Genomic DNA, 144179 nt, shown 5'->3' with positions numbered 1-144179 from the left:
TCTTGGCATCGGCTTGTCTCCTTTTCCCGCTTTGTTCCGTCCTAGGCCACTTTGCCTCATTTTCATCCAAATTACCCTACAAAATCATAAAATACAAAGTGTGGTGATATTTTATAGCACAATGCACAAACTTAGCTTAAATGGCCTAAACATGGTACACAAAGGATCATAATTAGCTCAAAATGTACCTAAACGAGACCCTAAAACTAGGTGTCTTTGACACCTATTATATGTCAAAGTCTCATCAAAGTTGCAATTGCCCATAACCAAGTATGAGAGTCTAAGAATGGAAGAAACTAAGTCAGTCTCTGAGTCCAGTGCAAGGATAAAGAACTTGGCAAACAATGACCGAAACTTGGGTGAACCATTTGTGGAAGAAATACTGGTTCGCAAAGTACAGTTCTGAGATCCTAGCCCCCGAGGTTCAAAATGCAAGCTGCTGCCAATAAGTAGTCGGCAAATCTAAAAACTCTAACTTTAGATGCTCTGATCTAATGGGAAATTTGTAGACTTTTGAGTTTGGAATGGAAGAGGAAGACAGGTACCTGAACAACAACAACAAAGGAGTTGCATTTGGCGCAGCGGTACATGCAAGAGCTGACTCAAATACAGAAATGAACGATGTCATGGCGATGCTTTCAAAGAAATTTGGAAAAATGTTGAAGAAAGCTAAGGGAGAAGGAAAGATGAAAACAAGTAGCAAAGGAGATGGAACTGGAAGTGTTCAGAAGCAAAAAGGTCCAAGTCAAGACTTTAAACTCAAGGGTGTTCAAAGTTATGAATGTGGAGGTTATGGACAAATGCGAGCAAATTGTGGAAACCACAAAGGAAAGAAGTCTTATACACTTACCTGGAGTGATCTCGAAGATTCTGACAATGATGAACAATAGACAAGTAATTTTGTTGCATTCCATGGAAGCATGTATCAACCTGATGCTGTGGAAGAGCGTACAAACTACGAGAAATTCTTCCCACGTGTAGAAGGAGATGTGAAAGAGATCTCTCTGGCTGTAAATATCTTTGAATTTCCTCCATTTTAATTTGGATTTGGACCAAAGGCAGAACAGTGAGGTTTTATTGGAATACATACACTCTCTCTAAGTTGTTAAGTCTTCCATACTTAGTTTTATGGGACCCTTGTACATGGTATAATTTGCCGTCACACATTCACACACCAACTATTTGGTATGATTGGAGGGATTTTGGATAGTCAGGGGTTAATTGTACTTTTTTGGGGGTCAATGGCTTGATTGTACTTTTGATCACTTTGTCGATGACAATTTTAAAAATATATTATTTTTGCTAGATTTAATTTGGGACACATAGAGGAGCTATTATTAGCTACGAAAGTACTAACTTTATGTATACGGCTTTTGCAAATCTTTTGAAACAAATATGGCATTACTTATAGGCCAGGTGACTACTCCCTAATTCTCACAGACTTTTGTGCAAATAGAGTTGAGTAATAAACACATAAATATAATCTTGAAAATGATTATGAATCCTTCATGTAAAGATTGTACCATCAAGTCTAATAATGTGTTTGGTTTTTGTAAAATGAGAAAATTGAATTTGAATAAAAATTGAATGAAATTAGAAATGAGGCTTATGAAAATGAAAAAAAAATTATAAAAAGCACACTAAGTATTATCAAGAAATTAAAGGTGGAAGATGAAACATTAAAGTTCATACAAAATCACTTGTTATATATTTGTATATGATTGTAGAAATTTTGGATTGTCAGGGGCTAAGTATACTTTTTGTTTGGGTTCAATGGCATGGTTTCACTTTCGATTAGTTCAATGAAAATTCTAAAATTATATTATTTTTGCTAGATACGAGATACCTAGAGCTATTATTAGTTATGAAAGTGGTCACTTTATGTAATACGGCTTTCGCAAGTCTCTTAGCTTGAAGAAATGTGGCATTATTCACGGGGTGATTACTCCTTAATCCCCATAGACTATTGTGTAAGTAGAGGTGAATAATAAATAGATAAATACAATTTTAGAAAAGAATATGAATCCTTCGCGTAAAGATTGGGGCAAATTATACCGTGCACCAGGGTGCATAATGCATTGTGCACCCTAGCAAAAAACGACGTCGTTTTGTACCTTTTTCGTGTGTTTGTTGTTAACCCTTTAAAAAAAATCATGTTTCAAATGTACAGAATTGTATAATAGAAAACACAGAATTTTAGATTTGAAAGCACAGAATTTTATGCCTGAAAACACAGAATTTTTATAACTGAAAATCCCCATGTTTCGAATGTACAAAATTATATAATAGAAAACACAGAATTTTATACCTGAAAACACATAATTTTTTTTAAAAGGATAAAAATCCCTTGTTTTGAATGTACAGAATTTTATACCTGAAAACATAGAATTTTACAACAGAATACAAAACGAGTTCGTTTTGGGAGGCGCGGGACGCACATTGCTATGCGCGCCCTGGTGCACGGTATAACGATTGAAAGATTGGGCCATCAAGTCCAATAATGCTCTGTGGGCTTATTGAACAACCTATAAGATCCCAACGGGTATGAGCCCCCTTGTCACCTAAATTAATTAAGAGTTTAGGATTTTAAATTCGTCCCTAAAAATGACGAGTTTGCATCACATTGTCTGGCAATTGAAATTTTATAAACAGAATATATATAGACATATTATATTGTATCAACCTTCTCGGCAAGCCACATTGTATGTACTCCACCAGTATTACACGATAAAAATAAAATTAAATATTTTGAGTCTCATTGATTTTCGAAAGAAACATCGATCAATGACTTAATTTTTATGGGAATTGAATACATACACTCTCTAAGTTGTTAAGTCTTTCCATACTAGCTTGATATTGTGCCTATTCATTGGGTCGGAATGTTTTTTTTTTTCAGTAAAGTCTGGAGTCTCTTAAATGGAAACGTACTAATTTTTGGGTGATTATATTCATGAATGAAGTTTTCCAACTTAGCTTATACCTTATTGCTATGCTATGCTACTCTATAGAAAAATGTTTTATAATTATGTTGCACATGATATATGATATATATATACTTGTTTTAAATATATCTTATTGGTTTGAGAGGTTTAGTTTTATTTTCTTTTTTTTTTTTTTGGTAGAGTTTTTGAGAGGTTTAGTTGATATATATATACCTTATTTCTTTACTGATTAAATGGAAATTCCAATTTTTTGAATGCTATTTGCTTTCAACTCCGATCCAGGATTACTTTGAATGATACGATGAAGAGGGAACAAGGAAATTCATGTTCCAAGTTTTACCATGAGAATCTAAGGACGTCCAAAAACTAAAACATTAAAACCTACCATTCAATCCATCAAACAAACTACTCCTTAATAAAGTATTAAATTCATATCAAATTATAAAACAATATCCACTTTGTGGTAAGGGTCTGTACCTAAAATAATAAAATGTTTCTCATGTTATGCAATTTTTGTACATTAGGTGTAAGGGTTTGTACCTAAAATAAATTAAAATTTGTGTTGAAACATGAGAAACGGAAAGTTACAGAGTCTGTTAAAGCTTAAACATCAAACGACTTCATTTTGATCCTGGGTCCACAATGCTATGTGAACCCTGGTCTACGATATAAACTGCCTTATACCATGGGCAAATTATATTGTGGACCATGGTCTATGTGGGAGCGTGGATCATGAAGTATGTATCATTTTAATTACACTTTTGTTTTATTTGACAATATTGCTATGTTTTTTAGTTTCATTTTCCATCCAAACTAATTTCATTATTAGCAATACTAAAGTATCATTTTAATTCTATTATAGTTTCATTTGATAATATACATTATTGCTTGAACTCTATTTTATTGTTTCATTTTCCACACACACTAGTTTAATTGTAGTAATATTGAAATATTATATATTTTAATTGCACTTCATGTCACTTGACATATTAGTAATAAGATAAGATTCTTTTTTAATTAAGGAATGGAGTTTTAAATTAAAGGGATAATCGTCAAGCACCTTGTGGTCAGATGACATGTAGTGACCTCTCTCAAGTGGGAGGTCATGAGATTGAACCTCAGGCATTGTTGACTCAGTAGCATTCAAAATTATACTTTTTGTTTGGGTTCAATGGCATGTTTGCACTTTCGATCAGTTCAATGGCAAATTTAAAAATATATTATTTTTGCTAGATTTGAGACCCTTAGACCTATTATTAGTTATGAAAGTACTCACTTTATGTAATAACGTTTTTGCAATCCTCTTGAAGAAATATGAAATTAATGAGTTAAACTAGTTGACCCATTAAAACACGAAATATAACCAGGCCTGCAGAAAACTGCAGGATGCTAAAGGCCTCTCTAATCTTTCCCAACTTAATTGATATACTATACACAGTAATGGTTCGACAAGCTAGGGCTCAAACAGCTAGTATCCAAAGTCCTAGTCAAGCATGCCACTGACCATATCCATCAAACTAAGGAAAGGAACTCATCATCATAATAATGACTTAAAAGAGGCCGGATCCGATCCAATAAACAAACCAACACTGCTAATTAAAGACTAAGTGACCAGAAAAAGAAATCACCGTACCAGAAGGCATATGGAAATCAAAGAAGAAAACACCAAAGTCTTTAATTTGCACTGAAAGATCAGAATAAGAAACAACTGACCGATCATCCAAGACATGTTAAGGGTATAGGAATGAGGCTTATAAAAAATTGAATAAAATTAGAAATGAGGCTTATAAAAAATACAAAAAACTTATAAAACCCTATACATAATATAACAGGTCAAACCGTTAAACAGTAAGATTAAAGTTTGTTATAAAATCGCAGCTGAACCTTTTATTAAGGCTGCCTACGTACTCCAGATTATGTCTGGGATCAAGGCGCACGTAGTTCTTGAGTACATACATGGATGGATTGAATGGATCAAACGTGTACAGGTTTTGAATATAAAGAGTAGTTTGGCTTGAGGTTCTGGTTTTTCTTCTTCAACCCCTTCATTTTTGCAAGCAACCTTTGTCGGACATCACCGTCGACGTCCTTACTACAACGAGCAATTAGATTTTTGTTGGAATGATGAATCTTAATACTCTTCTTGGCTTTCTTCACCGTATCTTTGCTCCAACTTCCTCTTCGTGGCTTCCAGTTTGATTGAGTAATTGTGTGAAGACGATGCAGGAACTACTTGGTGGTCTTCAATCTGCTCTTTCTTCAACTTGAGAATGATCTTGAGTTTCGGTGCGCCAATCTTGGGGTTCGGCAAACCCAATTCTTCTTCCATGCCCAAACATGCAGATGATGATTCCACGTCCATAGCTGATCGAAGTGCTGATCGATATGATCCAGAATATAATAATGAATGAACGAATGGTTATAGTATAGGGACCTAGTATAGTATATATGTTTTCTTTTATATACTTACTTCGGAAATGAGAGAATATAAGTTTTTTTTTTTTGAAAATGAGAGAATATAAGTTAGTTGTACGTGAATCCTTGTTCAATAATGAAAAAAAGTATTTTTTAATTTTAATTACTAGCTTGGTGCATACGCTCAATTTAACATTATCACTTTAAAATTATTTATAATTATTTTTTTTTTTTTTTGAAAATTTTCTGCGGTGCTTCATTAGAAAAATGCTGAAATAATGTCTGGTGGGTGAGTATCCCAGTACATAGTATCAGGTTGCTGATAAGCCGTAGTGGCTAAAGCATGAGTTAAATAATTGTCCGATCTAGAAATATAATTAAAAGAACATGAGTGAAAATAAACGGCAATTTGCCTGCAGCTATCAATGGCATAGCCAACGTAAGAGCGAAACGCAGTGGTTGATGATGTAAGGTAGCGTTGTAGTGTCAAACAATCCGTGTAGATCTCAATATTCTGTTCACCTCGATCCTTTAGCCATGATAAAACTTCCTTACACGCCAAAGCCTCAGCCATAAGTGGTGACGTACAGGCCGGTAGCGGCGCGGTTAGTGCCGAGATATAGGCTCCATCTCCATCTAATAAAACGGCCCCTACAGTTGCATTCCCTGTCTCGTGTAGATATCCCGCATCGACCCTGCATCTTCTCACTGGCGGCACGAGAGGATCCGGCGGCGTCGGCAGCACCGCGGCCGGCGGTGGGACTCGCCTGGGCAGCGTGGCGGTTTTCTGTCGGCAGCGTAGCAGTGGCAGTGGCAGCCACGGCTGGGCGGGACTGAGTCCATGCGGTCTTGGCTGCCGCTGCGGCTCTGAGTAGGGACCCCGGGCGTGGTAAAAACGCCTCCCAAACTGCACCATTTCGAGCTTTCCAAATATTGTATAGAATTGATGCTGCATATAACATTCCATCAGAATCTAAAATATTTAGAAGTTCCCCAAACCAAACATGAAAAATATCCGTGACAATATTGGGGATTGTAAGGTTGGATTGATCCCAAATGTTTCTTGCAAAATCACACAAGACTAATGCATGCATTGTATTCTCATGTGATATCCCACACATAGCACAATATGGGTTCACCTCCACCCTCTTTAAAAGCAAGTTCGTAGTTGTAGGCAAAATATCACAAATAGCTCTCCAGAGGAACATTTTCCACTTTGGTGGAATTTTTAGTCTCCATAAAGCTAACCAATTAGTAAAGGGGCCTTGATTATTCTCATAATCTCCCACCAATCGTCTGTACCCGCTTTTCACAGAATATAATCCTCTCGGGTCCCCGTACCAATACCATGCATCATTATAATCCCGGGATACAGGTACTCTCATAATTCTCTCGACATCCGTAGGTTGAAATAAATCTGATAAAATTTCATTATCCCATGTACCAGTTTGTTGATCTATTAGCCCCACTACTCTGGCCTCTCGTAACTGTATAGGCATCTCTGTTTGTATCATAGGGTCTTGGTCATCCAGTAACCATGGATGGGTCCATATAGATGTAGTTTCCCCATTCCCAATTCTTCGTCTGACCCCACTACAAATTATGCTCTTTGATGCCATTATACTCCGCCAACAAAAACTGGGATTATTTCCTACCTGCGCATCAAAGAAAGTATCCCTGGGAAAATATCGGCTTTTGTAAACACGAGTTACTAAGGAATCAGGCTTAGTGAGCATTCGTCATGCCTGTTTCCCCAACATAGCTAGATTAAATGCACGTAGGTCCTTAAAACCCAATCCACCATACTTCTTAGGAACACATAGCTTGTCCCAAGCCTTCCAATGAACTCGGTTGTCCGTCCCAGAACCCCACCAATATCTATTCATCGTTCTTTCTATAGCCGTGCATACTGATATAGGTAGCAAAAAAACACTCATTGAAAAGGTAGGCATAGATTGTGCCACACTTTTCAACAGTATTTCTTTCCCTGCCTGAGACAATAGCCTTTTATTCCACGACCCAATTCTTTGGCGTATTTTATCCTCAATATATGCAAAAGCTGCCTTTTTATTCCTACCCACAAACGAAGGTAGACCCAAGTACTTGCCAAAGTTTGGTGCCTGCTCCACCCCCAAAACTTGGGCCACACTTTCCCTATCCACATTACTCGTATTCCTGCTATAACAAATACTCGACTTGTGGTAGTTAATCACCTGTCCCGATAGATCCTCATATACAGTCAGGCATTTCTTTATCTCATTAGCCTCTTCCACATTAGCCTTAAAGAATAAAAGGCTATCGTCCGCAAAAAACAAATGAGAAATCTGAGGGGCACCTCTTGCTACCCTACATCCATGAATTAATCCCGCTCTGTTAGCCTGTTGTAGTAACAACGAGAGTCCCTCTGCACAGATAATAAACAAATATGGGGATAGCGGGTCTCCCTATCTCAAACCACGCGTGGGTATTATTGGGTCACTCCTTGAGCCATTTATCAGAATACTATAGGAGACTGTGGTCACACATTTCATAATCAAATCAACCCATCTATCATGGAAACCCAATGCCATCATCATATTACGGAGAAAAGGCCACTCCATTCGATCATACGCCTTAGCCATATCCAGCTTAAGTGCACCCCAGCCCCTCAATCCACACTGTTTTCGATTCAGAAAGTGCCCCACTTCTGCAGCTAATAGAATATTATCTGTTATCAATCTATCTGGGATAAAAGCACTCTGTGTCTCAGATATTATTCCTTCCATCAAAGGCTTCATTCTATTAGCCATCATTTTAGCTATTATTCTGTAAATGACATTGCTAAGTGCTATAGGGCGCAAATCAGTTACTAACTCTGGATTACTCTTTTTAGGGATCAACACAATATCTGTCTCATTCAAGCCAGACGGGAGGTCACCTGATTCAAGACAGTTTAGCACAAAACTCGCAACATCCCCTCCTACCACATCCCAGAAATGCTGATAAAAACCCGGATTCATTCCATCCGGTCCTGGTGCTTTATCCGGATACATTGCAAACAATGCATCCTTTACTTCCTCCAGATTAAATGGCGGTAATAGTGAGTCATTCTGCGCCTGTGATACCCTGGGTTCTATCCCCCAAAAAAATCATCTCCAGTTCCCGGACCCCCAGAGCTGAAAATATTCTTAAAATAGTCCAGAATGATATCTCTCATGGGATCCCCCTCCAACCAATCCCCATTGTCATTCATTAATCTAAGTAAAGTATTCTTTTTCTTTCGGTGAGAGGCATACCTGTGAAAGAATTTGGTATTGGCGTCAGCTTCCTTGAGCCAGTGCTGCTTGGCTCTCTGCCTCCAGTATGCATCCTCCTGGGCCTCAGTGCGACTCAGAAGTTGCTCTATTCGCTGAAACTCGACAAGAGAGGCCGAGTCAGTGCATCCTCTCAAACGTTGTTGATCCCGTTTCAGCTGCACAATCTGTTTCCCATACTTATGGAACCGATCCCCACCCCATCGTGTTAACCGGTTTCCACAGTATTGAACACAACCCTGTAAACCCTGCCCTCTCCCTTCCTGCCACGCCTGCTCCACCACACCCCTACATCCCTCATCATATAACCATGCCATCTCAAACCTAAAACCCCTTCTTCTAACCCCATCCCTCCCTACCTCCTCCTGAACTGTGAAAAAAATGGCTGAATGATCTGACTTCCTGGTTCTCAAATTCATAACCTTTACATGGGGAATTATATTGCGCCACTCGTTCATTACTAGGACCTTATCAAGTCTCTCCTCAATCCAGTTTGCAGTCCCTTTCCCCTTCTCCCAGGTATATGGGTATCCAATCATTGGCAACTGGGCCAATCCACAATCCTCAATCGTCTCCCCAAAACCTCGAAGAAGGCTATTCGGATGTGGATTTCCCCCTCTCTTCTCATACTGGTATAGCAAATCATTAAAATCCCCCACCACCACCCACGGGAGATTCGATTTTGCCGCCAACATTCTCAACAAATCCCATGATTCAGCACGCCTATTACGGTCCGAATAACCATAGTAACACGTCATTCTCCAGGCCGGATTACCTGTCATAGTTACCTCAATATCAACGTAGTTCCTTGAGTAACTAAGGAGTCTCGCCGTATTATTCTTCTTCCACAATAACGCTAATCCACCACTCAAACCATCATTGTCAACATAAAATAAGCCTTCGAAACCGATCGTAACACGAAGACGCTCAGCATGATCTCGCGCTACCTTAGTTTCTATTAGAAATACAAAGTCGGGTTGCTTTTTGGACACCATGTCCACCACCTCTCGAACTGTCCGTGGATTACCCAAGCCACGGCAGTTCCAACTCAGTGTACTCATTAGCGTCGCCAAACAGTGATGATCACCGGAAAAAACGTAGGAAACCGTCGGAAACCTAGCAAACCCTAGGGGAGGAGAAAACTCTAGCAAACCCTAGAGAGAAAAAAAATTAACTATTTATAATTATTTACTTGTTCAATAATTATTTACTAATTAAGCTTCTTCGTTCAACTTTGTTCATTATATATTGCTAGTCGTAGATTATTGGTAATCATATGAAAATTCCTCTTCTCAGGAGTACGTGAGAACTAATCATGGCCCTTTGGACATTGTTGATTTGATATGATATGATATTATTGCTTATTTATTTATTTTTATTTATGGGGGTGGTTTAGTATTTTTTTTAGTGCATTTAAAATCTTTTAGTTATCATTTCTGGGAGTTATGCATGAGTGCATGAGTAGTATTTTTGGTATATTGAGATTCTTCCACCTTTGTTTCATACGTCATTCTCTAATGTCAACATTGTGTCATTTCAGTAGACACGAACACGTCTCTATGCTACGGTGAGATAGGTTCAGTTTTTCCGATAAGCGACAATTTTTATGGCATTTGAGTCTATTTGATCTTTTGCATAACTTACATTGGTATGTAACAATATGCACTTCAATCTCTCTCCCTAATTTTGCCTCGAAAATTCTAACCAAGCCTTCATTTACTTATAGCAACTCTACCAATAACTCAAACAATAAACATTATATTGATGTTCCTACATACGCTTAATATAATGATGAAAACCAAAAAGAGTGGAAAGACGCTATTCTCCTACACATGGGGATGTTAGAGTTTTGATTTTGCTATTCTCAATGAGGAGCCTCCGGCTATCACTACACACAGCACTGAGGCTGCTAAATTGAAGGCACATGGTACGTCTCTTAATAAAATTATGTGGTTGTATATAAATTGAAGCCTTGCAAATAATTTATTTTATTTTTTGTTTTTTTAAAACCGACTTATAGTCCGATATCCGACCGATCCGAACCGATCCGATTAGCATAATAACCGAATGGATAAATATCATTAATACAACGGGTAGGGCATTCAAAACACCAATCCGATATCCGTTCAGATTTGCCCATCCGCCATCCGATCCGATCCGAACCGTCCGCTGCACAGCCCTACCTATAGGACATGAATTATTTACATAAATCAAATTTGAGAATTAGTAAAATAGAAAACATGTGTATGTATCTCATGTTATGCGTTTATGTACATCATGTTATGCAATTTTGTACATTAAGCATAAGGATTCTGTACCTAAAATAAATTAAAATTTGCGTTGAAACATGATAAACGGAAAGTTACGGAGTCTGTTAAAACTTAAACATCAAACGACTTCGTTTTGATCCAAGGTCCACAATGCTATGTGGACCCTGGTCTACGATATAAACTGCCTTATACCATGGGCAAATTTTACCGTGGACCATGGTCTATGTGGCAACGTGGACCATGAAGTATGTATCATTTTAATTACACTTCTGTTTTATTTGATAATATAGCTATGTTTTTTAGTTTCATTTTCCATCCAAACAAATTTCATTATAGCAATACTAAGGTATCATTTTAATTCTACTATAGTTTAATTTTTTTTTTTTTGGAAAAATAAGGAGGGTATAAAACCCGGATATGTACACTACACAGAAGCGCCACGCTGGATGCGTGCGCCATTCTTGTCTTCCCACAGCAAGTCCTGAACGGGATCGGGAGGCGACTCCAAGCTCCGGTTGCCTAGGTTATCCTCAAGAGCGGACGCCGCTAGCCAATTCGCCACTCTATTCTATTCACGTAACACATGGCTGTACTCAACCTCCTCAAATTTGCCGCACTCATGCATGCAAGCCCGCACCACATTATGAGCTCTTCCCATTTCTCAGCCACTCATCTGAAGAGCTCGAATTACCCCGATCGAGTCACTTTCAACGATCAACCTTCGAGTCCCATGCGCAGCTGCCATGCGAAGTCCCTCCAAGACAGCCCACGCTTCAGCTTCCTCCGCCGAGCACGATTCGATGTTGCGCGAAAAACCTCTTTGCCAAAGCCCCTGGTTATCGCGGAGGACACCCCCACAGCCCGCCCTCCTGACATTGCCTTTGCTGCACCCATCCACATTGAGCTTAAGCCATCCCATGCGCGGTTTCTCCCACACCGAGGTTCTTTCGCCCAGGCATGCTCGCGCTACCCCTGGTGCCCACCGCTTCTTGAAAGCCATCCTCACCTCATCACGTTGCTCTCGCACCCAGTGCCGTCGAAACTCCAAGTTTGCCAGCTTGCCCTCGAAGACTCTCGCGTTGCGCCATCTCCAGCTCCACCATAGAACGATACCGAAGGTTGCCTGCCACCTTCCGGGAAGCCTAGTTGGCTGCTTGCCTTCAGGTTTGTAGCCATCCAATCCTCCCAAGCTTTGGCTTTGAGCACAAGAATTGTCGTCGCGGGGAGGAGCGATTCCCACATCCCCTCCATCTGGGAGCAATCTCGAAAAATATGGAGCAAGCTCTCCGTAGTACCTGCACAAACAGAACAGGTTTTATCATTAGTAAAGTGCCTCTTAAAACGCTCATCATTGGTCATCACTTTACCATGCTTCACTAGCCACAAAAAATGAAGCATTTTGCTTGGGATCTTGATTTTCTGAATGGACTTCCAATCAAAATTAGCCCTCCCTGGTAGGTCGCCCTGAATGGCATCATATGCTGATCTGATTGAGAAGGACCCATTAAGCTCTCTTCTCCATCCCCACGTATCTTTTACCTCTTCATCCTCTAACACAACAAAGGCGTTAATTTTGGCTTTCCACTCAGCTGGGAGGGCCTCGTCCAGTAGTTCCCAGTTCCACCCACATCCCTTTACCCAGTAATCCGCCACGCATGCATAGAGCTCTATTAATGGGATGTGTTTGCATCTGTAATTATAAAGCCGTTGCTCCGTCGCCCAAACATCTAACCAGAACTTCGTACTCCGGCCATTTCGAATGACTCGCCGGATACCAGTGTTTAGGATATGAGATGCACATTGGATGCCTTTCCATGCATTTGATACGCACCTTCCCGTATATCCACGCCTAACCCCTTCTGTCGGTTCATATTTGCCTTTCAGCACTCTGACCCAAACACTGTCTGGTTCGATTAACATGCGCCAACGAAGTTTCTCCATGAAAGCCAAGTTGACTTCGTGGATTTTCCTTATCCCCAGACCCCCATCTTGCTTATCCTTCGTGACTTGCTCCCATCTGACGAGGCTCACGGCCTTGGTAGCATCCACACCGCCCCACAAGAACCGTTGCATAATCCTTTCGAGCTCGTCGCAGACTCCTTTAGGCAGCCACATACTTTGCATAGTATAAGTAGGCATGACACTGATGACAGCTTTGGTCAGCGTGACCCTTCCGGCAAGAGAAAGGGTTCTAGATTTCCAACCGTCCAATCTAGTCTTCACTCTATCTAGAAGGTCGGTGAAGGTTCCGCGTGTGACACGGCCATGAATCTAAGGCACCCCAAGATAGCGGCCCAGGTCCTCTGTTCGTGTGACGCCAAGTGCATTGGATATTTGCATGGCCAGCTCCGTGTTCGTGTTGTTAGAAAATAGGACCTGTGATTTCTCAAAGCTCACTTTATGACCAGAGGCTCCACAAAAAAGATCCAGACACCTTTTAATAACAGCTACTTGATCCATGGTCGCTTCCGAAAAAAGGACCATGTCATCAGCAAAGCATAGATGGGATAAAACCAGGCCCGCCGGGGCTAGCCTGATTCCTTTCCATGAACCGTTAGTAACCTCAGTCAAGATTAGCTGGCAAAGCCTTTCGAGACAGAGTATAAACAAAGCTGGGGACATCGCATCTCCTTGTCTGACGCCCCTTCCTGGTTTGAAGCGCTCCAATCAAGTTCCATTCCAAGCAATCGACATGGATGACGTGGTGACACATTCCATGATGACCCGAGTCCACTGTTCCGAGAACCCTGCATCAATAAGAGTATCATGAATAAAGTTCCAAGAAAGTCTATCGTATGCCTTTTCCAAATCAATTTTGGCAGCCATCATGCCCGTTTTTCCTTTCTTTGACCGCATGGTGTGCATGACCTCCTGGTACACAATCACGTTGTCCGTGATTTGCCTACCTGGCACAAAGGAGCTCTGGCATGGTCCAACAAGCCCTGGAAAGACAAATTTAAGTCGATTAGTAATAGTTTTGGTAATCACTTTATAAGAAACGTTGCAAAGGCTTATAGGCCTAAATTGTTTTATAGACTCCGGCATCTGGACTTTTGGGATGAGAACAATCAAGGTCTCGTTAACTGTGTCGGGAAGCTTGCCAGTTTCCACAGCTGTATTAACCATTTTGAAGACATCGTCCCCCATCGTGTCCCACATTCGTTGGTAGAAAGCCGCATGGAGCCCATCCGGTCCTGGCGCCTTTAGCGGGTTCATGTCGAAGACGGCGGCCTTGACCTCGTCCTTTGTTACCATTCTATTGAAACGGTGCCACAATTCTGGCTGGAGGGCGGGAAAAAGACCCCGTGGAGCACACTCATGATTTGCCGACGCGTCGCTTCTGAACAGGACCGTATAGAAATCCTGGACATGCCTTTGTAGTTGTTCTTCTTCGAAAATCCAGTCCCCCGCACTTGTTTTAAGACCCCGGATTTTGTTGCGGGCCCTCCGGACCATTGTCGCTGCGTGGTAAAATTTGGTGTTTCGATCGCCCGAGACGATCCAGTCCTCCCGAGATCGTTGAAACCAGATTAACTCTTCCTGATAGAGGACGTCTTCCAGTTCAGCCTTTAAATTTTTCTCCAGCTTGTACAAACCTCTGTGTACAGATTCCGTCATAAGCCTCTGAATACCACCAATTCTGGCAAGCAAGATTCTCTTTCGTGCAGCTATGCTACCAAAGACATCCTTGTTCCACGTCGTAAGCTCTGTTTGGACAGCCTTTATGTTTTCGGGCATGCTCCGCGCTGGGTCCCAGGCTTGGCTTACTACATTCCTGAAACCACCATCAGTGAACCATGCAGCTTGTAACTTAAATTGTGCATTTGAACCCCTTCTGATCCCCGTTTCAAGACGGATTAAAAGAGGTGCGTGATCTGAGCAAACTCTCGGCAGATGTTGGACTGAGGCCTCGGAAAAACGCTGCCTCCAATCCACGGTACAAAGAGCCCTATCAAGCCGGGCTCCTTTCGCAGAAGACACCTCAGTCCCACGATACCAAGTGAGGCGAGGTCCGCTAAACCCCAGGTCGATCAATCCTTCACTGTTGATCCAATTTACAAAGTCAGTACTTCTTTGCATCGAATATGCATTGTAGTTAAGCGTTTCTGCCTGGCAAGTAACCGCGTTAAAATCCCCGGCTACCATCCAAGCATCGGACATCCCTCTTTTGATGGCTCGGAGCTCCTCCCAAAGGCGTTTCCGTAAGTGATGCACCGGGCGTCCATATACTATCGCGAGATGCCAAGGTGTCTCGGATCCCTCACGTACCTGCAACAGGACAAATTGTGGGTGAGTGTAAATCACTTCAATGATTAGAGGCTTACTCCAGAGAATCCATATGCCCCCGCTAAACCCCACGGCTTCAACTCGAACCCATTCGTCAAAACCAAGTTTGGTACAGATGGTATTCGCATGCGATCCTGACACTTTCGGCTCCACCAACCCGACAAGGTTCGGTTTATGAATTTTAATGAGGTGTTTTAAGACGCGGTGGAAATCCCATCCTCCTACGCCTTGGCAATTCCAGATGAGACTAATCATAAAATCTGCAAAAAAAAAAAAAAAAAAAAAAAAAAAAAAAAAAAAAAAGGATAGACCAACTAGCCAACTAAAAAAAAAAACCGACGCAAAAAGGATACCAAACGGCTAACCCAAGGATACGTCACCGGCCAAGTCCCCGGCTTCTCCCCCTGGATCACCTTCAACCTCCATGACGGCATCTCCATCTTCATCCATGGTGTCCGGATCATCACTGTGGTGTTCTCCATCCCCGTCTACGTCATCCGCAGGTCTTGGAGTTTCTCTCTGGATTAAGGTCACCCGTTCTGTCTGGATATGCTTTCCTCCTTGGGATCCCCGAACTACGACGTGTTCGTCCTCCTCCGCCGCCCGGCGAGGTCTTTCCTTCTGGCCGACTAGCACTCCTGTTACTTTTTCCTTTCCCTTAGCTTCCCTGGTATGCCGGCTCTCTTTTTGATTCTCTATCTGCCTTTCGTTAACCACCACATTAGCTCTACGTTGAGGTTTGACAGCAGCGTTTTTATGGCCTCCCATTTGTTCTCTGGCAGCATCTAACGGTAATCTCTCATCAACCTCCGTGGACTCCTCTGGTGCCTCACCTTCGACGCTATCATCATCCCGCATGCTCCCCAAAGGCTTGTAGCGAGAGTGGCTGTGACTCCCCGGAGGTCCATCCTTACGTTGTTTTCCTTGATCCGGACGTGGTTGGCATCTTCTATCCGGCTTCTTTACCACCATCTAAGAGCCGTATGTATTCAGCGCAGCATCCGCCACCTTAGCAAGCTTGTTTGCCACTTCCACTTCCTCATGCACGCTGCTTTGTTCAGGATCGATGGGTACTCCCGGGCTCTTCACAGTTGGACAAGCCTCAGCATTATGGCCGTACATCCCGCATTGGAAGCACACCAAATGGAGGTCTTCGTACGCGATGATCCTTCGCCGCCCTTCCAGCGTGAACTTCAACAACAAAGGTTTAGTTATGTCCACCTCCACGCAAATCCGGGCGAAGCGTCCTCGAGAGGCATGGCTCGTTGCATGATCGACCCGCACCGGTCGTCCGATCTTGTCACCGATTTTCCGAAGGAAAAGGCCGCTGTAATATTCAATGGGAAGGCATGGGAAACGCACCCACACCAAAACTTTCCATGTTTTGTTCGCCATTGGATCGAAGTTAGGCTCCCACTCCTTGACGATCAGGTAATGATCGAGGATCATCCATGGCCCCTCATATTTAGCACAGTCAAGATCCTCCTTTGATCCAAATTTCACAAGGAAATAGCTGTTGTCAATCGCCACCATCTCGAAGCTCCCCTTCGGTCTCCATAACGCACACAGCTTGCGCATCAAGAATGAATAACCCACCTGCTTTCCCCATACCTTGACGATAAGCGCCTGCCTCCATGGTGCTCTGATGATCTCTTTCTCCTTTCTGGTAAGCCTGATGGTCGGGCAGAGTGGATCGTCTGGTTCATCTTGGTTCTCATCATCTGAGCAGCAATCATCTCCCTCCGGGTCTCCCAGGGTCAGATCAATGTTCGCCATCGTATTCCCGGCTACCGCATCACGGAACGACAGAAGTGGCCTCTCTCGGCCTGACCTCTCCTGCGGAACCATGCATTCTCCCATCCTATCCATCGGTGTCTCCGGCACTACCTCATAGAGTCTCGTATTGTGATCCGCCTGATCCCCCACATCGCGTTTTGATTTCTTAGTGCTCCGTTCGAGAAGATCTTGATCTTCCGACGAGCGTTGGTTCGTGAGTTTCTCGAGAGAGTTTTCCATTTTGCCTACTATAGTTTAATTTGATAGTATACATTATTGCTTGATCTCTACTTTATTGTTTCATTTTTCACACACACTAGTTTAACTATAGTAATATTGAAATATTATTTTAATTGCACTTCAGGTCATTTGACATATTAGTAATAAGAATTTTTTTTTTTTAATTAGGGAATGGAGTTTTAAATTGAAAGGATAATCAAATCTCATAGTTGTGTTTTAAAAAGTTGTCAACCAAATACTAACTATGATTTTGATTCTCATTCCTAGTGTGTAAGCCCATGAACCAAACACACCCTAAGTATTATCAAGAAAGGTGGAAGATGAAACATTAAAGTTTCATACAAAATGCTATATATAGACATACTGTATCAACGAACCTTCTCGGCAAGCCACATTGTTTGTACTCCAGCAGTGGTACATGATAAAAATAATATTAAGTATTTTGAGTCTCATTGATTTTTGATTTTGAAATAAACATCGATTAATGACTTAATTAGTTTTTATGGGAATTGAATACATATACTCTCTAAGTTGTTAAGTTTGTCCATACTTGATATTGTACCTATTTATTGGATCAAGATGTTTTTTTCAGTAAAGTCTGGAGTCTCTTATATGGCACAAGATAGATAATATATATATATATATATATATATATATATATATATATATATATATATATATATATATACTTATTTTAAATATATGTTATTGGTTTGAGAGGTTTAGTTTTTTTTTTTTTTTTTTGGTAGAGTTTTTGAGAGGTTTAGTTGATATATATACCTTATTTCTTTACTGATTAAATGGAAATTCCAATTTTTTGAAAGCTATTTGCTTTCAACTCCAGGATTACTTTGAATGATACGATGAGGAGGGAGCAAGGAAATTCAATTCAGCCAGATCTCTTCATGTTCCTAAGTTTTACCATGAGAAGCTAAGGACGTCCAAAAACTAAAACGTTAAAACCTACCATTCAATCCATCAAACAAACTACTCCTTAATAAAATATAAAACTCATAACATATAAAATAATATCCAAAAATCATAATTAAAGAAATCTATATATATATATATATATATATATATATATATATATATATATATATATATATAACAAAGGAGTTGCATTTGGCGCAGCGGTACATGCAAGAGCTGACTCAGATACAGAAATGAACGAGGTCATGGCGATGCTTTTAAAGAAATTTGGAAAAATGTTGAAGAAAGCTAAGGGAGAAGGAAAGATGAAAACAAGTAGCATAGGAGATGGAACTAGAAGTGTTTAGAAGCAAAAAGGTCCAAGTCAAGACTTTAACCTCAAGGGTGTTCAAAGTTATGAATGTGGATGCTATGGACAAATGCAAGCAAATGGTGGAAACCACAAAGGAAAGAAGTCTTATACACTTACCTGGAGTGATCTCGAAGATTCTGACAATGATGAACAACAGACAAGCAATTTTGTTGCATTCCATTGAAGCATGTATCACCCTGATGATGTGGAAGAGCGTACAAACTACGAGAAATTCTTCACACGTGTAGAAGGAGGTGTGAAAGACAGTGAGGTTTTATGGGAATACATACACTCTCTCTAAGTTGTTAAGTCTTCCCTACTTAGTTTTATGGGACTCTTGTACATGGTATAATTTGCCGTCACACACACACACCAACTATTTGGTATGATTGGATGGATTTTGGATAGTCAGGGGCTAATTGTACTTTTTTTGGGATCAATGGCTTGATTGTACTTTTGATCACTTTGTGGATGACAATTTTAAAACTATATTATTTTTGCTAGATTTAATTTGGGACACATAGAGGAGCTATTATTAGCTATGAAAGTACTAACTTTATGTATACGGCTTTTGCAAATCTTTTGAAACAAATATGGCATTACTTATAGGTCAGGTGACTACTCCCTAATTCTCACAGACTTTTGTGCAAATAGAGTTGAGTAATAAACACATAAATATAATCTTGAAAATGATTATGAATCCTTCATGTAAAGATTGTACCATCAAGTCTAATAATGTGTTTGGTTTTTGTAAAATGAGAAAATTGAATTTGAATAAAAATTGAATGAAATTAGAAATGAGGCTTATGAAAATGAAAAAAAAAATTATAAAAAGCACACTAAGTATTATCAAGAAATTAAAGGTGGAAGATGAAACATTAAAGTTCATACAAAATCACTTGTTATATATTTGTATATGATTGGAGAAATTTTGGATTGTCAGGGGCTAATTATACTTTTTGTTTGGGTTCAATGGCATGGTTTCACTTTCGATTAGTTCAATGGAAATTCTAAAATTATATTATTTTTGCTAGATACGAGACACCTAGAGCTATTATTAGTTATGAAAGTGGTCACTTTATGTAATACGGCTTTCGCAAGTCTCTTAGCTTGAAGAAATGTGGCATTATTCACGGGGTGATTACTCCTTAATCCCCACAGACTATTGTGTAAGTAGAGGTGAATAATAAATAGATAAATACAATTTTAGAAAAGAATATGAATCCTTCGCGTAAAGATTGGGGCAAATTATACCGTGCACCAGGGTGCATAATGCATTGTGCACCCTAGCAAAAAACGACGTCGTTTTGTACCTTTTTCGTGTGTCTGTTGTTAACCCTTTAAAAAAAAATCATGTTTCAAATGTACAAAATTGTATAATAGAAAACACAGAATTTTTATAACTGAAAATCCCCATGTTTCGAATGTACAAAATTATATAATAGAAAACACAGAATTTTATACCTGAAAACACATAATTTTTTTTAAAAGGATAAAATTCCCTTGTTTTGAATGTACAGAATTTTATACCTAAAAACATAGAATTTTATATCATGACCCTTTGGACATTGTTGATTTGATATGATATGATATTATTGCTTATTTATTTTTTTTTATTTATGGGGGTGGTTTAGTATTTTTTTTAGTGCATTTTAAATCTTTTAGTTATCATTTCTGGGAGTTATGCATGAGTGCATGAGTAGTATTTTTGGTATATTGAGATTCTTCCACCTTTGTTTCATACGTCATTCTCTAATGTCGACATTGTGTCATTTCAGTAGACACAAACACGTCTCTATGCTCTGGTGAGATAGGTTCAGTTTTTCCGATAAGCGGTAATTTTTATGGCATTCGAGTCTATTTGATCTTTTGCATAACTTACATTGCACTTCAATCTCTCTCCCTATTTTTGCCTCGAAAATTATAACCAAGCCTTCATTTACTTAATTATAGCAACTCCACCAATAACTCAAACAATAAACATTATATTGATGTTCCTACATACGCTTAATATAATGATGAAAACCAAAAAGAGTGGAAAGACGCTATTCTCCTACACATGGGGATGTTAGAGTTTTGATTTTGCTATTCTCAATGAGGAGCCTCCGGCTATCACTACACACAGCACTGAGGCTGCTAAATTGAAGGCACATGGCACGTCTCTTAATAAAATTATGTGGTTGTATATAAATTGAAGCCTTGCAAATAATTTGTTAACTACAAGTGCATATTACATAATATGTTAACTGTACTATAGGTACATAATATTGATGTTACCACATCTTTGCTTGTTATTATAGTTATTTTGAATCATCTCAGTATTTAAGTTCTTTAATTTTGCTTATTTAATACATATTTTCCTTGCTATTATCATTTAATTATGGTTCACACTTGTTTTGAATGTTTTACGGTGTTTGTTAGTGTTTTTGAACCATTGTAGGTCAATTCTATGAGCAAGGGAAGTTCAATGATGAGTTTGGAGCAATTTTTGACAAGTTCAAGCCAAAGGCTCGACGCGTCGAAAATTTCCAGAATGTTTTGATGATCGGGACCTGCTGGCCTCGACGCGTCGAGCGAAGACGCGACATGCAAAGGGATTAGCGGCTGCAATGTTTTCCAATTCCAACCTCAATTCTTTATTCCAATTCCAACCTCAATTCTTTATTCCAATTCCAACTTCAATTCTTTATTTAAAATATAGGAATTATAATTTGAGTCCAATTTTGTACAAGATTCCTATTTCATCTCAACTTTGTACCCACTATAAAATCCCTCCTTCCTCAACCCTAAACACACGGAGAGATTTTTAGAGTTCTTTGTAGACAAGAAAGAGAGGAATCAAGAGGCTCAAGTTGTCTTTGGAAGCAAGGAAGAAGCCAAGGAGATTTGGGAGAATCGCTTGGTTAATTCTTGTACTCTTCTGATGATTTGTAATCCTTTATTCATATTTGCTATGTATAATTTAGTCATGCTCGGCTAAATTCTTTAAGGATTTTTGGGTGAATTTGTTTATAAACCTATGTGCCTAGTTCGTTAATTTCTTAATATATTTATGTTTGGTTTTATGATTTGTGTTGCAATCTTGTTTTAATCTGTTGTTGTTGGTAGTTAAAGGCCTAAATTACTAGCTTCACAGTCATGTTTGTGTCACCAATGGGAGTTGGGGCATAAATTAGGGCACACACGATTGCACCTAATGGTTGGTCCTTGGGAAAGGGGAACTTATTAGGGGAAGTTTATTCTAGATTATTGCTCATCGGGAGATGGTAGTAATTAGGAACAAGTTCTGAACCTCCAACATTCCCCTCAAAATGTATGAAGGATTACTACCTTCCTTTGCTTCAAAGTAGTTGCCATTGAGGTAATATCGTGCCTTGTAAACATGCGCAACAAGGGAGGTCAGATCCTTCACGAGACGCCACGCTTGTTTACCAAGGAGTTCTAAATTCATCTAGCATAGAGTTCTAAACCCCATCCCACCTTTATTTTTTGGAGCGCACATGCCTTCCCAAGCTCGCCATCGCACACCCCTTCAATTCCCCGTCGTATTTGTCTACCAGAACGCATTCACTATTGTTTCCACTTCTTTACACAGACCAATGGGAAGGAGGAAGACCATCATAGTGTACGACGACATGACTTGAATAACGTTCTTTAACATCACCTCACGGCCTGCCCGAGATAGGAACTTAGCATTCCAGCCCCTATCCTTTGTTAAAATTCTCTCCTTGATAAATTCCAGTATTTCCTTCTTTCGTTTACCAATTAGCGATGGTAGCCCCAAATATTTATCAGTCGTATCTCCTTCCTTCACTCCCAGAATTCCAACAACATCTGACCTGGACTGTGCTTGCACATTCGAGCTTAAGTAGACAATCGACTTCTCATAGTTTATTCTTTGGCCGGATGCTGGAGAATAAACATCATGGACAACCCTCATAGTCTCGCTTTCCTGTAGATTAGCTCTAAAAAACAAAAAGTAATCGTCTACAAACATTAAGTGTGAAATAGGTGGTGCCCCTCGTGCAACACTCACCCCGTGCAAACTTCCTCGGCGCATATGGTTGTCTATTAAGGCACTCAGACCCGCAGCCACAATCAAGAATAAATAAGGTGAAAACGGGTCTCCTTGCCGGAGCCCCCGTTCCGAGGTTATTGGGCCAATTTGCCGCTGTTCATATAGCACATGGTATCGGACCGTTCTAACCGTTTCTAGCAGGATATCGACCCATCTGCGCGCAAACCCCATTTTCAGTAACATTGCCTCAACAAAGAGCCACTCGAATCGGTCGTAGGCTTTGCTCATATCCATCTTCAAAGCCACCACGCCCTCCCGACCTTGTGTATTTCTCTTCAAGTAGTGGTGGACCTCATAATAAGCTAGTATAATATTATTGCTTATGAGACGACTAGACACAAAGACACTCTACGCAGATGAAATAATTCTATCCAGGAGAGATTTGAATCAGTTAGCACATACCTCTTGCAACTTTATATAACACGTTGAAGAGTGCTATAGGTCGCAGGTCAATCATAGTCTCCGGTTTAGGTTTTTTTTTTGGGATCAAAACAATGTACGTATCATTAGCCCTTGCCGGAAGCTTGGTTGTCTCCATAAACTATCTACAGAAATCAGTCACAGCACCCCTAACAATATCCCAATAATGCTTAAAGAAACTCGGCCCCATACCATCCGGCCAAGGCGATTTGTCAAAGTGCATTTGAGTCACAACCGTATGGACCTCTTCCGAGCTGGATGGACTGAGAATCTATTCATTGTCCTGATCGGTCACCCTACGAAAAATACAGTCAACCGCATCATTCAAATACCCTTGTTCCGACTTGTATAGGGTAGCAAAATAATCTACCATTATTCCTTCCATCGCACTTTCATCCTCTGTCAAACCCCTTCAGCATTCGTCAACCCATGCAACCTATTTCTTCATTTTTTTTGCCTTAAAAGAATTGTGAAAAAAACTTACTATTAAGATCTCCTTCTTTGTACCAATGTTCCTTGGCACACTGCTTCCAAAATGTATGTTGTTCCTCTAGCAAAACCAAGTATTGCTTCTCGACACACGCATATTCCATCAGGCTAGCATCATCACATCTAGGTCTCAAAACATTCAGACGATGCTTGCATTTTTCAATTCGTACTTGGAAATCCTTATTATATGTGCGTCCCCACCTCCATATATCCCTGCTGCAACATTCGATTTTCGTTAACACATTAAAGCCTGCCGAACAATCCCAACTCTGTGATACAATCTCGCGACACATAACAGGTTAACTGCAAACACATAATCTAAATGTCATTTTAGATCAGGGTCCACAATGCAATGTGAGCCTTAGTACATGGTATGATTTGTAATCACTCACCTCCGATCCTATTTGGTATGATTGGAGGGATTTTGGATAGTCGAGAGCTAATTATACTTTAATTTTTTAGGTTCAATGGTCCGATTGCACTTTCGATCGGTTCAATGGCAATTTTGAAAATATAATATTGTTAGGAATAAAAGTGTAAAGTTTTGATGAGCCAAATGTAATTTTAAAAAATTAGTATTCCCCAATTTTATTTTATTTGAGTCAGTTTTGAGTCCACCGAGTATGGTGCACCCATATCATGCAACCCACGAACAAGTCTTGAAGATCTTAATTTATTTAAAGAGTTAAGCGAGATTATAGCTTAACACATTTATGATGCGTATGAGTTACCAAGAACTATGCTAGAAGAGTTGGATGATACGCGTGTGAACTATACCAAATGGTTTTTAGTTTGAATCTCATGATAAGCCTTTTTGTCTCACTTGGAGACTAAGGAGCACCGTATGGGAGACTATGTACAACCGGGAGACTAACCAAGTTGGAGACTAAGTAAAAAGGAGACTATGCACCAAGAAGAAACACACCATGCAAGGTGGACCAAGCACAAAATCGAAACAGAGCATCTCACCATGCACAACTATGAAGTTTTTACCGAGGTTCCAATATATCATTCTACATGGATTATGAAGAAGAAAATAACTGATATATTTTCATCTGAACATCAACATTTTCACGATGGAACCAAAGACGCTCGAAGGAGGCTGATTCACAGAGATATATTTTCATACTCAAGCAAGAATCAGCAGATGAATTATTTGATCAACTTGATATGTCAGAACATTTATGATGGTCAAGAAATGTCAAGCTAGCCGCGCCTAACTTATTCAAATTTTGGAGGCTACAATTTTCAAGAGACGGCAACGGGCAAAATATTCAAATCATCTGACAAAAGGCAAAAGACTATTGCCTAACATTTCAGATCAAGTTGACAACTTTATTTTGATCAACTACATACGAAGATGGACGATCGAGATCGAAAGTTGATCAACGGGCAAATAGCTTTCATTGGCTATAAATTGCCCAAGCAGACTTGAAGACAAGTACGGCTGATCGATTAAGATATACAAGCAAGAGAAAAACAAGCATTCATTCAAATCAGCCAAGAAGAGAAACAGAGCTTCATAGAAAAATATTCAATTCTGAGTGAGAGAGAAATATTTTATTTCTTTGTAAACATCTCTACAGAGTGTAGAAAGAGGGTGGAGTAACTAGAAAGAGTGAAAAACCCTGGTTGAGTGTAGCTTTGTGCGTAGCACTCGTTGTAAAGGGCAGAGTAACAAGGGGAGCTTGTGAAAATCCTGTCAGAGCGTAGCTTTGTGCGTAGTTCTCGTGGTGTAGGAGTACAGCTTGGTGCGAAGTACTCGGGAAGGGCAGAGTAACAAGGGGAGCTTGTGAAAACCCTGTGAGAGCGTAGCTTTGTGCGTAGTTCTCGTGGTGTAGGAGTACAGCTTGGTGCGAAGTACTCGGGAATGCGGAGTAACAAGAGGAGCTTGTGAAAAACCTGGTGGAGTATAGCTTTGTGTAAAGCACTCGGGAAGTGTCGGTGGACACTGATTCACTATTGTATCTGGGTGATCGAAGAATAGTGAATTTCCTCCTTGGAGTGAAAGGAGAAGAGTGGAGTAGGAGAATTACACCATCTCCGAACGACTATAAATCTCTCTCTCTCTCTCTCTCTTTACTTACTGCTCATTTATTTTGTGCAGGCTTGTTCTAACTGCGAACTAACCCGATTACGATTTATCTCATATCTTTAACTGTCTGGGTTTGATAGTTCCCACGTTCGCATGCAAGCCAAATTTTACATACATCATCCTTGAGTCATATCAAGTGTTTCTAACATGTTGCATGTTTAGAATCTCTCTTCGAGCATTGCACAATCAAGCATAACACTTTACCGCTATCTATTCCGCTGCACACTCTAAGTTGTTTAACTTGTTGATACTTGTTATTTAGGGGACGTTTGGTTCAGGTCATCTTAGATTACCTAGGTAATCTGAGTCTGGTAATGTTATATTACCTTATTTGGTTCAAGTTATGAGATTATCAGGTAATGTTATATTACCTGAAAGCTGATGTGGCGGTAATGTTTCAAGGTAATGTGATTACCCTCATTTTTTTAGGTAATCTTAGATTACCTTGAATTATTCCAACTTTGCCCTGATTAACTAGTCCTTATATTATAATAATAATAATAATAATAATAATAATAATAATAATAATAATAATAATAATAATAATAATAATAATAATGAAATTAATATATGTTTATATAATCAAATATACATATGTGTATATTTATATATTTAGTTTTTTAATATTTAAGCTTTGATATACATTCATAAATGTAAATAAATACACACACATAATATATATATATATATATATATATATATATATATATATATATATATATATATATTATTGATGACATTATTGTAAATTGATCCATATAACTTAAAATATAACCCTGAACCAAACAAGGTAATATTATATTACACCATCCAAACCAAACATACAAGGTAATCTTACATTCCCAAAATCTCACATTACCTTCCGGGAGGTAATCCTAATACCTGGGGTAATCTAAGATTCCGTGAACCAAACGCCCCCCTAGAGTTGAAATTACCAAATTGTTATTTGCCTTGTGTGTTTTAGAAATAGTTGAAAAAAGTTAGAGAAGTCTATTCACCCCCCCCACCCCCCCCCCCCCTAGACTTCTCGCCACCCTTTCGGGACCAACAAATATTTTTTCTAAATTTGAAACCCCTAGATGTATTATGTGTCTGTAGTTAACAAATTATGTGCATTATTGAATTTAATTATAAGCACATTGTTTTTTTGAAAGGGTAAACTTAATTCATTGAATCATCATCAAGACAGTTTACATGGAAAGAAGGGGGCGTATCAAACCACTCCCCGCAATCTGTCGTAGAAATGGCCTCCCTAGCAACAATGTGGGCCGGTCGATTCGCAGATCGCTTAACAAACCGGAATTCGACATTATTAATCGTAGATACCAATTTTTTAATATCATCCACTAGTAGTCCAAAAGAAGAATAAAACGATGCACAAAAAATAGCATTAAAAAGCAATTGAGAATCTGTTTCAACGTCAACAGAGCCTATTCCCGTACTATTCAGCCAACCAAGCGTTTCTCACATACTCAACGCCTCCGCCTCCTTAACATCATAAACCCCGTTGGCCCTCTCATCCTTCGCCGCAAGGAACCCGACATCATCATGTCTTAGCACCCACCCTAGCCCCATCTGATTATTCTGGTTGTCTGGTGCGACATCTGTGTTCAACTTCACCCGCCCCGATGTGGCTTCATCCACCGGTCCCTCTCCCTGCCAACCTAAGACGCATACACATATACTAGGATCTGCAATGCATTGTAAACCTTGATCTATGAATTATAATACCTGCCAACCTAAGACGCATACACATATACTAGGATCTGCAATGCATTGTAAACCTTGATCTATGAATTATAATATGACGTCCCAACAAAATCTGAATTATCAATAATAATAATAATAATAATAATAATAATTCCCAACAAAATCTGAATTATCAATAATAATAATAATAATAATAATAATAATAATAATAATAATAATAATAATAATCGGTAAACAAACAAATAACGAAAAAATTGTAGCTGAAAATGATAGTTGAAACACCATTTTTCCAGTGGATTTTGTAATTTACCAGAATGCCCATACCTCCTAGCCTGCCGGTAAGAAGAAATTTCTGGTAGTTTCTAGGCTGTGCTTCACAACTCCAGACTTCTCTTTTAGCTCATATAAAATGACTCCTCAATCGCTATCTCTCTCTAACTCAGAAAACAAAAAGATTTTCAAAATCCCACTGCAAAATCTCATAATCAACTTCGTTCAAGACAAACAGCCGCTTAGATTTTCGCCAAGGAGAAAACCCCACTACCCAATATTCATTCATCGCAATTCGCAAGGTATGTGAACTATCCATTCTGGACAAACTCTATGTAAAAAGTTGTGTTTTTCTTCATTTGATTTTCGAAATTCGGTTTTAGCAAATGTTTCGTTGTTTATGTTGCAATCCCGTTTGGTTAAATCACACAATCAATTTGCAATGTTGGGATGAAATCTGCTGGTCTTATGCAATAATTTCGGTTTCGTTTTTAGCTGGGGAATGATGTTCATGGTTTGTTGTGTCTGCAGGTTTTTGCTTTTAGTGTTTAAAGAAGAGTGATTAGAATGAACCCAGAAAAGTTCACCTACAAGACCAATGAGATCCTTGCCGAGGCTCATGGGCTGGCTATGAATGCAGGGCATGCACAATTTACGCCTCTGCATATAGCCGTGGCCTTGCTGTCAGACCACAATGGAATTTTCCGGCAAGCCATCGTCAATGCCAGTAGCAGCGAGGAAACGGCGAACTCGGTCCAGAGGGTGTTCAATCAAGCAATGAAGAAACTGCCGGCGCAGACCCCACCGCCGGACGAAATCCCGGCCAGCACGTCGCTGATCAAGGTGATCCGGCGAGCACAGGCGCTGCAGAAGGCCCGCCAGGACTCGCATTTGGCAGTTGATCAGTTGATTTTGGGGCTTTTGGAGGATTCTCAGGTCGGAGACCTTTTGAAGGAAGCCGGAATTAGCTCTGCTAGGGTTAAATCGGAGGTAGAGAAGCTGCGAGGAAAGGAAGGGAGGAAAGTGGAGAGTGCTTCTGGAGATTCTACTTTCCAAGCACTGAAAACGTACGGCCGTGATCTGGTGGAGCAGGCCGGAAAACTTGATCCCGTGATCGGTAGAGACGAAGAGATTCGAAGAGTTGTTAGGATCCTTTCGAGGCGAACGAAGAACAATCCGGTCCTCATTGGAGAGCCCGGGGTGGGAAAAACAGCTGTTGTTGAAGGATTAGCACAAAGAATTGTCCGGGGCGATGTCCCGAGTAACCTTGCTGATGTTAAGCTTATAGCATTGGACATGGGAGCACTGGTTGCTGGAGCAAAGTACAGAGGGGAATTCGAGGAAAGGTTGAAAGCTGTGTTGAAGGAAGTAGAAGAAGCAGAAGGGAAAGTGATTCTCTTCATTGACGAGATTCATTTGGTTTTGGGCGCTGGCCGAACCGAGGGGTCTATGGATGCTGCAAACCTCTTCAAGCCAATGCTCGCGAGGGGCCAATTGAGGTGCATTGGCGCCACGACCCTCGAGGAGTATAGGAAATACGTGGAGAAGGATGCAGCGTTCGAGAGGCGATTCCAGCAGGTTTATGTCGCTGAGCCTAGCGTTCCCGACACGATTAGTATCCTTCGGGGGTTGAAGGAGAGGTATGAAGGGCATCATGGTGTTAAGATTCAGGACAGGGCACTTGTGGTTGCAGCACAGCTCTCTTCTAGGTACATCACGGGGCGCCATTTGCCCGATAAGGCTATAGACTTAGTTGATGAGGCTTGTGCCAATGTGAGAGTTCAGCTTGACAGTCAGCCCGAGGAAATTGATAACCTCGAGAGGAAAAGGATTCAGTTGGAAGTAGAACTTCACGCCCTCGAGAAGGAAAAAGACAAAGCTAGTAAAGCTCGGCTTGTTGATGTAAGGAAGGAGCTCGATGATTTAAGGGATAAGCTCCAGCCTCTGATGATGAAATACAACAAGGAAAAGGAAAGGATTGACGAACTCCGTAGTCTCAAAAAGAAGCGGGATGAACTCCAGTATGCTCTGCAAGAAGCCGAGAGGCGGTATGATCTTGCTAGAGCTGCAGATTTGAAATACGGGGCGATTGAAGAGGTGGAAACCGCAATTGCCAAGCTCGAGAATACGGTCTCGAGTGAGGATGCAATGTTAACCGAGACTGTTGGACCTGACCAAATCGCGGAAGTAGTGAGCCGGTGGACTGGAATACCGGTTACGAGGTTGGGTCAGGATCAGAAAGAGAGATTGATTGGGCTTGCTGAGAGATTGCACCAGAGAGTGGTAGGACAGGATCAAGCCGTGAGCGCTGTTGCGGAGGCTGTGTTGAGGTCGAGAGCGGGACTCGGGAGGCCACAACAACCAACTGGCTCATTCCTTTTCTTGGGACCAACCGGTGTTGGGAAGACTGAGCTTGCCAAAGCTCTTGCGGAGCAATTGTTTGATGATGACAAATTGATGATTAGGATTGACATGTCTGAGTATATGGAACAACACTCGGTTGCCAGACTAATTGGAGCCCCACCTGGGTAAGTTCAGCTCCATTTATGACTTTTACAATCAAATATATTGATAGAATCAAACGTTTATCACTAGTCAAAAACTACAGATAGTAGTTAAGACGCAACCACCAGGTGCTGAACTTGGCCGTTCACCGGCCTTCACCTAACATCTAGCCACTAATTGATAGATTTGGTTTATCGGCATCTATCCAACACATATATTTTAACCAATTGTGCTAATAAGCTGATTATCTAATGTGTTCAGCTATGTTGGGCATGAGGAAGGCGGTCAGCTGACAGAAGCTGTAAGGAGACGACCTTACAGCGTAGTCCTTTTCGATGAAGTTGAAAAAGCCCATCCTAGCGTCTTCAACACCTTACTTCAGGTTCTAGACGACGGAAGGCTAACGGATGGACAAGGCCGCACAGTTGATTTCACCAACACTGTTATAATCATGACTTCTAACATCGGAGCAGAGTATCTCCTGAATGGACTCCTGGGCAAATGCAGCATCGAGAGTGCCCGGGAAATGGTGATGCAGCAGGTGCGGAAGCATTTCAAGCCAGAGTTGCTGAACCGGCTGGACGAGATAGTAGTGTTTGATCCTTTATCTCACGAGCAATTGAGGAAAGTGTGCCGGTTCCAGTTGAAAGACGTGGCAGTCCGCCTAGCGGAGAGGGGCATCGCCTTGGGAGTAAGTGAGGCTGCACTGGATGTTGTATTGGCACAAAGCTATGATCCGGTAAGTTTCATTTCATTTCTCATATACTCTTTAAGTCTCTAACTAATTGTGTTCGACGAAATGACTGAATGAACTTTGCTGCCTGCAATGGTGGTTGTAGGTGTACGGGGCTAGGCCGATTAGGAGATGGCTGGAGAAGAAGGTGGTGACTGAATTGTCGAAGATGCTGGTGAAAGAGGAAATCGATGAGAACTCAACTGTGTACATAGATGCTGCATATAACGGGAAAGAGCTGTCGTATAAGGTGGAGAAGAACGGCGGGTTGGTTAACGCCGCCACGGGACAGAAATCTGATATACTGATTGAAGTCCCTACTAGTAATGGCAGTATGAGTGATGCTGCTCGGACTGTTAAGAAGATGAAGATCGAAGAAATAGATGAAGATGAAGAGATGGAAGATTGAAACCCAACCCTAGAAGTTATAATAATATGATGTTTTATAGAGTGTAAATTTTTGTTTGGTCTGTCTGAGAATGCAACTCCCCAAGGCCTTTGCTGCATTTTGTATTGATGCCTTTTTGTTTGTTCATATGGTTGTCATTCTCTGAGGTTTAAAATAACACTTTTCTTTGTTTGAATTAAAATAATTTTTTTTTTTTTTTTAAATTCAGCAGCGCATAATACTATTCAGTTTGGTGTAAATGTTTAATGTATAATGAGCACAGCAGGTTGGAAGGGTAAAGTACTTCCAACTTGTGTACGTTTTTAATTGTAATCAATTTGTAAATAAGTAAATAATTTGTGAATCAAGTTTTTATAGTTTAGTTAGGGATGTTATTTCTGTGTCAGATTATATGGAATGATTTATTATTTTAGATTATATAGAATAATTTATTATTCTATTAAACTTTGTTGTAAACGTGATTAATGAGTTTGCTCATTGTTTACCAACGTGACCTTATCACAATGACATTCTTTTGAAAAAGGTAACAGTTGAAAGGAGGCCGCCATCTCCGTCCAGGCTGCCTCTTGTTTTAGAAATATTATGGAAGGACGCAACATCCGCCTCCTACCGATCTGGGAGGAAGTTGCAAACGTTGCCATGTGTTTTCAATATCAATAAAAAGTAACCCATCCAATAGTATTTAACATCCAAAAAACTGTCAAATAAAATGCGTCCTATGCCGAAATATCACTAGTACGGCCTCGGCTTGGGCCATCACACGGAAAACTATAACCAAAATTCTTTTTATCTGGCATTAACTTACGCAACTCCTATAACTACTAATTGAATCAAATTAATTTTGATATTACAATGCTGATTCTCATATAAATTGAAATTAATTATAATTAAGTTGGAAAAATTGAAAATTTGACAAAACTCAAAGCTTGTCTAGACTATCAATTTTTTGATGAACATTCGACTTGCCCCGAGTTATGGGTGCACGCAAGAACAAGTTTTTAACTCATATTTTGATATTTGATTTACACCTTATTGTTGAGGATGTTTGTAGCCGTGGAATTGCAATTCTATATTTATATTCTTGATTTTTCAACTTGGGGCTTTGATTTTGCTGTTGATCTCCTCGCAAAATTGATGGGGAAGACTGCAAAAAACTTCTAGAATTTTCCAAAATATATAACTATTCCAAGGCTCCAAAACAAGCATTTATTGCTCCAAAACTTCTAGCTACAACTATATAACAAGCATTTTTTTTTTCTTTTGCAAATAGTAACAAGCATTGTTAAATCGTGTTTTGATTTCGTTATTGATTTGTTGCCAAAAACGCTAGAACACTATAGCTATTAGCTAGTAGGAAGTAAAATGAAAGGGCATTTTTAACCTTAAAAATGGTTATGAATAGAAATGGAAAAAACTAACAAGAGCACCACCGGAAATAAGATTTTAAAATTTGAAAAAACAATGACAATCAACTTGAAATTTAAGGATCATATGTGACAATGTAACTTTATTCACATAACTCGCGTTGGCATTAACTCAATGTTCATGTTATCACCAAAGTAAGCCACATTATATGCCAACCCAACAATTTGATTGATTCTTACCATAAGCGACCAATAGATAATGTTAATTGTACAAATTTTTAGTGTTATAGTCTTATAGATGTTTCAATAACATATGTTTTTTGTTTGGTGGTCCAATTGCAAACTGCAATAATTCAATGGTCTATTTGAAATTTTTTTCATTATTATTGAAAATGAGGGATTGAAAGGTTTGACGGGAGGTGAATAGCCATCACCCGCTAGTTAGGTGGAAGTAAAATATATGAAAATAAAAGAAAAGAGAATAAAAATAATAATATATTATAATGAAAAATTACAATAGATTGTCTCTGTGTACTCTAGATAAATAGCATTCAACTTTATTATTCAAATGAAAGAGTAAACAAGAAAGAAATTACATATGAAAATTGACCAAATTGAAAAATGAAATGTGACAAACATGACCATTACTTAGCTTTTACTTATTGTTCACAATACAAACAGTCATATAGACATTTTATTATACCACACCTTTTAAATTGTTTATTACTGGATTCCAAATAATAATAATAATAATAATAATAATAATAATAATAATAATAATAATAATAATAATAATAATAATAATAATAATAATAATAATAAATAAATAAATAAATAAATAAATAAATAAAGGAAACAATCTTTTTGGATCTTGTATCAATATAGTACAATAGAACTGTTTTAGCCTGTATCAATGACATTTTCGCGAAGGAAAATACTTGGTGAACTTTCATTTTCTACTCCTAATTTATACTCTCATTCTCAAATTCTTAATGTAGCCACATGCCCACGTGATGAAAATAGCCAATCACTGTTTGTCACATCAGAGAGTAAAAATGAGGGAGTAGAATTTGGGAGGATGCATAGTAAAACTCCCACAAATTTGGAGAACCAAAATTCCATAAAAACAAAACAAGCCTTCATTCACATCCAAATTGTTGTCTAGAACTGGTGGAACTTTGCATTATATATTTCGGAGTATATATAAAAGATCAACGAACTTCTAGTTCTGCATATATATATATATATATATATATATATATATATATATATATATATATTTACCAAGTTTTCTTGCCTTTCTATGGGGAAATAGTTCATAATAGACTCCAACACATGGGCACTAGTGCATTAGTTCGGGCAGCTAAGAAGATTATCAAAGAGAAATTATCCTTCCTGTATGTTTCAAAACTTACATTCCTTTGCTCTTCCAGGGAGATGGTGTTGGGTGAACTCTGTACAATCAACCAATTCATGGACTTGAAAAAACACGGTCAATTTGCTTTACAATCACCAGATGCTGTGCTAATGTTGCAAATTAGGCGAATTCTTTGATGGGGTACTCTTGTTCAAACCCGAGATAACAATCTGAGACTAGAAGGAGCTTCATCCCCTAAAATTGAAAATGTATCCGCGTCAAAACAATTAAAAATGAAAAAATAACGGGTTTGAGGGTAACAAAATGAGGACAATTGTGTGTATGCATAAAATTATAATATATAGAACCATGAATTAAACCAAGCCTAATGCACTATCAGACAGTCACTGATATTGAGCCTAATATACAAGAAAAATTTTGCTCATTATTATTAGTCTGTATTTAAAAATAAAAATAAAAAGGAAGATATTCTACAACCTGGAAGGTTGTGGCAGCTGATGGCAAGCCCATGTGTGTCACTAAACGGTCAGAGAAGGAAACTCTCTTCAAAGCATACAGCTCTGAAGTAGAAGTGTTACAAAGGACTAACCACCATGCTTCATCTTTTATCTGCAATAAATTACAATGTCGATTTATAAACATATCAAAGCAAATCAATGTTGGCGCTAGGCGCTAGCCGGGCGCCTAGGCGGCAACCTTTTTTTACTATTATTATTTTTAAATGCGCTCAAAACGACGTTGTTTAGAGCGGAAAAATCAATTAAAAAAGGTTCCGGCCAACTACCAACCGCCTACACCCCTTTTTGCCTCAGCCTAGGGGCGCCTAGCGCCTAGGCCGATTTTTACAACACTGAAGCAAATACTCACCTTTGGATATCGAGGTGTAAAAGCTCTGGATGTTCTACGACCCGTGTTAATATTTTCCAGTCTAATGTTTAGAGTGTGGCTCCTGTCATCACCAGAAGCCCTTCTCTGAATTCTTAATCGAACTTGAACACGAGGAAAATGCTGTAGATCCTGATAGAGAAAAAATGTGCAACTAATACGTACATTGAATGAAAACGTTCATGGAAAGGAAGAAGATAAATATTCCAAGTCCCTTCTTGATGGGATATGATCAAGTATTGCATCAAGGGGCAGAGCAAATCAAGCCTTATTCAAGAAGACCTAATAAAGCTCCCAAAGCCACTCAATTCATGGAATCACAGCTAAGTCCAGATTCCACAAATAAAAGGGTACGCAAGTGCGCAATGAATGTCCTCGATGTATTTAATTGACAAAGAAATTAATAAATACTAAAATGACAAATCTGATCATGACGGTTATATTATGAAGCAAAATTTTCTTATCAGGAACGTAACTGAAAACAGCAAGGTAAGATAAATGCAAGAGAATAATATAAAAATTGTATTCAAAATGATTTTTCAAAGCAAGACTTGCAAATTATGGAAAACTCCAAAAGAGGTGTGGGAAATATTAAATGCAGGTTATATAGAAAGTATGATAGCATGAGAGATAGGAGGAGAGGATTGCAAGGGTAAATGTTCTTAAAATAGCTATGCTAACTCAAGGGATTATAATGCAATTTACATAGGCATGAGTTCAGAGTTCTTAAGATAGATATAAAAGCCTTATGAATTGCATCACAATTAGTGTTGATTGAAACTGAATGGAGATACAGAATGACTAAAGCCAACCCACTCCTAGCCCACCTCCCTGTTTGTTATCACTCGATCACTTCCTTTTCCACTAAGAGATTCGTATTAGAGCTCAGTTATAAATTTAACAGAACCAAGGTAGGAAACATATCTCGCTCGTTTGTATGTCTTTTTGGCCAACTTGAGCATATGACCTTTTCCTCACCCATTGAAAGTCAAAATAACTACTGTATATTCTTTAGCAACTTCATACAACTTTAGCATAACTAATAACTAAAGTATCATAAACACTGTACAGTAATAGCCACTTCATACAACTTTAGCATGCCATATTAACTATTAAGTGCCATTTACTGAAGGAGGATACAGTGAGCTTTATGCTATTAAAATGTAGTATGACAGTTGAATTCAGAGAGAATTATCTGAGACTGGAAAGCAAACCTGATGCAGTTTTGAAGCAACAGAATTCCCTACAATAGATTGCAGATTTGCAGAAGAAAGATCCAATAGCTGTTGGACATTAATAACACCCCGTTTACTTAATGAGTTGTATAAATCATTAGTCATGCATGGCAACATCCAAAGAGCAGAATCCCTATTGAACCACAAGCCCTGCAAAATATAGGAGCCATTAGTTTAGGCATTCGAAAAGAGAAGCAATAGATGAAAATAGATTGAGAACAGAATAGAAGCATACTAGGTAACACCAGGAAATGGCAATTTTAAAAAATGTAATACACAACACGCAATATACACCCACGCATATATTTTCAAATATTTTTACCTAAATAAACATGCATAAATATTAATTGTCTACTAGTTCCATAATTAAAAGCAATACAATAAAGGTGTATATATACTATAAAAATATATATGGTGTAGATTAAGGAATAAGAACCTACTATTCAATAATAAATAAATAAATTAGACTCCAAAAGCACATTTATTTTTAAGAAACATGCTCCAAAACTTTTTTTTTTTTTTACAGAAACGGCCCCAAAATGTTTCTAGGAAGTTTCCAAATTCCAATGTGGAAACATGTCTGAAATGCTTAAACACTCATCCCTAAGAGTTTCCGTGCATCATAGACAATCTACAAGAGCAAACATAGTGCAATAAATAAATAACACATTACTCCCATCAAACACCATAATAAAATTCTAGTTAAGGAAGACCATTTAGGATCTTGCTGGTTATAAACTGATATCTATGTATGTAGAGAATTTATGTTGGCCACAACAATTAAAGTAACACTGTCGTTCACATATCAGAATCAAATTGTTGTTAGAAAAGAACATTGATGATCATACTGGTAATCAATTAGGAAGCTGTAGAGATTTCAGCACCCATGTAGGAAGAGTAGCATGAGGGATGTTGACAGATCAATCATGCCAAACACACCTAATAACATTGAAAGTGACCTACTCCAAGAAATTCAAAACATCCAAAGTAATTTTATTTTATTTTTTTTTTAAAAAAAGGCTAAATGTGATTACATTTCCAATAATATACTCCCCCCAACACAAAAAAAAAGATTATCTTATTTACTACAGGCACAGATTTTAAGGATACTAGAGGAAAAGTATATATATATATATATATATATATATATATATATATATATATATATATATATATTTCCTCTTTCATAATAAGTGGATAACTTTGAAAATTGAAACAATGACTTTTTAACTTTTATTAGAAGGGTTATGATAGGAAAGTAAAATTATTTCTGATATTTATTTTAGACAACTGGGCAACATTTTGTGACGTACAAAAAGGGGAACATGTACAGCAAATTTAGTATTGAGGGGAGTATGGTTTCCACTTATGACAGCATATATTCGAAAACCCTTGCAACAAAAACCAGACGAAGAAACAGAAAGAAGGTTAGCTATAAAGAACTCTCCGACATAGACAATTCAAATGACAAACAATTAAGCTCCCTTGTCAGTCGACATTGTAAGCTAGTCTCAATCTGAGATGATGTGTTTGTGTGTATCACAAAGAAATCAAAAGCCCATAATGTTTTTATATATCATATTAAAACAGGAAATTTATGTTTCAAAGAATAGTACTCTACAAATTTTTCTTCGCCTAAACAAATGCAGATATTACAAGAGACCATTATAACAACATATAGAGGAGTCTTATGCACTTAAAGGGTAGTACGAAGGAGACCATTACGAAGAAATATGGTTCACAGTTACATGTACTCTGCACTAGGTCCATTAATTAAGCATACTTAGTGGAAGGAATACCTGCATGACCATTTGTAAAATATGCATACAAGCAAGGGTGCTTGACAGCCACCCACTATTGGCACAAATATCTATCATGGCTTGGATAATACGTATACTCTGGTCCAGCACAGACTTCATGTCTGTCACATAATCAACAACTGGTAGCTCTGATTGGGAAAAGTGTGCCTGTAACCCCATCATAAGTTAAAAGAGAAGTCAACATATATACTCAAACACTGTAACATTGAAGGGAAGTAGAGAACTATAAAAGTGAAGTCAACAGGAAGCACTATGAAACCAATTCAAAACAACTAGCCAAGTATGAGACGTACCTGAAAAAGAAGATTTGCTTTCACATGAGGATCATCTAGGCGATTATTGTCCACCATATATGGAACTTTATCAATCAACCTTTCATTATACTTGTCCTGAAACAAACATCTAAGATATTTAGAAGTAAAAACAAATCCGGATAAGCAACATAGCAGCAAAAATCAAGTTGTTGGAACTGGTAAGAAAAAAAAAAATTAAATAAAAAACAACAATAAGGCAACAATTTCATTGTACATTGTTTTTGCAGGTCAAGGCTTTACTCAAAATCTTGAGATAGGGGGTGGAGGGAAGAGGTCGACCATTAAAGAATGTCTAGATAGGTAAATCCAATGACTAAACAATGAACTGTCAAAATGGTGAGGCTCAGACCCAATAAATACATAGGTTACTGTAAACTCCATATGAAGTTATTAGTAATTAAGTTGCTATTCATGTATAGTGTTTATGATACTTAAAAGAACATACATTAGTTATTTTGACTTTCAATGGGTGAGGAAAAGGTCATGCTCAAGTTGGCCAAAATAGGAGGAATACAACATATAGCCGAAAGACATACAAACGAGCGAGATATGTTTCCTACCTTGGTTCTGTTAAATTTATAACTGAGGTCTAGATAGGTAAATTCAATGACTAAACAATCAACTGTCATAATGGTGAGGCACAGACCCTATAAATACATAGGTTACTGTAAACTCCATATGAAGCTATTAGTAATTAAGAGTCTTCTCTCTTAATATTCTACTTGCTTAACAGTTAGAAGCTTCCACCCTACTGGCTACTGGTGAGCAGTGGCTCTTTGCCAGCCACCAGAACTTCCACCTTACTAATATTAGAAATTATGAAATTATGGTCCAAGTGGTGGCTGCCCAACACTGAGTAGAAGCAACAAGAAATGATCAAAGAATAACAGATATATTATATTTATTCCAATAGAGTTGAATGCATTCAAGTGTATAAAGAATTACAATTGTTACAAAGAAAAGGATTCTTTGTTGATGTATAGAGGAAAAAAGACTACAACAGGACAAAGGGGTGGTTCATTTCCTAAAATAGGACACTTTTTTTTTTGGACTAAAATGTGAAAAAAACGTTTGGGACATGCGTTTTTGGCATGTCCCAGTTTTTTTTTTATTTTTTTATACTTTACCAAAGACGCATTTGGGAATTGCGTCTTTGGTATTGTATACGGCCGTCGCAATTCCCAAATGCGATATCCGTATATCGTTAGCATACGTTAAAACGCATTTCGTAAATGCGTGGAAATGCGTTTTGAGTATTATACGCCCAACGCATGTACGTGATGCGTTTTAATCGCCGGTCACCCGCCGGAGAATACGCGTTTGGGACTTGCGGTTTGGGTGAAACGCATGTTCCAGATGCGTTTTAGCAAAAGGCAGAATATTGCGTTTTTATTGTTGCTATGTAAACAAATATTTATAGGCATGCTTCCAGAAAAAAACAGATCTGAAGGATCCTCTACTAAATCGCAATTGGTACATGCGATTTAACTTTAATCGCATTTCCATTTGCGAACTGTGTCTGACCACCACACTCTGACAATTGACTAGACCCTACCTAGCTGTTGCTGACATTGCTAGACGTTGCTAATAATAAAAACGCAATATTCTGCCTTTTGCTAAAACGCATCTGGAACATGCGTTTCACCCAAACCGCAAGTCCCAAACGCGTCTTCTCGCGAGTATTCTCCGGCGGGTGACCGGCGATTAAAACGCATCACGTACATGCGTTGGGCGTATAATACTCAAAACGCATTTACGAGATGCGTTTTAACGTATGCTAACGATATACGGATATCGCATTTGGGAATTGCGACGGCCGTATACAATACCAAAGACGCAATTCCCAAATGCGTCTTTGGTAAAGTATAAAAAAATAAAATAAAAAAACTGGGACATGCCAAAAACGCATGTCCCAAACGTTTTTTTTCACATTTTAGTCCAAAAAAAAAAAGTGTCCTATTTTAGGAAATGGACCACCCCTTTGTCCTATTATAGTCTTTTTTCCGATGTATAGAACCTGTGTACAATTCCCTATTTATATATACATAATGGTACAAAGGTCCTATGTCTACATTCAGTCCTACTCATACAAATGTAATTATAACATAATTTGTTCCATACAATCCTAAAAGGTTGCTTTAGAATGATCAAATAAGAGCAATATCAATGAGATCAGAAGACATGATTATAGGGAAAGTCCGACAACAAAAACACAACCATAGAATAAGGATCAGAAAAACATGCAGGAGCATGAAATATTTTTTTGCAAGTAAAATTAATCTAATTATAATGTATGCTATGAAATCAGCCACAATTGGCTCCACAAATTTTATTGCACTCATTCATTTAGAAATTATGAAGGAAAGAAATTTTGAGATCATTTTAAATTACCTCGTTGTGGCGCACTGGGAGCTCATCATATTCAGAAGCACCAGATAATATATGAAGGAAAACCTTTAAAAAAAGTGCACGTACAATTAAAATTTTGAATATATATATTTAAAAAAAAAAAATCATGACCAGTAATAACAGTGTAAAAATGATCTTCAATGTTTACCAACCTCAAGTGATGTGTCTGGTCCTATATTTGAACCAAACATTGATACAGTAGTGTACTTGAGATAATACTGAGAAGCAATTGACCCTAACATTAGGGGCTCCACACTATCATCACTAATCTTGATGCATCCACTGTCTTCCAAATCCTCAAATGTGTTCTGCACTAAGCTGTTAATGGTTCCAGTCAGGTACACAACAATGTTACCAATGAAAATAAAGAATTCTAAAAGAAAATAATGTAATATGTTCATACTACCTAGACAAGTAAGAACTAATTGTTCCAGGTTCTGCATCCTCCAAACCATAATAAGCCGGGTTGACAATCTGTTAGACGCAAATACCTATCATTAGAAAACGATCATATCTATAGGTAAAAGAATATGAAATCATTTTTACCATTAGTATATAGAAGCTTAAACAAAGTCAGTAATATTTAGACAAGTTAAGAAAATTTTAAGACAGCCTTTGTATTTCTATCTCTCTCCCCCTCTTTCTCTCTCTTTAATTATGTTATCGGTAAAGCATCAAATCAGGCAGTTCAGACCAATGCACATGGTAAATTAAGTTTGGGACTTGATCAACAATACAATGAGTTTTGATATATAAAATTCCTTTTATGGTATTCTAAGTTTGTATTTCAGATGAGCTGATCATGTATATTGAAGATTCTAATACCAAACAAGTTGGGACATACTTTTTAGATATTAGAATACATCGCTAATTCAAATATTGTTACTAAATTGAATAGAAATATGTTCTCAATAATCAATATTCTTGAACCACTAGCAACTACCAGTGAAAAGATCTTGAAATTAGTGTACTGCGTGCTTAAAATTAAGGATATTTCCTGTTTGGTCCCTCTTCATTATCCTCTGATTCCTCTCGGATGCTTTACTGCTAAATTATAGAAGTCTACAATGGACAACATTAACTTAGGGCAGAATTTGTGGAGGGACTAATGGTTGCAAACTTTGTATAGTTAAGGGAGTAATCATTGCTAACTTTATAGTCCACTTTGGTCCTTACCTATGCAAAGTTAGTCACCATTAGTCCAAGTGCCAAGGAATTAAGAGTATCAGAAGCAGAAGGTCCAAAAGTGATTATCAAAATTTAAAATAATGTACAAAATTAAAAATGTTTTATCAACGTCGTCTATGAACCATAAGTCCATGTGACAAGGAATTAAGAGTAGCAGAAGCAGAAGATCCAATAGTGATTATCAAAATTTAAAATAATGTACAAAATTAAAAATGTTTTATCAATGTTGTCTATGAATATGAGCTCATGTCAGTTTTTTTTTTTTTTTTAAATACTGACAAAGAAATACTTCACTAGAGTATTTACATCATTATTTTAAGAGAGTAAACGCAATATGTATTACTTGATTATCCTGGTTAGTTAGTCTAAGATCAAAGGACTGTACCAATCTACGGAACAAATATGTCCAGGTGAGGTAATGCACTGCATCCTCTTTGTGAGAGATAGTTCCAGAAACTATCTCAGCGTTGATGTGATCATGCAATTGCTCCTTCAGGCTACTTTCAACTGGAAATGGTTCATACAGAAACTGCAAAAGAGAACAAAACTTATCACATAAGAGAAAAAGTTAATACAATACCAAAAAAAACAAAACTTAACCTTCTTATAGAAGCTCTTTTTGGGTTCATGAACAAGGATAACAGCTTTTCCATGTTGATCATATTGTGGACGGCCAGCTCTACCCATCATTTGCAGAATATCAGTAATAGGAAAATCCACATATCTTTTTGCCTTTGCATCATAGTATTCTGTTCCCTGGTGGAGGATAGGTATCATTAAGTACAGAGAATATAAATATTGAAAAACATAATGGAAGTTATATAGCAGATACTTGATATGATGCACCTGATTGGATTTGTTAAGTATACGCATCTGATCCTTTTGAGTTTTAACAGATTTAGTAATGCAATTTAAATGTCCTAGGGCTATGGCATAAAACATATCTTCCTAAGATTAGAAATACTGTGACATCCAACTATTTCAATGTATTTAAAATTGACCCATACGAGATTGGTTGCCTCTTAGGGGTCATAACTCATGTAGTGGTTAACATGATGTAACAATAAAGTGAGAATTTCTCCTATGACTTGTAACGAAGGCAACTAAATATCAGCCATAACCAATCCTACAATTACCGCATATGGTTAGAGAATAGAAGAAGTTCAAGTCATGTAGACTCTTTTAGAAGTAGGGCCAAGGTTAGAAAAATCTATACATCTGTTGGAAGAAGACTTGTGCACAGGTGTCCACACATTTTCTTCAAGTACCAATGCAAATTTAAAAGTTGGATTGGTTTGGAAATTGGAAGAGACAAGAGGCAACAAAAATATATGCAAGGACTGACATGTTTGCACAAGGAAGCCGAGATACAACAGTTTAAATGGGTATGTGCATCTGTCAGTCACTCATACGCGCACATATTTATATATTTACGAAACTTAAGATTTCTCTTGCTCTTAAGAAAAGGTTGCTGATCTATAACACTAATAAGCATATGAAATTCCTAACCAAAAAAAAAAAAAGAGATTCTGGAGAAGAGTTTAGAAGGGAAAATGGAGGAGCTAGACGATTTTGGAGTGGGAGATAAATTTAAGGGTTGAGATTAGAATTTTGGATCTAGGACAATTATGCATTAGCAATTGACAGGTAATGGAGTGGAAATCTGTCTTTTCCTTTTTGATTTTGAAATTCTTGGCCACAGGGTCTCACTTTTACAAAATAGACCCTCAATTTTAATGTGCGCAATAAATAAATACACGCACGCACACACGTAATATTATTACTTATATAGAGTTATAGTATTCATGCTGTGTCTGTGTCAGCGCCAGTGTAACCTAAGTATTGCACCAAATTGATACTCAGTAAAAGAACCTAAATACTAAATATCATTTGTGATATAACACTTGGGAAATACCTTTATAATGACCAAATGTGCTGGAAGGTTCACACCCCATGCCAGTGTACTTGTACAGACCAAAACCTATAAGAGATGGAACAAACGATAAATGAGGATAGCACCTCCACTTTCAGTAGGTGATGTTATTGTTCAATTGCACAAGAAAACAATTCAGAAAAATATAATTGCCTGGATCTTGTTGTTTGCAAAAAGTTCCTCAACCAAAGATCTGTCCTTATCATTCAGTCCAGCATGATGCAGCCCAATACCAAACTGTAAAGTATGCTTCAAGTTTTGATCCATTACTTGAGAAATAACCATCTGAAGTGCATCTTCAGGCATGTTCAAGAACTGAATTGGGTGCTCATCTGAAGCTGCAAACTGCAATTACAGATGAGAAAAACAAATTACTTTGCTGCCACAGGTAAATACACACAGACATACTTACAAGGGTTTACCATGCTAGCATAGTTCTGCCTATGGTCTAAGGTTGATGTGCTTTTCCTGTAGTAGGAAATAAGCATTTTGATTTCTTGTAATATGTTGTGACTTATGAATAAAAAAATTTGATTGTTCATATTTTATATATATCCATCTCGTAAAGAACCAATAGGAGGGAGATAAGCTTTATCAAAAGTTTGTGTCCTTTCACATAACAAGTCAAACCACACACAGCTAATGTCTTGGCAGTAGAAAATATGAGAATATGCTATCATTTGACAATTTGTTAAATGAACATATTTTTATTTCAGACTCAAACTTTCAGATCAGAACAATTGTCAAATCCCATTGCAAACAGTGTAATGAACCTACAAGAGATAATAAGTGTAGTCCAGGATTTTATAACTTGTACCCATAATTGAGTACATGACAAAAGAATCTCCCCATCAGAAGCACACTTTCAATGTATATCTAATTTATGTTCTTTGTATAGTTGTTAGCTAATTCAGTATAGTTACATAGTAGTAAAAGCAGGCTCCTATTATGCAACATGTTCACTGTGCACACACTTTCTTGGAACTGTCTTCACCTTCAATACTACATAACTTCAGTGTTGATACTATGACAATAACTTAGATAAAATATTAAAACTACACAGCCACATGAGTCATGCATGCCCAAGCCGCTACATGACCAAATGCATAGATTACCATAGATTTTATGTGGCATTTCATTCGCAGAATAAAAATAGAGAGAAAAAGAATACAAAATTACAAACTATGTCCAAATTTTTAAAATGTAGGAAGCATCCAAATCATCTATGAAAATGCACAACAAAACACATCCGTTCACCAAGCTATGGACAGTTATGTTTGTGTTAACCTATATAACTAAATTACATAGAATACACACGCGCGCACACACACTGTTCACAGTTCTCTCACCTGAATAAGGTCCAGTGCAGTGAGCCTTGTCTGGCGACGAGATGAAACAAATATTAAAACAGGTTTTGTAGGCGAGTGCGTACATATAGCAGCATATGTGGGTTTGTTCATGCTATTCATCCTCGGGCAATAAAACTTTCCCGGATATCCCTGTCAATAAAGACAATCAACTATCACAACTGAAACAAACTCAGTTGCTAAATGATTAAAGGTATTGTAACCATGAATGTGGTGTTGGCTAAGATACAAATCTTACATAACAAATTCACACCTACAATGATTAAGATTCACAAATTCTCTGCTAGAATAAACCTAATAATGATTTCACATGCTCAAATGCATTGGAATTCTACCTACACTGCCATCATGGCAATACTTTAAAGTCTGCTTACTTTTAATCTATTGACACAACTTATGTCTTTGGTGTATATATATATCTCTTCCCCCACCTCAATTGGAGGTGTGTGCACAGGCACAATCGTGCATATGTGTAAAACTATTTATTTTATACATGTTATACTTAAAAATTATCCCCAACCATTTCTGCCTTCTTATAGTTGCCGCATTAAAGGATTATATTGATCAATGATAACCTACAAAACTGATGATCTATGCTTTTTTACAAGTAATCTTCATGACATGCAGCGCCAAGCAGACACAATTCATCTATGTAATGCTGATAACTTCCTCCTAACATACAAGTATGCATGTTAGAGCATAGTACTAAAAGTGTAATATGTATATACAAATATATAAGTGTTCTGTTGTGGAGCCTCCAATTTATGATACAGAGTATATTTTCTCAAACCAAGCCAGAAACATAATTGGATTGCACAGAAAAATTAGTAAATTACAGAACACAACAGTATCCACTTACCTGGATATGAACTTCAAGAGGTACAGGCCTGACACTCGGTTTGAAATTGAAAAGACCATTTTCCTCTACACCCAGCCAATCGGCCAGATCTCTGGATTACCAGGTAAATAAATAATAGTCAGGTTAACAAGAGAAAGCATTCCCCAGTAAATAAATAGACCAGATTGAAAAGTATACAAATATTATAGCTAAAACCATAACAGCATTAATTAATTAACCACGGAAGTAGAGAAAGAAAAGGAAAAAAGGCATAATGAAGCACAAACTGTGCATTTGCTAATGCTGTTGACAGGCCGACAAAACGTATTTGACGATCAGTTTGAGATGAAATGTATCTCATCCTTGAAACAATAACCTGGAAAGATAAAATTCAGCATGAAAATACTTTAGGGGCAAACTGAATAGTAAGATAGAACACAAAAAATTGGTACATACCGCAAATATATTATACAAAAGAATAAATATATTTTAGAAAATGAGAAAAAAAAAATGATAAGTTATCGCACTAATGAAAATCCTGACAAAGAGAATTTTCACAAAATTTGTAATCTATATTCTTGCCAAAAAATTGTGGGTACTAAAATCATTCAAACAAATTGACAAATTAACATCAATTTAGAGCCCCAGACTACATTCCATGGTGGCTTCAATTTGTTGAATGATAAAAAAACCCTAACCCTAAACGTAGTTGTAGTTGGCTTAGCCCAATGTTTGTATACTCATATATAAATGAAGGACCTTTGTACAGTACTTTGATATAGAATAATCATAAAAATCATTGTTCTTGCACACAATTTTATAGGAATAAAATAAGATAAAAACAAAAGAAAAACATTAGGATTTTGATGGGGTGGATAGGAAACAGTGTATGTATTCAAGCAAAGATATAGCATTTCCTTTCATTTTCCTATAATTTGAATATGCTATGAATAGCAAATAATATTCTTCATAAAATTCACTTATATCACTTTCATATCACGCAATAATTGATTTATCCTTGAAAAGAATCTTCGGTACCTCAAGTATTGGTCCACGATCAGCTCCAAGTAAATGGATCTCATCCAAAATCATAAGCCCAACCTACAGATGTAGGTGTCAACAGGTGAGAAGGTAATTATGGCAAGAAAATATGCCTGACCAACCAAACTTAGTTCCAGTAATAATGGCTAAATTAACACAAGAGCAAATGCCATGTAATATAAGGTAAATAAATGAGCAAGTGTCAGCACCTTGGTGGCATATGTACGAGTGTGCCAGTTGCGGCTGATTCCATCCCACTTTTCAGGAGTGGTAATAATGATATCTGCTGACAAGAGTGCCATCAAATCCGGTGTATAATCCCCAGTCATTTCAACCTGCATAAAATATTCAGTTAGTGCTGATTTTTTTTTTGGGTACAAATATATTAACTTAAGTTGATAACGCAACAGAAGGAGATATCAAGCACCATTTTCTTTCCAAGTTGGGAAACAAGATGCTTCCTCCAATCATTCATTCTTTCTCGGACAATAGCCTTTAGAGGTGCTATATATATAACCTGAAATTATCAAACACTTAGCATTTCAAGGAAAATACCTTTAAATTGTTCATTTGCAGTACAGAGATCATATAAATATTTTATTAAAATCATTTCATAATATATGATAGTACTATAAGTATTATCTTTCTGATCTAACCTAAGAGAAAGTGACACCAAATCAAGAGTAGAGAGAGTATGAACAAGAAGTTCTTCCACAAAGCAACTAGGTTGTGTATCAAATTTATCTTCACATACAGAACTTCCTTGGATCATACTCGTGGACCAATACCCAATCCAAGAATCCAAAACATCCTTAAATTAACTGTAGTCTTATTGAGTACACTGAATAATATGCATTTTATTCATATCTCTAAATAATGCAAAATCATTGGTATAAAATACAGCACCTGATCCTTCACTGAAAAGGTGATAATCCACTAGGACCACTACGAATTATCGAAGTCATTAATAAATGTGTCCATTATTGCAGCCATTCCAACCAGAGTGAATTCTACAAAGATCAGGACTAAATACAACTAAAACTTACAATTTGCATCTTTCATGTTATGCAAGCAGCAAGATGACAAACTAATGAACTATCTTCAAAGTTCAGACATTCAATTGAAGGGTCAGTTACCAATGACCTTTGGACATAGTTTAGAGGATTTTCAGCAATGACCGGTGAACTTTAGCAAACATATTTCAGACAATCACCTTCATATCAGGCTGAGTATTAAAAAGATGGAGCATAGCAAGCTCGGCAGATATAGTTTTCCCACTTCCAGTCGGAGCTCCTAGAAGAACATTCTTGTCTGTATGATAGAGCACATGAAAAGCCTGACAGAATGAATTGGTGAATTAAATTGATAATCCGAATTTGGAAAAGCAGTTAATAGAAAGCATGAAAATATTGTAGTAAAGAACTGCACCAAACCTGAGTTTGAATAGGATTGAAGTGTGAAAACTTGTACAAGGCTTCATACATTCCATTTCCAAGTGCAGTCACAGGAAGAGGCTTCAAGTCCAGAAGTTCAGTATGAGTCGTATGAGCCTGAAAGCAATGATGTTTTGGTATTGCTGATAAGGTCAATGAAGTGATTGCCACCACAAAAAATCTAACATATATTGGACAATAATAAAAGGAAATAGAAGATGAGTTGTGAAGACAACCTCAGGAAGGGCAAGGTTATGGAAAGTTATAGTATAAAAAGCCTCTGCCTGCAGCCAAGAGTCAGAAACAGCACGAATGTAGTACTGAGGAGGATGTGGCTCAAAGATTGGCACGGTAAAGGATAGCTTCTGTGGCTCTCCTCTGGCCATTCTCTTTGTCAAAGTAAAGAGTTCAGAATGGTATATGTGGTCGTTCTCGGAATCCTGTGCAAATTAAAAGCATAAAATTAGATAAACTTAATACTCCACAAGCCCAGCCACATGTCAATCTCCAATTCCTACTTTCCTAGCATAGAAGGTAAGACTGTAATAGTTCACTTTTTCCCATGCACATAATAAACAACTCAAAATTGGCATTTTTGCCATAAGGAGATATTACACAACAAATTCTGACGACATGTAAGGAAGTATTCTTGTTTGTAAGGAACCCTTGAAAGTGCTCTATCTAAGAAGGTATGGAAACTACAACTCCCTCAACTTCATTTTTATTAAATGATTATTCTAAGGTAGAAGAGCACTCAACTGATCAGAGTCTCAAGCTCCCTCCCTCAAATTATTTTGGAAACAATCAGTATATAATGTTTTCATACCCAAAAAATGAGGTCAATTAACCCAAACTGAAAACAAGCAATTCTTGCTTCATGCAGATCAGTTGCAGACAGCCTCTACAAATACTGTCACTTTTTTTTTAAATGTATGTTCAAGATTCCTTAAAGAATTCATTATCTGAAAAATCAATTAGGTACCTTCTCTAAAATGAGTTACTAACTTACTATGCTAGTGTGTTGTGTTCTCTGGCAAAAGCACACATCGCAAGGTGATGGAGACCATTGGAAAAAGTGGGTGGTTTTGGGAGAGAGGGGGGGACAACAGGGAAAATAATTCTGTTGTGTTCATTTAGCCAATAAATCCCATTTATACACGGGATACAGAATACATAAGCAGACCTTCTAAACTGAAAAGTAAAATTAACCAAAACTACCAAACATTGTTAAAGGAAACTACCAAACCTTTAAACTAGGAAACTACCAAACATCTGTAAAGGAAAATAGGAAATAGAACCAAATTCAAAATAATAATCAATCAAAGATATTCGGAAATTTGTCCACATCATAGTGCTAGAAAATAAAATGCAAGCCCACTGTTGAAAGCATTCTAAAAGAAAATACCTCTACCAAAATCCACCAGCGCTGTGCAGTACCATGAAATCGATCCTTCCAAACAAATTCTGGTGTTAATATCAAGTCCACCTAGTGAATTAGGCTTACTGTCAATTTCATTCTATCCTTTTAAAGAAAACAACTTCAGGGGATAAGAAAAAAAAGATGGAATCAAGTATGACTAGTTACCTTAAGCACTGTTCTAGTGATTGGACTGACTGTAGCAGACAACTGGATTGACGGAAAATATCCAAGATGTTGCTTAACCACCTTAATTTGATAAAATAAAAATAAAAAATAAAAGAGCTAAATGAGACTTTGAAATCATAATGGGTTATAAGCATCACTTTCCATTAAGAATTGACATGTACAAAATGTTACACCTTTCCTCCTGGTGCATAACGAATCAGAGCTCCAATATCTTTCTCCTCCATCTCTTGTAAACGATCTAAATCAGCTCCTCTTTCTTCAAGCTTCCTCAATATCTGAAATAACAATCATTAGTGAACCAGAAATAAATAAGAAAAGAAGTCAACATTCAATCAACATCAAAGTATCAAACATTCAAAATGTTATGAGAAACACACATCTCCGGAAATTTCCTTATCAAACTGTCTGAGTGCATGTTGGTGAGGCCAAACTTGACGATCAATGGCCTTGCAAAATTCTAATATGAGAGCAGTCATCTCACACCACCCCCTACGTAGACAAATCTCAAATAGAGCCCGCATAATACGAGCCAGGCTTGCACTTATATATGAAGCATCAGAAACTAGTGAAAATGTATCAATTGAACCCCGAGAAATGTTCAACTGCAAATCAAGATCAATCAGAAAATCAAATAAGAACTTCCACATATTCAACAAGCACGTGTAAGTTATGTTTGGGCAACCAATAAACAAAACCTGAATAAGAATTGAAACTTTCCCATGCTTGTTCGACGGACCGCCCTTGATTTCAAAAGGACAATATGTTCGAGCCAGCATTTCAAGTTCATTTTGTTCCTCATCCCGGACCACAATATTTTCAAATTCAGAAGAATGGGCAACCAAATTGATTAACTAGTCAAAAATAAGAAATCATGTAAGGGGAAAGAACATGTATGCAGTTCAGACATAACGATTATTAAAGAGACATGACACTTGCAGACACAGAAAATTGACTTTATGATGAGAACCCCAACTGAAGGAAGTTTCACTTTAGAAGAAATGATATTGATAAACTAGAAGTGAATTGCCTGTAATTTCAAATATTACCTACAGTTTATTACTTTCACACAGGCAAGAATACTTCGCATTTGTAAACAACGATGTGATATAATTCTTTAAACATTTCAAAATCAATACCGACATTTTATCTAAAAATGTTACCCTCTATTCCAGTTTACATGTCTTGTTTACTATTCATTGGTCAAACCAACTTTCCTATCTCCACTTAACTTCTATAACATTTCATATAATTTTTAATTTTAACATTTTATGTTTAATAGAACTTTTGATGTAGTTTCTAAATATATTAATTTCATTCACTAATGCTAAATTAAATATTACAACAAAAAAATTGAATTGCAAATAATTTAAGTCAAACCTCGTTAACCAAACTAGACATAAAAAAAATTGAATGGAGTACATGCTATTAAGGGGCAGAAGGCATTAAAACCTAAATATAATTGTTACTCCGCATAATCTAAGATTAGGCCAAACCACACTAAAAGATTGAATCCAATCAATTAGCTAGTTTAACACATGGCCTTATAAACCCATATATTCTCTCTTATTTTTTTTTCAATGTGGAACTCTTAACAATAATCTTCAGCGAAAACATTGAAACTTAAGAACATTAGGCTCTGTCCTTACAAGAAAATGATTCCATTTCACTACCCAAAATTCCTTATTTCCTAGTGTTCTGGTTTCTTCTCTTTTTTCCCCATTTTTTCCAAGAAAAAAAAATTAACAATTGGATCCCCATCTTGTTTTCCTTAGTTTTTCAAAGGAGATACACTCATACAATAGAATGCAGCTGAAAAAATTTAACTCAACAGATGTTTCAAATATCACAATCAAAGGTTCATTAATACGGAGTGATAACTTTTTATATCTTAATAAAAGAAAGGGTTAGAATAGTACTACCCAAAAAAGAAATGACACACACCTCACTTTCATTCATGTGGCGTCTCAACATTTCATTGTATGTTTCAACACTAGAGTATTGAATGTAGAAGTGGCTTGCAATACGTCCAAGCTCAGTACAATAGAAGTTCCCACTTTTCTCATCAAAGCGCATCATTTTTGCTTTGTCAAGAGCACGTGCAGCGTCAGTAATAAGACCCCTTTGCTTTAAACTCAATGATGGATCAGCAATGACCTGTCAAACACAGAATCCTCATTTATATTGGTGAGGGATATGAGAAGCCAATACATAAATGTAAGATGAACAAAACACAAAGAAACAGACACTACCTCTTCCCAACCAATACCATATGCCAAAGGATTCATTTTCATCCTGATGAAAAGATATGTATACCCAAGCCAAGCACAAGCCTCCTTAATATTTGTCACAGTGCCCAGTACCACCTCAGCATTCAAATTATCTTTCAAGGAGTTTATAAACTACAAGAAAAGAAATTTAAACAAAAACAAAAACAAAAGAATCAGAGTGAATCAGTTAATTCAGTCCATACTCCATACACTATTCACAACAATTGTAATGTAAAAAAATAACCTTCATTCATGAGCACAAACTAATTTAACATTCTATTACATTCAATCAAAATAACCTGAGAACTAAACAACTGATAATATTTTTAATAAAATAAATGAATAAAAATCCCCAGTATCTTGTGGGTAATGCACTATTTACAATCATTTACTCCCTGCTCTTTCTTAAGGAAGCCTTACGAACCCAAGCCTTCTATAAAATTAATTCAACATGAAGCAATTTGTCAGGGACACTGATAAGAGGAAATCCATGTAGCATGCCCCAACTAGTTGAGTTGTAGAAACAGTTTTCATCGATCATGATAATTTTGAGATGGTTCCCACTTCCCATCTTTTTAGTTTTGACATGTTCATAGCTTTAAATTCATCCGACAAATCAATGATTAATGTTGCATAACTCACTGAACACTGAGTTGTTGACTAAGCATAAAGTTAATTGATGGGTGCCTATATCGACTTATTTTTTAAGAAATTTGATTTTTAGCATGTACAGTAAGGAGCATGAAAGATCTCAAAATAACAAAAAAGCCAATTAGGTTAAAAATATAGTGACAAGGAGGGCTCCTTAAGAGGTATAGTATTTTAATTTGAAACTAACAATCGGAAGAGTGGTAAAAATCTCAATTTCTTCTCAAGGATTATAAAAAGGAGGGAATAAACAACCAGATACCCAAGTCCAGAACAGATGAGAACAAGAGGGCATCTAACTCCAAGATATCAATCTATAGACACAAGAAAATTCAATTGCTTTAAAAACAACAACAGCTTAAACTATTAGTTTAAGTGAAACAAATCATTCAATATAGTAGCAAGAGCAGGTGAGGTCATGGGTTCAAATCTTACACTCTACTCATCATCAAATATTGCAGCATGTTTCATCCCTCAAAAAGATTATATCCACACAAGTTCACGATAATATCTTCAACAAATCTATAAACACAAGCATCTTTCATATGTACCTGACTTTCTATTGGAAGTTGACTGGTTAACAAACGTAGATAGTAGGCTAACTTATCATGAGTAGTAATTATAATGCCTTCACCACTCTTATCAAACTGAGGTCTTCCAGCACGTCCAAAAATCTACACGAGAATCAACATTCAAAACATGGAAAATTACAAATGAACATCCACTATCCACAGGAGACAAATAACTCAGAATGCTGTCCATGAATACTGTGCCTTACTTGCATAACATCAAGCATGCCCAGATCTCGCCATCCACCAGCTTTTGGATCATAAATTTGTGTACCCTGGGGAATTAACATCCAAACATCTTACCATGAAAGGGAATTCATTGTGTGCGCCTTTAAGCAAAAGTAGACAAGTTTTGAGCCAAAATAAAAAGGAAACAATATGAAAAATTTTACCAGATCTATTTAGCTTCAGATTTTGGCAATGCAAAGGAAAAGAAAAACCCAAGAGGGCCTGTTGCTTATTATTAATATAATCTCTTTAGCTTAGCACATAATTATTAATATTAGATTACAGCAAACAGCTCCAGATGGAATATGTTCTTAAAGTGAAATTTTTCATCAGTCATCACTGCTTTTATTTGGTGAACTTCAGCCTGAAAAAATCACACATATACCTTGGTTTAAGTTCTAGGTTTTCTAATAAAAAAGGTAGAAGGTTTGGGTTACTATATTGTTGTTTTTTCTTTTATTTCACAAATTTCACAAACAAGTAATTAAAAATTAAAAAATAAAAATAAAAATAAAAAAAGGAGCATTCGTCTTAAACATATATTATTAGAGTGCCCACAAGCAAAGTCCATAAATTGATTTTCTGAAACATCGCATTCATATAATCACAAAACAACAGATGACCATCAAAGATAAGCCTTTACATACCTTAATCACAACAGTATGAGCAGGCAGATTCACCCCCCAAGCCAAGGTTGCAGTGCAAACAAGGACCTAAAACAGACATAGCTTTCAGGAAATGCATCCAAAGAGAATTTTATGAGCATAGAGTCAAGAATTTGAGGAGAAGAAGACCTTCAGAAGTCCCTCAGAGAAAAGATGCTCAGTTAGACTTCTGTCTTGACGCAACATACCAGCATGGTGAATGCCAATCCCATGATCAAAAAGCTGGACAACCTCCTTATTTCTGGACTTGAGTACTTCCTTCTGAAATCAATAAACAGACTGATCTGAGCATAATATCATGAATATGGATGTTAAGAAAGTACATAATCCTTGCCTTTTTGAGCTCAAACTGAGGATGTTTTTCATTCCGAAAGAGCTCCCAATCTTCATTTTTCTGGGAAATCTCAACCTGATAACAATATACGTAAAATGCTTGAACATTAAGCAAATTTCATAGCATTACACCATAGATGGATTATATGTTCATAATGGAACCTCATTAATATTCCAGATAAAATAGATTGTTCTATTGTAAACTTTTTCAGTTTTACCACCATATAGCATCATATCACCAAAGATATTAAAGATAAAGAGAACAAGACTTCAAATTTCACAATTTGAACATACTTAATAAATGTTATAATTTCAAAGTATTTCCGTGCATGGGGTATTCCAGGAAATAAAATATCATTCTATGTTCTATTTTTCAGTTTTACCACCATATACCACCACAGCATTAAAGATCAGAACAAAAGAGGACTTTAAATTTCAAATTTTAAAAGTACTTGCTTTTCAGCTTCTAAGGGAACCTCGTAAACATTACAAAAAAAGATTTACCATTCTATTGACAATTTTTTCAGTTTTATCACGATATCTTCATCAAAGATATAAAGATCAAGATAACAAAAGGACTACAAATTAGAAAATGCTTCAAAAATGTTCTTTGTTTTAGCAAAAAGGTCCTAACTTTTGTCGCAACCAGTAAGGTGATGTAGATGACATAAATTTTGAAATTCCTTAGATGAAAAGTCAGTGCTTGGAATAGAGAAATCCTTCTTTTGTGCATTCCGGACACAGCACTCTTATAATTTAATGGATGTGGCTTTCTCACTTTTGAAAGATATTGAACTCTCACTTGAAGCAACAATGTTAACTTTCTTTGGGGAGACGAAAAACATAAGTTAAAGTGCCCCCAAGAAACGTTTTTTCTTGTCAACTAAAAACTCCAAGTAACAGACTTTTAGGAAAAAATATTAGAAAAACCTACAAGTTTATCCGCTGTTTTCCCTGTGTCTTTGCGTGAATGAACAAAAACCATAGCCTGATACCCTTGCCTTAAGGAATCCACGATCTGCACAAGTAAAAAATAAGTTAACCAATTAATTAATTAAACCAAGTATTTGCCCAACCATATATAGCATCATAAAGTAAATAACTCGCGAAGAAACCTTGTTGTAGCATATCTCATTCAGCAGCTCATTGCGGGCAGCAAAATTATGCTCACTAATACCAATATACTGCTGAGCAAGAGGAACTGGTCGGTAGCTGGAATCAAAGAAGAAAAGTCCTGTTTCTGGATTTACCCTCAGAAACTCAGCAACCTGGATTTCAACAAAGATAAACCATGGAAAACATTTAAGACCAAATACAGCATAATATGATTACAGAGCTTCAACAGTCTGTCTAACACATACATTCTTCAGAAGAGAACACTTCTACATAATATACTGAGATTTCGCAGAGAACCAACCTCCAAATAATTGGGTAATGTAGCTGAAAGACCCACAATTCGTATCATGGATTGTGTAGACTCCACCTGTTGCCAAAACAGCAAGCATAATAATTTAAATGTGTGTGTTTACATAATTGCATTAAAATGAAACACAATGAAAATTCACCAATATAGCATAGTTGTTGCATAGCATATTAGAATGAAACACTCCATGCTCAAACCACAGGAGATAAAAATTGTCCTATTAGTATAATATATCATACAAGTTCTGTTAAAATCCAAATACATTTAGATTCTAATGCAGTTTTGAATTAGTAAAATAAAATTACCTTCTCAGTATAAAATATTTTTAAGTCCAATAAAATTTAGATTCTAATGCCTTTTTGAAAATAATTACGTATATGTTCACCTCTTACATTTCTGTACTAAAACATATTATTTCATCTTCCATTGGTTTCAGAGTTTTACCAATTATCAGCAACCATAAACATCAGCTTTCCTGTCTGTCACTCTGTCTTGCAATTTTTATGCAAATGACATTATCATTAAACCATTCCAACAATAGTGATAAATAATAGAGACTCTTTGGTGAAACAGGAAAGATGTTTTACATCATAATTATGAACAGAGGAAATGTTGACAAAAATCAGGAAATTCTTGCAGCATTCTCTGGATCAAGGAAAAATATTGGTTGCCTTACCTGACGAAGAGTCCGAGCTACTAATGCTTCTATAACAGGGCCTCTATCATCATTCAATAGATGAACTTCATCAATTATCAGAAGCTTCACCAACATTGAAAGTGCCATGTCACTGCTTTTGCGAGTAATAACATCCCACTTTTCAGGTGTTGTCACTATCATCTTAATCAGATTGAAGAAGAATCATGTGAGGCTCCATAAAGAAAAACTTTAAGTTGATCAAGAAAGTTTGGCACAAAGTCTGAAGACAACCTGAGTTTCTTCAAGTTCATTTTTAGAAAGCTGCATGTCTCCAGTAAGTTCTCTCACGGTAACGTTCAGTGGAGACAACCGTTTGCTGAAAGTCATTGTTACCTCTGCTGCTAATGCCTAGAAGATAAAGGGAGATTAGTCATAAGTCCTACAGGTGGTAAAATGGATGGCTTTTGTCCAAATAAACTATGGAACAAAATGCAGAAAACATTTGAGGATGGGTCAACTCATTTTGATCCCAATCAATGCAATCTTAGTATGAATTTACATTTAACCCACACAACTTAGTGCTTGTTTGGCCCAACTTATTTTGGAGCTTATCTACTCCAAAAAGCATAAGCTAATCCAAACCCTAAAAATATGAAAAGGCTTTTCAAGGAAAATAAGAGGAAAAAACCTCTTTCGAGTAGCAATAAACTGAGACAAACAAGTATTTAACTCGTTTTTGGAGAGTGGCACATCAAAGGTATTGAATAGACAGTAGGGAAGATTGCAAAAAATTTGCCACCATGACAACTAGGAAAAGCTGAATAATACTTCAGTCAAGTGATACCTTCATAGGAGCTACATAAACTATCTTGAATTCATTCTTATGCAAGTAGCCTTCTCTAAAGTGATGTTTAATCTGCATAAAGAAAATCATTAAATTGTCAAAGAAACAGTCAATCAAAAACAGTGCAGCCACCAAAATCAAAGTCAATGGACTCCTCAGTTATTAGTTATTACTATTACAGCAAGTTTGGTTCATGAAATGAATTTTGGAGGAATAGGAGTCCTATTCCATAAGGAATGGAATAGACAAGGAATAGAATAGAAATTTTATTCCATCATTTGGTTCGCGGAAGAAATAAACTTCAGGAATCATATTCTAATGTTTGGTTGGATTAAAGAAAAGAAATGAAATAAGCATCCAAAAGACAGAAATATCCTACTCATTGACATATATAAAATTTAATAATAATAATAGGTTGTGTGTGTTTGTAATTTATGTATAATAATTAGTTATAATACGTGCATTGCAAGATTAAACTAATGTCCAATATGAAAAATAAAATAAGTAAACAATTAATATACTTTTTAAATAAACAAGTTAATTAATATAAAATAAAATTGATTATTTTCAAGTCGTTTTAACTTGTGATAAAAGTAGTAGTAAAGATGAGTATTGTTGTAGATAACTATGATCAAAAATAAAAATCATGTCCTGACAATTTTCATATTAAGATAAATTAAGTCTTCTTAATGTGATTTTGATTACCATTGATGAATTGGTAAAACATAATTTATTTTTTGTTGAAAGTGACAAGTTTCTAATAGGCCTACTAATGTTGTTGAAGAGTAATTAATGAGTTATGCAATAAAGTTATAGCGTACAAATTCATAGGTTTTCCTTGTGTATATGATTGGACCTTAATTGTGTTATATGTGAATTGTTTCTCTTGCAAACTCTCATTAATATTTTGAAATACTAATTTATTTCCCTATAAGATTTGATTAAATAATGCAAATTCTGCATTTAATTTTGTTAAAGTAGAGAGAAATTTTGTTTCAAACATAGTAGATGAACTTGTAATAAAATTTATATTCTAATTGAAGAAACGTAATTTTGGAATAGAAAATTAAAATTTTTGCTACAACAAATAAGGTTTGATTTAAGCAAAGAGTCGACAATGTATTCTTAGGATAATTCTAGCATGACATTCATATTCTTTTAGGGTGATGATTCAAAAAAATAATATTTTTCACACTTTTTAATAGTTAAAAGAAACAAATCAAATTAAGTATATAATATTAAATTTTAATTATTACCACAAAAGAGGAAATAGTTACAAAATGAATACAAAAAAAATGTCATGAATTCTTTCTATGCACTAATTTAATTGTTATAATAATAATGATATAAAAAATGCTCCTCATTATTATTATTATTAGTATTATTATTATTATTATTATTATTATTATTATTATTATTATTATTAAAAAGTTGGAAATATATTGTAAAAAGTCAAGTCAAGAATATTAATAAGTTAAAGGAATATTTTGTTACCAAAGTTTGTACATAAAGGGAAAAGTTAAAAAAGAAAGATGGTAAATTTGGAAATATCTTATTATTGTAAGGAAGAAATCAAAATGTACAAGTCATTAATACATCATTACACCAACATATTTTATATTCTCATTAAAACCTTACCAACATTGATTCTTATATCATTTATTAGTAGATAATAGATAATAGATAATAGATAATAATAATAATAATAATAATAATAATAATAATAATAATAAAATTAATATTAATAATAATTTAATAATAATAATAATAACAACGCATACATTTATAATACATAACAAAAAGAAGCTATTAATTAAAGAAAAATTAGACATTAACAAAAACATTATGTATATACACACACACACACACACACACACAAATATATTATTAGGCATTACAAAAAAAAAAAAAAAAAAAAAAAAAGATTATGCCTGAGAACTCAAGAACAACCTAATACCACCACACCCCCACCTAGCCCCCGCCCTCTAGAAATACTACTATTCCTGATAATAAATGATTTACTAAACAACAAAATAGGCCTACTATTCCCCAGAATGCTATTCCATTCCAAGCCTATTCCTTGAACCAAGTGTGTTGTTAGATTGTGAAAAATAATTTTTTAAAAAACAAAATCAAATTTTGATGTATTATCCCCTAAAAGGTATTTATGTTCTCTCTCCTCCCAATATAAAGAGAAGAATGTACAAAACCAAGTGTCTAAAAGATGGATGGCCTTGACTTACTTAATCCTAGTCCATAATTAAGAGATATACATCTTTCTCTCCATAAAAGAAGTTTCAAGTGATGCAAATTCTTATCGCATTCCATGAGAAGATGGTTCGGTCATAAACCAAACAAGAAATAAGGAAGAAATTAAATAATGATGACCTCCCCAACTGAATAACCCACTATATAATCCTAGTCAATCAATGCATTGGATAGATTACTTGACACATTTCATCTTAAAGGACAAAGGGAAGATTAAACCAAATCAAAGAACTTAGAAAGAACCAATCGACAACAAACCTCGTGCAGAATAGATATCATAGCGATATTTGTTTTTCCAGCCCCAGTTGGAGCACAAACCTGAAAAGCAAAGTAAAAGTTTTCTCACACAAAATAAAAGTTCTAGTTCTACTGAAAATGAATCCATACAAGTACAATAGAATACTCTAGTACTCACGAGTATGTTTTCATTGCTATTATAAGTAGTTGGATATATTCGGCTCTGAATACGGTTCAAAGATTTGTAGCCTTGAAATGCAGCTTGAGCCAAATCCTCTAGTTCTTTTATCTCAATCTGAGAGAAGAGAACCAAAAATAAAGAGGTTAGTGTTGATAGTAAACTGCTAACAGTATAAAAAGAATCTCAAAACAAATGCAGAGGAAGTCTATTTGGAGAGCATGTTTTAATTACTTTACCAGTCACAAAGTCAAATTCCTGAGGCTATGAATTAAGCATGTCCATTTCCTAAAAGCTTCTAGAAACCTCTAATTTGATGGAAAATAAGATGCACATAAACTTTCTTAAATAAATGAGAAATTTTTCTTTTATAATTTAAAACATGCTCTCCAAATAGAACCTAGTATAGTTTTTTTGCAATCAATGCTTGAGGCACTTTCTATTTTATGAAACTACGGGCTATAGGATTTTAAAAAATAAATAAATAAAAGTATAATACAAAGAACAAATTAACATATTCAATCATCACCCGTTCACTGACACCAATAGACACAAAGTATAGAGTGAAGAGATAGAGTACCAGTCTTTCCCCAGGTTTCATGGGTGCAGTTATTGTTGGAGGTATAATGACTTCTTCATATCCCTTGTGATGTTTCCGTATGGTTCCTTGAGGAAGGGCAGTAGTAGCTAATGAATTAGGCCCTTCACCACGCCCAATGAGATCCTCAAATATGTTTTTCTTCTCACTTGCTTGAAGTAAAGAACTAAAGTTCATCAACGACAAGTCATTCTCAACCCCATTATCTGCCACACGTCTATGCTTTTTTTCTTCCTTTCGACGAAGTTTATCAATTAGCTTCTCAGATTCTGTTTGAACAGTTACCTGTGAGAAGATTAACAAGTTTACAGTGCCAAATTAGGTCTTTATCATTGCAGGGATCAAAAGTATTCTAATTTTCAGGAAAATAAATTACACTGAGATTTTCCAAAAACCACTTTATTATTTTATTTACCTGAGTGCCATAACTAGGCTGGCGTGACTGAGAGCTTGTAGCCATCTTGTCAGCTTTCAGTACAGACACTCCATGATGGATGGCATCGACAAGTTCCTTTCTATGCTGAGATAAAGAGAACCCTTTCAGGTTAAGGGGTCAAATTGTGCAGGAATAAGTATAACCATTGAGCATTTTATCAACCTCAAACAGGATTACACACTTGAACTCCAGATAAGATAGAAAGCAGCATGGAAGGAGCAGGGATACTTCTTACCATTATAAGATCCTGAACTGTTTCGAATGCACTATCACCAACAAGATCTAGCAAATCACCAGCTATCTTCATAGAAGAATTTGAAATGTTCTCAGAATTAACATAGCACAAATATGACAAGTGCAGTCAGAAAGGAAACATATAATCAAGTTACCTCATCACCAGCTTTCTCTGAATCAAGCACACGGCATATTGCCATTGCCAGTTCATCTCTGGGAAGCTGTGAAGTACTTTCACTAACTATCCTATCACAAGCATCTCTTAACCATTCTAAATCAAATTTAGCTCCTGTTAAATGACCACCATCAAAGGAGTAACCATGCGTGTACTCATTCCGGTAATTTGAAGTCTCTTTGTCATGCCCAACAACAAAGTCTAAATCTTCCAAAGAAGCATCAACTAAAAATCGAGCAGGTGGCTGAAAGACGAGATCTGATCCAAATTCAAAATTATCACCACCTCCATCTTCCATTTCTAGCACAGGCACGGTTCGATGCTTGTTCTCCTGCAACTCAGAAAGTCTTTGTGCTAAATTTGCAGCCTTGTGTAGAACTGCATTAGGAATAGCATAACCAACAAGCTTTTGCAAATCTAACCTACATTCAGCAGAAGTACAATGAATGACCATTTCTGAGTTATAGAACACAAGCATCTTACAATATAAAAAAGGTTAGCAAACCAATGAAGATAATAGTCAAAACTATATTGATGCGTCAAACAATATACTTTCAAAAGAAGGGGCAACAATTAATTAATTATGGTGTAACAATAACCAGACCAGAGTAGACAAGTGAAGTGACTGTAGTTTCAGGACAGTTACAAATTACAGTTTGTTATAAGAAATCGGGACATTGTATATGAGAAGCAGATCGCAAATCCACAGCATTCCCAAAATGTAATACTCGCACTTCAAAAGATAGTAATTCCTAAAGCACAACTGGTTTCTTCTGAGAATCTTATGATATCTAGGTGTGTGAGAGTGTAAGGCCAGATCCCAGGTTCAGCCACTTCATTTGCATTTTAGCTGTTCTTATGCCATTTTATGCCCAGTGCAAGGTCTCAGACTCAGATAAATGGAAGCCTAAATAGGCCACCCATCAGTCTATGTGACTGGAAACCCATTAAACAACAGCTACAGAGCAGCAGTCAGTAAACAGAGCCAATTATGAACCATTACATTTTCAAAGGAAGTAGCACTGAAAAATATAATTCTGCAAAGAAGGTTTCATTGTTTGCTAACATGTATAAATAAGTACATATCAGGCATGTTGGCAACAAGATAAAAATTAATAAAGAAAGACCAACACACACAAAGGGGGCTATAGTTACTAAAAATTAAGAAACTACACTCTTACTTCTTATCTGAAATTATACGGTCTTCTTCACCCTCCAGCATCGGCCCACTAAAATGTCTATAAACACTCAATGCCACCTCCCTAAACTCATCTTGTACCACCTCACCGCCCACCAACTCACGCACCGATCCAATAAACTGCTTGTAAGCTTGTCGCTGTTCTGGAGAAGCTGCAAACCAATCACGAAGATTTGTTAAAAGCCAATGCATTTTAACCACATTAACAAACACAGGTAGTTTTTTAAGCATTTAGCTTAATACCTTCATCCCATTTATACACAATAGTTCGAGCAAGCTCCGATTCTTCGAATGAACTAGCAGAACTTCAAAAAATGATAACAACGAATTTTTAATGTTTAGAAATGCGGGAAATTTGCGGAGAAAGTAATGGAATTGAATGTGAAGTGAGTACCTGCGAGGCTTGAGGCCTTGGAGAATGGTTTTCCGGTGTAAATAGGCTTGATCAACGTCGAATGGGTCACAGAGAGAGCTGGTGAGGCGAGGGAGTTGAAGCAACATGGATGATCCTTGGAGCAGACTTGATCAGAGCGGGGAAAATCGAGGGAGAAGATAGAGGGTTTAAAGCTCAAATTTGGCAAATTGGTATGGGTATATATATTTCTGAATTAACCGGTTCGTCAAATTTGGCTCCGTTGCTTGGCGGTGATGTGTTAATATTACCCCTAGGTTTGTTTTTTATTGAACCCCTAGGTTTGTTGGCTATGTCAATACTTATACCGTGCGCATGATTCAAAACGATAATATACTACAGAGTATCAGTAAATTTCAAAATTGGTACTGTAATTCACGAACAGAGGCTGGGTCGTCGGGTCAGGCTGATGGGCTGTTTGACCAATCGTTATGTTGTACAACCGTGTGCATCGTGCATGATGCATATAGTTGCGAACGACGCTATTTCACTATGATGGAATAACAATGTCGTTTGTGGCACCGTTTAACTCCATCAATCAATTTTTTTTTTTAAATTCAATCTGCTATAAGTTAAAATAAAGTACTAGTAACCGGTGTAGATATATAGTTCACTAATTCTGAATAGATAGTTCATTAATTCTGGATATATAGTTCACTAATTTTGGATATATAGTTTATTAATTCTGGATATATAGCTCAAATTATGCACAGCATACCGCTGTTAACGGTAATCAAAAATGAATATTTTTTTTAAAGTCAGACGGCGTCGTTTTTAATCAAAACAACGCCGTATTGTAACCGTGTGCACCATGCATGGTGCACACGGTTGCACGGCTGTAATGATAGATTCTAGGGTTTAGGAATTTTAGAGAAGAAGAGAATAGAAGAGGAAAGGTGAGAAGAATTCAGAAAATTGCATTGAAGTGTTTTCATGTCCTTACAATTCGAACTAACAGCTTTAATACTCAACTGCCTAACTAATCCCGTCGTCAAACGACGTCGTAGGACACTAACCGTCTAACTGCCACTTATTGGAACGGCGTCGTTTTGGCCTTTGCTAACTGCCCAACCGTTTTTTCTATTCACGCGACGTCGTTTCAGTCTCCTTCTTCGATTCCTTCTTCACTCACTTGCTGGGATCATAACATTGGGGCAGTTAGCAAAGGCCAAAATGACGTCGTTCCAATAAGTGGCAGTTAGACGGTTAGTGTCCTACGACGTCGTTTGAGGACGGGATTAGTTAGGCAGTTGAGTATTAAAGCTGTTAGTTCGAATTGTAAGGACATGAAAACACTTCAATTCAATTTTCTGAATTCTTCTCACCTTTCCTCTTCTATTCTCTTCTTCTCTAAAATTCCTAAACCCTAGAATCATTACATTTGGTATCAGAGCCCTCAAATGGAGGCACGATTGAATCAATTGGAACTTGTGGTAGCAGATCTGAGCTTCCAAGTAGATTCACAGCAGAAATCGACTCAAGAATTAGTGGAGAAGCTGGCTGCTCAGATGAGTGACTGGAAGAACGAAATAGTGGAAACACTATGATTGAACCGTCCACAACCACCACTGATGAACCTCACTCCAGACGGATCTTCTGTTAATGGAGTCAGGCAGGACATTCCGGCCAATTCACAGCAAGGCCAAGCCGCACAGTCAAGGAGAGCGGGAAAAGGTCCAGCAACCTCAGTACCAATGGCTGGGATAGATGGATCGGATGATGAAGGGGAGCTGGAAGGATCTAATATGGCTAGAAGGGAGCAATTCGCCATGATCCGGAGACAGGAACCAGGCCCTCATATGATGAGGTACCGGTACGATTTTCCCCCTTTTGACTATGATCAGCCACGATTGTGGATCAGTAGATGCGAAAGATTTATCTTGATGTCACATATCCCTAAAATTGAAGTTATGCATGTGCTCTATGTCAACTTAACTGGTAGAGTATGGCTGTGGTATGAGGGGTATTTGACTGGAATTGAAGGTCCTTTTATGTGGTCACACTTTGCTGAGGCAGTATGTAGAAGGTTTGGAGAAGATAGTGGAGCAGTTATGGAAGATTTCACTATCCTTAGACACACAGGAGGAGTTTTAGACTTCACAGATAAGTTTGAGGAATTGAGAAGCCAGCTTGTCCAGAAACACCCCACACTCACTGATTTATACTTCCTAGAAGCTTACATTGCTAGGCTCAAACCAAAGCTCAGATGTTTTGTGAAAACCATACAGCCTAAAACCCTAGCAGATGCCATGTGGTTTGCCAAACAGTTTGAGAAAGGGTTACAGTCCAATGAGCCACCAAAACCATCCTACCACTACAATACCAGGCCAACCACAACATTACCAACCCCAAAGCCATACACTACTAGCCCTAAACCCACAAATTCCCTGGGATCTACAGCCTCCAATAGCCTGAGTACCACTACTAAGATGCCTGAAACTGCTAAGCTCAAGTCACAGTTGAGGGAGCAGAATAAATGCTTTAGATGTTTTGAACCTTGGCAACCTGGCCATAGGTGCAAGGGTTCCACTCTCCATGTTATTGAGGAAGGGGAATTTCATGATGCCCCTGAGGAATTATTGGCAGAAGGTCAGGAACAAGGGCCTATAGGAACACAGGAACAAGCTGAGGTTTCACTTTATGCCATGACGGGAGGGGAAAGAATGAACACCATCAAGCTACTTGGATCCATACACAAACAAACAGTGGTCATCCTTGTGGATAGTGGAAGTACACATAGCTTCCTAGATCCCAAACTCCTCACACAATTAAGGATAGAACCAGAAAGAACGCAGGTCCTCAATGTGACAGTAGCTAATGGAGAACAAATGAGATGTGATACCATTTGTAAGAAATTGAGATGGCAAATTCAGAAGGAAGACTTTGAAAAGGACTTCAGATTGTTAAAGCTGGGAGGGTGTGACATGGTCCTTGGAATGGACTGGATAGACCAGTTTGCCCCCATACAATTACACACTAGGCCCTTGGGTATATCATTCCACAAGGAAGGGAGGAGAGTGTTGCGGAAAGGATTAACCAGGAAGCCACATAATTTGCAGGCAGCAACTAAAAGGGGCCTCAAGAAATGGCAACATTGTGGAGTACAAGGATTCCTTGTGCAGTGTGAAGGGATCAGTAGAAAAGATGTTGAAAGCAGATCCAGTACATGTTATAAGGTGGAAGTTCAAACAGAATTCCCAGAACTAACTACAATACTGGATGAGTTCAATGAATTGTTTGATGAACCACAGACATTACCACCTATAAGGGCTTATGATCATGCAATTCCCTTGATTCCAGGAGCACAACCAGTAAACATCAAACCATACAGATATTCTTTTGACCAAAAGAATGTGATAGAGAAGATGGTGGAAGAAATGCTAGAAGTTGGGGTAATTACTGAGAGTGTATCATCATTCTCATCTCCTGTTCTGTTGGTACCCAAGAAGGATGGAACTTGGAGATTTTGGGTTGATTATAGAGCTTTAAATAACATCACTGTGAAGAACAAATATCCTATCCCAGTGGTAGAGGACCTTTTTTATGAATTAGCAGGCTCTAAATACTTCTCTAAATTGGATCTGAGGGCAGGATATCACCAGGTGAGAATGAAGGAAGGAGAAGAACACAAAACTGCTTTTAAGACTCACCAAGGCTTGTATGAGTTTAGGGTCATGCCTTTTGGCCTTACCAATGCCCCAGCCACATTCCAAGCGCTAATGAACCACATATTCAAACCATTACTGAGAAAATTTGTCCTAGTTTTTTTTGATGATATTCTGATTTACAGTTCAGGACTGAATGAGCACTGGAACAATCTGAGGGAGGTATTGAGTCTGATGAGGGCACATAAACTGCTAGCTAAGCTTAGCAAATGCTCCTTTGCAAAGAAAGAAGTGGAGTATTTGGGGCATGTTATATCAGAACAAGGACTACACACAGATCCTTCCAAGCTTAAGGCTGTTGCAGAGTGGCCAAAACCTGTATCTATCAAAGGACTGAGAGGGTTTCTAGGCCTAACTGGGTACTATAGAAGATTCATTAAATCATATGGGTGATTAGTAGGCCACTGACAAATATGCTGAAAAAGAATTCCTACCACTGGAATGAAGAAGCTGAATGTGCCTTTGAGAGACTTAAACAAGCCTTATGCTCAGCTCCAGTTTTGGCCCTACCTGATTTTCAAAAGCCTTTTACAATTGAAGCTGATGCATGCAATAAGGAAATGGGGGCAGTACTAATCCAAGAAGGTAAACCAGTGGCATATTTCAGCAAAGCATTTGGAGAAAAACACTTGGGGTTATCTATATATGAGAAAGAATATATGTCAATCATTAAAGCAGTGGAGAAATGGAAGCCATACTTATTGGGCAGACATTTCCTCATAAAGACTGACCACCATAGTCTCAAATTCCTATTGGATCAGAAGATCACAACTGCCACTCAGCAAAGAGGACTAGCTAAACTCTTGGGACTACATTATACTATCCAGTATAAGAAAGGCATTGAGAATTGTGTTGCAGATGCCTTGTCCAGAAGATAAACTGACCAAGAGTGGGAAGTCAACAGCAGTAGGCCTACACTTAACTCAGTGTTCACAATTAGACCCCAGTGGATGGAAGAGGTGTTTGGCAGCTATGAAGATGATGATTGGGCCCAAAGCCAACTAACAGCATCCTTGATCACTCCTGGAACTGATCCTAGGATCACTATTGTGGATGGCTTAATCAAATTTAAGCAGAGGCTTTATATTGGTACTAAGGGAGAATTAAGATCTAAGCTAGTGTCCCAGATGCATAATTCCCCTCTGGGAGGGCACTCTGGCCAGCAGGGCACATATCAAAGATTAAGGGCTCTATTTTATTGGCAGAAAATGAAGGTGACAGTCAAGGAAATGGTGGAAAGATGTGACACTTGCCAAAGATGCAAACCTGAGACTGTGGCTTCTCTTAGCCTCTTACAGCCATTGTCTATTCCTGAGCAAGCTTGGAGAGGCATATCCATGGATTTTATTGAGGGATTGCCAAAGTCCCATGGGAAGGAGGTGATCCTGGTGATTGTGGACAGGCTTACTAAGTACAGTCACTTCCTTGCATTGGCTCATCCATATACTGCTGAGATAGTAGCTATGACTTTCATGGAAAACATTTACAAGCTGCATGGATTGCCTGAGGACATTGTAACTGACAGAGATTCAGTATTTTTGAGCAAATTCTGGCAAATTACATTCAAGCAGCTGCAAATTCAATTGAGCATGTCCACAGCCTATCATCCACAATCAGATGGCCAAACTGAAAGGGTAAATAGATGCTTGGAGACTTACTTGAGATGCATGGTATTCAGCAAACCTAAGGCTTGGGCTAAGTGGTTATATCTGGCAGAATACTGGTATAATACAGACTTCCATTCTTCATTGAAATGCACTCCCTTCCAGGCACTATATGGATATAGCCCACGTATGTTGGCTTTAAATGCAAGTCAGGGGAGGGGAGATGGTGACTGGTTGTCTGAAAGGGAATCAATGTTAGCAGTGCTCAAGGATAACCTTAGAAGAGCCCAGGAAAGGATGAAGCAGCAGGTTGATAAGGGTAGAAGTGAAAGAAGCCTGGAATTAGGGGATTGGGTGTATCTCAAAGTCCAACCCTATAGGCAGATTACGGTGGCTGTAAGGGCCAACATCAAGCTTACATCTAAATACTATGGCCCCTATCAGGTGATAGAAAAGATAGGAACTATGGCCTATAAGCTTGCATTACCATCCACTGCATAGATCCATCCAGTTTTCCACATTTCACAGCTTAAAAAGAAGGTGGGAGGCAATGCATTGGCTCAGCTAGAGCCACCCTTGACTGGACAGGAAGGGGAGCTCCTGGTTCGACCAATTGCAGTCCTTAATAAGCGACTTGTGAAGAGAAACAATCAAGCTGTGTCTCAAATTCTTGTCCAATGGGCAAACTTGCCAAAAGAAGCTGCAACATGGGAGGACTTCTATCACATCACTAACCAGTTTACAAAGTTTGATCCTTGGGGACAAGGATCTTTGAATGGGGGAAGCAATGTTATGATCCCAGCAAGTGAGTGAACAAGGAATCGAAGAAGGAGACTGAAACGACGTCGCGTGAATAGAAGAAACGGTTGGGCAGTTAGCAAAGGCCAAAACGACGTCGTTCCAATAAGTGGCAGTTAGACGGTTAGTGTCCTACGACGTCGTTTGACGACGGGATTAGTTAGGCAGTTGAGTATTAAAGCTGTTAGTTCGAATTGTAAGGACATGAAAACACTTCAATGCAATTTTCTGAATTCTTCTCACCTTTCCTCTTCTATTCTCTTCTTTCTCTAAAATTCCTAAACCCTAGAATCATTACAACGGCATAATTTGCCGTTGGGGAAACCTGTGCTGAGGATTTAATTGAAGGAGCAGAGGAGGGTGCCGTTAACAAAGCAGATGGCCGGTCTCCGTCTAATACCGTGGCAATTTGTGAGGCTGAGGATTTGGTGAAAATTGTGAGCAAAATGGCAGAAGTGATTTGTACGCCTAAGAACCCTGTGAAAGGCAAGAAAAATAAGAGGAAGGGGAAGACTATATATATCTGGAAATTCCAGCACGCAAGCCTCCAGTTCTAGTACTGAGCTTTAATTCCTGGGTTGACAAAGTAAAGGAGAATATGAATTATGATGTGGAGATGGTACAAACTGTAGAGGATGAAGATGCAATGGCTTTGATTTTGAAATCATACATCATATTGATGGAGATGGCTAAATCGGAAGAAGGTAAACAAGAGTATATAGGGGGGAAGCTATGTCGGTGGGCATGGAGGCAGTTTGGGCCAGGATTCAATTGCAATTTTGAAGGGAGGAGGCTACTGGAGCAATTGCCTACTGGAATTGTTTAGTTGCTGGGAAGTGTGAGTTGGCCTATGTGATTTTTTTTTGAACCGTAGTTTCTGTTCTATGCAGCTCAAGTCAATACCTCACTATCTAGGTTCGATTCTTTGACATTTCTTTAAAAAGAGTTACAAAGGTGTCATCTGAAAAATTGTAATTTAATTGGCGAGGCCATTTAATTGCAATTGTTGGTGGTTTTTATGGCAGTTGCATATTTGTTGGCTACTGAGAAAATGATCGCATTATTTTGGTTGGGAAGGGCTTTTGAATTTGTGTGGTCTTTGCTACTGGAATTGAAATGGCTTTTGGAAATTAATTGCTTCAGAAATGTTTGAGTTGAGAAAAAAAAATATTCAATTGTTATCAATTTTGGTTATTTCGGTCAAATAAAAATTTTTAATAGGTAAAATAATAAGGATATTTTAGTCATTTTACTTTTATTCCCGACGAGCTACCGTGTTTCCGGCCAAAGACTCTGTCCAGCCTTTGGTCTGGCTCTGATACCAAATTGAAGTATGTGCTCCATCTCAACTAATAAAAATCTAAGCTGATAATTTGATTGCACATTAATAGTTATATGCTCAACACACAAAGGCCACATTTAAACAAACTTGATTCACATTGTTGCTCCTTCGCGGATGATTTCAGGATATGTACATTTTTTTCTGAATCCGTCTGTATGACATACGGTGCCAAACATTAATCAAGCAAAGTATAGTGAGATTGCAATCAACAATAACAGCATATCAAGTCCATTTTTTATTACTATCATAGTATAAAGAACTAAAGGTCAAATTATTTTATATTCTTGTTTCGCCCTTACCTAATCAAAAAGGGAAGTAAGATTTGGCCAAAAAACTTCACCCAAACATAGCCTTTTGTCAGAAACATGGTAGGTCGGAGAAGAAAGAAAACAAAGGTAAAATGATTAAAATACCCTCATTACTTTACCTATTAAAATTTTCTGGTGAGATTTGCCCATCAATTTGGCTGGAGTGACTAAAATTGAAAAAAAAAATTGAATAGTTAATGTACTAAATTAACACTTTTAAAAGTCGTAGACTGCAATTAATAAGACACCAATAATCACGACCAAAATTGAAATTTACTCTATTTCACTACTACAAAAATGAACATATAAGTATAGCTTTATACTACACCTCTTAATAAAGGTGTAGTGAATAATTGAAACAAATAAGAATACACTACACCTTTTATTTTAAAGGTGTAGTAAAAAATAATTTCGATTAAAAAAAATTAAAAAGATTTTCGGATTTTTCGTAGCACCTCCAGGAAAATGGTGTCGCGAAAAATTAAATAATAAAATATTATTTAACTTTCTGAGGCACCCTCTCTCAAGGGTGTCACGGGAAATTTAACAATAAAATATTTAATAAACTTTTCGAGTCACCCTCCTAAAGAGGATGCCTTGAAAAGTTTATTATTATTTTATTATTTAATTTTCCCAAGGCACCTTCTCCAATGAAGGTGCCGCAGAAAGTCCCCCAAATCTTTTTTTTTTTTTTTTTTGGAAAATCACGCCAAAACCTAAATTATTTCACTAAAATCTGTCCATCTTCTCTGCTCAAATCTCACTCTGCCTCTCCCTTTTTCTCTCACTCTCACCCGACACAACTACCGCCTCCACCGCCACAACTGCTGACTCTGACTCTCACTCTCTCAGATCTGTCTTCTCTGCTGGCCGTCGACGCCCCTGCCACGCTCCACCGCCATCGTCGACACAACGCCTGCCTCAGCCACCGTTGGCGTTGGTGATAGCGCTGCCAAACCCCCCGTCGCTGACAATGACCCTGGTGCTGATCTCCCAGATCTGATTTCGTCCTGGTGATGACGACCCCGAGGCCCTGAAAAAGCCTAATCTCCTCTCTCTCGACGCCTTCTACCAGAACGAACTCCCTCTTCTCCTCCGGCAACAGAACCCTAATCCGAACCTCACCAAGCTCATGCAATAGAAACTCAGGCAAATGGAGGCACCGCTGTTCTTGCCGAATCCTCTCCTTTTTCGCGGGCATAGATTCTCGGTTTTCTTTATTTCTTGCTCTCTATGGTTTGCAATTTGCGATTCCGTTTCACTTGAATTTATCCTATTTTATTACTTTACAGCTTTTCAACATTTCCTTTTGTTATAAATACCGATGAGCTGCAGAAGGTGAACTCACGCTGCGATCGGGCTTTCTATTGGAGCATAGGGCGCCGGTATGTTGAATTTGTTCAGTTAAATGAACATTTTGTAATTATGAGCATGACGCGAATTGATGGTTATGTTAGTGGTGCCCTTTCACTTCTTAATAATAGCACTAAACGTGTCATCTTATCATCTATTATAATCTTCTATCCTCTATTCTATTATAATAAAGCCAAACATATTTGGTAATAAAAATTGAGAAATAAGTTCCCGCCTGATTGAAACGCAATCGTTTTGGATTTTGTTTTGGAAATTCGAATTCATTAAATACAATGTCTTGAAACTTTAAAGGTTACTGTAAACACAAAAAATAAACTTTGTATATATATTCACAAAATCCCGTGTACAGTGTGTGTATAATTCAATGCAGGTACAAAATCTCTGTCTAGTCCTCTGATTCTTCACTAACGTTATCTATGGAAGTGCCTCCGGGATTCAAATAGCGTAGCCTCCGGGATTCAATTGGCGCATGCCTCCGGGATTCAAGTGGCGTAGCTTCCGGGATTTAAGTGGCGTAACTTCCAACAACGAGCGTCAAGAATTTAGAAACCCTGCAAAGTTTCAAAACACATGCAATGGATTCAAGCTGCTTTAAGATCCTCAAATGCCTTCAAAAGACTTCAATATCTTCGAGACAATCAATTCTGCAAGGCTCCAAAGTACCTGCAATGGATTCAAATTGCCTGCAAAATCAAGAAAAATGTCATCAACTTCAAGCGTTCTTCAATGCCTTCAGGCTCTTCAAATGCTCTCAACTCCTTAAGTCTTCAAGTTCTTCAAGCTTTCAAGTGTCTTTTAGAATGAAATGAAGGTTCTATTTATACTAGAAGCCTAACCAACATTCCTCAACAAACTTCCCCTTTAATTAATTAATTAATTAATTAAATATTCTAGAAAATGAACCTTGCCCAGAATTAAGTCTAGGTTCATTATTGTATAATCGAATTCAAATTCAAATTAAATTATAATTATCTAATTCAAATATAATAAAATTAATATTATATTTAAATTATAATTATAATTTAAAATTCAAATTCAAATATGCAATGGGCTTGGACCAGTTAATTAATTAATTCCATGGCCCAAATCAAACTTAATTGGACTAATTAAATTAAATTAATTTATGTGATCCGATTAATTAAATTGGTCCAACATTTAATCTCGACGTCGGTCCAATAACCATTTATCAGCTCATTTGTTGCGTTCAAATTTTCTGTGTCTACAAATTGCCCCCTCGAGACTTGTCGGGACATGCTGCTTGTAATGCTTGGAACGAGGGAGTCTCGAAACTCAACAAATGATCCTTTAACTTCATCATGGTACATTTTAATTTCCTGAGCCCAAAACACGTGCATAATATTTCTTAAGTCTAAAATAATTTTATGATGTAAATGGTTAATGCATCCTAATCCATAGGCCCAAACACTTGCCTGAATACTTCATGAACCCAAAGTCATCTTTTTTATCACAAAAGATCAGACTGGCGCAATATATTTTAATTCCACAAACCCACTTATACTACGCCCAAGCCCATATAATTTTGCCATCTCAAACCCAAGCCGAAATCCATCTTGATGAGGATAGGTCTGCCTGAATCCTAACTCTAACCAAATGCACACTATTCCATCTGTGATTCTAGCAGCATAACTGCTTCCTCGCACGTTTGCAGAATTGTATCGATCATGTTAGGATTACAGAGTCCAACTCTAATTCCAATCCCTTCGCCGGGCACTATAAATACCTACCTCAACTCTCCAATCTTTACAAACACAAAGGAAACTGAGAAGGAAGTGAGGAGCTAACCACTGGAACTCTGCCATTCAATAAGGTATATTCTCCTTTTTCCTTTCTTTATATATACTGTCTTTTGCAGAAAGGATGATACATATGGCCGTAATACAAGAATGAGAAGGAACAGAGCAACATAAACGAAGCTGGAAGTGAACTGATAGCTGCTTCAAGGATTTTTTTCCTTTTTCCTCTTTATTTTTTTTCTGCAAACTATCTGCCGCAGTCTCCATCTGTTGAGGGTCGCTGGAATTGCCCGCCGGCGTTGTTGAAGTCGCTACTGTTGGAGCCTTGGACTGCAACCAAATGTCGTTCACACTCTGTCTCTTCACCGTGGCTGTTGCGGGAGGTTTTTTCTTTTTGTTTTTTAGGGGGTTGTCGAACTGCTGCCCGCCGGAGTTCTTTATAGAAGTCGCCGGTCGTAAATTGCCAACACTGCCGGAGTCCAAAAGTCTCGCCGGAGGCCGTCAGAGTTGTTGAACGAGAAGGTCACCAGAGTTCCATCTTTAAGGTCGTCATCGAAAACCAGAGCTTGCTGCTCAACGGTTTACGCTGCTCAGCCACTCGCCGGATTCTGTTCGCTATCAATGCTGCCGGGTCACCACCACAACTCAGGGAAAGCTTCATTCATAGACGATATTTAGACCGCCGCCGCCGGACGCTACTCAGCCCCCCATCCAGAGGTCGCCGAAGGCTGTGCTGCCTTCGCTGGAGTTCCTCGCGGAAAACGCCGTTAGATCGCCATCGCAGAAGCTCTGCTCTTGGAGTTCACCACCGGAGTTAGCTTATCACTGGAGCTTTTTTTTTTTTTTTTTTTTTTTTTTTTTTTGCCACCGGGAACTGACGCTGCGAGACCAGGAACCATGGACATTGATCTCTGCTACTGTCGGATGCCGATCGTCGCCGCACAGGTTGGGAGAAGACGGAGATGAAAGAAGCTACTGCCGATCGTAGCCGCAATGGAGACTGCTTTTCTATTTTGGCTCTTCTCCTTTAAAGATGAGAGAGTTGAGATATTTTGACGGAATAGACAACACATGCGTAGCCATATGAGAGACTTGATTAAATATGTTGACGGAATAGACAACACATGCTGCAAGATGAAGATGACGCGTACAGAGCTGCAGAAGCTTTTCTCCATTCCTCTTCGTTTTTTTTTTTCCGTTTTCTAGTCTTTTTTTTTTTTTGCTTTCTTTCTTTTCTGTTTCGTATTTTTTTTCTTTTGTTCTTTTGCTTTGCTTTTTCGTTTTTTTTTTTTGTTTCTCGTTTTTTTTTTGCTTTGCTTTTTGTTTCTTTTTTTTGTTTTGCTTTTTGTTTCTTTTTTTGTTTTGTTTCTCGTTGCTAATATCTAAATAGCAATACTATAATATAATATAATATAATAATAATAACATTACTAATAATAATAATAATAAATAATAATAATAATAATAATAATAATAATAATAATAATATAATATTGTGTATATACGTATACAATGTATTAACATATGTAGTCCACATGTAGTATATGTATACAACCATTATTCCGTGGATCATGGTCCATAAAATTGTGTGGACCATTGTCCAAAAAATTTGCCATATATATATAATTCGTCAATTTAATTTTGTGTTATGTATATGCTATACATTGGTGCATAATATATCATAGTTATTATTATTATTTTTTTTTGCAGCGACTTTTCGACTTTGACACATTCAAGATGGTGTACTTTCAAGATCAACGACGTAACGGGCAAGATGTCATGGTTATATCGAGCAGAAATAGTGATCATCAAGTCATACTGAAGGTTAACCCACCCATAGTACTACGCGACCCGCCAAAGCTCACGGTGTCGTATCATGCGAGTAACTGGACCCCCGAGTACGAATGCCCGCCATCCAAGGTGTGGACCTTGCTACCCGGAATGCAGCACCAACCTTCCAAAGACGCCCTTCCTACACTGGGGCGTCGTATACTTAATGCTGAGGTCTCGTGGGGCCAAGACATAGACTTCGATGGCGAATTCACTTTTCTAAAAGGATATTGGGAGTGGGTTGAAGAAACGCTTCACTTCTCCCACGACACCTTAAAGGAGGGGAAGATATATGATGCTGTGTTTGCGTCATTATTTACATATGACCGTAACATCAACATTGTCAAAGCCTTCTGCGAAGCATGGTGCCCAAGAACCAACACCCTGATCACCTCGTCTGGTGAGGTGAGCATATCGCCTCGGGATTTGCATGTTCTTGGAGGACTACCACTGTCCGGCGGTATTTACGACGAACACATCCCGAGTGCCCTAGACCTAAAAAGGGGCCCAAACAGGTGTTGTGCAAGCTTATTCGAGGCCTTTTATCTTTTAAACCAGCAAGAGGATGGCACCCCCTTTGTTCAAGCATCGCGATGGATTGACTTCTGGTGCAGAAAACCGCGAACACATCCAGCTCCTCCACCTCCATCTCAAAAGGACAGGAAATCTCGGCCAAAGAATACCCACAACCCAAGCGGAGAACTTAACAAATCCCTCAGGTGGTTAGATGTGAGCAGGACGCCCTTTCTTGAACTAGGCATCTCTCAGCGTTTCGAAAAGGAAGCTTATTTGGCCGCGTTTTTATCTTGTTGGCTTTGCGTGTTTGTCCTGCCAGGTACACCAACAAGAACCATTCGCCCAGAGACTTTTAGGATAGCATGTATGATGGCTAAAGGAGATAAGATATGTCTTGCGGCTCCAGTACTTGCTAGTATTTATTCTGGTTTAAACTCAATCTCGGAATCCCACTCTCCTGGTCAAATAGGAGATCCTTTTCCAATCCATTACGTGTACAGCTGGCTAGCAACTTACTACCAAACCCACTTTAAGACCCCCAGCCTCACGTTAGCAAACCCAAAGATGGTCACTAATTCTGGAGAAGGTGGTGCAAGGTATTACACCGAGATGGATGCCCGTAAGCAGATATTCAAAGGGGACGTTTCTTGGCTCTGCAACTCCCGCAAGGATAGTAGAGATTTTATCTTTTACGACGACCGTAGAGGGGGTAGGGAAGACTTTGAGTACTTCATATGTTTGCGCCCCAGCTTCCTCGTTTTGCGCCAAGGGTCTCAATGCAAAGCTGAGCCTTACATGCCGCATCGCTTCAGTCGTCATTTTGGATTCTATCAAGCATATGCCCCCGGCCTGTTGGCGAAGGATGTCCGTTATGCTTCACTTACCGAAGGATTCCGGCTTCATCGCCAATATGATAATATCAACTCCCAATCCAGGGCGACATTTCCCATGAGCCCGGCTGCTCCAAAGAAGCATTTTTCAAACGAGTACAAGGCCGGGTTGATCGATGTGAGTGCAAACCTTCTCGAGAATCATTTCACAGACATAGCCATTAACGGAAACCCAAACGTACCTGTCGGCGAGGAAGGAACTCAAGAACAAAGAGACCAACTGACCACCTCAAGGAACAAAAAAAAAACCTGCACAAGAGGACATGTCATCTCGGGATAGGGCCTCAGGACATGTCGCTCGAAGGAGCAGGGAGGAGCAAGCGAGGCAGCGAAGCTCGGACGAGGACGCTGGTAGTGATGACGACCAAGATCGCTGTTGGAAACGGCCTAGAGGGAGACCATTGAACCAGGTTAAGATACTTCCCCAAATTCTTCCGTTTCGTATATCGTTGGACTTCGGCCTTTGTTAACGTACATGCACTACTTCTTACAGGATCCTGCCGAGCCACATGTTAGCAACGATGTCCAGTCATCAAATCACCAGTCTTCAATGGGACAAAGTGGCGGACGCTCTAATACCCTTGACCTCGAGGTAGAATCCCACCAGTCGACGTTGCCCTTAAACACAACTCCTCAGGAGATGCAGCCAGAGCCGTCCCAAGCCTCTATCTTCCCCGGCGAGGAGTCGTTTATATCACAATACATGGCTTTCATTGCGGGAGTTTGGAGTAGTATCTGCAGGAAGCTTAATGAGATTCCAGCTGAAAGAATTTCTTCCTTCCAAGGAAGCGTTGAAAGACAACTCCAAGAAATGGGACGGGACGGGGTGGACCTATCAATATTGAAGCGATGAGTGGCCGAGTTCTTTAACAAAGCTAAAGATTACGATCGGGCGCGGTCGCAGCTCTCGAATGCACTGCCCGTTGAAACCCAAGCCGCGAAGCTAGTTCTAACGCAAGGTATCCTTGTAGAAGCTCAACGGAAGTGTTCTCAAACCGAAGCGCTTCTTCTTGACGAACAGAAAATCCTCGAAGACACCGCCGATCGAAAAGCCCTCCTGGAGAAAATGATAAAGGATGCACAGGAAGAGTTGAAGGAGATTGAAGCCAAGAACCCGGAACTCCAAGACCGTGTGACGAAGGCTCAAGAACAACATAACGCATCACAAAAGGTCGTGACCACCGCTGATGATGAAATTAAACGTATTCGAGACTGCCCCACGTTGACAGATGAAGATGAAGAAAAGCTTACTTCAATCAAAAGAGAGCTGGAAGCGTATAAGGAAGATCTCATGAGCTTTAGAATACTTTAGATTTATTTATATATATATATATATATTTTTTTTGTGTAACGCATGAGTTTTATACTTGGAAACAAGACTTGAATACGACTTGATTTCTCTTATCTTTTCAACAATACTTGCGAACAATTGAACTTCAGCATGAACAGAAGCAACTAAGTCTAAACCCAAACAAGTCACTCTAATAGAAATCTGACAAAAGAATTCACCCGTAATTACAACGTGAACAGAGATGACCCATCTCCAATACATCTTCATTATTCGAACAAACGTGACATAAAAGGGACACAAAGGGGTTTATTTTAGTTATGACTGAACTTAGAAGATGAAGTGTTTCTAAGCTGCCTACGTACTCCTGCAAAAGAGATCAAGTCAAACGTAGTTCAAAGGGCCATTTGAATAGGTAGAGCCGTTCACAGTTTAAACTCATGCGGGCCAGGAGTTTCTATGACTTGGGCCCACCCATAGACTAGCAAGATGCATTAGCAGTTTAACCACGTGCTGCATTTTTGGTGGATATCACTCATCATGTAGTCCGTGTGCTTAGGGATGATAGATCTTTAAGAATTTCCCGTTAATAGGGCCAACTCGCACACCATCTTCATCAATTAGCTTGTAAGCACCTCCTGAGTATGCTTCTTGTACCACGTAAGGTCCATCCCATTTTGGAGTAAACTTATGCCAAGTTTTCCTTGTAATAATGATAGGTCTACCAACCGCCAACACCTTGTCACCAACCTGAAATGAGCGAATCCTTACCCTCTTGTTGAAAGCTCTAGAAATTCGAGCTTGATAGCATTCTAAACTTTGTTGGGCCTGCAATCTCTTCTCATCGAGAGCTTCTAACTCTGCCAACCGCAACTTTACATTATCCTCGTCTGTAAGGCCTTCTTGGATAGCTAACCTTAGAGAAGGTATTTGGCGTTCAAGAGGCAAGACTGCTTCAACCCCGTAAACCAGTGAGTATGGAGTGCTTTATGTTGGTGTACGGTATGTAGTTCGGTATGCCCACAGTGCTTCTTCCATCCTTTCTTGCCAATCACGTTTTGACTTCGACACCACCTTTTTTAGTAGATTGCATAGAGTTTTGCTAAAAGCCTCGGCAAGTCCATTTGCAGCTGCATAATAAGCTGATGAATTTCTTTGCTCGAACTCAAAAAGTTTGCAGATTTTATCCATCAATTTATTATCGAATGGTTTCCCGTTGTCGGTTAGGATATACCGAGGGATGCCAAAACGATAGATAATGTGAACTCGGATGAAATCTGCAACATTTTCCTTCTTCACTTCCTTTAAAGCCACTGCTTCAGCCCACTTTGAGAAATAATCGGTGGCTGCTAATATATACGAATACCCTGCTGATGACTTGGGTGTAATAGGACCAACCACATCGAGCCCCCATGCATCAAATGGCCACGATGCTACCGTCGGATGTAGCGGTTCGGGAGGTTGATGGATAAAGTTCACATGAAATTGACATGCTTGACATCTCCGTGCATAGTCTATGCAATCCTTCACCATCGTAGGCCAGTAGTAACCCATTCTTTTGATGTGAAAATGTAACTTAGGACCAGACTGATGAGCACCGCACACTCCAGAGTGAGCCTCCTCCATCGCTTGTAAAGCTTCCTCTTCGCCTAAACATCGAAGAAACACACTATCAAACGAGCGCCGGTATAGCGCATCCTTGAAATATATGAAGCGAGGAGCTCGACGTCTTACATCTACCCTCTTACGAGGGTCTTGGGGTAACTTCCCATCAACAAGGTAGTCAATCAATGATTGCCTCCAATCCTCTTTATCTACCTCATAGACAGAAGCAGTCGGGAGTTCAACAATGTCGTCAAGAGAGCCATCGTCCTCGAAGATTGGAGGGACCACCCATTTTTGGCATACTCGTAGCCGAGCCTCATCTATAGGATGTGATATAGTTGAAGCCAAAGCAGCTAAGGCATCGGCTTGCTTATTATGTTTCCTTGGAATATGCTCCATCGTAGCATCTCCTAGCCAATGCAGGAGTGTCTTTGCATAACTGTTGTATGGGATCAACTCAGGTTTTTTTACTTCGTAAACCCCAAGTACTTGGTTGATAATTAGTTTGGAGTCCCCGTATATGTTAACCCTTAGTTGCTTCATATCGGCTGCAATTTCAAGTCCCAAAATGAGTGCCTGATACTCGGCAACATTGTTCGAGCAGCGTTCCGTCAAGGTAAATGAATAAGGAAGCACTTCCCCTTCAGGCGTAACAAAGACAACTCCAGCGCCTGCCCCCTCTTTGTGTGCCGCTCCATCAAAGTACATCTTCCATGGAGGTAAAACTTCAACCACAAGCACATCCTCATCAGGTAGGTCACTGGACAACTCCCATTCGGCAGGAATTGGATGATCAGCTAGGAAATCTGCTAAGGCTTGCCCCTTGATGGACTTCTGTGGTACACAAGTGATCTCAAACTGTTGAAATAATAAGTACCACCTAGCAAGTCGATCGGAAAGAACAACCTTTGACATGACATACTTCACTGGGTTTGCCCTGGAAACTAGTCGAATTGTATGCGCTTCGAAATAATGCTTGAGCTTCCTGATGGCGAATACAAGGGCCAGACACAACTTCTCAATTGCAGATATTTGAGCTCATTTGGCGTCATCATTCTACTTAAATAATAAAGGGCATTTTCTTTCCCGTTATCATTCTCTTGTGCAAGTAAAGCACCCACCGAGCTTTCTTGGGCGGAGATGTAAAGGATCAGCGAGCGTCCTGGAATTGGAGCAGTTAGCACAGGCGGCTTCATTAAATAGGACTTGATGCTTTGGAAAGCATTCTTGCAGGCCTCATCCCATACAAATGGGACACCCTTCTTCATTAACCAGCTAAAGGGCTGACATCTTCCTGCTAGGTTTGATATGAATCTTCTTATATAAGCCAACTTCCCTTGCAAGCTTTTAAGCTCATGAAGGTTCTTTGGCTCAGGCATCTTCATTATAGCGTCGATCTTTGCTTGTTCGATCTCAATGCCCCTATGTCGAACAGTAAACCCAAGAAATTTGCCAGCAGCAACCCCAAAAGCACATTTCAGGGGGTTCATTTTGAGTTGAAACTTCCGCAAGCGGTCAAATACTTGTCTTAGATGCATCATGTGATCTGTGCGGAGTTTCGACTTCACAACCAGGTCATCTACATAACATTCCACCATTTTATGCAGCATGTCGTCAAATATAGTCTGCATGGCCCTTTGGTATGTAGCACCTGCATTTTTCAGACCAAAGGGCATCACTTTGTAGCAGTAGATACCTTTTGGCGTACGAAACGCTGTAAACTCCTCATCTTCTGGCGCCATGCGGATTTGATTGTAACCGGATGAGCCATCCATGAATGACATGATCTCGTGTCCAGTTACAGCATCTATCATTAACTCTGTGATAGGGAGCGGGAAGTCATCTTTCGGGCATGCAACATTAAGATCTCGAAAGTCTACGCACACGCGGATCTGGCCATTCTTCTTGCGCACAGGCACAATGCTGGATATCCAAGTTGGGTATTTAACTTCGCGAATGAAACCAGCCTCTATAAGCTTGTTGACTTCTGCTTCGATTGAGGGAATGAGCTCGGGGCGGAAGCGCCGTTGAGCTTGCTTAATCGAGCGACACCCCTTTTTTACTGCTAAGCGGTGCACGACTATCTTTGGGTCCAACCCTGGCATCTCCTTGTATGTCCATGCAAATACATCGATATATTCTTTTTCAAAAGTGTGACATATATTTCTTCATCTTCGTTGGAAAGGAGTGAACTAATGAAGATAGGTCGAGGACTTTCAGGAGTTCCTAGATCTACCTCTTTTAGTTCGTCCACTGCGGCTTGTACCCCTTCTTCTAGCTCTTGAGGTGCATCCTCTGCATCTTTACCCTCGGTTGGAATCTCATCGTATAATGTTATATGAAATGACGATGTCATCTCATCTTGACTTGGTGTTGCCTCACAACTTGAATCAATATTTTCTTGACTTCTTTCTTGCACTTGGGTGTGTACAATGGTTCTTGGTTGGACCTTCAAAACCTCACCACACGAGACATGGATATTAACTTCCCTTCTCATGCGAGATGGAACGGCACTCCTAAACCTTTTTGAGGGTTCCATTTCAGTAGGAGGGTTGGTCTGCTCCTTCGAACTCTGAGTAAGCCCAATTCTGTCATGTACTGATTTTCTCTTAGCTGGTTTGGGATTCGGCCCAAGTCTGCGGAAGACTGATTGTCGTGATTCTACATCTCCGATTCTATCAAAAACAGACTGTTTCTTGTCACCTTCCTCCTCATCTGTAGAAGTGATGCAATTACTTGTGGCTCTGTTTATGAATATTCGCACTGGCTTAGGGGAAACATAACCCAATCCTTTCCGTTCATGCGGCTCCTGCTGATTTGACTTGCCTTTACCACCAGCTTCTAGGATGAGCTTCCCCAGCTTTTGTGGATCTTTGGGATCATATCCAGCTTTGAATAGAAGTTTATATGCATTAGGGTCGAAGCCGCCAGTGTGCTTAGCGGGCACTGTTTGACTTGCCCCAACTTGAGCTTCATCTTCAAGCGGTTTAACTGGAGCTGCTGCTTTTAATGTTTCAATCCTTGTGAGTGGGAAAACAAGTTCCTTGTCGCGATGAGCTTGGTCTACAACTTGCTTGCCTTTCCACTTTGGATCAAGAGGTGTGTCAACATTGCTTTGCTCAGCCTCCTCTACAACTTGTTTCTTCAAGTAAAACTTTGCATCTGCAAAGTATGATTCTGCTTCAATGAAGGGAGTTTGATCAGCGACTACCTTTTCTATCACCCCGCCTTTTTCAAACATGAGGCATTGGTGCCAGGATGAGGGAACTACTCTATTCTCATGTATCCAAGGCCGGCCCAGCAGCAAGTTGTACGACGTCCTTGCATCTATCACATAACATAGTGTACTTGAGTTTAGTGTTCCGATCCTGAGGTCGAGTCTGATGGTACCCAGTGCTCTTTGTCCGCCTTGATTAAATCCTTGGATCATTAAGCGGCTTTGAGAGAGCTCATCGGTGGAGATGCCAAGTTCTTTCATAGCTCGGAGTGACAGAATGTTCACAGCCGACCCTTGATCAATCAAAATCCTTTTAATCTTTTGCTCACGAGCATAACCTTCAACAAACAACGGACGATTATGTGGTGTACCACCAAGCAATAGATCCTCATCCTTAAAAGTTATCTCGGCGGTATAAGACGCGACTTTGTGGACTTGAACCTCGTCACCTCCCTCAATCACGGGGAATGAACATTCCTCCTCTTCAACATGTCTCTCTTTAATACTCAAGCGAGTTCCAGGAATATTTGTCCCATGCGGAGGAAGCGTCTTCGGCATGTATTGAACCAGGGCAACTGGTGTTCGAGACGTGCCGGGACGTCCTCTCATCTTTGTGCCATAGGCGAGGTCTCTTGCTGGCTTTCTCTCAACCCATTGCTTCGTTATTCTCTTCAAAGATCTAACATGTTCAGCATTGTTCCTTTGCTTTTTGCGGGTAACAATTACCCAATCCTTCTCGCATACCGGATTGACCTGTGGTAATTCCGGCTGTTGCCTAGTAGCATGTTTCACAATAAATGGAAGCGAGCGTTTGTATTGCTTGCCCCCATCCTCTTCATCACTCTCCTCAACTAACGGAGCGAATCTTCCGCATGAAATTTGATTGGTGCTGGCAGTTGCATCGGCCAGCTCAATCTTTCCATCACGAGCAAGTCTCATCACCTTATCTTTAAAGACGAAACATTTTTCAATCGAGTGTCCGAGGAGACGATGATACTTGCAATAGTTGGGGTCGTCTACCTTAGAAGCTTCTTCGGGACGCTTCATCTCCGGTAATTCAATCAACTTAAGCTTTAACAATTCATCAAACATGGGTGACACATCGGAGTCCAAGAACGGATACTGTTTTTGCTGCATCTCTTCAATGATTCTAGTACCCCGAGATGGGCGGGAAAATGACCTTAGCCTGGGATTTTCAGTTACTTTGGCAAAAACCCGCATTGGTGCTGTTTTTACGTTCATGGCCTCTTTCTTTTCTGGTTTCGGGAAGGGCTTTCCCCCTTTCTTGAATTCTTGTTTTACAGGTGCCTTGGATGAGTTAGGGATACTTGACATGCCGAGCCCTCCATTGGCTTCAATACTCAATTCCATGTCGTGAGCACGACTGGATAGTTCTTCAAATGTTCTAGGCTTGATTCCCTGCAAGATATAAGAGAGCTCGAAGTGCATCCCTTGTATGCACATTTCAATTGCGGAGCTTTGTGATATCCTCTCTTTACAGTTAAGGCACAACTCCCTCCATCTCTCGATGTAAGTGCCCGCACGCTCACCCTTCCATTGGTGGGTAGTGGTGAGTTCCAAGAAGCTGACAGTCCTCCTGGTGCTGTAGAAGCGGGTCAAAAACTCGCGCTCCATATCATTCCAGCTATCAACGCAACCATGATGTACTCATTCAACTGCTCAACGGGTATCATGCCCTCAGAAATCGGGATACTCTTCTCGGCGGGTGGTGGACGGGAGATTGTCTCTTCCATTCCTGGCCTACTTTGATGGCGCGGGGACTCGACATCAATCTCATCTCCTTGGGTTTGAGGTTGCTTCCCGGAAGCCCGACTTGTTTCGCTGTTCCTTCCGCTTTCAACCTTTTCGCTGAGCTCATTGATCCGCCTTTCTTGGTTATGCATGAGTGCAACTATCCCCTCGAGAGATTTAGTGATGTTTGCGAGTTGTTCCTCCACCGAAGCCGCGTTCGTTGTCATAGCGGGCATGATTGTGTATATGTGATTCCATTCCGGTGAGGTTCTCTGCAGAAGTGATGACTGTGATGAACTTCCACTGTTTGGAGTTTTATTCAAGGGAATAGGGCTCGCAGGACTCTTGTTACTTGGAGCTCCCTCACTTGTAGGATTCTGGTCAGCAACAGTTTCCTTTGTAGAGGATGATCCTTTGTCATGTGCAGCTCTCCGTGACATAGTGGAGTTTCTGTCAATCCTTCGGACGATGTGGCGAGCAATGTCCTGGGCCTCGTGGAGTTGCACCCCTAGGTTCCTCACTCGGCTTCGAGTCATTGCTCCTCCCACGCCTTGGCTATCACCGGAACCGGCCGCAGATGATGCCCTGGAGCGGGTAGCCTGAGCATATGCCATCTTGGAGGAGGGATTTCTTGATGCCATTTAGATTCCTTCCTTGTAGAGCTCGCGAATCAACAGTGAAGAGATGAGAGGCAGAGTTGTCCCACTGGGCGTGCCAAAATCTGTAAACACAAAAAAATAAACTTTGTATATATATTCACAAAATTCCGTGTACAGTGTGTGTATAATTCAATGCAGGTACAAAATCTCTGTCTAGTCCTCTGATTCTTCACTAACGTTATCTATGGAAGTGCCTCCGGGATTCAAATAGCGTAGCCTCCGGGATTCAAGTGGCGTAGCTTCCGGGATTTAAGTGGCGTAACTTCCAACAACGAGCGTCAAGAATTTAGAAACCCTGCAAAGTTTCAAAACACATGCAATGGATTCAAGCTGCTTTAAGATCCTCAAATGCCTTCAAAAGACTTCAATATCTTCGAGACAATCAATTCTGCAAGGCTCCAAAGTACCTGCAATGGATTCAAATTGCCTGCAAAATCAAGAAAAATGCCTTCAACTTCAAGCGTTCTTCAATGTCTTCAGGCTCTTCAAATGCTCTCAACTCCTTAAGTCTTCAAGTTCTTCAAGCTTTCAAGTGTCTTTTAGAATGAAATGAAGGCTCTATTTATACTAGAAGCCTAACCAACATTCCTCAACAAACTTCCCCTTTAATTAATTAATTAATTAATTAAATATTCTAGAAAATGAACCTTGCCCAGAATTAAGTCTAGGTTCATTATTGTATAATTGAATTCAAATTCAAATTAAATTATAATTATCTAATTCAAATATAATAAAATTAATATTATATTTAAATTATAATTATAATTTAAAATTCAAATTCAAATATGCAATGGGCTTGGACCAGTTAATTAATTAATTCCATGGCCCAAATCAAACTTAATTGGACTAATTAAATTAAATTAATTTATGTGATCCGATTAATTAAATTGGTCCAACATTTAATCTCGACGTCGGTCCAATAACCATTTATCAGCTCATTTGTTGCGTTCAAATTTTCTGTGTCTACAGTTACATACATGTAAAAATGCGAAATAAATTTAAATGGAAGAGACATGTCATCTTAAAGACTACTCCAAGCCTTGATTTCACTCTACGTCTCTACTCCAAGCCTCAAGAAATCCTCTTGAATTGCTTCCTCCATGATACCAAAATAATTGCAGCTAATCCCATTCCAAACTCTGTGGTTACGCTCGTTCCAGATTTTCTAGCAAGTAGTGAGCAATAGACAAAAGGCATAGAGATCCAACGATTTCATATTGATTCCAATCCAATTAGTCAGTTGAATATCTTCATCATGACAATAGCAATTCTTTGCTAGCTCTGTCTTTTTCAATCCAGTCAGCCATAGTTTCATTTCAGTCTTAAAAAAAAAAAAAAAAAACAAACAAATAAACAAAAGCAACTATTTGTCTTTCTTCCCTTCAAAAAGATTTTTGACATATCGTTCACTCAAAAAAAAACAAAAGAAGAAGAAGAAGAAGAAGAAGAAGAAGAAGAAGAAGAATTCATCATTTGTCCAGGCAAATAGGACACAAAGCAAACACACATTGTTATAGCTCAAAAATCTCTTATACTCAAAAGTATGAATAACAATAAGAAGCATCAAACCACAATGTTCGAGTTCACATTTCAACGTGAGTAAAATTTCAAGTAAAAAATTGTTAATCTTCAATTAACTTTCAAAATGTTGTGTCAATAACAACATTTAACATAAATATATACTCGCATTTGACATAAATGTAATTTAGTTTGCTTTAGCATTACAAATAACTATGGTTTTAAAATTTTGTTGTGATTTTTCTTTAAAATTATTGTGATTGTAATAAACATTTAGCTTAGTCCTTATGTAGCTTTAGGTTTGATTATGAGCATTTAGAACAAAGGTTATAGAGTTAATACCACAAATAGTTCTTTGAGTATTGGGCTAGTACTCATTTTAGTCATTAACACTACTACAGAAATGATATACTACGTCACTTAATAAAATGTGGTTTTTAAAATAACCGCATTCTATTATATACTACGTCACTTAATAGACGACGACTTTTAAATAACCGCCTTTTATTATATACTACGTCACTTAATAGAAGACAGTTTTTAAATAACCATCTTCTAGCTATTATATACTATGTCACTTAATAGACGACGGTCTTTAAATAATCACCTTCTATTATATACTACATCACTTAATAGACAGCGGCTTTTAAATAACCACCTTCTAGGAATTGGTTTTTATATAATGGGAAAGGGGAAGGGGGGGGGGGGTAGCTAGATTTTTTTTTCTACAAATATAGTTTTTGGGGTGGGTCCACTTTTTGAGGGAAATAGGAAAATTTGCGCATGTTGTTGCGCGTGTGAATCAATCTGCACGCCTAGAAGGTGCATGCAATGCATGTGTCTTTGAGCGCGTAATGCCTTTAGTGTTTTTTCTTCCTGTTAGAATTTATTGTTCCATTTTCCACCCTTTTTCCTCTTCTCACTTGTTTCTCTCTCGTACATGGCCTGTAAAAAATCACAAAAATCTACAATTATTGAGGTTATTTTAACTTGTTATTTACACGTAATAATGTGTCAAAATGGTTCAATTGCATTTTACTTTTGAATTGGATTTAAAAATAAAAAATAAAAATTGTAGCTTGATGGTCTAATTGCATTTCGCAAATAGTTCAAGGATTAGTTGACCCTTACGTCTAATAATAATATTATATTATATTATATTTAATAATAATAATTATATTATCTGTTTTGGGGATATACTTTTGTTTTAAATCCAAATCTAACTCACGGTATATCACAAACCAATCCCTCAAGGATTGTTATACCTAGTACATGGTTTCAAAATAAACATTTCCCTATCTGCGTTATTATTTATAGTGCGAAGTCTATTTCAACATATAACCACCACAATGTACCTCTAAAAAGGCTACCAAAGAAGCCTCTGTCTCTTGATTAATTAATATCAAGAGCACATGATAGGAGACCAATACATATCCTTAGGTACGTTGACGGCATACTTAATTAATGAAGATCGTTTCTCGGCATTAGGGGGAGATAAGAGTTCAAATTTAATAGAATGCCAAGAAATTTCATAGAATGAAAATATCTTCATTAGTTAAATCCATGAACTAGTTAGACTGAACTAGAAGTTCAGAAGATGATATATTTGCGATATTATCAAATAATCTGTCAAATACATATATTGATCATACTGATCATAAAAGAGTGAATAGGTCCCATATATCTTCCCCAATTCGGACCAAATATATCTACCGATACTCCTTGACGCCAGAAGTGTCGGAGATCTATCGGTGTAAGAGATAAGAATCATTATACTAGATCTAGTAAATAAACATTGTCACTCTTGAAATAGCATTGAATAATTTAGTCCTGAAGACGGTCGTCCAGATGACGAGAAACCCTAGTCAATTTATAGGTGCACCAAACAAATACAATACTAGGGATGCGGAATTACCAGATCAAAATATTTTTGGGAAATGTTTAAAATCTGGTTATTTTAGAAATACCATTAACAATTATAAATATGGGACAGATTGAAGAGATTTATGAAAGTAAAATAGTTGTCGACAACACAATTGCCTTTAAAAATTGCTCCGTTATATGATAATCTGGATCCAGAGTTAGGCACCGGAAGTGCCATGACTATTTAACGTATAAAGAAGTAATTAAGGCATAACTCGACTCGCTAAAATATATATATTCTCTTTATAACAATACACCGTTGAGTGTTAACCCTGAAAGTTACAAATGGGTGTGTGCATGAAAGAGAAATAAGAATAACGAGGTGATAAGATATGAAGCGAGTTTGTAGCTTATGGATTCACGCAGAGACCCTTAATTGATTTTAATCAAATATACTCTCCCACGGTAAATGACATTAAGTTCTGCTACATAATACAATTGGCAGAATAATAAATTTAGATATGTAGTTAAATTTATTTTGAGAAATCCCTGAAGGATTTATATTTCCCGAAATGAGGATTTATTTAAAGTATCATTATGTGTCATTATTTACTCTTTAAAGAGTTGCGAATGGGGTTATTATCCTCATGTAGAAGGAATAATATGTACCATTATGTGCTCAATAAAGAATTGATAATGGACTTATTTATTATCTCAGTCAATATTGATGGTATAAACATCAATGAAATATCTAAAGAGCTTGATGATATCAGTTTATGTCTAAAGACGGAGATTTTGAAGCAAAAGCTTGGGAAAGCTAAGTATTATCTCGACCTGAAGATCGAGTTTTTCCTTAAAATTTTTTTATACACCAGTAAGTCAATATATAATGAGCTACTTGGGTATATGCTATTATCTTTGTATCCCCATAATGCCAAGTTTCAAAACTGGTTGTACTATATTTACCCCCATTGTCCTATAAAGGGATAATAAAGATTGTATTGCAAAAAATGATAAAAAGGATAAATAATAAAATCCTTTTGACTAGACAATGATGTCAATATTATACCCATGTGAGCTCCAGAAGAGTCATGACATTATTATAGAGTATATTTATTCTATTGACAGTTGTACATATTTATTTACTAAATTTCTCTATACATTTTGAAAATTTAATGTATGAACTTAAAGATTGTTATCTTGAGGGGGGGGGGGGGGGGGTATCATTTTACATGAATCAATCCTGAAGATTGGGTCTTGACGACTAATGATTGTACTCTTTTCCTTAGCTAAGCTTTTTCCCACTGGGTTTCATTAGCTTAAGGTTTTTAATGAGGCAGCTAATCTAAAACAAGAATACACATACATCATGCACTCTTTTCCTCAATTAGGTTTTTCCCACGTGGTTTTCCTAATGAGGTTTTTAACTAGGCATGAGTATGATATATGAATGTAAATGGGGAAAAGTTGCAAAATAATTGCTTAAGTAGACAAACTCCAAAATCCTGAAGATTATGCCGATTGTGCCCTGAAGGCTTATGGTTATACTCTTTTTCCCTTAGCTAAGTTTTTCCCACAGGGTTTTCTTAAGTTAAGGTTTTTAATGAGGCGACCAATACAATATATGTTTTTACATATATCATGTACTCTTTTCTTCAACTAGGTTTTTTCCCACGTGGTTTTCCTAGTGGAGTTTTTAATGAGGCATGAATATATTTTCTATTGTACTTTTTTCTTGTCTAGGTTTTTCCCACAGGGTTTTCCTAGCAAGTTTTTATCGAAGCAAGATTGTGGACAAAATGACAAATAATGTCCAAGGGGGAGTGTTATAAACATATTTAGTGGACATCATTTGTAACAGACGTAACGGATGCTTTGATTGCTCATTATGTATATTTATATCCTTTGTATTATATATAGATGAACACACCTTGTATCATGGTGTCGTGATGAATAAGATGATCTGCTTTCCCTCTCCATTCTTTATTCCTTCTTCTCCTTATTGTGTTTATATTATACAACAATTATATTATATTATATTTAATAATAATAACACACTACTACAGAAATGATATACTACGTCGCTTAATAGAAGGCAGTTTTTTAAATAACCGCCTTCTATTATATTTTGTTATACTACGACACATAATAGACGTCGGTTTTCTAAATAACCACCTTCTATTATATACTACGGCACATAATAGAAGGCGGTCTTTAAATAACCGCCTTCTATTATATACTACGACACTTAATAGACGGTGGTCTTTAAATAACCGCCGTCTATTATATACGGCGTCACTTAATAGACGGCGGTTGTTAAATAATCGCCTTCTAATATATATTTACGTCACTTAATAGACGGCGGTTTTAAATAACCGTCTTCTAATATATATTTACGCCACTTAATAGACGGCGGTTTTAAATAACCGCCGTCTAATATATATTTACGTCAATTAATAGACGACGGTTCTCAAATAACCGCCGTCTAATATATATTTACGTCACTTAATAGACGGCGGTTGTAAATAACCGCCTTCTAATATATATTTACGTCACTTAATAGACGGCGGTTCCTCAAGACAACCGACGTCTATACATATGTATAGACGGCGGTTTCTCAAAACAACCGCCGTCTATACATATGTATAGACGGCGGTTCTTATATTAAACCGCTGTCTATACATATGAATAGACGGCGGTTCCTCAAGAAAAGTGCCGTCTATACATATAATTGTTGAGATTACACGACATACATCGTGAGATTAGACGGCGGTTAGCAACCGCCGTGTTTTAGAAGTATACACGACGGTTCAAATAACCGCCGTAGAAAGTTTTTATTTACAAAGGGCGGTCACTTACACGGCACTTCAAGAACCGCCGTGTATTTATAAAAATAACCGCCGTGGTAAGTGTGTTTTGTAGTAGTGACAACAACAACAATAACAATAATTTGTTTGCTTGTTTGTATTTTTCATTCTTTTGCATGATAGTTTGTGGCTTGTTAATTTGAATTCCATAGGTAGATTAATTAACGTAGACCTAATTCGATTCCAACCTTCTAATTTGACGTTAATCACAAATGTGAAACTATAATTAAATTACAATTTTATTTAATAATATACATTCAATATATGAGACTTGTTAATTGGCATCATTTTATGCACAATATAATTTTATTACGGCATCACTAAAGTATCATTCGTATGCATTTACAATTTTATTTGACGACCTACACTTATTCAATTTCAGTTATACACAATGTAATTTCATCATAACACCACTAAGATATCATTCAGATTTATTTTATTTTATACGCACTCTAATTTTATTATAACATCATTAAAAAAATTGAGCACATCGTAGAACATAACAAATATAAGAGTTACCTCGGTTTTGGCCATGGTCTATGTGGACCATGGTCCATTGTAAACCAATTGTTATTGCATGGATCATGGCCAGTCACACAGCTGTGTGGACCACTGTCCAAAATGACGTAATCTCTTGACAAGTATTTTCTTCTCCATTGTTTATTCTTTTACTCCACTGCTGCAACATACATTTTTATAATTCATATAAAGTACATCATTTTAACCCATAAAATATCTTTCTATCTATATATTAAAGCCATATAACCATGGTCAATAAAATTGCTGGATTTTTCCGCCCAAGTAAAATTACGCTGTTTTGATCCTTTAGCTTGAACATTTAGATTAATTTTTTTTTCCTGATTTACGGGTTCTTTTTTAAATTTCACTTTCCAAGACATAATTAAATGAGGTTGAAAGTACCGAGCAATAAAGATTGCACTCACGCGTTATTCGAAAACTCTTGGAGAATGAGTTCAGTGTAATTAGCATTATCTATTACAAATTCAAACTGATCTAAATAAAATTTAAAATAAAGGATTTTAAATTGAAACAACATAATAATTATTCTCATTGCTCCAATGAAAGACATAAAAAAATATTTAGATAAGTCATTAGGATTAAACAACATCTGTCATATTTCTAAGTATACAGTGCATCCGTGAAGTTAGGATTAAATGGGAGACTTCTTAAACACCAAATTTCTAAGTTAAATTCTCTAAAATAAAGTGTTGAACTCAACATAATCTGAAAATATATTATTCAATTACACTACACATAAAATGCAATGATCTAATTAAAAGATCATTTGGGAGTTAAAAAATTTCTCTCTCTAGAGCTTTGGTCTTTTTACTAGGGTTTCTGGCGTTTTTTTGATTATCATCACGGTGGTTTCTCACCGGCTCACTGCGACAGCAAGCGGACGGCAAACAAGTGTTGGTACCATACTATGGCGACGATGAATACAGACGAAGGCATGGTGGGAACAACGTCCCAGGAGCGCACTGATGAGGTTGTGGCTGGACTAATGCAACGATGGGCGGACACGGTGTTGGAGGAGGATGAGGAGGAGGAGGCCAGTTTTGAACCGGTTGGGGATGACGTTGGAGTGGTAGCGGCGGAAGACGAGAGGCCGTGGGTTTGCGTCGGTTGTTTCTTGACGTCCAAGGTAGTCAAGCTCGAGTACATGAGGCAAGTGATGACTTTGGTATGGCAGCTGATGTAGGGAATGCAGACTACGGAGATCCAACCGGGCTTTTTTATGTTTATCTTCTACGATGAAACTGGTATGCGGAGGGTGCTCGATGAAGGCCCGTGGTCGTTTGATAATAACACCTTGGTGTGTCGGCAGGTTGGGGCGGGTGTTCGGTCGGCGGAGGTAGAGCTTAGCTCAGTGGATATGTGGGTACAGCTTTATGATTTACCATTGGGCTATACTTCGGATGTTGTTCTTGAGCAGGCCACAGTAAACTTTATTGGTTCGTTTGTTAAGGTAGATGATCGTTTTGTTAGGGCACCATGGAAAACATTTCACCGAGTCCGAGTCTCAATCCCGATCGACAAACCCTTAAAACGAAGAATGAAGCTCTTTAAACGGGATAAGACAAGCTGCTAGGTGACTTTTAAATATGAGCGGCTTCATAGCTTCTACTTCTATTGTGGTTTATTGGGTCACTCCTATAAGTTTTGTAAGCTAGCAAGAAAGTCGGGGCTTACGGCTGATCAGTTCCCATTCACGACTGACTTAAGGGCTGGGGGTGGTAGTCGGGGACCGCGGCAGGTTGGGGAGCCGTGGTTGATTCCGCTCAAGGGGAAGGGGAAGAGTGCGGCGGGGTTGGTAGTGAGGGAGAGGGTGACGGCTTTTGGGCAAGCCGAAATGGTAGTACGGTTGGGGGGAAGGGATGGGCGGTGAGGGGGCGGTGGTGGCGGTGGCTAAGAGGAGGAGGGAGGCGCCGGATGTGGAGGGTGGACATTCGGGATTGGATAGGGGTGATGTGATAATGATAGAGTTTCCAAAAAACTGGTTTACGGCGGGTCCTAGAGCTCAGGCCCGCCCTTCATCATGAGTACGATAAGTTGGAACTGTCGTGGCTTGGGCAATCCACGGACAGTTCGAGAATTAGTGGACATGGCGTCCCGTAAGAAGCCCGATTTCGTCTACTTAATGGAAACTAAAGTAGGGCGAATACATGCAGAGCGACTACGTGTTAATATTGGATTTGAAGGTTTGTTCTATGTGGATAATGTAGGTGTGGGGGGTGGCTTGACACTATTATGGAGGAGGAATAATACTGCTAGGCTATTGAGTTTTCAAAGAACCATATAGATGTGGAGGTTGCTATAAGGGAGAGGGTATGACGTTTGACATGTTTTTATGTATGCCCACAGAGGAGTAAGCGGAGGGAGGCATGGCATTTGCTAAGTGGATTGAGAGATAAGTCTACACTACCATGGGTCGTGGTGGGGAACTTTAATGATCTTCTGTACCAACATGAAAATAGAGGGGGAAACCCACATCCTGATAGTTTTCTGAGAGGTTTTGGTGAGACGTTGGATAACTGTGGCTTACTCCAATTACCAATGAGACGACATCAGTTTACATGGGAGAGGGGAGAGGGTACAGATGGTTGGATAGAGGAAATATTGGATAAGGTGCTGGTAACGGCGCGTTGGACTAATATGCACGGTGGAGCTTGGGTTGAAAATATCCGGACTCGTAACTCGGATCACTCGGCTCTCTTTCTAGACACTAATATAACAACGGTGCACATGCAAGGGGGACCGAGGGGTTTTCGTTTCCAGATGGCCTAGGTCCATGACGAGGGTTGCAGGGGTGTGGTGGAGACTGCCTGGCAGGATGGTAGGGATAAGGGGTTGCTGAATTGTCCAGCATTGTGGTGGTAGGCTCATGCGGTGGGGCGGGGAGCACTTTCATAAATTTGGTGACCGCATGAAGCAATTGAGAAGGGAGCAGGAGGCACTACGCGACCGACGAGATTCAGGTGCATTGGCTGAGTTTCGGCGGCTCGAGGAGAGGCTTGGCCAGTTGGAGGTTCAGGAGGATGTGTTTTGAAGGCAGCGAGCTAAGCAGCACTGGCTTCGTGGTGCGGATGCCAACACGAAATTTTATCACAGGTATGCTTCTACCCGTAAGAGAAAGAATTTTATTTCTAAAATTAAGAATGATGTTGGTGTGTGGGTGGATGGTGAGAATATGAAGAGGGTTGTTTTGGATTACTATGCAGCTATTTTTACCTCTTCTAATTCGGTGTGTGAGGATCCCTTGTTTGATGATTTTGCCCCCCCCCCCCCCCCCCGTGTGACTCATGATCAAAATATTGCTTTGTTACGACCCTTTGAATATGGGGAGGTCAAGAGTGAACTATTTGCAATGTTTCCTGATAAAGCACCAGGACCGGATGGTATGAACCGTGGGTTCTGCCAACACTTTTGGGATGTAGTAGGGGGGATGTGTCTGTGTTTATTATGGATTGATTGAATTCTGGTACATTCCCTGAAGGGTTAAATGATACAAATGTGATTTTAATCCCTAAGAAGAATGTGCCTGAGACAGTCCCTGATATGAGGCCAATTGCCCTAAGTATTGCCCTAAGTAACGTTTTATATAGAATTATGGCTAAAGTAATAGCCAATAGAATGAAACCACTTATGAAGGATCTAATCTCGGAATCCTAGAGTGCTTTTATTCCTGATAGGCTTATTACTGACAATATTCTCATAGCCGCGGAGGTGGGCCATTACTTAAATAGGAAGCAGTGTGGTCTAACAGGTTGGGGGGCCTTGAAATTGGATATGGCAAAGGCATATGATAGAATGGAATGGCAATTCCTGCGAAGAATGCTTGAGGTTATGGGGTTTGATGATCGTTGGATTAATATGATAATGCTATGTGTGACTACAGTCCAGTATAATATTCTGGTTAATGGTGTTAATAATGGCAGATTGATTCCAACCCGGGGTCTCATACAAGGAGATCCACTTTGTCCATATTTATTCATTAATTGTGCAGAGGGTTTGTCTATGTTATTGCAGAGGGCTCAGATGGCTGGATCTATACATGGTTGTAGGGTGGCTAGAGGAGCCCCCTATATCACACCTATTTTTTGCAGATGATAGCCTGTTATTCTTTAAGGCAAATATTCAGGAGTCCAGTCCAGTGTGATAAAGCAATGCTTGGGGCCCTATGAAGAATTGTCAGGGCAGAAGGTGAATTATCATAAATCTAATATCTGTTTTAGTAGGAACACCAGGGAGGAGGAAACGGAGGTGGTGGCGACATGTTTGCAGGTTGACCAGTGTGATAAAGCAATGCTTGGGGCGCTATGAAGAATTGTTAGGGCAGAAGGTGAATTATCATAAATCTAATATCTGTTTTAGTAGGAACACCAGGGAGGAGGAAATAGAGGTGGTGGCGACATATTTGCAGGTTGACCAGGCACCCAACTTTGGGAAATACCTGGGGCTACCCTCTTTTGTGGGAAGAAATAGGAGAGCGGTTTTTTCTTATGTTGAGGATCAAATCAAGCAGAGGATTGGTTCGTGGAACAAGAAATTGCTCTCACATGCTGGTAAGGAAATTCTGTTGAAAAGTGTGGCACAATTAATGCCTACATTTTCAATGAGTGTTTTCTTACTCCCTGACACAGTTTGTTTATCAATCCAAAGGACCATGAACAGATATTGGTGGGGTACTTGCATGGAAAGGGGAATTCGCTGGAAAACCCGGATAAATTATGTATCCCTAAGAAGTTTGGTGGTTTAGGCTTTAAGGATCTCAAGGAGATTCAATTTGGCTATGTTAGGAAAACAAGCATGGCGATTCCTCACAAACCCCAGCTCCCTTGTTGCAAATATTTATAAGGCACGATATTTCCCTAATACCTCGTTTATTGATGCAAGGTAGGAAATTGCCTGAATTATTCTTGGAGAAGTATTATGGCAGCACATGATATGGATGGTGAAACAACATTGATCTGGGGATGGTTACCAGATGATCCCAGCCCCCTCATTCAAACAGACATGCCTGAGGAATTGAGAGGCGCCAGGGTCGCAGGATTAATTGATGAACAGACTAATACTTGGGATCCCCATATTTTAGCTGATTTATTTAATGATGAGGATGTGAGTCGTATAGTTAAAATTCCTATAAGCCCAGGATATGAGGACTCATGGTATTGACTTGGCGACCCCAAAGGGATTTATACGGTAAAGAATGCCTACAGAAATATTATGGGGATTTATGAACATACACCGAGGGATTTTGATAAATGGACTACTACGTGGGAGATGAAGGTACCTCCAACATGGAAGACATTCCTATGGAGGGCAATTTATGATATTCTCCCTACAACTACTAATTTGATTATAAAGAGGGTGTAGGTGGATCCTACATGCCAAATGTGTGGTTTGGCTCATGAAGATCTTATGCATGCATTAGTTACTTGTGAATATTCTAGCCTTGTTTGGAATTTTCAGAGCTACCTATCACAAATATTATTACCAACTCATTCCCCGCATGGCTAACGGGTGCACTTACAATATTGACAGAGGAGCAGAGTGGACTCATGGTAGCAGTGTTGTACCAGTTATGGAGGAGCCGCAACTCGGCAGTATGGGATGTAGCCCTCCCACATCCCGCTGGCGCATGGGGGAGAGCGACGGCTGCCTTGAGCTCATTCCGATAGGCCAACCAACGACCCTCTCAGCCTGTGCTGGTTGCAGCACCGATGAATGGCGATCACGGCAGGCCGAGGTGCTATATAGATGTGGGCTTTCGGCAGGCCACTGGGGAAGCCACCTTCGGCATAGTGCTGCTCTCGCTGGATGGTTCTTTTTTGGCGGCATGAAACGGAAAGCTACCGGTTTGTTTCTCGCCACTTATGGCGGAGACCCTAGCTTGTAAGGAGGACATATCCTGACTACTGGAGAAAAATGTAACAACGTTGGATCTCCTCACGAATTGCACGGAGCTTCGGAATGCTATACGCCAGGAATCAACGACTATATTGTCCTATGTTGGGGTCGTAGTGGACCAATGTAGGACTTCTATGGTTTTATTTAATTGTTGCTTGTTAAGTTATGTTACTAGGCATGTTAATTCACATGTACATACTCTAGCTTCTTTAGCTTTTTCACAGGACCAATTTATGTATTGGGATTCTATCCCTCCAGGCTCGATTGCAGCTTTGATTCATTAATACAATCATTTTTTAGTTGGTTTTCAAAAAAAAAAAAATGCAATGATCTTAAAATTTACTTATATGCAGAATAACTCTCTAACTCTTAGAATTACACTAACCAAAAATACATGTCTGAATGTATCAAACATGACAGAATTTCAACTATACCAATATTAAACTTAGAGAGTTTTTTTTTTTTTTTTTTTTTTTTTTGAAAAAAAAAATAAAAAATAAAGGAACAAAAAATCTTTAAGTTTGCTACTAAGATTTAGATTTAAAAAAAAAAAAACATTTTAAAAATGTCTTCAAAGCAATATAATGGAGCTTTACAAGTAGTTAAAAACTAAATAAGTTCATATCATAAGAAAATAAAAGCAAAGAAATAAATATTTAATTGACAAAAACTAATTGTTACAATGAATCTTACCATCATATTCTCAACGAGAAATAATTAAAATACAAAAAAAAAATATATTTAAGTTTGCTGCTAAGATTTAGATAAAAATAATTTAAAAAATGTTTTTAAAGCGATATAACAAAGCCTAAAAGTAGTTAAAAAATAAATAAGTTCATATCATAACAAAATAAAGGCAAAGAAATAAATATTTAATTGACAAAAACTAATTGTTACAATGAATTTTTGCATCATATTGTCAACCAGAAATAATCAAAATACAATAAAATTTACAAAACACATATATACACCTTATTTCTAAATATAAATCATGAACCAAATGAGGCTATGTATACATTTGCAAAGTGAAAGTTGATTACATTTGGTGTACATTACTTTCAATCAGGATTGCTAGCTACAAACTTCCATTTTATCACACTTCCCATCTTTTCCTACATGCTAAACCAGATTCAGGTGCAATTTGTAAGCAACTTACAAAGAGAAACTTATTGTTTTTCACAAAAACTGACCGAAAATGATGAACTGTGAAGAACTATTAAAGAAAAGGACTTATGCCACTATCTGTAAACACACATTAAATACAAGTATCAAAGGATTCAAAGCCACTATCTTTACACAAATTTGTCCAATACAGAAAAATCAAAACCCAAAACCCTGTATTAAGTCATAAAAATGTGTACAGTGAATGAAAGTTAGCTTCATGGATCCAAAATACCCAGCTGAGAGAGAAGCTAAATCCTAGACATAAACCAAACCTAGCTCCACATGCAAAAAAAATATGACAACATCCACAAAATGGAAAGTCTTAAAGAAAACCCAAGTAAAATTTACACAAAATTTTGCATTTTGAGGCATGTTTCAGCTCAACCCAAACATAGTGGTGCACATTTTGTACACCGTTGAATGATTTTATACACCGCAGGATGATTTTCGTATCCTAGGATCTGCAAATTAAGTAGATCATTTCTTTATACGCCGCAGAATGATTTTTTTGAACCTTAAAGTTGTGTGCATGTTGAAATACAGAACTGCAAACTGCTTAATTTTATCTTAAATTCATCTTTGATGCCTAGGGTTATTTCGATCTGCAGTAGAAAGTCTTAGGGTTTGGATGTAAGCATTTAAATTGGCATTTTGTGTTCGAAGAACACAATGAAACCATCTAGAATGAAGATATTTTACATGGAACGAAGTTTAAGCTATGGATGTCGCCGGCCACGTATAGCTACATTGTCCGGTCTTTTTTTGTTCTGATTTAGGTCTTTGCGATACTGACTTCACCTCCATAATGTATTTGAGGGATTTCCTTTAATTTGAAGCTGTGTCGGCTTAGCTGGTCAGAGTGTGCTGTTTAAAATGGGAGGCAGAGAGAGTTCTGAAAAGCGAGAGGAGGAAGCTAAGTGAAAATGAAATGACAGAGATGAAGCTGGGTCGAAATGGGTTGGGTAGAATTTAATATATATATATATATATATATATATATATATATATATATATATATTGTGTGGGTGCGTAGATACTGTATTTTCATGGGAATATAATTATTATTATGATCAATTAGTATTGTTGTTAATTTATTAGTAATTTATTTTTATTTTTGCAATGAGGTTAATTTATGATGGATGTAGTGTATGGTTATTGAATTACTTTAATTTTGAATTAAGTTTTTTTTTTTTTTTAATTATGTAATTTTTTAGGATGGATCTACCTTTGGGTTTATAAAGTTGTATGATCTTTCAATGTGTCTTAGGTCAAAGAGGATTATATTTGAATTATTTAGAAGAATTAAGAATCAAGAAGAAATAACAAAGTTAAATTCAAGCTGAGAAGTATATCAAGAGGGGAGTATGGTGAAATGAAAGATATGCATTGGAGTAGAAAATATATTTTCATTATGCTGCTTGTTAATTAATTATTTTACTATAATTGTAAGGAACAATGAGACCTTTTTATTTTATTTTATTTTTTTTTATTTTTTATTTTACTTCAAATAATATCAATTAATTATTTTACTAGAATTTTAAGAAACAATGAGACGATTTTATTTGTTACGTCTATACAATTATGCAAATTATTCCTATTCACAGATTATTACATATATAAAATTATGTTAATGATTATTTTTAATAAAATCTTAATAATTATGATAATTAATAAATTAATTAACACATTATACTTTTATTAATATATTTTGTATACTTGTCATAATATAAATTTTATCTAATCAAATAAGGAAATTAATGGTACACATTATGGACACAATTAAAAAAAATTAATTATACATATATTACGTTCATAGTTAAACAAACGCCATAATTAGCATAATCTATATCTATACTATAATTAAAAACAAAATCATATTTACTTGATTTCCCGCCCACACAATAGTACATAGTAGAAGAATGAAACAAAAATATTTCACAATAATATTCTTTCATCATCAATTAAAAATGGAATATAAATTAGGTAAATTGAAAAAAGAAATAAATATCAATAAATAATTGTCTGGAAATGAAAAATGGAAAAATGAACAGAAATTATATTAATTGAAAAAGGTAATTAATATTGATAATTGACTGAAAATAAAAAATAATCTATAATTGACTAAAATAGAAAAGAAATGATTAGATCATTGCATTTTAATGACCAATTATATGTAGCAGTTTCTAGAATGAGTAATTCTGACGGTCTTAAAGTCTTAATTTGTGGAGAATTTAGAGATTTTTTAAACAATACTCAAAATATAATTTAGAAAGAAATCTTTAATAATGTGTAATTGTTTTGTTTATGAAACACCAATAAATTATATTTTATTCATTTATTACATCTAAAATCTTATCAGTCCTATATTTTCAATATAAAAGACTTTTATATCTTGCATCACAATAACATTGCCATGCATCTTCATTATGATGTGATTTTGAACCAATTTTTTTAAAGCATGTGATTTTGAACCATAATTGAACCACAAAAGAATAATTTGGCACATTGGAAAATGATCGGTCTCATACACTGAAGACTTTTCTCCAGTACACTACACTTTATAAACCTTCGATTCTTTTCAATTCGAACTCAGAATCTCACCGGCAGGGCGGCAGAGCGCAGTGAAGTGTTCAAAGATCAGGAATCCATGGGCTCCAACACCGATTCCTGTGACCGGCGCGTGGGCCTCATATACGACGACCGAATGTGTAAGCACACAACCCCCGACGACGAGGACCACCCCGAAAAACCGGACCGAATTCGTGTCATCTGGAACCGCCTCCAATCTTCCGGCATCGCTAAGAGGTACTTTATCGTTCAACTTATGGGTTTTATTACTTCATCCACTAAAGTCTGTGATGCTATTAAGCTGCTTTTTGTGTTCACGAACTATGGGTTTTATTCTCTAACAAAAACAAGGACTTTGGCATGCCTACCTAGAAGGAGAGGCTATCAATCTTTAGTTGCATTTGTGTTCCGTGTTTTTTTTTTTGGGCATAATTGTATATCATAGGCGGGAGTTGAAGTTTAATGTCGAAAAAAAGAAAAGTTTTCCCCCATTCTAGGACAAAGTTGCTAACAATTCGTTTACTTTATTGCTTTTATTTTGCCTTTATTGTATCATCTCTAACTTGTATTTGAATATTTTCCCTGGTTTTTCTTTTGGTTGCTAATGCTAAAGCTGAAAATTTTAGGCGGGAATGATTTTAGACATTTTGGTTTGATATTGATCTTTATTTCATTTCATTTCTAGATGTGTAATCTTGGATGCAAAAGAAGCTGAGGATAAACATATAGCTCTAGTTCATACCAAATTTCACATTGACTTGATTAAAAGTATAAGTTCTGCAAAGTTAGATTCACGAAGGAATTCGATTGCTGCTCAGTTTAATTCCATATATTTCAATCAAGGGTCATCAGAATCTGCTTATCTTGCTGCTGGTTCTGTCATAGAGGTATGAATGGTGTATTTGGTAGTGTGTTTGAATTTCTCAATTGCTTTCTGCCCAAATAGGTGGCAGTGTACGGACACTTATGTTTTAGCATTTCCCCCGGGGTGTTTGGTTGGAAGGAAGGAATTATGGGGAAAGGAATTGTAATTCGGTGGGAAAAGAATGAGGTGGGAATAAAGTAGGAATTCAAATTACGTTGTTTGGTAGGGAGAAATAGAACTATTGGAATTGAGAAGGAAATAAGTGGTATAAAGATTAAAATACTCTTGTGTAATAATAATAGTAATAACAACCAAGGGTAGTAATGTCATTTCATATATTTTTCCTTTCTCAAATTCATTGAATTGCAATTCTGTGGAATTGCAATTCCCTCCAACCAAACAATGTAATTGAGGCATCCACTGAATTGCAATTCAACTACAGCCAAATGTTACTAACCAACATAATGATTCCTATCTTACTCATAATTTAATGATCTATGAGGAGCTTGTGACTTTCAATTGAATAAGAAGTTGAGACTCTTAAGCAGAAAAATAGAGAACTTGTATCCATTACTTTTGTGTAGTCAATGGCAACATGACTTTGTGAACTGGCACTTTCTGTTAGCTTCTTATTTCCTGCATTTTCTTCCGGAATTATCAGTATGATAATTTATTTTTGACTCTTGCAGTCACTGTTACTGCTGATGCTGCTATTATACTTTGTATTGATGTCCCAACCAAGAAAAAAAAACTGTTAGAATCTCTTAAAAGCCAGTTTGTTGGAATCTCTGAATGCAGGCTGCTGAGAAAGTTGCCAATGGAGAACTTGATTCTGCCTTTGCTATTGTAAGGCCTCCTGGACATCATGCAGAGAAGAATGAACCCATGGGATTTTGCCTGTACAATAATGTTGCTATTGCAACAAGTTACTTATTGAATGAACGAGTGAGAGCAAATTTCATTATGCAACTTAAGATCACTGAAACATTTTTCTATCAGATCTTTTTGTTAAAGACTCACATTTTCATAGTTCTTCATGCATTAACTTCATATTGACTTGTTAAATTGCAGAAAGATTTGGGCATTAACAAAATTTTAATTGTTGATTGGGATGTTCACCATGGAAATGGTACTCAAAAATCATTTTGGAAGGATCCCCGTGTACTTTTCTTTTCTGTTCATAGGTATTTAATCTAGTTCATTTGTTTTTTTTTATACCTATTTTTAATTTTTAATTTTGTTCCAACTACATGTATCATGTAGTTTTCATAGAAATGGCCTAAGTTAACAAGATAATAAGTTTGATCAGAATGCATTGGTCCTTGTCTCCTCCTTCAAGTAGGAGTGTAGGACAACTTTTTCATTTTATCTGGCCTTTATTCTTTAGATACTAAAGATCAATTTAGAAAATTTCTCATCCCAATTGTTTGTCACAGGTATGAGTATGGGAGTTTCTATCCAGCTGGTGGTGATGGATCCCATGTGATGACTGGGGAAGGGTTAGGAGCAGGATATAACATAAATGTGCCTTGGGAGAATGGCCGTTGTGGTGATGCAGACTATCTTGCAGTTTGGGACCATATATTAATTCCTGTGGCCAAACAGTTCTGTCCTGACATGGTTATTGTCTCTGCTGGATTTGATGCTGGTTAGCATAGAAAGCTGGAGTTATTTTGTCCAGTATTTCATATCATATTATTATGTGTTAATTTCGTTATTTATGTTAGCCCCCTCACTTCGTTTTGTCTAGTTGTCATTCCATTATTTTTATGTAGCCATGATTTGCTTGCCAATAATTGTATTTTTTATAACAATGAGTTATAAACTTGATGCAATGCTACAAACAGCTGTTGGTGATCCTCTCGGTGGATGTCGAATTAGTCCATATGGGTACTCAGTAATGTTGAGCAAGGTAAGTAGACAAGTCCTTGTAAATATCAATAGGTGAATTCTTTTGTTGATGAATCTTTGTTCCCTTGATTTATCCATTTCTCATTCTAGTTTATTCACTGATGTATGTATGATGTAAACTCTTTATTTTTTCCTGTTACATAGTTATTCTCTTCTTTCAAGCACCAAAGTAAACTTATTTGCATAAATCTCCCATCTCTAGTTAATGGAGTTTGCTGGAGGGAAGATTGTTTTGGCACTTGAAGGGGGATATAACCTTGACTCTATAGCGAAGTCGGCCCAAGCATGTGTTGAAGTATTGTTGCAACAAAAGCCTATTCCCGGGTCGTCGGAGGCTTATCCATTTGAATCCACATGGAAAGTAATTCAAAATGTAAGAAGATTACTTTATTCCTTGGCAAATAGCCCGCGATTTTATATTATTGCATGACTAACTGTTTTGTTGGTTCTGTACACTATACAGTATAATAGCTACTCTATTGATACTGAGATTGTATATGTAATGAGTCACTGATTTACCTCAATCAATGGTGCATAAACAAAATATCTTCAGGTCCGTGAAGAATTAAGTGCATTTTGGCCGACACTATCGGAGAAGTTAGCTGACAAAGTAACCAGCGAAAGAGCACCTTATGTTCATGTGAGAATTCTGTTTTATTATTTTTTTTTGTTACCATGTTGATGGGATTGAATTTTTTTCTTGAAACTAGAACTGTTACTCCATAGTTTCTAGTCAATTAAAAACTGAAAACCATGATAATGTGGAAATTGTGCCTGTGAGGATGAATAGGCTCATAGTTATTTGGCTTCTAAAAAAGAAGTTGCATTAATTCTATCAGAATATATTGTCCGTTCAAAACTTCAAATCAATAAAAATAGAATCATACAGAACAGTAAACCTAACTTTATTTCCCTAAAATTGTTGCTTTGTAATTCCTTCTGTTCTTAGTTTCATTCAGCTTTTCACTATCAAATTACATATATTATTTCAACCATTTGACATTGCAATCCTTTTGGTGCAGATCATTAGCTCAGATTCTGAAGATGAAGATAGCGGTGCACATACAGTAGCAGAAGATCTTGACAAGGTCATTGATAATGTGATAGTACCACTTTCGAGCCTGAGAGTTAATGAGGACGCTGCTGGTAAAGAAAGCAAATGCTATCAAATCCCATTACAAAAGATTGCTCTTTTGTTTGTCTGACTTTTGTTTTATAATGCAGACCAAGCCATTGGTGTTTCTTCCACTTGGCGATCAGAACTTCAAAAGATAGGGGTTTGGTATGCCACTTTTGGATCAAATATGTATTTTCCAAGATTGCGCTGCTATATTGAAGGTGGAAAGGTATATCTTTTTCTTTTTGATGGACATACAAATTATCTGTAGAACATCAGCTCATTCAAAGTTAAGTTAGTAAACCACATTTGTGAAACTTAAGCAGATCTAATAGTGTTGCAAACTTGCAATTATTAGAGTTCACTATTGCTTTTAATCATCACCTTTTAATTTTAATGTATAAGGATTAAATTGGCCAATTTAATTGTACAATGACTGAAATGAACATTTTTAAAATGTTCAAGGACCAATTGCATACTTAAACCTCTCATTTCTATTGTTTCTGCAAGTTAAATGTCCATCATTTTATGGAAATTAAAGTCCATAAGAGATTACCATAGATGATATTTTAAAGCAATTTTTTAAACTTTCTTAACTCAATATAGATTACTGTAGAGTATTTATTTAATTATTTTTTAATGTTTTATATGATTATTTTAACATTCTGTATGCATTTGAGCATTTCCTAATTGTAAAATTATGTCCAGGTTGAAGGAATGCAAAAACTATGTGCTGGTGCAATGGACAAAAGCCTGCCAAAGGAGATCATATGGAAGACTATCCCCCATCGGTTGTTTTTTGGTCGTGATCATACGGTTACATGGGGCCATGGGGGTGTTGCTTTTCTTGATCCTGAAAGCACTCAGGACAAAGCTTACACATGCCTCTATAGAATCACGTATGCTATTCTATCTTCTATTTTAATCTTAATGTATTTGTAAGTTAACTGATTAGTTATCTGAAAGTATCACACCTCACATGTTAATTTGTGAAAATAAATAGGAAGTATTCCTTAATCATCATTTGAAACTAATTTTTTCCTGTTATTCATTATCACAGGCTTGATCAGTTCAATGATATTTTACTTCAGGAAAATGATCCAAACTATGACATGAGAGCTCCTTTATTTGATTTGACTGCTTTACACTCTATTGAAAATGAAAAAGCCATCTCAGTGGAGGCTGTAAAGGTACACATTGTAGTCAAGTGCATCATCTTTGTGTTACCACTTTTTTTTTTTTTTTTTTTTTTTTTTATAAATACCAGTTAGTATTCCTTCACTTGTATGTAATGTTAGCTGACTGAATATAAGGTTCAAAATTAGTTTGAAGAATTCATTGCACTTCGATTCCCTTGAACACATAAATATTAACTCTTTTATCACCGTAAATACAAAAGAATTTACACTTTAACCGCTCTAATACTAGTATATTACAATAATTGCTGAAAAGACTACTTTGCTTTTGAAGTTTCAGACGTAATTATGCTTATCTTTTGAATTATGGACAAATATATATGTGTATCTTCACTTATAACCTAAGCTTTAAGTTGAAGCAGAGCATGGTGGCATGAGTAAATATAAAATCATAAATGTTTATTCTAACTAGACACTTAATTTTTTAGTCGAGGAAAATATTGATTTTTCTTCAAAATTTTACCTTCTCTAAATTAATTGCATTGTGCATAATTATTAATAACTCAAAAGAATTACAAGAAAAAAATTATAAAACACATGAAAACTAATGTATTGTCCCATTTTATGTATCCAGTTCGGTGAACGAGGCTTGACTCAAGTTATTTACAAATTTATTTTTCATAATATTTACTTTAGTATTAGTGTTTAAAATTTATATATTTAGAAACTACATGAAAAGTACTATTAAACAAAAGCAGCCAAATTTAAAAATTATAAGAAAATACTAAAAAAAAAAAGCAAACAAAAAAGTGAGTTGGTTTGGCCAATGAACAGTAAACTAGACAGGTTAAATGGGATAGAGGATTAGAGGAAGTATCATTTTTGAAATTACAATTTTTAGGTGTTTAGAAATATGTTTTGCTTTATTTTGAAAAGTTATAATAACCAATTTTTTTGGTTGTCAATATGTTTTTTACTTTACAATTGGTTACTTTAAGGCCAATTTTGTTGTATTCCAAGAGTATTGTATTATATTTGGGGATATTATCAATGGATTGTATATGCAGTATTGCCATTGCAATCAGTCTTTCAGAAAATGGCAACAGTATCCTTTCTTTTTCTAAGTATGCAATATCGGTTTAGAATTCATATGCTGTTTGCAATAATTTTTTTTAATAGATCGAGCATTGTATTTGACCTAATCGAGATATTTGTTTCAACACTATTCCTCTAATGTCACGGATGCTGCTTATATTTCATGTAGGGAGGCTGGTACCACAATGTTCTTTACCTGGGGAAGGAAGATGGAATCCCAATCCTAACAATGACGTAAGCATACTTACCTTTTTACATCCACCTCAAACTTAACCCGCCCTTTTTTTTTTTGGTTAGGCCATGAAGTGTCCTGAGCAGGCCCTAATTGTTTAAGGCACCTTTAAGCCCGTACCATACTCAGACTAATCCCCATTCGCACCGGGCTGGCCCAATTAAGGGGCAAAGTGCTGGCCAGATTGGTTTTTTACATATAAGAGGGGGTTCGAACTCCCGCCCTCTCTTAAGGGATGAGAGTGCACGGCCACTCATGCCAACCAAGCTGGTTAACTTAACCCGTCCATTTGGTTCTCTAATCTTCAATTTCTTGTCACGCAGGTGTACCTCGTCAGATGCTGATAGCTTCAAATCGGGTAAGTTTCCCATCCGTGCACCTCCCAAAGCCTATGCCGATGTCCTGATCAAAGGATTGGTGGAAGGGAAGCAGCTCTCAGAAGAGCAGGCCTCAGCGTACATACAGGATGCATATACCAGACCATTGTGACTTGAAGTTGGTTGATTTTTTGTAAAGTCGTAGCAATTCTAGTTGTGGCCCTCCCCTGGTGTTAATCAATGAATGTATTGGAACAAATTGTTTTTGTAGACCTAAAGAAATGGGGTTTGTACTCCCTCAGTACTTCTTTCCTCTTCAGAAGATGTGTAGCATCATTCTAGTATATGGTGTATGTAATGTGTTAATCATGAACACTTCTTTACATGGTGTTTTTTGTTAAGTTCTTGACTTTCTTTTAATTCATTTCTCCAGTATGCTGTTTATTCTTTCTCAATGTTGAATATCTCCAATACCGAAGGCCCTTTATATCTCAGTTTGACACAGCATTTGGGAGGATGTAAATTACGATAATTTAGCGGACGGTTCAGTAGACATGAGTAAATGTTGGTGCACACAAGAGATCTACCTACTTTGTGTATAACTTTTACACTATCATTGTTGAATTTTGATTTTTGATTTTTTTTTCCAAATATTATTTATTGAATTAGTGAGCTAAGTCGGTGCGGGTAGTATGTCCTTTATTTTGGTTGTATCAAGTGAAGTGAAACAGAAGTCATTGATTATGATAGCATGGTAGACATTCATGATGGCCATGTGTAGGATGGTTGTCAACCATGCCCATTCCTTCTCAAACTTTGTATGTGTTCTCTTATTATTTTTTTTTTCTCATTTTCATTATAACCAAATGTGATAATATATGGTCAAATTAAAATGTAATCCTCATTTAACATTTTAAATATTCATCTACATGTTAATTTGTGAAATCAAATGGACTTGTAATAAAATTCAAATAAGCATAATTCATTATTTTAGTAATAATACAATGGAAATATTATTTGCCTTATGACTGTAGGGAAGCTAATCAGGCCAATCTGTTTGGTTTTAGGCTAGTTTTATTGGGTTCTTGGGCTTATTGGTTCGGACAATTTTTTTGTTTGTTTGTTTGTTTGTTTGTTTTTTTTTTTTTTTTTTTTTTTTGGTGAAGTTTTAATTTTTTAACTTTATAACCCTTAAACTTTTGACCTTTTTAAATTTAATAAACTAGTACATTTACACTAATAAATATAAACTTATACATTATTTAATCAATGGAAAATATCACATTTTTTCCATGAGTTATATGTTTATAGGGTCGGCCATGTGCATGTTTGCCCAGGGTCATTGCACAGGGCCCCCAATTCTTGGGAGCACCATAATACATCATATGTATATATACGTACTATACAATAGGCTGCAGTCGGTTGTATCTACTATACTAATAAGAGACAAAGAGAGTTAGGTCTATAATGGATAGAAAAAATGACGGTCAAATTTTTTAATCAAATGAATGTCTCAGATTGATCAGATTTTAATTTTTCCTTGAGATTTCTTAATTTATCATTAATTATATGATTATCCGTTAACTTTCCCGTTAAATATTATCTTTTATGTTAATTTCCGTTAGTTCACCGTTAACTTACTCATTAATTTCAATAAGAAAAGTCTTAGGTTCAAACCTCATCCCAATCAAAGATGGCATAATTAGTACCCTATTTTACTCTTATTAAATTAAACTATTTTTTTTTTTTACGCACATCGCGCGAATGAGATAATGCCCAATAATTATTTTTAAATAAGTACTTCAAAGTATATTAATGCAATATTATATAGGAGATGTTCTTGTATAGGTAATTGAATGTTGAATTTGTTTAAAATATATAAATGCAAGATAATATATGAAGATTATAATTGTCACTAAAATAAATGTTTGCAACTTTGTAATAACGCTAGTCTAAAAGCGATAGTCTAAATAAATACTACTTTTGGTTTAAATTTCTCTAAGTCTTCTTAATTCTCTTTTGGGTAGCATTATTATTGTCTTCATCTTCAGTACATGTCATGTCCTCTCTTTTTTTATTGGTAGTATGTCATGTGCAATTGGGTTACTGGTGGTAGCATAAAGGGCATCATCATGCAATGAGATTATGATGTTGGAAGTTTTAGATTTTCCTTACTGTGTATATTACTGAGATCTTAGTTGTACTATGAACTCTTTATCTTACAAGTGCAGATTGATATTTGGTAGTGGTAATTTTTCCCTACATATTTTTTGTGTTGTGAGATGTGTGTCATATATTATCATGTGAAAGTATTGAACAAAATATTAATATTTATTATATTTCTATAAAATACTTAGTAAATAAATATATAGCATATTTTGTATTATAACTTTGATATTTAATTACAATATAATGTAAAATAAAGATAATGAGCAATGTAGTGAAGATAATTATTTAATGAATTTGAATTGAAGGTAAGGAAATTTTGAATTGTAAAAAATAAATATATATTTTTTGAAGGTTGTAGAAAATAAATATAATATAATTAATAAAATTATATTTCTTTTTAAATTTTTATGATGAATATATATTTTTTAATAGTAACAGTATAGACATCTAATTCTAAATCAATTAAATGCATATGTATTATTTTTTGTTGTAGCTACCAATTTATTTAATTTAATAAGAGTAATAAAGTGGCGTACATACTTTTCATCAACAACATTAAAGTCATTGATTTTTTTAATTTACATTCGTTGTTGAAACAAATTATTTTGGGAGTTTGTCAATAAAAATTATAACAATTGCTGTCAATAGATGATGATAATAAATAATTCAAAATATATTGTTACAATAGATATTATTATAATGATATAATAAAAATTAACTTACAAATTTTTTTAGAAGCTTTTATATATTGACAAAATTCTAAAAATGACGTGTAAACTTTTTCAATTTGAGCTAGTGAGATGTAACATTGTCAATTATTTGGAAAATTGTCCTATAGTTTTGGACCCCAGGTGTAATTGTATTTCTGATCAACAACATTGTAATTAGGTCGCGCAGGTTTGACAATGATGTAAGAACAATTTTGTCCGATAAAAAAATAATAGTATAATATTTGTAAAGTAATGTACAATTGTAGCGTTATAAAAAGACATACAAAAAAATTAATACCATAATGACCTAAATCGTTTCAATAATGCAAAAAGCATAATTGAAATATTGAGTTTTGTTTTAAATAATCAAACGAAGATTAATTAAACGGAAAAAAAAAAAAAACTTAACTTAAATTTGTTTTTGTTTTTTTTTTTTTTTTAATGCAAGAAAATGATTTTCAATGTTCATGATTTATAATCTTTGATGCTCAACTTTGAATGTTATTTAGTCGGGCTAATTATTTGACCAAAGTTTATGTTAAATTTTATATTGTATTTATTTATTTAATACTCCGTATATTTTAACATATTCGAGTATATATTTAACAATTATGCCAACTCTGATTAGGATGAGGTTCGAACCTAAGACCTCTTTTATAAAAATTAATGAGTAAGTTAAGAATAATAAGTAGTTAACGGAATATTCTTTTACTAAAGTTTATACTAACGGAATCCATGGTTATTTAAGGGAAGAAAATAATTTAATAGAGGGTAAATAAGGAAAATCATAAAAAATACTAAAATTAAAATAATATGAATCATTCATTTCAAGAAACAATTACACTGACATTTTTTTGTTCCAGTTAAGGGCTTAACATTATTGGCTCTTATTAGATTTGTACTAGTTTTTTTACGTGCTTTGCGCGAATGGGATAATGCCCAATGATTATTTTTAAATAAGTATTTCAAAGTATATTAATGCAATATTATATCGTAGATGTTCATGCATATGTAAATAAATATTGAATTTGTTTATTTAAATCGGTAATTCAAAATATATAAATGCAAGATAATATTTATTGAATTTTCTAATCGATATTTTGTAGTGATAGTTTTCCCCTACATGTTTCATGCATTGTGAGATGTGTGTCATAGGTTATCATGTGAAAGTATTGAACAAAATATTAATATTTATTATATTTGTATAAAATACTTGGTAAATAAATATATATAATGTATTTTGTATTATAACTTTGATATTTAATTACAAGATAATGTAAAAAGAAGACAATAGACAATGCAGTGAATATAATAAATTAATAAATTTGAAGGTAATGAATCTTTGAATTGTAGAAAATAAAGATAATATAACTAATGAAATTATATCTATTTTTAAATTTTTTATAATGAATAATTTTTTTTTAAATAAAGGCATTATAGACATCTAATTCTAAATTAATTAAATGCATATGTATTATTTTTTGTTGTAGCTACTACTTTATTTAGTTTAAGAGCAATAAAGTGGGCAAATTATGCATTTTCAAAAAAAAAAAGTGGGCAAATTATGCTATGGAACCATGTCCACCTTGCAAGGTGGACATGCATATCGGAGATGTTCATGCATATGTAAATAAATATTGAATTTGTTTATTTAAATCGGTAATTCAAAATATATAAATGCAAGATAATATTTATTGAATTTTCTAATCGATATTTGGTAGTGGTAGTTTTCCCCTACATGTTTCATGCATTGTGAGATGTGTGTGTAGGTTATCATGTGAAAGTATTGAACTAAATATTAATATTTATTATATTTGTATAAAATACTTAATTGGTAAATAAATATATATAATGTATTTTGTATTATCACTTTGATATTTAATTACAAGATAATGTAAAAAGAAGACAATGGACAATGCAGTGAATATAATAAATTGATAAATTTGAAGGTAATAAATCTTTGAATTGTAAAAAATAAAGATAATATAACTAATGAAATTATATCTATTTTTAAATTTTTTATAATGAATATTTTTTTTTAAAAATAAATGCATTATAGACATCTAATTCTAAATTAAATATGTATTATTTTTTGTTGTAGCTACTACTTTATTTCTACTATACTAATAAGAGCCCAAGAGAGTTAGGCCTATAATAGGTAGAAAAAATGGCGGTCACAGATTTTAATCAAATGAATGGCTCAGATTAATTAAAAAATTGATCAGATTTAAATTTTACACTTAAATTTCCTAAAATACCCACAGACCGTTACTAATTCCGTTAAAATTTTAAAAATTGCCGTTAGTTCACCGTTAACTTACTCATTGATTTCAATAAAAAAATGTCTTAGGTTCGAACCTCATCCCAATCAAAGTTGGCATAATTAGTTCTTTATTTTACTCTTATTAAATTATATAAATAATAATTTAGTAGTTACAACAAAAAATAATACATATGCATTTCTTTAATTTAGAATTATGTGTCCACAATGCCTTTATTCAAAAAAAAAAAAAATTATTCATTATCAATCAATTAAATAAGAGAAATAATTTTATTAGTTATATTGTCTTTATTTTTCTTCAATATAAAAATTCTTTATATTTAAATTTATTAATTGATTATATTCGCCTATATTATCCTTACAATGTCTTTATTCAGTGAAAAAAAATTATTAATTATCAATAAATTAATTAAAAGAAATATTTTCATTAGTTATATTGTCTTTAATTAAAAATTTTTACATTCAAATTCATCAATTGATTATATTCACTACATTATCTATTATCTTTTTTGTGCACTATTTTTCTAATTAAATATCAAAATTATAATACAAAATAATGCTATATATTTATTTACCAAGTATTTTATTAATACCATGAAAAAATTAAAAAATATATAATTAATAAAGCCAACCATATTAACTACTTGAGAGATTTTGTGACAACGAGAGTATTCAAATCACACAACAAATTGAAGTGACAACTACCTCGCAATATCCTTGTTTGACAATCAGCAGTTAGCGGTTAGCGTTAGCGGATTTGACCATCGAATTTATTTAATTATTAACATTGGGTAGAAAAAATGACCGCCAAATTATTAAATCAAATGAATGGTTCATATTGTTCAGGTTTTAATTTTTTCTTTTAAGATTTTCTAATTTATCCTTAATTATATGATTATCCATTTAACTTTTCCGTTAATTCACCGTTAGTCTAATTCTAATATTAAAGTCTAATATAGAATTATAACTACACCATTAATCTAATTCTAATATTAAAGTCTTAATAGAACTTAACCACAAATCCTAATGTCGGAATCTCCTCAAACAATATTAGTATATATTTAATATTCTATGTCCTAATTTTTATTTGTTCTCCCTTATGTCCCGTATTTGGTTTCAACCATACCTATACAATTATTTTATTGACAATTATAATCAATCTTGACTATATTATCTTGCATTTGTAAACTTAGAATTACCTATTTAACCCGCACGAGCTTAGCTCAATGGTTTAGTGGGTAGTATTTGGGAGAAGAAACGAAGGTTTGAACCTCGGCAGCGGCAGTGTGGGAATTATGTCCAAAGTGGGCAGATTCCTTGTGCGTATCAGCATTTGGCCCTGTCTGCTGAACCATTGAGTCACCGTGATTTACAACTTCCCACAATGCTCTGTCGGGTCGGAGTGTGGGGGGCCCTTGGGGTTGGGGACTCAACCTTTGGGAGAAGAATTACCTATTTAAATACGCAAATTCAACCTTCAATTATCTATGCATGAACAATTTCAATATAATTCTGTCTTAATATACTTTAAAATACTTATTTAAAAAAAAGCATTGGGCATTATCCCAATCGCGCAATGCGCGTAAAAAACTAGTAGTTTAATAAGAGTAATAAAGTGGCGTATATACTTTTCATCAACAATAATGCAATCATTGATTTTTTTTTTAAAAAAAATACATATAAAAAATATTAATGCAAAAGTATAATTGAAATATTAAGTTTTTTTTTTTTCTGATCTAAATAATCAAAAGAATATTAAGTTTTTTTCTGATCAAATGATTTTTAAATTTCTTGATTTATAATCTTTGATGCTTAACTTTGAATGTTATGTATTTAGTCAGACTAATTATTTGAACAAAGTTTATGTTAAATTTTATATTATATATATTTTAAATATATTTTAATATATTCGTAGTATATATGTTTAACAATTATGTCAACTCTAATTGGGATGTGGTTCGAAACTAAGACTTTCCTTATAGAAATTAATGTATAAGTTAAAATAATAAATACTTAACGGAATATTCCGTTACTAAAGTTTATTCTAACGGAATTTATGTTATTTAAGGGAAGAAAATAATATAATAGAGGGTAAATAAGGAAAATCAATAAAAAATACTAAAATAAAAATAATATGAACCATTCATTTTAAGAAACAATAGTATAATATGAACCATTCATTTTAAGAAACAATAGGACCGACATTTTTTTGTTCCAGTTAAGGGCCTAGCATTATTGGCTCTTATTAAAATTGTATTGTAGATGTAGATGTAGATTGTAGATATTTGTATGTATATTGTAGATGTAGATAATAATTTAGTAGCTACACCAAAAAATAATACATATACATTCTTTAATTTAGATTATGTGTCTACAATGCTTTTATTCAAAAAAAAAAAAATATTCATTAAATTTAATAAGAGAAATAATTTCATTAGTTATATTGTCTTTATTTTTTTCCAATATAAAAATTCTTTACATTCAAATTCATCAATTGATTATTTTTGCTACATTGTCCCTATAATGTTTTTATTAAAAAAAAATATTCATTATCAACAAATTAATTAAGAGAAATAATTTCATTAATTATATTGTCTTTATTTTTCTCCAATGTAAAAATTCTTTACATTCAAATTCATCAATTGATTATATTCAATACATTGTCTATTATCTTTTTTGTGCACTATTTTTTAATTAAATATAAAAATTATATTATAATACAAAATAATGCTATATATATATATATATATATATATATATATATATTTATTTATTTATTTATTTATTTATATACCAAGTATTTTATTAATACCATGTATTTTTTTTTAAAAATATAATTAATAAAGCCAATCATATTAACTACTTGAGGGATTTGTTGACAAAGAGAGTATTCAAATCACACAACAAATTGAAGTGAGAAACTACCTCGCAATGTTCTTGTTTGACAATCAGCAGTTAACAGATTATATTAGCGGATTTGACCAGTGAATTATATCAACGGTTGGTAAAAAGATATTTGAAAAAATTAGCTGTTTAGATTAACAAGTAAAATTATCTAAGGGTATAATAATAGTAATAATAATAATAATAATAATAATAATAATAATAATAATAATAATAATAATTGTTTTTTAAAAATAAAAATAAAAATAAAAATAATTTAATAAAAGAAATAAAATTTAAAAAATAAAACATATGGGGAGCTGAACGTTCGGCTCCCCTTAATTTTGCCACTTTTTCCACATCGCTGGGAATTGAATAGTGGCATGGGAGCCTTGAGACTCCTATAAAAGGAGCCTCAAGGCTCCAATTTTAAAATTAAGCTTGCTCAGCCGTTGATGGGCAAGTAGTGAGCCAGCAAAACTAGCTCTTGTTATTCAAGGAGTCGAAATGGCTCTACAGTAAACTACTTTTTTTTTTTTTTTTAATAATATAGAGGTGTTTTGGGGAAGTCATTCTCAAAAACGCTAAGTGAAAATATTGTAAATTGCAATGTTTGTATTTTTAGTGGTTTGGAGCAAATTGTTGCTTTAAACTATTGAATAACCAAACACATTCTTTAGCATTTTGATCTTTTGGTTACATCATATTTACCAATCGTCCAATATTTTTGGGTTACATTATAATTAAAATTTTTAAATTTTTACTATATCTAAATTCCTTAAAATAGAAATTTCTTTATCCATAATAATTTATTCAACAATAATGATTGAACTAAATGAACAGTGAGCAAAACACTTAAAGGACTAGTACCGTTGATCTTGTATATATGTGCATTCATTAAATTAAATATATTAGAACCCTTTGCAACAAAATACTTGGTTACTATTTAAAAAAAGTTTAGTAACATTTATAATGAATCTCCTATATTACATTGTATTCATATACTATGAGTTATATATTTAAATAAACAAATTCGACATTAAATTACTTATGTATGAACTTCTCATATATAATCTTGCATTGATATACTTTCAAATATTTATTTAATTATAAACATTGAGCATTAACTCATTCGTGCAATGCGCGTGTAAAACTAGTAGTATATATACATACTATACAGTAGGCTGCAGCCTACTGTATAGTATATATACATATAGTTTTTTTTTTTGTTTTTTTTGTTTTCACAATTTGCCCCCAATTGTAAACTTACTTTGACTATTTGTAAACTCTTTATTATTGCTATGTATTGCATATTAGCCATGTGTGACTAATTTACTTTAAAATTCTTGGATAAAAGTATTTATGAACCTTTGTGCCTAGTTCTCATAATCTTTAATATATTATTATTTGGGTTTTATACTTGTGTTGCAATTGTGATTATATTGTTGTTGCTAGTAATTTAGGGCCCGAGTTACTTGTTTCATAGCTATCCTTTATGTCATAACGGGAGTTAGGCATAATCGAGAGTAGCCACAACTGCACTTAATTGTTGCACCTTGGGAGATGACATATATGTTAAGGAGTTTAATTCTTAGTTATTGCACATCGGGAGATGGTAGTAGTTGAGAATTTATGCATGCTTGTTCTTATATTGTCGTGTGTTTATATCGCGGGAGCGAATATTCACTTAGGTTAGAGATTGCGGGAGTAACTCTTTCCCCTATCTGCATTCTCACACTTGTTTAAACTCAGATTTAATATTTCTCTTAAGGTTGGCACTGGGTGATTAAATACTTGAATCCCAAGAATCTCATTCCCTCTCTATTGTATTCACAAACCTGCTACTTTGTTTTCCTTTAATTATTTTAATCAATCATCCATGATAATCATTAGGATTAGCTTCACAAGAATAGATTAGAAGCTAGTGCTTGATACACCAACTTCCCTATGTATCGATAACTCGTTACTTCGAGTAATTATTTGTTTGAGAAATATACTGCAATCAGGGGTGTGGGGGCAGTCCCTACGGTCCCCACGTACCCCCACCCCTGTCATGAATAAAAAATGTAAAAATAAAAATGAATTTGATTTAAAAGTATATAAAAATATAAGTATAATGTACAAATTATTACATTCAACATTGTTACAATTATACCAAAACATTTTCTATTTCCATTAAAACTTTATTGCTTTTAGATAAGAATAACTTAAATGCATTTGACAAATTCAATTTTATTATTTTTTACAATACTTTAAAGTTTAAAATGAAGTTCAATTCAATGTAATACTCATTTTTGCGAACTAAATAAAAATATTTAAATTTGTATTTTGTATTAAATAAATCCGGGTTGTTTTTTAAAATTTTTTTAAAAAATATTGTGCATAAACTTATTTGAATATAGAAACTAATATATTTGGTCAATATTAAACACTAATCAATGATTAATTACAATGCCATATATGAAGACTATGTGGTCTAATGGTAACCGGATTGAACTTCCATTTGGAAGGTTGTGAATTCAAGCCTCAGTCGAGGTGTTATTGGTTTTAAGTATATGAACAGATATTGTAATATAGTAAAATTTCAATGCCATATTAAATACTTAGTATTAGTACGTGATTTGTTTAGAGAATTATAATTTTTTTTTTTTGAATATTATGAAATTTAAAATATTTTAGTAAACTCATCTCTTTTGTCAAATTTCAAATAGTGTGTTCAATTCATAGCAGATTCATGTTTTACAAAATTCATATAAATAAATGGATAAGTTACATTTTAAATATTTTAATATAAAGAAATAAACTACAAAAAGACATTTCTTAATATTAAAATAACGTTTTCATGTTTTACAAAATTCATATAAATAAATGGTTGAGTTACATTTTGAATATTTTAATATCAAGAAATAAACTAGAGAAAGACATTTCTTAATATTAGAATAATGTTTAATATTTTAATATAAAGAAATAAAGTAGAAAATGGCATTTTTGAAGTTTTATTATCTATCTCCTACACTTTTATATAGAGTTAATTTCAGCAATGATCCTCCGACTATGTTAATTTTTTTACAATTGGTCCCCAACTTTTAATTTGGACAATTTAGACACTTGACTTTCGAAATCTTTCCAATGTTGGTCCTTCCGTCAGATGAAAGTTAAGTAGATGTTAATTTGAGGGGTAAAATAGTCATTTCACATGCTTTGAGTATAATCCACCGCCTTCCTCCCTTCGCGACATACATCCACAAAATCCCCAAATCTACCCCTTGTAGGGGTTGAAAACTATGAGTTGACGGAGTAGTGTAGGTGATATAATACCTCATTCATTCTCTACTGGAAAATTATATGTCATGGGAGAAAGTGGCAACGGCGATGACAACTGCGGTGAGGCATCCAATGGCAGTAGTGATGAAAATTTCGATATGTTATCCCAATATGTTGATCGTGGTTCGCTATCATTCTTTCCGGCGTTGCAAACAAATCTAGTCCGCCGGAAATCCCCGATGTCGTTGACCGCTTCTCAAGGATCCACGGATAGTTGATAGTTGATGAAAAAAATAAATTAAAAAAAAACATTAATTATCCTTATTTCTTCCACACTACACCAAATATTAACTTCTTAAAGCTAGATTATGTAACAGAACAAAAAGATCAAAGATGCAGTATATTATCATCTTCCTCTTCATATCCTTCTTGGCCTTCTGTTTCTGCCTTTTTGTTTATTTGGTAGGATCCAGGAGACGCATATGCAATATAGGTACTTTGTGGGGCAAGTCATGGTAAAGTGAAGCATGGGTAAGTGAGCCCCGTTATACTAAATACACAAAGATGAGCATAATGCTTTAATTCAAAGGTTTCCTTTCCCAAGGATCCACTGATAGTTGATGCAAATGTGTTGAGTTTGTCTCATATATGGATTAGGAATAAATGTTTGTCTCATACTAGGAGTAGGAGTGAAACGGGTAGACCTATTGTATAGGGATTGGATGCCTATAAATATATTGGTTGTATCCCTAAAGGGTTGTGTCACCACAATTACCATCACTATGAATAAGAGTATTGTTTCACTCCCGTGGATGTAGGCACTTTGCCGAACCACGTAAATCTTGTCTTCTTTACCTTTCTGCCATTATTATTTTTCTTGTTCTTGTTAATCTCAACAAATTGGTATCAGAGCATAGTTGAGATGGCCAGTTCAAGTACAGAATTCGAGGTATCAAAGTTTCATGGTACAGGGAATTTTGGGTTATGGCAGCCTAGGGTAAAGGATTTGTTGGCGCAACAGGGCTTTCTGAAAACCATGAAGGCAGAAGAGTCAATTAATCTGGAAGAGGCTGATAGGGAAGAGTTGAAGAAGTAGGAAGCTACGGACGTGGTACATGCTGATGATTCTTATTATAGTGAAGGTGATGTTCTAGCACTTACTAGTAACAAGATCAAACATTGTTTGGACTTGTTGGATGTTTCTAGATGCTAGATGAGAAGGTGGTGAGAGGCGCTGTGGTGTTGGGCAGCGCGGATACCAGGAGGGGTCGTGGACCTGGTATCGGTATGGGCTTATATGGGCTCGGTATGGGCCAGTATGGCACTAGCATGGGTAGGGCTTGGCATGAGTCACGGCTGGTATGGGTTGGGCTTGTCATAAGACATGGACCTGGTATGAGCCGCGCTTGGCATGAGTCACGGCTGGTATGGGAGGACTTCTCGGGACGACGAAGAAGTTCGTGAACATGCACTGGGAAACGTTTGATGTTGCGTTGTGCGTGTTCCTGGCCAGTGGTAATTGCTGGTTAGTGGAGCATTGGGCAAGGCACACGGGTTTAGTGTGACTTTGCAGGGGCGCTGTTGTGTTGGGGCAGCGTGGATACCAGGAGGGGATATGGACCTGGTATGGGCCGGATGCAGGAAGTAAGCTGAACGGGGCAGTTAGCATGAGTCGCGGCGGTATAACAGGTCGACGGCTGAGGGGCGAATGGCTTGGAACAAACCGGTTCATGTACATGCACTGGGTAACGTTTGATGCTGCGTATGCATATGGCTGGCTAGTTGGGATGAGCATGGTTGTTCCTACCCATGTGTATATGTGAGATAAGTTTTTTTCTCCTAAGGGGCATAATTGTGAAGGTGGAGGTGTTGAGATAAGTCTTTTCTCCTAAGGGACATATTTGCTAAGGTGGAGATTTGTTGAGTTATCTTTTTCTCCTAAAGGGCATATTTGCGAAGGTGGAGAAGTTTTTTCTCCTAAAGGGCATATATGTGAAGGTGAAGATGATGAGATAAGTCTTTTATCCTAAAGAGCATATTCGTCAAGGTGGAGATTTGTTGAGTTATCTTTTCTCCTAAAGAACATATTCGCCAATGTGGAGATTGTTGAGTTTGTCTCATATATGGATTAGGAATAAATGTTTGTCTCATACTAGGAGTAAGAGTGAAACGGGTAGACCTATTGTATAGGGATTGGATGCCTATAAATATATTGGTTGTATCCCTAAAGGGTTGTGTCACCACAATTACCATCACTATGAATAAGAGTATTGTTTCACTCCCGTGAATGTAGGCACTTTGCCGAACCACGTAAATCTTGTCTTCTTTACCTTTCTGCCATTATTATTTTTCTTGTTCTTGTTAATCTCAACAAAATGCATGTAGATCACTAGCGTAAAATGTCACAAGTACTGGGTGTCAATCAAACTCAAACAAGTAAACAAAAAATTACACCATTTTACCAAAGAAAGATAAGCAACAATCGCCTGACACTCGTATTTCCTGGTGCAAACTTGAGAAATTGACAGCCATCAGTGGCTTCGCTTAGCAGGCGGTCCAACATACTCCTCAAATCTTGGTTTAACTTGGCAGGCTGTGAAAGACGATGGATTATACTCTAAGCAAGTGAAATGACTGGTTTACCCTTCAAATTAACGTCTACTTTGTGGGAGATTTATATAGTAATAGAGATTGATGTTTGAGATAAACTGTCATAAAAGCCTAAATAATATTTGGAGTTGTAGAGTTATAAATATTATTTTGGTTTGATAGATAATTAGTTGGGAATATATAATAGGGAGAGATTTGGAACATAAATATTGTTCTGGAAGGTCCGTTAAAATACGGAAAGAAAATTACGGAAGATAAATTACAATCGTTATACCGTGCACCAGGGCGCACCTCCCAAAACGACGTCGTTTTGGTAAGTTCTGTATTTTCAGGTATAAAATTCTGTGCATTCTATTATATAATTTTGTACATTCGAAACATGAAAATTTTCAGTTATAAAATTTTGTGTTTCAGGTATAAAATTCTGTACATTCTATTATATAATTCTGTACATTCGAAACGTGAAAATTTTCAGTTATAAAATTCTGTGTTTCAGGTAAAATTCTGTGCATTCTATTATATAATTTTGTACATTTTAAACATGGGAATTTTCAGTTATAAAATTATGTGTTTTCAGGTATAAAATTCTATGTCTTCAGATATAAAATTTTGTGTTTTCAAGTATAAAATTCTATGTATTCAACTATACAATTCTGTACATTCGAACATAAATTTTTTTAAGGAGTTAACAACAGACACGTGAAAAGGTCCAAAACGACATTGTTTTGGGCCATGGCGCACAGTATAATTTGTCGATAAATTCACGGAAGTTTATTTATTTATTTATTTTTTACATCTGAGTGAGGGGGATACCCAAACAAGACTATCTACGATGATTAGCCATAGTTCGAACTTGCAGGACGCGCCGAGAGAAGGTTACTCCAAGTTTATCTTGTTGGATAATGTCTCGAATTTGCGATGGTATCTTCGCACGGGTTCTGAGGCCTATGCGATCCTCCAAGGCCATCGAGGCCAGCTTATCCGCCGCTCTGTTTTGCTCCCTGTACACGTGCTTGAAACACACCTCTTGCACACTATCAGCTTCTCGGATGCAGTGCCGGATTATGTTGTTGGCACAACAGCGTCCTTCAGATTCCCCTTGCAAACTTTCCACAATGTGCTTGGAGTCGCATTCCACCCATAGCTTGGTTGCACCAAAACTTTTTGTCGTCTTAATTCCCAGTAAAATCCCCCATGCTTCTACATCGTTGACCGAGCATCTGCCAATGTTGTACGTGAAGCCCGTGCACCATCTTCCCTGCGAATCTCGTAACACGCCACCACAACCCCGCTTCATCATTTTGTTTGCAGCAGCTATCCACGTTAATCTTAAGCCAGCCACTTGTCGGCTTTTGCCACCCGATCTGGTTCTCCACCACCAGCGCGTTCCTCGCCATCGTATTCCTCCGCGCATTGAACGCAACCCGAACCTCAGTGTCCTGGCCTTTCAGCCACTCCAACTTTTGTTCGTACGCCATAGAGCTGGAGTTGAACACCTCGTCGTTTCTCCAGCGCCACAACCACCACATCCTGATACTAAATCTCTCCGGCCATCTTTTGTCAAAGCCGGCCAGCACGTCGCCTTTAAGGTTCGTCAATAGCCAACCCTCCTAGTCCAGCAAACGTAGCCTCTCCGCTATTCGCCGGGGCAGGTTTGAGTCCCAAATTTTCCTCGCCACAGAGCAATGCCAGAAAAGGTGATCCAAGTCTTCCACTTGGCCTACATAACTAAAACAATACGCGTTAGAAGTAATCTTGCGTCTCACTCGCTCATAGTTTGTGAGGATCTTCTCATGTTTCACCAGCCACAGGAACATGCTCATTTTAGCCGGAACACGGAGCTTCCAAATTTGCCCCACTTGTTATCCACTAGAGGAACCATTTCACTCACAATCATCTCATACGTCGACTTGATAGAGAACCTCTTTTCGAATTCCAACCCTTATCCAACGTCGTCTTCCATGCTTGCTTCTGCTAGGATGAAGCTGGCAAGCTTCTCTTTTGTCTCAGCAGGGCATGCTCGAGGGACTCCCATTTCCAACCGCCGGCCATATCCCAATAATCTGAGACATTCGCGTACAGGTCTGGAAGGCTTAAAGGAGTGCGTAGCTGCTCATAAAGAGGCCTCGATGAGATCCACTTGTCCATCCATGACTTGGTATTTCTACCAGGAGGGGTCGTGGACCTGGTATCGGTATGGGCTTATATGGGCTCGGTATGGGCCAGTATGGCACTAGCATGGGTAGGGCTTGGCATGAGTCACGGCTGGTATGTGTTGGGCTTGTCATGAGACATCGACCTGGTATGAGCCGCGCTTGGCATGAGTCACGGCTGGTATGAGAGGACTTCTCGGGACGACGAAGAAGTTCGTGAACATGCACTGGGAAACGTTTGATGCTGCGTTGTGCGCGTTGCTGGCCAGTGGTAATTGCTGGTTAGTGGAGCATTGGGCAAGGCACACGGGTTTAGTGTGACTTTGCAGGGGCGCTGTTGTGTTGGGGCAGCGTGGATACCAGGAGGGGATATGGACCTGGTATGGGCCGGATGCAGGAAGTCAGCTGAACGGGGCAGTTAGCATGAGTCGCGTCGGTATAACAGGTCGACGGCTGAGGGGAGAATGGCTTGGAACAAAGCGGTTCGTGTACATGCACTGGGTAACATTTGATGCTGCGTATGCATGTGGCTGGCTAGTTGGGATGAGTTGGGATGAGCATGGTTGTTCCTACCCATGTGTATATGTGAGATAAGTTTTTTTTCTCCTAAGGGGCATAATTGTGAAGGTGGAGGTGTTGATATAAGTCTTTTCTCCTAAGGGACATATTTGCTAAGGTGGGGATTTGTTGAGTTATCTTTTTCTCCTAAAGGACATATTTGCGGAGGTGGAGAAGTCTTTTCTCCTAAAGGGCATATATGTGAAGGTGGAGATGGTGAGATAAGTCTTTTCTCCTAAAGAGCATATTCGTCAAGGTGGAGATTTGTTGAGTTATCTTTTCTCCTAAAGAACATATTCGCCAAGGTGGAAATTGTTGAGTTTGTCTCATATATGGATTAGGAATAAGTGTTTGTCTCATAACGGGTAGACCTATTGTATAGGGATTGGATGCCTATAAATATATTGGTTGTATCCCTAAAGGGTTGAGTCACCACTATCACCATCACTATGAATAAGAGTATTGTTTCACTCCCGTGGATGTAGGCACATTGCCGAACCACATAAATCTTGTCTTCTTTACCTTTCTGCCATTATTATTTTTCGTGTTCTTGTTAATCTCAACATAACCCAATATATATATAAGTCATAAGTCATCTGATAAGTGAAAACTGAAAACCCTAGGACTTCTTTTATCGTACGTCTGTCTTCCCCAATCCAAATCGACGCGAATCAACTTCAAAAAAAAGAGTCGGAGACGCGGCGAGTCAGGCTACTACATTTAATGTGAAGCCTTTAAAAGCACCGGGTCCGGATGGATTTGAGGCCGGTTTTTATCTACATATGTGGGCAGCGACGGGGGATAGCGTGTTTGCACACACTTAATCATGTTTGCATACATTTAATTCGCGTTCGCACACGCTTAATCTAATCTAGACCATTAAAAAATATTAGATGGATGCAAACGATTTGTTCTCACGTTCTCACCTAAGCAAGTGTTCTCATATGATCCTAAATCTATATATATATATATATATATATATATATATATATATATATATATTTTTTTTTTTTTTTGAATTCGGTGCACACCCCCTAGTCAGTCGAGTCCGTGAGCACACTCCCTGATCGTTGATTTCTTTTGATCAAGGGCTCGGATGATGTTGTTTTTTTCCCATGTGCGCTGATTATTTAGTTTAAGGGGGGTATTTCTGTATTTTGGCTTGTGCTTTTATTATCCCTAAGCTTTATTTCCGGCTTTATATTAGCGTTTGGGTATCGATTAAATAGGTTTGGCTTTTGGTTATCAACACATTCTTCTCCTTGTTGTCTTTATTCTCTCCGTTTGTTCTCCCTTGCCGTTCGAAGTGTCGCGTTGATCCCGCGGCGTCAAAGTCGCAATTGATGGGTCTAGCAGGAGGCAGTCTAAGCGGCTTAGGGGTATCTCATCTTCATCAAGTACGAGTACTGTGTAACTCCGGTATCTTTTTTTTCCCCTTTTTTTGTACTTTTTAGTTTGTTTTGTGGTTTTTTTTTCGGGGTTTTGGTGGGGTTGTTAATGTATTGAAGGGGTTTGGGTTGGGTTTAGGATTTTGGATTTCTCGTGCGTTTTGTAGTTCTTGTTTGTGTGTGTTTTTTTTTTTTTTTGGGGGGGGGGGGGGGGGGGGTTCACGGGCAGGGTTGTGGGGTTTGTGTCGGCGTTGTTGTTAGGGTTTGGGGGTGGGGGTCCGAGTGTGATTTAGGGTTTTTGTCGATTTCTGGGTTTGGGTTTGGGGGTTTGCAGTCAGAGGGGTTTTTTGGTCGGTTGTGTGGGGTGGTGTTTGAGGCGGTGTATGTGTGGTGTTTATGGGGCTTAAGACTCCGGTAGGTGGGTGTTTGTGGTGGGGATGTGTGGATTGTGTTTTGGGGTTGGGTTGTGTCCGGCTGGGCGGGGGAGTAGGTGGTGGTTTGGGGGTGGGGTTTGGCCCTGACTCGCCGGTGGGGTTTTTTTTTCGTTTTTTTTTTTTGTTTTTATTTTTTTCAGATTTTCGGGTAACTGGTGTTTTTTTCCGTTTGGTAAACTGTTTTTTTTTTCGGGGATTTGTATTTATTAATTGTTTGTTGGGAGGATATTGTTTTATGGTTATATGAATTTTTGGTGCGTGTTTATGGTTGCTCATCAGTGTTTTAGGGGGGTATAGTGGATGATGCAGGTTAGTGTACACTGTTTTATGCACAGACTCTTATATGTCAACGCACAGGCATCATACAGTCCGATTTTGTACATAATTGGCGTTGATGGTCTTAGGTGGCTATTTATATATGCTTGGTACGGTTAATGTGGATGTGCCTTTAGCCATTCATTCTTTTTTACATATCATATGTGAAGTCAGAATAAAGTCATTAGGTTGAATTAGCCAAACATAAAAATAGTTTAAATTATATGCATTGACATTTTCATTCATAAAATTTAATTGTCTAAAAACAGTTTGCAGGTTATCATAATGTGTGAAAGTGTATGGGGCTTTGAATGTTTTGTTGCTTGGGCTGTGCGCAGTTGCCCATCAATATGGGTATGTTGCGGTAATCTAGATTTGACATTACAGGTTTATTATTTTAAAATTATATGATATGTGCGTTCTTGTTTTAGCATGGGCACAATATTATGAAATATTAGGAGGTTATGGGGCTTACAAGGTTTGGGTGTCTGGTCTGTGCGTAGTGTGCCACACTGTGTGCGTGTTGCGTTTATATGGACTGTTGATTACGGGTTTGTTTTTATATTTTCTATAACTGGTTGTTTTGTTAGACACAATCTATTCAGTTTAGGTGAGTGTATATGTATTGACATTCTCATTCGTAAAAGTCATTTATCCAAAAACGGTTTAAAGTTAATGTTTATTTTTGAAAGTTTGTGGTAATTAGAATGTTTTGTTAGCTCGGTCTGTGCGTAGTTGTGCCTCACTATGTGTTGGGCGTGTACAACGTGTGTGTTCTTTTGCTGTTTTTTCCCATTTAAGTGGGTGCGTTATGGGGTCTTTACATTGGCGTGTTTGCACGTGCTAGTATTTCTATGATGTCGTGTAGTTGTATTTTTATTCTAATGTTTTTTTTTTTCTTGTTCCTGTGGTTTTAGTTTTGCCAGGTGATGGTGCGGTTCATCCTGTGGCCTCAGGTGTGGGAGATACTGTGGCCTTCGTAGGGTGATGCTCGTGCTATGCTGGCCTTACGTGTTCTTTTTGTGTATGAATTGTTGTTGTTTCAATGCAACATTCATTGCCTCTCGAATGTCGACTGTGTGATGCGGTACAGTGCGTCGGCTCGTGGGAATCAATAACTTATACTCAATTTTGGAATATGTTTTTTTTGGGATGTTTTTTTTTTCGTTCTGGGTGTGAGTGTGGTTTGTGTTTTCCCACGTTAACATTGATTGTTGCAGTTCTATCCCGGTTTTTCTTCTATATTGTGTGGTTGTTGTTTTTACCCCCTTCGCTTTTACGAGTTTTTGTTGACATTACTGCCAGGTAGGGGAAAAACCATATCATAAAAGAAATGGTCATTCTGTATCACCATTATGCACTGTATTTGGTCTCCTTGGGTTACCTTTTATTGATAATGTCTTTATTGAAACACGCTATCGCTCGTATTCTTGTACGCACACTCTTTATCTATTGATGTCAATCTTTTACTCACTACAAAGTTACATAACACCACCACTTTGTAGGGGGTGGGGGGTGGGTGGGGTGTGTGGGGAGTGTAATTGTAGTTTCGACAACCTATACGCACATGCTGTAGCAGTCCCACGCACAGGCGGCTGGTAATTTTTTAAAAACTGATTAAACTATGTACCGTTTGGTTTTTTGATTACTTCTTATGAATATTTCACTCGTAACACGTGATCGCTCCTAGGTTGCATATCCCCCGCCAAACGTGGGTGGGATTATTAAATCTTATAATTGAAATTCTGTACGTACATGATGCATAATCTTTTTCACGCACAATCTCATGTTTTTTTTTTTAAAAAAAAAAATTTCAAACCCGCAGCCACTGGAAATAACATTCACAGGGATTATATATTGCCAACATAACATTAAACAGGTCACTGAGCTCTTTCAATTATAATACCTTTTCAATTGTGGGCGTGGGGGGAGTGTATTTGTAATGTTGGCAACCTGTACGCACATGCTATAGCAGTCTCACGCACAGGCTGCTGGTAGTTTTCTAAAAAACACTTACACTACGTATCATTTGTTTGTTTTAATACTACTTGCTCCTGTTTCACTTGTAACACGCGATCGCTCCTAAGATGTATAACTCCTGACTTACGTGGGATGGGAAAATAAATCTTAGAATTGAAAATTCTGTACGTACATGCTTCAGAAGCTTTTCACGCACAATCTCATGTGGTGCATAGACTAATCTAAGTCGACGCACACGTCCACTGCACTCCGCTTTTTATACATAAGGCGTAATAAAGCGGGAAGGGTAGCTCTAGCTAATATGCAACCTCGGTTCGACCTATACGTCGTTACTGAGGCACACAACCAGCCCTAACATATATTTCGTACGACCCAACAACAAGAGTATGAGTAACGGAAAACAAGACAATATGCACAAACTATTTTAAGTCGACGCACAAGCCACTTACAGTCTGGGTTTTTACATAATGTGTAATAAAGTCGTAAGGGTTGCACTAGCTAATATGCACCCACGGTTTGACCTATACGATGTTTTTGAGGCACACAACCAGCACTAACATCTACTTTGAACGACCCAACAACAGAAATATGAAGAACGAGAAACCAGGCGAAATGCACAGACTATTATAGGTTGACGGACACGCCTCATACCGTCCGGATTTATAAATAAGGTGTAGTAAAGTCGGAAGGGTTGCACTAGCTAATATGCAACCACGGTTCGCCCTCTATGACGTTTATGAGGCTCACAACCACCCCTAACATATAGGTCGTAAAATGCACAGACGAATACAGGCACAAATTTGTTTTTTTAAAAACGGAAAACGACGCAATATGCACAGACTAATACACGGAAATGCCACCCACCTGTGCTAGTACTATCCATAACTGCACAATGATCCTTGGTTGCCTCTGTAGTCTGTACTGCCTGTTCTGATTCGCTGACTTCTGCGTTGTCACTACCATTCAATCGTTTTTTTTCGATCTTTGAATACCATTTAACAATCTTTGTCCTTAATTATCGTTCAATAAAATCCCTATTTTAATGCTTAAGATTCCATTTCTATTATAGTCATGAATAAATAAATAACTACTATTACAATTTTATCCTTCTGATTATTATATATCCTTAAATACTTTAACAATCTCTAATGATCTTGATCATTGATGGAGTATTAATCAATGGATATTGTGAGTTCTTATGAACTCATTTATCATAGGGGTGCACCGGATTCAAAGCATATATATATATACACACACACACACACTAAGAGTTAATAAAACTATTAAACGAAATGAATGGTTCAGATTATTCAAATTTTAATTTTTCCTTGAGATTTTCAAACTTATCCTTAAGGGGGCGTTTAGTTCAGGTTATATTATATAACCAAGGGAATGTGACATTCCCGAGCTTACAATTTTATCCTTCTGATTATTATATATTCTTAAATACTTTAACAATCTCTAATGATCTTGATCAGTGATGGAGTATTAATCAATGGATATTGTGAGTTCTCATGAACTCATTTATCATAGGGAGTGCACCGGATTCAAAGCATATATATATATATATATATATATATATATATATATATATATATATACTAATAAGAGTTAATAAAATTATTAAACGAATGGTTCAGATTATTCAAATTTTAATTTTTCCTTGAGATTTTCAAACGTATCCTTAATTATTAACTTACTCGTTGATTTCAATAAGAAATCTCTTAGGTTCGAACCGCATCTCAATCAAAGATGGCATAATTAAGTTCTTCACTCTATTTTACTCATTAAATTAAAAATAAATTAGTATCTACAACAAAAAATGATACATATGCATTTCTTTAATTTATGATTATGTGTCTACAATGCTTTTATTTTTAAAAAAATATTCATTATCAATAAATTAAATAAGTGAAATAATTTTATTAGTTATATTGTCTTTATTTTTTCTCCAATGCAAAGATTTTTTACATTCAAATGAGGAAATTACACTTTTGGTCCTATGACTATAGAGGGGCGTGTTAATTTCAGTACATGACTTTAAAAACTAACAATTTAGTTCTGTAACTATGCAATTTCTAACACATTTGGTCCTCCCGGCCAAATTACCGGCGAAATTTGGCCCGAAAAACTAAACCTATTTTAAATTAAATATAAGTGGGGGCAAAACGGTCATTTGAACTTCAAATTTCCGTTTCCAAATTGGAGCGAGAACTGAGACGGAGATCAGCAACCGGTTGAGAGAAATCCATCACGGCGGAGAGCTATCGTGAATTCGAACGGAAATCGTGAATCGTGAATTCGGAAATCGTAATTTTCAAACGGAATTCGTAATTTTTTTGGTAACGGAAATCGTGAATTTCTTTTTCACTATTCCGTTCGAATAGATTTTTATTTTTTTTGGGAATCAAGATGGAAATCGTGAATTCGGAAATCATTTTGGAAACGGAAATCGTGAACGGAAAAGTGAACGAAGAACTATCAAGATGACAAGATGGCAATGCATTACAGTGTTCTTGAATACAGAATTCTTGCTACCTTTGACCTTCATTAAGCTCTGATTTTGTTTGATTAATGTTTGATTTGGTTTGGTTGGATGATTAGATCTGCTTCATACATTTTCGCATTTGTCCCAAGATCTCAATTTTGGTGCGTCGGTGGAGGAAAGGACGAGAACAAGTACTACAATTCCGGCCAACACGGAAGGGAGAAGAATAAAATGATTCAAATGACCGTCTGCCCCCACTTATATTTAATTTAAAATGAATTTGGTTTTTTTTGGAAAGGATCAAATATGTTAAAAATTGTATAGTTACAAGACTAAATTGTTAATTTTTAAAGTCAAGTACTAAAATTAACACGTCCTTTATAGTTATAGGACCAAAAGTGTAATTTTCTCCATTCAAATTCATCAATTTGTATTCATTACATTGTCCATTATCTTCTTTTTACACTAACTTGTAATTAAATATCAAAGGTATAGTACAAAATAATGTTATATATTTATTTACCAAGTATTTTATTAATACCATGAAAAAAAATTTAAAAATAGTTTGAAGCCAATCATATTAACTACTTGGGGAATTTGTTAACAAAGAGAGTATTCAAATAATCCAACAAATTGAAGCAGGAAACTATCTTATAATATATTTGGAATTCATCATATTTAAAATGTTCAAATTTTTACTACTTTATCTAATCTTATTCCTTATAGGGATTTCTTTATCCACAATAACTCATTCAACAATAATGGTTGAACCAAATGAACACCAAACAGAACACCTAAAGGACTTGTATGTTTTTATGTTGATAATAATATGTAAATGTTAATTATATCCAGTGTTACAAAAATTGCGCCTAGGCGGTGGGAGGCCGCCGCGAGGAATGGCCTCGGCGGCCGGCCGCCTAGACCGCCTAACCGGCTGGTTCGGCGAATTTTTTTTATTTTTTTTTAAATGTGGGAAAAGTTTCAGAAGGCATAACTTTTGACTCGGTTATCCGATTTGGACAATTTTTTTTTTCAAATCGCGTATTGGTCCACTAATTTGTCAAAAAAATGCTTCTTTTACTCTTAATTTTAGTTTTTTTTTTTTATGTATTTAGATGTTTTAAACAATCTTTTGAACAATTTACAACCACTTTCGTATATAGTTTCTAAGAAATAACTATGGAAACCTTATGTTTTATTACTAAAATTTGAAATTTTTTAATTTTTAATTTTATTTTTAATTAAAAATATTAAAAATAATAAAAAATAAAAAATAAAAAATCGGCGCCTAGGGGGCGCCTAACGTTTTTTGCAACATTGATTATATCATTACCTTACGTAGCTACATTTAAAACTAATTATTAAAACTGTCAATTTAGGGCAATAGAACATCGTAACATACTTGATGCATTGAAAAGATGCCGAGACTACAACAATGCTGCAATCAATTAGACAAACTTAGAAAATGAAGAATTTTCAAAATAGTCACGATTGATTATTCAGTTATCCTGTATGTAAAATACTTATTGTGCTAATAAATATTCATGAACCTTATACAAACATAATAAATATAATAAATATTAATATTTTATTCAATACTTTCACATAAAACATGTAGGGGAACAAACTACCCCTTCAAAATATCAACCGGCGCTTGCAAGATCAAGAGTTCATAGTACAACTAAGATCTAGTCATACACGGAGTACACAACAAGGAAAATCTACAACTTCCTACACCATAATCTCATTGCATGACGCTGTCATCTATTCTACCAACAGTAGCACAATTGCAAATAACACACTAACAACAAAAAGAAAGAGGACAAATAGTAAAGATGAAGACAATGTCAATGTTACTCAAAAGAGAATTAAGAATACTTATAAAAATTAAAGCCAAAAGTAGTATTTAATTAGACTATCGTTTTAAGACCAAGTATTTAGATTGTCGATTTTACAAAGTTGCAAACATTTATTTTAGTGACAATTATAATGAATTTCCTATATTATCTTGCATTCATATACTTTGAGTTACATATTTAAATAAACAAATTCGACATTCAATTACCTATGTATGAACTTTTTCTATATAATCTTGCACTGATATACTTTCAAATATTTATTTAAATATAAATGTTGGACATTAACCCATTCGCGCAATGCGCGTGTAAAACTAGTTAAAATAACGTTTATCTTCATCTCAGTACAAATAACAAAATAAATAAATAAATACTTAATCTGCAATTTTTAAAAATACGTTATTAGTATCATGCAATCCACCGTACTACAAATGACTATTTAATTTAAAAAATCTTTATTTATGTTATTAATTAATATTTAATAAAATAAAAATTTTTAAAAATAAATTCAAAGTAATAAAATATGCCTATTATTGCCTTCTTCTAAACTTTAAAAAATGAGAGTGAAAAGAATACAATACCTTTACATTCTTTTTAACATTCACGAAAGAAGAAAAAAAAAATGTAGTGCATCTACCTTATTTTCAAATAGGGTTTTGAAAATAAGGTAAAGACATACTTTTCACAAAATTATATAGGTTTTTGAATCTACATAATTTTGTCACATTTTTGTTAAATCTAACATTATTGGCAATGATTATATATATATATATATATATATATATATATATATATATATATAAGTAAATAACTATTCTTAAAAATATAAATTGACCGATTTGCCCTTATAATTATATAGTTAAAATTGGGTTACATTTTACCGGTCACATTTTGGCTGGTAATTTGTTTGAGTGGATTAAATGTGTTAAAAATTGCATAGTTATGGTATTAAATTGTTAATTTTTAAAGTCGTATGTTGAAATTGACAAGACCTCAATAGTCATATGACAAAAAGTGTAATTTCCTCTCAATAATGTATGTGATATATATTGTTACAATGCCTTTCGATCTCATGACCTTCCACATAAGAGATGTCATTACATGCCATCTGAGCACAAAGTGTTTGGCATTACAATTTTCCCCTAAATTTTTCTATTTGGACATTTGGAGATATTATAAATGGAATGTTGTAATTAATTTTAAATTTCAGAAAAATTAGTTAGGGGTCTTATTATTCTATTTTTTGATAATAACAGGAATTGTTAAAACTTTTGGCGAATGATTAAAAGTGAAATGGATATAATAATTGTTAATTAAAAATGACCAATTTTAACTAGTTTGGTTGCGTGAGTGGCCCTGCACTCTCATTTTTTTAAGAGAGGTTAGAAGTTCAAATTCTCTTTTGTGTATCAATTATATAATTTTTGTTATGGTTCACATAGCACTATAATTTGCCATCGTGTATGGTACGAATTTAAAGGTTTCTCCTACCGTTAGAGTCGGACGCCTCGTAGTCTAACAAAAAAATGATTGGTTTTGAAATTGAAGTAATTGATGACTAAACTCACTAAAGTGCCAAAATAAGTAAATAACTATACTAAGAGTACTAAATGTGCAATTAGTTAATTAGTATAGGAAAACAAATAAAAAAAAGAAGTTTTCAAACGATGATATGCGACGTCGTATATATGAAGCGTTGCGCTAGAGCCTAGAGGGAATGTATTCTCGCTAAATGCCCAGCAACCACACTGGTATACAGCTCCCATCAAGCCGTTAAGAGCAAACCCTAGCGAGTTTCTCACCGATCCGCAAGAAGAAGAAGAAGAAGCGATCAGATCAAGATGGCGATGGCTGCTTTGAGACGCGAGGGGAGGCGTTTGGCCGCCGCTCCGTTGACTTCTCCCACCCCTCTCAATGCGCTCCGCTCCTCTCTTGTCTCTCCTTCGGAGTACGATTTGTCCTACGCTTCTTCTATTTTTTTTTTCTCCTTCTTACAATTTAAATTGGACCATTGGTTAATCTGTTGGGAGCTTTATGTGCTTTGATAGTTTGATCGTCGTTCTAAAGGAGCATGGAAAGTTGGGATCTTGGGCGTTTCTGTTGCCCATTTTTAATGTTTGGGAATCTGAAATGAAATTGCTGATAATTCTGATATTGGTTTATCTGTTGCACACTAATGTACTTGTAAATGTTTTGACATTTTGTGCTGATTAGCGCCTGAAAATTTGCCATTTCTGGTAATTCTGATACAATGCTCTTTTATCCCATTTGACCAAAAGTTTTTAAGATGTAGTTGGATTTTTAATATGCTGAATTGTGTTATGCCACCCGTAAAGCTTGTTGAATATGAATGGTTGGAGTATTTTGTACTTAGGAAATTTACTAGGGAGATAGTTCTATTGCATGGTAATCAAACATTTGTTCTGAATTTCTGCGTATTGGATCTCATTATATGTCTACTAGGTGAGATTTTTTATTTTTCCTTTATTTTATGTTATACTCCATTTCATTGATATCCTGTCTGTGTACCAGACTCCGAGTATTTTCTCTGAGTTGTTATTGCCTTAATTCTGCTCGAATTCCTAGTCAACATATATAAAGGAATATAGATGAATTGGTTTCTATCACAGGTTTATATCTATCTTATCTGTTATTATGTGTATTTTTTCCTTTTTCAATGAAGTTGTCTGCTATATATGCAGGGAGATAGGCTCATCTGGAGTCCGTTTTATTTCTACTCAAGTTGGTAAGATTGATCTTTAGTTTTCTATTGGTCCATTTTCTAACTCTCTATGCTTGGTCTGCCTTCAGTCAAGTGCTCTGTTAATGGAAGAAGTGTTTATGTTGGCAATGGATTGGTGCAGTGAGGAATCGGATGAAGAGTGTTAAAAACATTCAAAAAATCACAAAGGCAATGAAGATGGTTGCAGCTTCTAAGCTTCGAGCTATTCAGACTAGAACTGAAAATTCACGTGGCCTCTGGCAGCCATTCACTGCTCTCCTTGGTGACACTCCAAGTATGTGGATTTAATTTTCAGCATTGCTTATTCTGTGAATCCACTTTCTGAAGGAGGTGGACTTTGTAACTGGGCTTTATTTTTGTTTTGAGGTCACTTCTGTATTCTATTCCTATCTGATTCTTTTATAATATGGATCTTAGGCACTATTTAGTATGGGCTTTTCTGGCTCTGGAAATAATTCTCTATATGTTGTGATTATTGGTAAAAGCTCATGTTTATATCTACCTACAGAAAAGGGCTCCTGTTTATCTCTACCAACTTAATTCATTATTCCATTCACTTTCTTATCATTCATCTTTTCCTTAGAAAGGAACCTTGCAGTAATGCTTATTGCTTAGCCTGTGGGTACTACTTACAGAAATCTTACAAGTCATTTGCTTGTAATTTACTCTTGACATCTTGGGACTGAGACAAATAATGTATTTGTAATGTTGTGGAAAGGGGTTAATGGTTACTAGTTTAGCTTCAAAGTGGACTAAATGATATCTGTGGAAGCGATTCAACTATGCAACTGTTCTATTTTATTTTTCAAATCTTAATATAATTAAATACATTGACAGGCATATTCAATTAGTATACAGATTTCAGTGTCACTATATATGCAAACTGTTTTTTTTGTCAGTGTTATAAATTATAATAGGTACTTATTTAGTGCAGTGTTTACTTGTATTTTTCCTTCATTTCAAACATGTTTACATGTTTTTACTATCTTCATGAGATGCCTATTTGTTTAATTAATACTTTATCATCCATGAAACTTGTTCATCTTCTGATTGCCTCTGTTGTTAACCTTCTAAATTCTTTTTGCAATAGGTGTTGATGTAAAGAAGAATGTCATCATTACTATTTCTTCAGACAAAGGTCTTTGTGGTGGAATTAATTCTACATCTGTCAAGACAAGCCGGAATATTAACAAGTTGAATTCTGGTAAACTGCACAGTTTCTCTATGATAAGAATGCTAACCCCCAATGGAAATTAAATTGATCAGTATTTATTGTTTGCTTTTTACTAGGTCCTGAGAAGGAAAACAAATATGTAATTCTGGGAGAGAAGGCAAAGGCACAGATGGTGCGAGATTCAAAGAAAGACATTGAATTGATTATAACTGAGTTGCAGAAGAATCCTCTCAACTATACTCAGGTTATAATTTTATTTGACCCAATACCCACATATTAAAACTCAAATGAAGAGACCTTGCTACTATCCCCACTTCTTTTTTCTTACAAATTGTGACATAATATCCCTCCTTTTAGCAACATTTTATTATTAGTGGTTGTAGTTGGTAAGGGCAGCAAAATGATACCCAATTTTCTTTTAATGCATTTGTACTATTGCACTTCAGGTCATTTGTGTTTAAGACTCTTTACTGAACATGGATTGTGTGGAATGGGTTGGCTACATACTGACTATAATTGAGTCAATGGATGGCTAAAAATGCTGTTTAACTTGTACATAAACAAGAATGAAATACCTCTTTTGTGGCCAGTGAAGATGTAACGGAGCAAGGGCATTATTGCATTATCTTCTGAACATGAACATCAAATCAATACTGATTTTTAAAAAAAAATATTCATTCATTCTTTCTTTATTTATTTTGGTTACCAAAGAGAATACAAATTCTTCTCACTCTAGCCCCCCCTACCCCAAGGTTCTCCAGCACAAATATTTTGCATAACAGCAGAAGAATGTAAGTAAAACAACAGACTTGTATTTTAATGTTTAGTAGATTCTGTCTTTATAGAGATTGGTGCTGTTTTGTTAAATTTGATATTTGTTGGTATGAAAGGTTTATGTGTTCTTTTCAAAATGATACCCTGTAGAAGCTGAAAAGAATTGTTGGGCATGGAAATAAAAGATGCCTTGCCTTGCAAAAATAGTTGCAAAGCAGCTCCTTTTTTAATTTATTCTCACATCCTTCACATTTCATGCATTGCAGGTCTCAGTGGTTGCTGATGACATCCTTAAAAATGTAGAGTTTGATGCTCTAAGAATTGTTTTCAACAAGTTCCAGTCAGTTGTCTCATTTGTGCCAACCATGTCTACTGTATTATCACCTGAGGTGAATGCATTGAATCTTGTTTCACTAACCCCCCTCCTGCCCAAAATAATCATGTTAGGAGTTCATATGCTTCTTTGTTAAATGTCCTATTATGGTATTGTAGGCTGTGGAGAGAGAATCTGAATCTGGGGGAAAGCTCGGCGATTTGGATTCTTATGAAATTGAAGGTGCTGAGTCAAAGTCAGAAGTACTTCAGAATCTCACTGAATTCCAATTTTCATGTGTATGTGCCTTTCCTTCGAACTCTGTCAAGTGTTATTTGAACCTGTGAATGTATATAATCAATGATTTTGATAGATTTTTATCTTTTCCAGGTAATGTTCAATGCTGTTCTAGAGAATGCTTGCAGTGAGCAAGGGGCAAGGATGTCTGCCATGGACAGCTCCAGCAGGAATGCTGGTGAAATGCTTGATCGCCTCACCCTCACTTACAACAGGTTCTTCTTCTTCTTCTCTTTCTCATGCATTTATAGTCTTGTGGTAATGGAGTTTCCTAGCTCCAGGGTTGGGACTAGGAGGAAAAAACACAAATGAAAAACCATTAGGCCCTATGCCTTGTGGAGATGCAGTGGGAGATAGTTTCCCTGCTAAACTGGGTCGTATTTTAGTTCTATTTTGATGAGATTGTCATATGAATGTACTATCCTTTACTGTAAATAAATTAAGGATGGTTCTTGCTAGAAGACCGATGCAATTGACAATGTCCTTTTTGTCATCATATTATATTATTTGATCTGTAAAACTGATCAGTGGTTCTCTCTACCTTTTAACCAGAACCCGTCAAGCATCTATCACCACAGAACTGACAGAGATCATATCAGGAGCATCAGCATTGGAGGGCTGATTAAACCTCTGCTACTTCATAATTTCTGATGGTGATGAAATAAAACTCTATGAAGGCTGTTATTGCACTTGGTTCTCCTACAACATACTGAGATTTTTGGTTGGTCGTTAATAATCTCCTGGATAATTTCGGGAAAATTTGGTTCTGGTTGAAAAATAGCTTTGCGAAACCCAGTTTACCATCTCTCGTATTTGCCAGAGTTCTGTAACGCAGTTAAGAATTTTTTTTCTTTTCTTTTTGCCCCAAGATAACGTATAATCCATTTGTGAACCGGTACTGATCTCCTTGCAGTGTGAAAAATTGAATTTAATGTCATCAGTTATTCGATTGAGAATGTTGTGCTGGTTAGAATTGAAATTGTTTCCGAGTCTCTGCTGGCAAGCCTCGTTGTGAACTAGGGATGTCAATGGTCAGGTTACTCGCCCATTAAGCCATTTTCAAGCTTGAACTTGAATAGGTATAAAACTACTTGAATCCAAAAGAAATTTTCATACCTGTCCTATATCTATTTAACACTACTTGAGAGTTGAATCTATTTCAAAACTTGTTTAATTTATTAAAGGGAAAGTAACACTTTTTTCCCTTGAATTGATGGGGCTAATGTGAATACATGAATAATTAGAGAAAAAGTGCTATAAACATATAATTCAGGGAGAAAAATTGTCATTTTCCCTTTATTAAAAGAACAAATTTAAGGAGAAATTAATATTTTGGTCTCTCAATTATTTCCCAACTGTCAATGTAGTCCATAATTTTCAATTTCAATCAATTTGATTCTTGAATTGTTTAAAACTTTGTCAATTAAACCCTTGTAGGGATCAAATTGATGAAATTTTAAAAATGTGGATATCACCATTTTGGTCTCTGGAAGGTTTTAATTGACAAAATTTTAAATAGTTTAACAATCAAATTGGTTGAAATTGAAAACTAGGGACTATATTGACAGTTGGGAAAATAATTGAGGGACTAATATGATGATTAACTCTAAATTTAAATAGGGAAAAGGGTCAAATAGACCCTTAAAGTATAGGCAAAAGAGCAATTAGGCCCTTCAACTTTGAAAAGGTACAATTAGACCATTCAACTTGTTATTTTAAGTCAAATAAACCCAATAGCAGGTTTTTCAGCTAGAATAACCAGTCAAAAAATTCCGGCGATATTTCCGGCAACAACAAACTAAAAAAAAAAAAAAAAAACTTGCCAGAGAAGACGGTTGTCTCTCGGGCAAGTTTTTTTTTTTTTTTTTTTTTTTTTAATTTGTTGTCGCCGGAAATATGGTCGGAAATATCGCCGGAAGTTTTTGATCGGTTATTCCAGGTGAAAAACCTACTATTGGGTTTATTTGACTCAAAATAACAAGTTGAATGACCTAATTGCACCTTTTCAAAGTTGAAGGGTCTAATTGTTTTTTTGCCTATAGTTTAAGGGTCTATTTGACCTTTTTCCCATTTAAATATTTTTTGTCAAATACATAAGAAATTTATAAAAGTGTTAATTACCGAAATGGTCACTCGACTATATCGAAAATACCAATTTGGTCCTTAACTATTTTTTTGACCAATTAAGGCCCTCAACATTAAAAATCTTAACCAATTTGTCGCAATTAATCACTCCACCGGCACTTCCGTATCACACTCTGCGTTTTGATTTTGATTTCTCTGATTTGGAATTGCTGTTGTCTGCTCTTGATTTGACTGATTCTCAATCGTCTTTGCTGATGGATCACGTCTGTTTCCCTTCACAGCATCCGCAAAAGATTTCGAGAGAGACTCAGGCAATCTACGACCTGGATTCACCGCATTGCAAATCTCCTTTGCCTCCGTGCCTTGATTCTGACCGTTTTGAGCACTCAGAGTAGATTCTGGCTCCTCAATCCTATCAGTCGCAGCATAATCTAGAAAATTACGAATTTCTAGAAAAAAAAGTCCGTATCCGGCGACGTGCTGGTCACCGGACCACCGTCGCCCTCCGGCAACCATGCCACCGGCTATTGCCATCTTCTCCGACGAAGAAATGGGGAGAAAAAAAAAAACAATACATACAAAAAGACTAAAATACCTCAATCTTTTAACCGTTAATATTTTCCGGCCAAATTTGGCCGGAGTGACCAAAATTGATAAGAATTGCATAGTCAATGTAGTAAATTGACATTTTTGAAAGTCAGGTACTGAAATTAACAAAGCCCCTATAGTCATGTGACAAAAATTGAAAATTTTTCTTATTATTATTATTATTATTGTTATTGTTATTGTTATTGTTATTGTTATTGTTATTGTTATTGTTATTGTTATTATTATTATTATTATTATTATTATTATTATTAAAAAAGCAAACTGTATTCGGTAAAGTTTTTTTATCGAACCGTTCGGCATATAAGAATTCATTACCGTTTGATTGTACGGTATATTAACGAACCAAATTAGTTCGGTTCGGTACAGTTTGGTACGGAAAATTTGAATCGAATTTCTCACCGCTAAAGTTAATTACTGAAATGGTCCCTTGACTATAAAAAAATTACCAATTTAGTCCCAAGTTACCGGATGTCTCACGGAAAAACAAACAGTGGACCAAATTGGTTAAGATTTTTAAAGTTGAGGGCTTAATTGATAAAAAAATAGTCAAAGATTAAATTGGTAATTTCGCTATAGTCAAGAGACCATTTCAGTAATTAACTCTTTATAAAAGTATATAATACAACAAATCTAATAATATATGGGATTGGATTCAAGTGAGAACCCTTCCTTAGGTAAGAACTAGGAACTAATCTGGTGTATCCATCATACGGTTTTTAATGGTTGAGATCAAATAAATAATAATGAATGGGATTATGAGCATTTAATTTACATGGACGTCATTGTAATATTCCCTATTACTGAAATAAAATGAAAGATTTATTGTTGATTTAATCCTTGATTTTAAGAGTTGTTATTACGGAAGGAGTGTAATGTGGTTGTAATACCTCAAGGGATCTGAAACGGTGGAGCAATGCAACAACTTTGAAGTTGTCGCTGCTGCGGAGAGTATTTCGTAGTTTGAGAAAAGCCATGAGCGTCGTCGCCATATGTACATTTATGAATAAATGCTATTTGCCCGCATGGGTAGCTCAACTGGTTATAGAGGTGAAACTTTGGAATAATGATCAGGGATCGAGTCTCACCAGCGACAGTGTAGGAGCAACCTCTTAATGTGAGGGGAGTTCCTTGTGCGCAGTGTGCACCGGTCAGCCCTTTTTATTAAATATTGTGTGTACGTACGCTTTACAACTCTGGACGCATATGCTCTAGCGTTCTAGTGGAACAACATATGAGGAGGGGAGTTAGTGACCGTCGTCTAAATTTTAATCGAACACAACCACTTGGAATTGTAGTATAGTGTATAGTATGGGGACACATTTACTGGAAAGGGTTCTCCAATTTGGTGAACCCTGGTAGTGAAATAACACCGGAAAATGACATGATTGTGTTTGAGACTACGAATATATTTGTTCAGTGTGATTAATGTGGTTCGTTGGTTGTGTGCACTTAACGTTTTGAGTGTGTGCATTTTAGTACCGTGTTTGTGAAATGCAAATTGGGTGCATGGATGGTGGGATGATAGTTTTGTAGGTCATGTTGGGTGCATGGATGGTTCAATTATGCATTGATTGTTTTGTAGGTCATGTTGTCCATCAGGCGATTCCAACAGTTGTGTGATGAATATTGCACCGAGTTCCACGAAACACTGGATGTTATACATACATTCTATGGGTCAACATCATCTTTGAACAATTGAAGTACATCCCCCTTCAATTTCTAAGAACAATGGCTCTGGTAAGTGGTTGAAATTGTCCAATGAGATAACAACATGTACAAAAAGCAGTGAAAGGTAAACATTTGTGTAGGTCTTGTAACCAATTAGAACACCGTGCAGCCGTAACTGTCCAGAGGGCGTAGATTGTTTTATAGTCACGTTGTATTTGAAATTGTCAGGCTACTCAATTCAACAAATGATAGTGATGGAATAAATTGAACTGAATGTTACATTCGTGCTTGTTAACTAAACAAAAAAATGATGCGTGTGACATAATTGATGTGTGCATATTAGGTGTAACGTGTTTGGACTT

The 144179-nt window shown here is 36.7% G+C and overlaps 5 protein-coding genes and 1 long non-coding RNA gene across 8 annotated transcripts; 4 read left to right on the top strand and 2 right to left on the bottom strand.

The window, feature by feature from the left end:
- The first annotated feature begins 27742 nt into the window (after positions 1 to 27742).
- Positions 27743 to 31343, top strand: LOC109162855 (chaperone protein ClpB1-like). 2 transcript variants are annotated; one of them, XM_019311564.1, is made up of 4 exons: positions 27743 to 27863; positions 28100 to 30098; positions 30337 to 30814; positions 30915 to 31343. In XM_019311564.1, exons 2-4 carry the CDS (start codon positions 28138 to 28140, stop codon positions 31215 to 31217), a joined length of 2742 nt encoding a protein of 913 aa, XP_019167109.1. In that variant the 5' UTR covers positions 27743 to 27863; positions 28100 to 28137; the 3' UTR covers positions 31218 to 31343. The 2 variants fall into 2 exon arrangements, with proteins under 2 accessions (XP_019167109.1, XP_019167110.1); XM_019311565.1 differs by having other exon boundaries at positions 27744 to 27872; positions 28102 to 30098.
- A 2515-nt stretch (positions 31344 to 33858) lies between these two features.
- Positions 33859 to 63634, bottom strand: LOC109162808 (DExH-box ATP-dependent RNA helicase DExH14). Of its 2 annotated transcripts, XM_019311499.1 has the most exons (49): positions 63361 to 63634; positions 63210 to 63271; positions 62950 to 63118; positions 61749 to 62190; positions 61595 to 61660; positions 61339 to 61443; positions 60906 to 61208; positions 60326 to 60442; positions 60169 to 60228; positions 57643 to 57714; positions 57090 to 57206; positions 56838 to 56999; positions 56156 to 56221; positions 55854 to 56006; positions 55673 to 55756; positions 54740 to 54814; positions 54535 to 54666; positions 54388 to 54453; positions 53722 to 53787; positions 53495 to 53617; positions 52278 to 52427; positions 51970 to 52182; positions 50724 to 50879; positions 50406 to 50630; positions 50202 to 50303; positions 50008 to 50088; positions 49828 to 49908; positions 48659 to 48862; positions 48423 to 48539; positions 48203 to 48325; positions 47417 to 47506; positions 47199 to 47324; positions 46987 to 47049; positions 46236 to 46324; positions 45970 to 46060; positions 45093 to 45242; positions 43897 to 44088; positions 43726 to 43791; positions 42411 to 42566; positions 42196 to 42339; positions 41029 to 41096; positions 40775 to 40940; positions 40605 to 40667; positions 38193 to 38288; positions 37879 to 38046; positions 36059 to 36229; positions 34827 to 34976; positions 34437 to 34568; positions 33859 to 34193 (listed from the first exon to the last, which is right to left on the bottom strand). In XM_019311499.1, exons 1-49 carry the CDS (start codon positions 63465 to 63467, stop codon positions 34119 to 34121), a joined length of 6255 nt encoding a protein of 2084 aa, XP_019167044.1. In that variant the 5' UTR covers positions 63468 to 63634; the 3' UTR covers positions 33859 to 34118. The 2 variants fall into 2 exon arrangements, with proteins under 2 accessions (XP_019167044.1, XP_019167045.1); XM_019311500.1 differs by lacking the exons at positions 37879 to 38046; positions 38193 to 38288 and having other exon boundaries at positions 36059 to 36127.
- Positions 63635 to 64949: 1315 nt separating this feature from the next.
- Positions 64950 to 67436, top strand: LOC109162723. The gene has a single exon (XM_019311408.1). The coding sequence runs from the start codon at positions 64950 to 64952 to the stop codon at positions 67434 to 67436; it is 2487 nt and encodes an 828-aa protein (XP_019166953.1).
- Positions 67437 to 71859: 4423 nt separating this feature from the next.
- LOC109162757 lies at positions 71860 to 95726 on the bottom strand. The gene is made up of 3 exons (XR_002051147.1): positions 95716 to 95726; positions 88137 to 88141; positions 71860 to 72128 (listed from the first exon to the last, which is right to left on the bottom strand). It is a non-coding gene; the product is annotated as an uncharacterized LOC109162757 (long non-coding RNA).
- A 6591-nt stretch (positions 95727 to 102317) lies between these two features.
- On the top strand, positions 102318 to 109500 carry LOC109162857 (histone deacetylase 5). The gene is made up of 14 exons (XM_019311568.1): positions 102318 to 102629; positions 103078 to 103279; positions 104056 to 104202; positions 104329 to 104441; positions 104694 to 104905; positions 105105 to 105169; positions 105371 to 105541; positions 105722 to 105808; positions 106191 to 106314; positions 106393 to 106514; positions 106994 to 107184; positions 107346 to 107475; positions 108686 to 108750; positions 109072 to 109500. Exons 1-14 carry the CDS (start codon positions 102472 to 102474, stop codon positions 109235 to 109237), a joined length of 1953 nt encoding a protein of 650 aa, XP_019167113.1. The 5' UTR covers positions 102318 to 102471; the 3' UTR covers positions 109238 to 109500.
- Positions 109501 to 135870: 26370 nt separating this feature from the next.
- On the top strand, positions 135871 to 140434 carry LOC109162807 (ATP synthase subunit gamma, mitochondrial). The gene is made up of 9 exons (XM_019311498.1): positions 135871 to 136102; positions 136857 to 136900; positions 137019 to 137171; positions 137988 to 138101; positions 138188 to 138315; positions 139112 to 139234; positions 139338 to 139457; positions 139549 to 139670; positions 140008 to 140434. Exons 1-9 carry the CDS (start codon positions 135996 to 135998, stop codon positions 140075 to 140077), a joined length of 981 nt encoding a protein of 326 aa, XP_019167043.1. The 5' UTR covers positions 135871 to 135995; the 3' UTR covers positions 140078 to 140434.
- The last annotated feature ends 3745 nt before the right edge of the window (positions 140435 to 144179 follow it).

The sequence above is a fragment of the Ipomoea nil genome, unplaced genomic scaffold, assembly GCF_001879475.1.
Source record: "Ipomoea nil cultivar Tokyo-kokei standard unplaced genomic scaffold, Asagao_1.1 scaffold2957, whole genome shotgun sequence".
NCBI classification, from domain to species: domain Eukaryota; kingdom Viridiplantae; phylum Streptophyta; class Magnoliopsida; order Solanales; family Convolvulaceae; genus Ipomoea; species Ipomoea nil.
The sequence above is the reverse complement of the archived record's forward strand: the minus strand, read 5'-3'. Positions and strand labels throughout refer to the sequence as shown.

Excerpts from the sequence above, each read along its gene's own strand:
- LOC109162807 (XM_019311498.1), top strand. The coding sequence starts at position 135,996 with ATGGCGATGGCTGCTTTGAGACGCGAGGGGAGGCGTTTGGCCGCCGCT. Across the intron at positions 136,103-136,856 it reads TCTCTTGTCTCTCCTTCGGA|GGAGATAGGCTCATCTGGAG; the intron begins GTACGATTTGTC and ends CTATATATGCAG. Across the intron at positions 139,235-139,337 it reads CTACTGTATTATCACCTGAG|GCTGTGGAGAGAGAATCTGA; the intron begins GTGAATGCATTG and ends ATGGTATTGTAG.
- LOC109162855 (XM_019311564.1), top strand. The coding sequence starts at position 28,138 with ATGAACCCAGAAAAGTTCACCTACAAGACCAATGAGATCCTTGCCGAG. Across the intron at positions 30,099-30,336 it reads CTAATTGGAGCCCCACCTGG|CTATGTTGGGCATGAGGAAG; the intron begins GTAAGTTCAGCT and ends TAATGTGTTCAG. Across the intron at positions 30,815-30,914 it reads TGGCACAAAGCTATGATCCG|GTGTACGGGGCTAGGCCGAT; the intron begins GTAAGTTTCATT and ends TGGTGGTTGTAG.
- LOC109162723 (XM_019311408.1), top strand. The coding sequence starts at position 64,950 with ATGAACCTCACTCCAGACGGATCTTCTGTTAATGGAGTCAGGCAGGAC.
- LOC109162808 (XM_019311499.1), bottom strand. The coding sequence starts at position 63,467 with ATGTTGCTTCAACTCCCTCGCCTCACCAGCTCTCTCTGTGACCCATTC. Across the intron at positions 57,207-57,642 it reads TTTATGTAGCTCCTATGAAG|GCATTAGCAGCAGAGGTAAC; the intron begins GTATCACTTGAC and ends TTTATCTTCTAG. Across the intron at positions 48,326-48,422 it reads TCAATCCTATTCAAACTCAG|GCTTTTCATGTGCTCTATCA; the intron begins GTTTGGTGCAGT and ends TCATTCTGTCAG.
- LOC109162857 (XM_019311568.1), top strand. The coding sequence starts at position 102,472 with ATGGGCTCCAACACCGATTCCTGTGACCGGCGCGTGGGCCTCATATAC. Across the intron at positions 102,630-103,077 it reads TCTTCCGGCATCGCTAAGAG|ATGTGTAATCTTGGATGCAA; the intron begins GTACTTTATCGT and ends TTTCATTTCTAG. Across the intron at positions 104,203-104,328 it reads GTTACTTATTGAATGAACGA|AAAGATTTGGGCATTAACAA; the intron begins GTGAGAGCAAAT and ends GTTAAATTGCAG.